This window comes from Centropristis striata, chromosome 8, assembly GCF_030273125.1.
Source record: "Centropristis striata isolate RG_2023a ecotype Rhode Island chromosome 8, C.striata_1.0, whole genome shotgun sequence".
Taxonomy (NCBI): Eukaryota; Metazoa; Chordata; class Actinopteri; order Perciformes; family Serranidae; genus Centropristis; species Centropristis striata.
In genome coordinates, this window is record NC_081524.1 from 4,327,741 (window position 1) to 4,471,919 (window position 144,179).

Sequence of the window (144,179 nt, forward strand, 5' to 3'; positions counted from 1 at the left end):
ACTAGAGCTGCAACAATTATTCGACTAATCGAACAATAATCGATAATTAAATAAATCGTTAATCTAGATATCAGCACTTAAACCTTCACCAGGAGATGTGAAAAAAAAGACACCAAATGATCAAGAAAAGATGTAAAATGACCGAAAAAGGACAAAAATAAGAAGACAAAATGACACAAAAACAACCAAAAAAAGAAGTGAAATGACCAAAAAAGATTAAAAAAAAGCAAGAAAATGAACTAGAGCTGCAACAATTATTCGATTAATTGAACAATAATCGAATGACTGTAGTTCTCCATTTGGTGTATTTTAAATTACATTTTTTTAGTCATTTTTAGTCATTTTGTGTCTTTTTTGTGTCTTTTTTGGTCATTTTGCGCCTTTTTGTGTCTTTTTTGTCATTTTGTGTCATTTTGTGTCTTTTTTGTCATTTTGTGTCTTTTTTTGTCATTTTGTGTCTTTTTTTTAGTTATTTTGTGTCTTTTTAGTCATTTTGTGTCTTTTTTAAGTATCTTAGTGTTTTTTCAGTCATTTTGTGTCTTTTCATATATCAATAAAGTGCAGTCGAAGTCTAAAAATGCTGTAAAATGAGAAAAAGAAAGAAATATTCTACTAACCACAGCTGCCAGTTTTTTTCTGTAAAAACAACAGGACATTTTTTACAGTGTACACTTCAAAGGTGGACTTATTGTCTGTGTTGCTGTTAGTTTAACAGGAAATGACTGTAGTTCTCCATTTGGTGTTAACAGGAAACGCACAGACGGATGTCAATCAAGCTGCTATTTTAGAAAAGATACCGCCAATTAAAGAGAACAAAGACAAAAGGAAATGATGTTTGCTCAGATGTTTTACTTTAATTTTTCGATTCCAGAGATGTTCCTGGAGCTGCCTCGCCACTTTCAACAATTTGTTGTATTCCTCCAGCTGTGAGCAGCTCCTCTGTTCCCTTTGAATACTGTGTTGTGGAACAATAGCGTCAATCAATAGCACACTTGAAAATGAAGCTCATTTAGAGCGGACATCTGTGAGAGCACTTTATTTTCTCACATAGTAAACGTTTAAGAGAGAGTATCTTGTATAGATCTGCAGCCTTGGACTGAAGATTGTCCCATATTTTTTCTTTTACAGTCGTTTTAACCCTTTGATGCCCAAAATAAAAACACCTTCTAATGCACAACATGGGTCAAAAATGACCCACATTCACTCCCCATGTTATTTCATGCTGCTGTGTTTTTGAATATCTTTTTTTTTATTACAACAGATCATTATATCCATTTTTCCTTTCATACTTTATGAAGAAAAATAGTTTTTTTGTATTATTACATCAAGTTTACACACATGGGTCAAAAATGACCTTGTGCATTAGAAGCGTAGTGATACAAAAAGTGATTCACTGAATTAACAATTTGAGTATATGTGTAACTATGTTTGTCTTATTTTGAAGGTTTAACTTTAAAAGAGTTGTTAGAACCACCAGATTACATTGGAAAATCACATATTTTAACATTTGAGACTCATTAGAGCCACCAAATAATAATTTCCATTGGAAAAAACACCAATTTAACAAAATAGGATAGTTAATATTTGTGTCTTCTTTGTCAGGTTTTAAATTGGTGACAACATATAAACACCTTCTAATGCACAACATGGGTCAAAAATGACCTTGTGCATTAGAAGATTAGGGATAATAAAAGGGTTTTATTCAAAAAGTAAGAAATGAAAACAAAAAATTAGGATGTATGATGATCAAAAACAAGTTATTTTGAGGAAAACCTGCAATACTGAATGATGAAATTAATTTATTACAAAGATATAGAATATAAAAACTTAGTCTGGTCACTTTATTTTGTGGCCTCCACCTTGATATGAAAGTTTAATGTGAGTTTCATATGAATGGCACTTTACTGTGTTGTGTGTGGAAGGTCCCTTTAATTACTTTTTTTGGTAATTTTGTGTCTTTTTGGGTAATTTTGTCTCTTTTTTGTAATTTTGTGTCTTTTTTTTAATAATTGTGTGTCTTTTTTTAATAATTTTGTGACTTTTTAAATAATTTTGTGTCTTTTTTGGGTCATTTTGTGTCTTTTTTGATAATTTTGTGACTTTTTAAATAATTTTGTGTCTTTTTTGGGTCATTTTGTGTTTTTTTTTTTAATATTTTTTTGGCAATTTTGTTTCTTTTTTAAGTAATTTAGTTTTTTTTCTGTAATTTTGTGTCTTTTTTTGGTCATTTTGATACTGCCTCCAGCGGCCCCCAGGTAATTTGAGTTTGAGCCCCCTGATTTAGACCCATGTTGTGCATCAAAGGGTTAAATGTGTATAGTAGCCTGTTTGGAGGAAGATAAATACAAGATGACAGTTGCATCTATGCATCAGTTGTTTCATGCTGATGTTTTACCCTTTTACAGAAAGACAAGCTGATATTTTCTCCCTCACTGAATTTCTCCCTGCAGGAAAAACTGCAACTGCGAAAGAAAAAGAAAAACAAACTTTGCATCCTTAAATATTCTTTTTTTTTTTTTACTCCATTTTGACACCATTTTTCCCCTTGAAAACTTTCAAGGTATTTTTTTTTTTTCCAACTGCAAACGTCTATCTAAACTTTGTAACTGTGCTGCTGCAGCCAGCTACAGCTAGTGGAGGGAGGAGACCTTCACATTGCAACCAAGTCACACAATGCATGTGGGGCTTCGCCATATGAATTCAATTTTCATTACCCCCCTGTAATAAATGCGGTGTGAATCCTGGGAGGCCATGGCAGCAAAAAATAAATCTGATACATGAATAAACGATGTCCCCGGGGAAGGCAGGCTCCTCCTTTGTGAGGAAGATTGACTCCTCCAAGATGGGACACATCAGCCACGAGCAACGGAAACAGAAATAGAAAGACTCTGTGTTCAGCCCCACAACCAATCTCAAGGCTGTATATAATAATAATACATATTCTATGCAGTGTGACTGCAAGCCATCAAATTCTCCCAGAGGTCAGCACTTTTGTAATTTCCACACTATGAGAATGTAATTAAACTTTGACGCAGAAACTTAGGCGCTGCACTGCACTCGTCACTTCGTTCTCCGTGGCTTCAGTCCAGCTGGAGCATTTTTTGTGATGCATGTGCAGGATGTGTTAGTCCTAGAAGATTGATGCTGGTTGGAAGGTAAAATAAAAAAAAAAGACACAAAATGGCACAAATGACCAACAAAAAGACACAAAATTGCAAAAAAAAGACACAAAATGACAAAAGGAGACACAAAAAGACAAAAAAAAGACACAAAATGACCAAAAAAGACACAAAATGACCAAAAAAGACAAAAAAAGACAAAAAAAGACAAAAAAAGACACAAAAAGACAAAAAAAGACACAAAATGACAAAAAAAGACACAAAATGACCAAAAAAAGACACAAGGAAACCCTCAAGGAAAATGGACTAAAGGACTAAAAAAGACAAAATGACCAAAAAAAAGACACAAAATGACTAAAAAAAGACACAAAATGACCAAAAAGACACAAAATGACAAAAAGACACAAAAAAGACACAAAATGACCAAAAAAGACAAAAAAAAAATACACAAAATGACCAAAAAAGACACAAGGAAACCCTCAAGGAAAATGGACTAAAGGACTAAAAAAGACGCAAAATGACCAAAAAATTACACAAAATGACTAAATAAAGACACAAAATGACCAAAAAAAGACACAAAATGACTTAAAAAAAGACACAAAATGACCAAAAGAGACAAAAAAAAGACACAAAATGACTTACAGAGACACAAAATTCCCTTCATTCATTCTCCGTGTCAGTCTAGCCGGATCATGTTTTGTGATGCATGTGCAGGATGATGTTGGTGTTTACAGATTCCTGATTCCTCTCTCAGCTTCCTAGAGAGTGGATGATGTGCTGCTGAATTATATTTTCTTCCCACTTCTGTTGCAACACTTTGCAACTACAATACCTCTTGTGCTTTTGAGGTGTTTTTGTGCACTTCAGCAGCCCCAGAAAACAAAAACAACATCTTTATTTGTTCCGAAGCCATTTCTTATTGACGGATAGCGATATCTCTGTGTTTATCCTGAGAACTCCGGCTGTTATTCTCCTCCATCACAGCTGGTGGTGCCATGCAGGCTGCCAGGTGAACATATTTATGTGATCAAAGTTGGCAAGACATGATTCCATTGTTAGACCATGTGGACAGTAGAGCTGGTAACCAGGTATCTGTAAACTGAGATGCTGCCTAGCAACAACATAGGTCATCATCTCATCACATGTGGCCAGAGAGCTATATTACTAGCTGACAGCAGTGATGGATGAGTGAATGGGCCAGGTGGTCAACGTCTCAGCTCCCTCTGCAGCCTTGACCTAGAAAATGTCACTCAGAGAGACTTCTACCAACAGGGAAGAGACAAACAACTACAGAGAGACACAACATGATAAAAGACAACAAAACCACTGCACAGGGACGTAGAACAGCTGCAAAGAGACACAGAACAACTAAGAAAATGGACAAAAAGCCACAAAGAGACACAAAACGACTATAAAAAGACACATAGCCAATACAAAAAGGATCAAAAATGGCCACAAAGATGCAAAACAGCTGCAAATATACACACAACAACTACGAAAATGGACAAAAAAGCCACAATGAGACACAAAACGACTTTAAAAAGACACAGCAAATACAAAAAAGATCAAAAATGGCTACAAAGAGAGACAAACGACTATAAAAAGACACAAAGGAAATACAAAGAGGATATAAATGACTACAAAGAGACAAAAACTGACTACAAAGACAACAAACCAACTACACAAAGATGCAAAACAGGTGCAAATATACACAGAACAACTAAGAAAATGGACAAAAAAGCCACAAAGACACACAAATAACAATACAAAGGCACAAAGCAAGTACAAAAAGGATAAAAACGACTACAAAGAGACACAAAATGACTACTAAAACAACAAAACCACTACACATGGATGCAGAATAGCTGCAAAGACACACAAAGAGAATCACAACAAGTATGAAAAAGGGACAAAACAACCACAAAGGAAATACAAAAAGGATAGAAATGACTACAAAGAGACACAAAATGACTACAAAGACATCAAACCAATTACACAGAGATGCAAAACAGCTGCAAATATTCACACAACAAATAAGAAAATGGACAAAAAAAGCCACAAAGAGACACAAATTACAATAAAAAGGCACAAAGCATGTACAAAAAGGATAACAACGACTACAAAGTGACACAAAATGACCACAAAGACAACAAAACCACTGCACAGGGATGCAGAACAGCTGCAAATACACACAGAACAACTAAGAAAATGAACAAAAAAGCCACAAAGACACACAAATAACAATACAAAGGCACAAAGGAAATACAAAAAGGATAAAAAATTGGCACAAAGATGCAAAACAGCTGCAAATATACACACAATAACTGAGAAAATGGACAAAAAGCCACAGTGAGACACAAATAACAATACAAAGGCACAAAGCAAGTGCAAAAAGGATAAAAACGACTACAAAGAGACACAAAATGACTATAAAAACAACAAAACCACTACACATGGATGCAGAATAGCTGCAAAGACACACAAAGAGAATCACAACAAGTATGAAAAAGGGACAAAACAACCACAAAGAGACACAAAACGACTATAAAAAGACACATAGCCAATACAAAAAGGATAAAAAATGGGCACAAAGACAACAAACCAACTACACAGAGATGCAAAACAGCTGCAAATATACACACAACAACTAATAAAATGGACAAAAAAGCCACAAAGACACACTAATTACAATAAAAAGGCGCAAATCGTGTACAAAAAGGATAAAAATGACTCCACGATATGATGACGATCAGGTAAATTTAATATCGTGATCATGATTAAAATTCGATTAATTGTGCAGCCCTAATTTATATTTACACCTTTTGCTTCTGTTTTTGCTGCTGTGACAAGTGAATTTCCCGTTGTGGGATCAATAAAGTTTAATCTAATCTAATATGATCTAATCTAATTCAAACAAAAAGAGGCAAATCAACCAATAAGTCTATGTGTCTAGAGGTGGTGAAGCCTGTTGTGTGTCTGTGTTTAGGGCCCCAGTGTCTCACAATAATCAACTTGTTTTGCTTAATAACTTATAAAAAATAAGAACTATTGAAGAGCAGATGAAGTTATTAGTGAGTGACCGCCATCATCCAGTCTCTCCGTGCTGGAGCCTCAATTACAGTCACGGAGCGTTTCAGCAGTGTTTCATTAATCCACAAATCTCGGAGGGAAGCAACACTTCATTTACAAACCGCTCCATGCTACTGTGGTGAGTCTCACTGAGGCTATTAGCTCAACCGCTGAGTTCAACCTTCTGCAACCCCCCAATCTGCCGTCACAGCAGATGGGCGGAGGTCTGCGATCTGTTGAGGCAATTTTGTGCATGGCTGCCATGGCCCGTCCTGGTGTGACATCTCCTGCTGCTAGCCTGCTCGGCCTGTAGCCTGACCTTCACACTGGGCTGCTGTACAGCTGTCTGACTGGGACAAACACACACACACACACACACACACACACACACAGAAATATAACACACTGCTAAAATCCCTGGGGACGAGCAGAAAAAGTGTAGTTTTTAGAGAGATGTTGGGTGTTATAGCTGTGGCTAGCTGCAGAAGAAGGCTAGCTGGAGGCTAAAGGGCAGCCTGCTCTGTGGACAAAATGTCAAATGTGGCTCCAAACTTAGATGATGGAGATTGTTTTTACTGTGGAAAAAGGAAGAGTAATGATAAGGATGCACAAAAACACACTCTAACACAGAGGGGTCATTTTGTGTCTTTTTTGGTCATTTTGCGTCTTTTTTTTAAATAACTTTGTGTCTTTTTTAATAATTTTGTGTCTTTTTAATATAATTTTGTGTATTTTTTGGTATTTTTTTGTCTTTTTAAATCATTTTGTGTCTTTTTTAAATCATTTTGTGTCTTTTTTTGTCATTTTGTGTCTTTTTTTGTCATTTTGTGTCTTTTTTAAGTAATTTAGTGTTTTTTCAGTCATTTTGTGTCTTTTTTGGTCATTTTGTGTTTAGTTTGGAGAGAGATTTTGGGTGTTATAGCTGTGGCTAGCTGCAGTAGAAGGCTAGCTGGAGGCTAAAGGCTGAAGGCTAGCTGGAGGCTAAAGGGCAGCCTGCTCTGTGAACAAAATGTCAAATGTGGCTCCAAACTTAGATGATGGAGATTGTTTTTACTGTGGAAAATGCAGAGTAAAGATAAGGATGCACAAAAAACACACTCTAACACAGGGGTAATTTTGGGTCTTTTTTGGGTAATTTTGTGTCTTTTTTTAAATAACTTTGTGTCTTTTTTAATAATTTTGTGTCTTTTTAATATAATTTTGTGTATTTTTTGTGTATTTTTTGTCTTTTTAAATCATTTTGTGTCTTTTTTGGTAATTCCGTGTTTTTTGTTGTTGTAATTTTGTGTATTTTTTGGTATTTTTTTGTCTTTTTAAATCATTTTGTGTCTTTTTTTGTCATTTTGTGTCTTTTTTAAGTAATTTAGTGTTTTTTCAGTCATTTTGTGTCTTTTTTGGTCATTTTGTGTTTAGTTTGGAGAGAGATTTTGGGTGTTATAGCTGTGGCTAGCTGCAGTAGAAGGCTAGCTGGAGGCTAAAGGCTGAAGGCTAGCTGGAGGCTAAAGGGCAGCCTGCTCTGTGAACAAAATGTCAAATGTGGCTCCAAACATTGGCGCTGAGCTGCTCACAGAGATGACGCAGATTGTGCAAAGATTGTACTTGTGTGAAGTGATTTTTACTGTGGAAAATGTCAATATAAGGATAAGGATGCACAAAAACACACTCTAACACAGTTGTCTCAAACTCACGACCTGTGCGCCAATTGTGGCCCTCGTGACGATATTTTGTGGCCCCCACCTTGATATGAAAGTTTAATGTGAGTTTTATATGAATGGCACTTTACCGTGTTGTGTGTGGAAGGTCGCTTTAATTACTTTTTTTCTGTCATTTTGTGTCTTTTTTAGTAATTTTGTGTCCTTTTTTAAATCATTTTGTGTCTTTTTTTAAAAATCATTTTGTGTCTTCTTTTAAAAATAATTTTGTGTCTTTTAAAAAATATATTTTTTTGTGTAATTTTTGGTAATTCTGTGTTGTTTTTGGTCATTTTGTATATTTTTATAGTAATTTAGTTTTTTTCTGTCATTTTGTGTATTTTTTTTTAAATTTTGTGTCTTTTTTTGATCATTTTGTGTCTTTTTTTTGTCATTTTATGTCTTCTTATAGTAATTTTGTGTCTTTTTATAGTAATTTTGTGACTTTTTTTGTCATTTTGTGTCTTTTTTTAGTCATTTTGATTCTGCCTCCTGCGGCCCCCAGCTAATTTGAGTTTCAGACCCCTGCTGTAACACATTCATTGCACACATGTAGTCAAAAACACACGACCCCCAACCAAGCCTCTGCACTTCCTATTTGTGGGGTTAGAGCACGAGGACACATAACGTAAACCCAAAGAGACACTTCCTCCGTGGGGAGAGATCTCCTCTCATTACCAGCAGGATTGACACTGGGCCTGGCCTGTCCAGAGGGAGGGCTAAACCAATAAGAGAGTAATTGAAAGAGGCGCTTGACTTCCCGTCTGTAACAGCTTACAGACCAGGCCTGATGTGCCTCCAGGAGCATGGCGTTTAGAAAACAGATGGGCAAAGACAAACAACATGAAAGTTGGCTCAGAATTGCAGGGGAAGAGAAAACAATTCAGAGAGAGAAAAGGCTTTTTCACCTCCTCAAAGATTATCACGTTTGTCTCCACGTATCAGTCTGTTCTGCCTCGTTTCAGTCTCACTTCCCAAGTTGATAAAGTGTTAACCCTTTATGGAAGAAGAACTGTATTTGGAACCTGGTCTCACAGGAATCTGTGGAATAGCCACAGATTCGATTAACTCAATATTTCCTATTGGTTTGTGTCCAGGTCACGTGACTTTCAAGGTTCCGACGGTCAGAACAAAAAACATGGTGGACAGTTTAACACAGGGGTCTCAAACTCAAATTACCTGGGGGCCGCTGGAGGCAGTATCAAAATGACCAAAAAAAGACACAAAATGACAAACAAAAAAAAGACACAAAATGACAAAAAAAGACACAAAATTAAAAAAAAGACACAAAATTTAAAAAAAAGACACAAAATGACAAAAAAGACACAAAATTATATAAAAAAGACACAAAATTACTAAAAAAAGACACAAAATTATTTTAAAAAGACACAAAATGACAGAAAAAAACTAAATTACTTAAACAAGAAAGAAAATGACCAAAAAAGACACAAAATGACCAAAAAAAGACACAAAATGACTAAAAAAGATACAAAATTATTTTAAAAAGACACAAAATGACAGAAAAACAATTAATTACTTAAACAAGAAAGAAAATGACCAAAAAAGACACAAAATGACAAAAAAAAGACACAAAACTACTTAAAAAAGACACAAAATGACCAAAAAAAGACACAAAATTACTAAAAAAAAGACACAAAATGACTAAAAAAAGACTTTTTTTTGCAGATTCACCACTTTAAATCTCATAAATCTGCACATTTTTTCTCATAGATTTGCCGCTTTAATCTCATAAACTATTTTCTCAAAATATTACCCCCCTCCCCCGGGTCCGTATGTTTTTTTTTTTACATATTCTGGCTGTATGTAATATCCTCCAATATTCTCTAGGGTTAAAATTTGGACTGTGCAAGTATTTCAATGAGTGTCCTATTAAGGGTTAACATGTTTTCCTGGTGTAATGTGCTTCTAGTGAAACGACTGAGCTGCATCAAGTTAAAGACACAGAGAGCAGAAAGAGGCCAGCAGAGTGTTTCATAGCTTTCCAACCTCCCAGAGCGGCCGTGGTCCTCAGTGTCAGCTGCTGCAGCCAGGATGGGAGAGCTGAGACGCTGCCACAGCATCTTGTCTCGCTGAGGTGTGTGTGTGTGCGTGTGTGTGTGTGTGTGTGTGTGTTGAATCCCGGCGGCTAGACTTGTTACGGAGATGACAGCATGTTTTGTTTCACTACACAGCCCTCGCACTGACAGTCTGAAAGCCTGGAGCCAAACAAACAGAGGCAGCAGTGATGCCAGGTATCTCAAGATCTCACACACACACACACACACACACACACACACACACACACACACACACACACACAGAGCAGTGTGAAGAAAACGCAGACACATACACAAGTAAACACATTTTGATGTTGTACAAAACATCTGCATCACTGCAGTACTTTGGCTGGTGAAGGCTGCAAAAATGATGCAACTCTACTCCTTGTTTACACCGCAAGTGGATGATTATTTTACCACTGAATGTTATGATTATTTGGGTCATTTTGTGCCTTTATTTTTTAAAATAATGTTGTGTAAGTAAAATATTTTTTGTCATTTTGTGTCTTTTGGGGTCATTTTGTGTCTTTTGGGGTCATTTTGTGTCTTTTTTTGGGTCATTTTGTGTCTTTTTTAAAATAATTTTGTGTCTTTTTTGGTAATTCTGTGTCTTTTTTGGTAATTTTGTGTCTTTTTTTGGATAATTCTGTGTATTTTTTGGTTATTTTGTTTCTTTTTTAAGTAATTAATTTTTTTTCCTGTCATTTTGTGTATTTTTTTTGGCCATTTCGTGTCTTTTTTAAATAATTTTGCGTCTTTTCTGGTAATTCTGTGGGTTATTTTGGTAATTTTGTGTCTTTTTTTGTTATTTTGTGTCTTTTTTTTAATTTTGTGTTTTTTTTTTTGGTCATTTTGTGAAGAAAACGCAGACACATACACAAGTAAACACATTTTGATGTTGTACAAAACATCTGCAACACTGCAGTACTTTGGCTGGTGAAGGCTGCAAAAATGATGTAATTCTACTCCTTGTTTACACCGCATGAGGATGATTATTTTACCACTGAATGTGATGACTAAATGAACCATAGTGGTGATTCACATCATCATCATCATACTTCCAGCAGTGAAGATTGCCTTCATTAATAAATACAGTCCGTATTTCTTTCGTCTTTAAAAAATAATAATTTTGTGTCATTTTTGGTAATTCTGTGTATTTTTTTTGGTCATTTTGTTTCTTTTTTAAATAATTTAGTTTTTTTTCTGTCATTTTGTGTCTTTTTCTGTCATTTTGTGTCTTTTTTGTGTCATTTTGTGTCGTTTTTTAAATAATTTTGTGTCTTTTTGGGTAATTCTGTGTATTTTTTTGGTCATTTTGTGTCTTTTTTGGTAATTTTGTGTCTTTTTTAAGTAATTTAGTGTTTTTTTTATACTTTGTTAATTAAAACAAAATGGAAAAATCTGACTGATAGCCAAGTTTGTGTGTAGAAAAAGGAGCCATGCATGTGATGTAAAGACAGACTGAAAGATGCTAAACAGAGACAGAAATTAATGCAGAGGAAGTTGACAAATTTCAACCAAAATCTCCTGGACTTCAGAGGTTTAAATTAACCATCGTAGTGATTCACATCATCATCATCATCCAATGCACCTTCACAGAAAGCTAAAACCTTGCAGCAGTGATATTGCCTTTATAAATACAGTCCGTATTTCTTCCATTGTGTCTTTTTTGGGTCATTTTGTGTCTTTTCAAAAGAATAATTTTGTGTCATTTTGGTAATTCTGTCTCTTTTTTTGGTCATTTTGTTTTCTTTTTTAGGTAATTTTGTGTCTTTTTTGGTAATTCTGTGTAGACACAAAATGACTACAAAGAGACAAAAAAGCCCTAAATTACCAAAAAAGACACAAAATGACCAAAAAAGACATAAAATTACTAAAAAAGACACAAAAATGGACAAATAGACACAAATAACAACGAAAGGGCACAAAGAGCAAGTACAAAAAGGAAAAAAAACGACCACAAAGAGACACAAAATGACTACAAAGACAACAAAATGACTATAAAAAGACACATAGCAAATACAAAGATCCAATGCACCTTCACAGAAAGCTAAAACCTTGCAGCAGTGATATTGCCTTTATAAATACAGTGTGTATCTCAGTGTGGTGAGTAGATGCGGACCATGCATCATTTACCGTACTGTACGCACCTGAGGGCCATCAATAATTCACACCTGCACTTGAAGCCCAGGTGTAGGAACAAGGCAGGCCTTGAAACATTCCTGGAGAAACTGCAGCAGCTCTCAGATTGACGCAACACTCGACATGATGAAGAAAGTGAGCTGGCAGAGTGAAAACACGCTTTACTAAAGAACACAATGTTTCTCTAAGACTTGGAGAGTTATAGAGCCAGGAGCTGCTCAGTGCAGTGCTCCACTATAGAGCAATAATCCACTTCTATAGAGCCGCAGCTCTCACAGCAAGCTAAAGGTTAGACAAGGCTTCACTTCTAATCCCTGGGAAGGTGCTGGAAACAAAGTTTGAAACCCTTTGCAAACAATGCAAAGGTGTTCTTTTTTTTACTGAAAAAACACTAAATTACTTTTAAAAAAAGCCACAAAATGACCAAAAAAAGACACAAAATTACAAAAAAAGTCACAATATTACAAAAAAGCCCCCAAATGACCAAAAAAAGCCACAAAATGACCAAAAAATACACAAAATTACAAAAAAGACACAAAATGACTGAAAAAACTCTAAATTATTTTTAAAAAAGCCACAAAATGACCAAACGACACAAAATTACAAAAAAGACACAAAATGACTGAAAAAACACTAAATTACTTTAAAAAGGACACAAAATGACCAAAAAAATACACAAAATTACAAAAAAGTCACAATATTACAAAAAAGCCACAAAATGACCAAAAAAAGACACAAAATTACAAAAAAGACACAAAATGACTGAAAAAACACAATTTTCAAGTTACAGAACAGTAACATTAAACAACAAATCAATCCCACCCACCCCTCACAAGGCCGAAACAAATAATTAATAAAATAAGTAAAATAATATGAATATGAAATAATAAAATGTAATTAATAAGTACAAAATAAATAAATAAATACATTTAAAAAACAAAAGAAAGGGGCAAAAACAGAAAGGGAAAAAAAAACCTATTCATCAAAGGTGTTCTTTTTTTAAACATTTTTTTAAGTACTTTATTTATAGAATTGCAAGTTGCATGTTTAACAGTATAAATAGGAATACAATAGGTTTGAAGCAAATCAAAAATAACCACTTACTGTGATTTATTTTTTTATCAGTGCAAGAACAGCAGACCAACATTAATTGCAAGAAGTAATTTTGTGCATTTTTACACTGAACTTTTAAGATTTCATGTTTTTGGTCATTTTGTGTCTTTTTTTGATGATGTCATCACTCTAGCCTCTCCATAGGGTAACATATGGGCGATTTTTTGGCATGTTTTTGTTAATTTTGTGTCTTTTTTTGTTAATTTTGTGTCTTTTTTTGTTAATTTTGTGTCCATTTTTTTATTTCGTGTCTATGTGTTTACAGTGCAGTAATTTAACATATTTCATGCTCAAATGCATGTTTAACAGTATAAATAGGAAAACAAAAGGTTTGAAGCAAATAAAAAATAACCACTTACTGTGATTTATTTTGTTTTCAGTGCAAGAACAGCAGACCAACATTAATTGCAAGAAGTAATTTTGTGCATTTTTACACTGAACTTTTAAGATTTCATGCTCAAATGCATGTAGTTGTACTGAGGACCACTTCAAGTGAGGGTGCGGGCCGTATGTGGCCCCCGGGCCTCCATTTGCCCATCCCTGGTCTATATTGATTGATTGGTTGACTTCAGCACCATGGACAGCTCCACCAGGCTGCATACACTGAGCTGACTCCTGCTCAGAGCATGGTGCTGTGTATTATTTACCCTGACTGAAATATTTACAGCATTTTTGGTCATTTTGTGTCTTCTGTGGGTTTTTTTTTTGGTTATTCTGTCATCTCATTTTGTGTCTTTTTTTTTTTGATGATGTCATCACTCTAGCCTCTCCATAGGATAAAATTGGGGCGAATTTATGGCATGTTTTTGTCTTTTTTTGGTTCATTTTGTGTCTTTTTTTTGCTCATTTTGTGTCTTTTCTGTTCATTTTGTGTCTATTTGTTTATTTTGTGTCTATGTGTTTACAGTGCAGTAATTTAACATATTTCATGCTCAAATGCATGCATAACAGTATAAACAGGAATACAAAAGGTTTGAAGCAAATAAAAAATAACCACTTACTGTGATTTTTTTAATTTTTTATCATTGCAAGAACAGCAGACCAACATTAATTGCAAGAAGTAATTTTGTGCATTTTTACACTGAACTTTTAAGATTTCATGTTTTTGTTCATTTTGTGTCTTTTTTTGTTCATTTTGTGTCTTTTTTGTTCATTTTGTGTCTTTTTTTGTTCATTTTGTGTCTGTTTTTTTTGCTGATTTTGTGTCTTTTCTGGTCATTTTGTGTCTATTTGTTCAATTTGTGTCTTTTTTTGTTCATTTTGTGTCTTTTTTTTGGCTGATTTTGTGTCTTTCCTGGTCATTTTGTGTCTATTTGCTTATTTAGTGTCCATTTGTTTACAGTGCAGTAATTTAACATATTTCATGCTCAAATGCATGTAGTCGTACTGAGGGCCACTTCAAGTGAAGGTGCGAGCCGTATGCGGGCCCCCGGGCCTCCAGTTGCCCACCCCTGGTCTATATTGATTGATTGGTTGACTTCAGCACCATGGACAGCTCCACCAGGCTGCATACACTGAGCTGACTCCTGCTCAGAGCATGGTGCTGTGTATTATTTACCCTGACTGAAATATTTACAGCTCCGGCCAACAGGAAGAGGAGCTCAGGTCGGAGAGTTGCCTCGCCTACTCATATCTCCTCGTGTTAAGCAGTATAATTGGAGCAGTTGGGGCTATTCTTTGATCAAGGCCACTAGTTTATCAAGGGCACTTCGGAGGCAGCCGTCCAGGGAGCTGAGAGAGATTCTTATTATTATCATTACACTGCCCAACCTAAATCATTTCCAGCTCAAATTCAAACTCCTGACCTTGTGGAAAGCTCACTTCTACATCCATTAGAATGCTGCGGAGCAAAAAAAAAAAATGATGATGACAACTATACAGACACTCTGCTTCAGGTTGTAGCCGCGGTATGTGAAGAAGGAATTTTCATTTTTTTTCATCTACCATAAATACATCCTCATGTCTCCGCTGTGTATAGAAATGACTACAAAGAGGCACAAAATGACTACAAGACACAAACTGTCAAGAAAATGTCATTTTGTTACTTTTTTTTTGTAATTTTGTCTTTTTTTGTCATTTTGTGTCTTTTTTTAGTCATTTTGTTTCTTTTTTTAGTCATTTTGTGTCTTTTGTGTCATTTTATTAGTCATTTTGTTTCTTTTTTTAAGTCATTTTGTGTCTCTTTTAGTCATTTTGTGTCTTTTTTTGCCTTTTTGTTTCTTTTTTTAGTCCTTTTGTGGTCATTTTGTGTCTTTTTTTAGTAACTTTGTCTTTTTTAGTCATTTTGTGTCTTTTTTTTTTGGTAATTTTGTGTCTTTTTTGGTCATTTGGGTCAAACCAACTACAGAGATGCAAAACAGCTGCAAATATACACACAGCAACAAAGAAAATGTCATTTTGTTTATTTTTTTAGTAATTTTGTGTCTTTTTTGGTCATTTTGTGTCTTTTTTTAGTCATTTTGTGCCTTATTTGGTCATTTTGTGTCTTTTTTTGGTCATTTTGTGTCTTTTTTTGTCATTTTCTGTCTTTTTTGGTCATTTTGCTCAAACCAACCACTCAGAGATGCAAAACAGCTGCAAATATACACACAACAACTAACAAAAATGGCCAAAAAGACACAAATAGACACAAACAACAACAAAAAGGCAAAAAAGCATGCACAAAAAAGATAAAAACCACTACAAAGAGACACAAAATGACTACAAAGACATCAAAACCACTACACATGGATGCAGAACAGCTGCAAAGACACACAAAGAGAATCACAAAACTGCGACATGTGAAAAAGGAATTGTCATTTTTCATCCACCATTCATAAAAACATCCTCATGTCTCCGTTGCGTATTCCACCAGAGGACAATGAAGTCATATCGAGGCATGTCACACAAATCTCTATTGGCAACGTCTGACATCTAATCTAATCTTGTCCCTCCTCCATTTCATTTCACTGCTGGTTTAACAGACTTTTATGCTTTCAGCATTGTGTCTTGCGGTGGCCAGGCCTCCTGGATCTCACTGAGTGACTCCTCATCAGGCTGGAGGCTTGGTTTGTCATGGCTGGATGTCAGGATGCCCCATAAACCTTCAATGAGACATTTATTATTTGGTCTGTCCAGCCGATCAAAGCTCTTCAAGGACTCCAATGGACTGTTACAAGGTGCAACAGTTTGCTCCTACAATAAAAAAATAAAAAGGGAGATCAGAGAGACTTAAATGACCAAAAAAAGACACAAAATGGCCAAAAAAGACACAAAATTACAAAAAAAAACCCACACAAAATTACAAAAAAGACACAAAATGACTGAAAAAACACTGAACTACTTAAAAAAAGACACAAAATGACCAAAACAAGACACAAAATGCCCAAAAAAGACATAAAATGACTGAAAAATTACACAAAATTACTAAAAAAGACACAAAATGACCAAAATAAGACAAAGAATTACCAAAAAAGACACAAAATTACTATAAAAAGACACACAATTACAAGAAAGCCACAAAATGACCAAAAATTACACAAAATTTCAAAAAAAGACACAAAATGACCAAAAATTACACAAAACTACCAAAAAAGACACAAAATGACCAAAAATTACACAAAATTACAAAAAAAGACACAAAATTACAAAAAAAAGACATAAAGCTACCAAAAAAAAGGACAAAGAATTACCAAAAAGACACAAAATTATTACAGACACAAAATGACCAGTAAAAGACACAAAATTACCAAAAAATGACACAAAATTACTTAAAAATACACAAAAATATTTAAAAAAAGACACAAAATTATGTTTCAAAATATATAAAATATTATTTTAACACAAAACAATGAATTGTGCCTCATTATGGCTATATTGTTCATTCATATAAAAGAGAAATATATTTAGTTTAATAAAGAATGTCCTAATAATCCTCACAGTCAGAACTCAGACTGGCTTCATGAGAATCACCCACATGTGAGGAAGGTTTCTCTGCATGTGAATGTTTCATTATTCCTTTTATTCTGGCGGTGTGTGTTTCAGTATTGAACCAAAAACCAGTTGTGAGTCGTCTCTTTATTCCGATATTCTCATCTCTTGCTCCAGGCGAAGACAGCAATACACCAAATGTACACCCACATGCCTGGTTTCAGCAGCAGCAGCCCCGTGGTGACAGGTCCATTCCCACCAGCTTTACCAACGTAACATCACACTCACAACAGCAACGCTAAAGGAAAGAGTCACAGAGAAAAGGAACGGCTCACATTTTAATTACCCGTCATCACATCTAGTTAATCACATTTACAAAAACCATCTCTTCTTCTTCTTCTTCCTCTTGTTCCCACACAGCCTGCATCAGAGGCTTTAATACGAAGACATTTCCCCCCAAAATGTGATGATTAACTCTATGGAGTCTTATAGGGCTATTTTTTTTTCATTTTTTAATCATTTTCATGTCTTTTCGTGTCTTTGTAAGTCATTTTGTGTCTTTATTGTGTCTTTTTTGATCATTTTGTGTCTTTTTAAAGTCATTCTGTGTCTATTTTTTGTCATTTTGTGTCTTTTTTTGGTCATTTTGTGTCTTTTTTTGTGTCTTTTTTTGTCATTTTGTGTCTTTTGTTGGTCATTTCTGTCTTTTTGGGTCTGTTTACTCATTTTGTGTATTTCTTTAGTAATTTTGTGTTTATTTTAGTCCTTTAGTCCAACATAAATTGTGATTTTGAATCTTTTTTTAACTTTCAAAAAGTGAAGGTTTTGTCTTTTTTGAGTCTTTTTGTGTCTTTTTTTAGTCGTTTTGTGTCTTTTTTTTTCATTTTGTGTCTTCTGTGTTTTTTGGTCATTTTGTCTTCTCATTTTAGTCTCATTTAGTTCTCATTTAGTCGTTTCGTGTCTTTTTTGTCATTTTATGTCTTTTTTTTGTCATTTTGTGTCTTTTTTTGTCATTTTTGTGTCTTTTTTTAGTCATTCGTATCTTTTTTTGTTATTTCATGTCTTTCTTTAGTCATTTTGTGTATTTTTTTTAGTCATTTTGTGTCTTTGTAAGTCATTTTGTGTCTTCTGTGTTTTTTTGGTCATTCTGTCTTCTCTTTTTGTGTCTTTTTTAAATCATTTTGTGTGTGTTTTTTTAAGTAATTTTATGTATTTTTTTGTCATTTTGTGTCTTTTTTTGTCATTTTGTGTCTTTTCTTAGTCATTTTGTGTCTTTTTGTAATTTTGTGTCTTTTCTAGTCCTTTAGTCCAACATAAAATGCGATTTTGAATCTTTATTTTACTTTCAAAACACTACCATGCTCAATAAACAATATTTTAAATCTTGCAAATGTGAACAAAGGTGTCAAATCTAACTTATAAGAGGGTTCCATCCAGTTCTATCATTTGATACTAAATCTATTTGAGCTTGTCTCCAGTTTTACTTGGTATATCATCATCAAACTGAAACTGGCCTCATGGAGTTTACAGCCAGAACTTTAGAGGTAAATTTACAGTAGGGCTCCACGCTGCTTTGTTTTCTAGTCTGATGGAGTCAACAAGTCTGGATTATTTGGAGCTTTTGGAGACTCCACAGGGTTAATATGAAGCCATTTCCCCCCAAAATGTAATGATTAATATTATGCTGCAATGTAGGCTGTAATTTTAGAATTATTTATCGATCCCAGTCAGCAGCCTTTGGCTCTGGGTGACATATGAGTCTCAGCAACCTGTGCTGCAATGCAATACCTGTGGTACACAGATGATGAAGTCATGCATTCAGAATCACATTAGCATGACTTTGACCAGTTTTACATAACGCATCCCTGGATGCTGTGGCTCCCACAGGGACGTGAATAAAGCATAAGGCCTTGTGCAGTATCTTCCTGTGTTCTAAATATCCCCTCTCAACTTTTTTATAAATGTGCAGTATTTATCATTTGGAATTCTACCACAAAAAGCCTCTGTGTATCACTGGGGGAAGGAGAGGGAAATGGCAAAGGGAGTACTGGAATAAATTATTCGCAGACAAATCTTTTATTCCAACACAGAGCAGAGAAAACAAGTGTGCCAGCTCCCCCAGTAATTCAAGAGGTACTTTTCTTTTGTTCTTCCCTTTGTTTTCCCGCACGAATGTGGAAATAGAAGTTGCTAAATAAGGCCCCTCCCATTTCCCAACTCCCCTACGAGCTTCGTCTGTCTTTCTTTTTCACTTTAGCACCCTGTGTTAAGCCAGTAGTTCTCAACCTCTTTGAGTCGCGACCCCCAATTTAATATGCATGTTGTCCACAACCCCCGCTCACTGGACAGAATCTCACACGCACAGTTCAGATCACCCAAAAAAATAACAAAATGACCAAAAAAAGACACAAAATGACCAAAAAGAAGGAAACAAAATAACCAAACAAGACAGAAATTGACCACAAAATGATGAAAAAGACACAAAATGACCAAAAAAAGACACAAAATGACCAAAAAAAGACACAAAATTACCCAAAAGACACAAAATTACCAAAAGACACAAAATGACCAAAAAAGTAAACAAAATGACCAAAAAAAGACACAAATTGACCACAAAATGATCAAGAAAAGACACAAAATGACCAAAAGAGACACAAATTGACCAGAAAAGACACAAAATGACCAAAAAAAGACACAAAATTACCCAAAAGACACAAAATTACCAAAAAAGACACAAATTGACCAGAAAAGTCACAAAATGACCAAAAAAGGAAACAAAATGACCAAAAAACACACGAATTTACCACAAAATGATAAAAAAGACACAAAATGACCAAAAAATGGAAATAAAATGACAATAAAGACACAAAATGACCAGAAAAGACATAAAATGACCAAAAAAGACACAAAATGACCAAAAAAAGACACAAAATGGCCAAAAAAAGACACAAAATGACCAAAAAAAGGAAACAAAATGACCAGAAAAGACACAAAATGACCAGAAAAGACACAAAATGACCAAAAAAAGACAGAAAATGACCAAAAAAAGACAGAAAATGACCAAAAAAGACACAAAATGACCAAAAGAAGACACATATTGACCAAAAAAGACACAAATTGACCAAAAAACACAAACACTCTAACACAGTGGAGACAGAGCTGACTTCCAAAATTATTTGGCGACCCCCAGAAATCACCTCGGGACCCCAATTGGGCCGGGACCCCAAAGTTGGGAATAGCTGCATTAAGCTTCTATAACTTAAATAGCTTGTGAAACAGTCCCCAGTGAGCTGGCAGCAGCCTCCCTCCACTGTTTATTAAGTGTGCCAGTTGAATAAATTACCTGTGGTGGACTCATAATTGAGTTGACCTTATAAAATAAGAAGAGGGATGACTATGATGTGGCATCACACCTTCCTCCCTCTCTCTCATTGTTTGGAAGGAATCCCTCTTATTAAGACTTCATTACTGCCACACCATCAATATTTTATCCCCTTTCTCTGCAGCTGCTTTGGGTAGAGGGAAGATGATAGTCAGAGGAGAGGAAAGACGGTCAAAGGAGCGAGATGTGGAAGTGGGAAGGGAAAGGAAGCTCTTTCATCATGCATCACTGAGTGGGGATGTTGATGCAAACGTGGCTCACGGATAGAGTTTCATGTAAAGATTCACACAAAGCATATTAATGTGTATTCTCATCAGATGAAGTTTAAAAGTTTGCATGATGAGAGGAGCTTCCAAATGAGACATTCTGCTTTTAAGTCCTTTGTTTTGTTGGAAGTCAAGAGTCAAATTTACAGCCTTGGACAGTTCTCAAAAGAAACTCTTCAAAACCGACACTGTAAATAATCGCTGTGAAATCCACAGTTATTAGTGCCACGGCTTAGCAGCGAGGCTATTAGATTATTTAGAATATTAGAATATTAGATTATTCTCCCGTAAAAACTTTGGCGCGTAACTAGTCTCGCAGCTTTGAGAAATCGCGAAAAGTAAAAACGTCAAAAGTTGCGCCCTGTAGAACCTGATAATGTAATAAATTCCCCATAATGTAATAAATTCTCGATAATGTAATAAAAATCTGCAGTTGAGTCCATTGAAAATGTAATAAAACCTGATAATGTAATAAATTCCCGATAACGTAATAAAAATCTGCAGGTGAGTCCATTGAAAATGTAATAAAACCTGATAATGTAATAACTTCCTGATAATGTAATAAAGTGCATTTCCCAATAATGTAATACAGTTTTTACCAATAATGTAATAAAGTATAACACCAAGCACCTTTAGATTCCAAGAAGCTGTTGAATGCATTTGTGTGTTGTCATGGATACCTCGTTGGCTGAAAAACGGATGAAGTTGAACAAACATTCAACTTTGACCTGTTGGTGGCGCTAGAGCTCTTGAGCTAGAGTTGATACACAGTATCACCACTTGAACCCAAGTAATGTTAAATTATTACAATATTGGGGAATTATTACATTATCAGGACTTGGGAAATGAAGGCTAACCTGATCATGTAATAACCTCCCATTAATGTTATACTTTATTATATTATTGGTAAAAAAAAAAGAAAAAGAAAAGTGTATTAGTAAATTTGCAGCAAAATAAAATTCCTTTCAATAGAATCAGTGCATTCAGAGTGGATTCTCCACAAGGTGAAATTATCAGTGTGAATGTTGCATTCATAAACTTTGAGATAAAAAATTTGCACAATTACCACAAAAATGCTGACCTTGCTTGAAGATGAAGAACCTGAGACTCAAAAATAAAGGTAGCTACAGTTGAACTATTCACTTTTATTGTTGGACTAAAAACTGTTCCTTGAAAAGAGCAATTTTTTTAAAGGCAGTTATGTAACAAACCCATCAACTAAATAAACTGAAAAAGGCAGAATCTGTGTCTCCCGTTTGTCCATTTTAAAATCCTTTTCATGTCTTTTCGTGTCTTCGTTCTGTCATTTTGTGTCTTTTTTAGTTATTTTGTGTCTTTTTTTTAGTTATTTTGTGTCTTTTTTGTCATTTTGAGTCTTCTGTGGGGTTTTTTGTGGTCATTTTGTCCTTTTTTGAATCCTTTTCATGTCTTTTCGTGTATTAATTCTGTCATTTTGTGTCGTTTTTGGTTATTTGTGTCTTTTTTGTGTCTTTTTTTAGTTATTTTGTGTCTTTTTTTGTCATTTTGTGTATTTTTTGGTCATTTGTGTCTTTTTGGAAATTTTGTGTCTGTTGTTGTGTCTTCTTTTAGTTATTTTGTGTCTTTTTTTGGTCTTTTTGTGTCTTTTTTTGTCATTTTGTGTCATCTGTGGGCTTTTTATTTTGGTTATTTTGTCCATTTTTTAATCCTTTTCATGTCTTTTCATGTATTCATTCTGTCATTTTGTGTCGTATTTGGTCATTTGTGTCTTTTTTGTGTCTTTTTTGGTAATTCTGTGTCTGTCTTTGTGTCTTTTTTAGTTATTTTGTGTCTTTTTTGGTCATTTGTGTCTTTTTATATATAAAGAAAGAAAAATGCATACATCTAGGGCTGGGCGATATATCAATATAAAAGATATATCGATATATCGCCCAGCCCTAGGTTCATGCATTAGTCCACATAGAACAGAAAGCTCACATGGGGAATTCTGTAACATGTGAACTATGCAGTGATTTGCCTTTTAAATAAAAAGGACACGTCCATCTGAGTGAGACATACAGACTAGTGTCCTGGGATTGATAGAAACTTTGTTCATCTAACCTTGATGTTACCTGCCACACCTTTAGACTCTTCATCTGGTGGCACCACTTTAAATATTCATGCAGTAGTCCTTTGTGACAGGAATGAGGAAATCCCTGGTGACTCCTCTCTCTTTGTTCTGTGAACAGACTCGTCACGTCCCTTGGTATTTATGAATGACTCTGGAGTTTTTATCTCTGAACTTTATGCTCCCAGTACCATTATTTTCTTGTCTTTAACACAGAGACCAAAAGATACATCATAATGAAGACTGAGCCATCTGTTAGAGCACTTACTTGTAAATGAGTATTTATAATGCATTATTATTATTGCTATGCAGCTGTAATGCTGCTTTAGGATCACTGCTGAAATGCACCAACACATAATTTTAACAGCAGGGGGTCACACTTGCAGAAGAAGTACAGAAGGCGAGTTGTTGGCCTGGAAAGGAACATTGGTTTATTTTTTTAATAATGATAGCTGATATTACTTCATTATACTTATCTAGGAACACATTGAGAAATTATTCATGTGGTATAATTGTTTAAAGATTGAATTTTTAATTAGTGAATGTTTTAGAGAATACACAAGATTAGCAATGTAGTTTAGCATAGAAGCTAGTCAAGTCTTCATAATGATTAAACAAAGAAATAGAATAGAACAGAACAGCCTTTATTGTCATTGTACATAGCACGAGGAAATTAGAACAACACACAAACACTTAAGGACAATAAGATATGGAGGTATAAAAGGTATAAAACATCACAACAAGAATAAACTAGAAAATTTCCTCTGGGGAAATCCTGAAAGGGCCACGGGGGCTACTGCCGGTGTGTGTACACTATGATGAGATTCTTCAGAGATTTCAAACAATTAATATTAGTAATGTTATAATACTATATAATATACAACGAGCACACCTACAACAAGCATTCCTTTTCAAGTATTTATTTATACAGCAACCTATGACCTTTAACCTCAAAGTGTGTGTGTGTGTTTGTGTGTTGCATGTGTATCTGGAGGAGTGTGCGCTCTTACGCATGCATGTGTGTGTGTAACTAAAATCACATAAAGTTACGTGTGTGTGCGTGCATGCATGTATCTGTAACTGTAATCACATCAAAGATCAAAGGCAATTAGAGCAGAGCAATCAACATAATTAACTGCAGCTGTTGAATGTTCTGGCACAGTGACAGCAGAGGTGGACAGACTGGAATTTCTGGCCTCGAACAGAAAGCATTTTTGGCAAAACCATAATACCTATCATTGATCCGACTTCACTTTGAGCGTCCTGAGTTCTTCCTGAACGTCTACATATGTTTTTTGTGAAGAAAAATGAAGAAATAGCTTTGTAAGAGCGATCTGAAAAACTGTTAAATATGATTTTCTACAGAAATCTTCCTGCATTTTTAATATGGGAGCGAATGAGGCTGTTGGTGCGTGTTGGTGGATCATCTGTGCGTCCTACGCCCAAACTATAACTCTGAAAGCTTTACCAGAGGATTGTGAGGGAGAAGACTAATTTTCCTACGTTTCTATGTATAAATTATTTCTTTGGAGTGGAATTTGCGGCCTGGAGCGCATTTTTCAAATTTATTTTTTGACAATTTTTTCTCTCCCTCTACACTCCCGGGATGATGTCACACACCTCGACACAAACATTCCGTGCAATACACACCCATTATAATCTCAGAATTTCTCCAAAAATGATCATGGTCATTGAACAGGGATTGATAAAAAACTATATGACCTATCGAAACGTGGATTAATACACCGATACACAAGACTAGTGTCTACTGTTTAAAGTAGTTAAAGCTATTGCTGTAGGGGCCAGTGCTCAGTGCGATTGCCCCGTGGCCCTAATAATTGAATAGCATAAAAATATTGAATATAGAATAAATAGCTCTGTATGTAAATGAGGTGAATAAGGAGGAGTGGTAGCATGTAGAGGTAAGTTATTAGATAAAATGAAATATAAATATACTGCACTATAATATTATCACACTTACAGTAAAGAACAGTACACAGCAGTTTTTTTTGAGTATTTATGGTGGTTATAGCTGGAGGAAAGGAGCTCTCCCTCAGTCTGTTTGTCCGTGTTTTATTTGAGCACTATGTGGGTAATCTGGTATTTTCTTTGAATATTGGTGCAGCTAGTCTGCTACTGGCTGCAAGCATGACATTGAGTTGATGGCCATCCGTGCCATTCATTCACTGATTTAAGTCCACTTCAAACCCTGACAAAAATGTATTCCCTTCAGTATTGGCACCCTTGGATACCTGACATTTCTTCCCATCATCAAGCCCAACCACATCCCTCCACTGCTGTGATGCCTGCCCAAGCTAAATATTTGGAAATTAATAATCAGATTGTATCAGTAGACTGTGTGCCTGGCCCAAACAATAGAGGATGCTTCCCTTGGCAGTATATTCTTTTTAATGCTTAAGGGAGCCATACAGGGCCTGGACGACAAATAGAACGCTTCACATAATAGAAACGCCGGTGTCTGACTTTATGTTTAATGCAGTTTTTAAGAGGGAGGATTTATTATGTTGTTATTAGTTTAGTATGATGAGATGTGTACATGCAACACATTTAGAACGGAGATGACAACACTGGCAAGCTGTTCTCATTCACTGTTGCAATACCTATACCCCCAATAGCTATACATACAGAAAATAATGCTTTGTGATTCGTAAATATCCCACTTAATTGTGAACTAGGACATGCAGCTTATAATGACGCATATTTATGTTTCTTGTTAGGTGGCGACCTCTAGTGGCTGTAGTAATTATGACAGCAAGAAAGGTCTTGGCCTGGAGAGTAACATATATCAATTTGAAGGTTCTATAATATTCTTGCTTTGAGATATTGACCTTTGAACCTTAACCTTGGGGCATATTTGAAGGCCTATAACTAAGGGACAAAAAGGGTTACAGACATGAGACCTACTGTTATAGAAAGGTGTTGACATGGACTATAATGTGAGCATAGTCACTAAGGGGTGGGGGCGGGGGGCTTTAGGATATGCTGAAAAAATAAAAAATCCCCCATTGAACAAGACAATATTTAAAGTCTGATGCCAAAAATGTGATTGAAATCCCCTCAAACCCCTGGAAAGCCACTAATTAAGTATTTCCAACTTCCAATTTTAGGGGAAACCCTGTTTTATTAAAAAAACTACAACTCCCTAGACCTCTCTTCAGTACTTATGTCGACATCAGCACCATAGTTGTAGTTCTTCTGTTTTAGGGTTAGGGTTAGGGTTGTGTAAACATATTTCTACCCAATATATTGAATATCAAACACTGTCTAATAAATAATTATACTGCATGTATATTATCTATGCTAAAAAAAGACAACAATGTTTGTTTAATGAAGATTCAATGAGATCGCACCACATCCGGTAGATTACAAAATAAAATAGCGGACAAATCTGATCGTAAGTCATCACTTTTTCAACATTAGTGTCTCCCGCTGCAACAGAATAATATGTTGATCAGAAAATCAACCTCAGACACAAGGCATGTAATGGGCGAAGGTTTGATCCGTTAAATACACAGAGGATCAGGAAGATTTCAAAATAAAACACAGCGGATCGTCATTTTCTGGTGAGATCTTTGCCACAAAGTGATTATGTACATTCACTGAGTGAATATTTAGAAAATAAAACATATATTTCTCGCTAGAAATGTAATCAAAATCCATTTTTATGCAGAAACTAAGTCAAAATATTGATTTTTTCACTAAAAATGAGAGAACTGTCCGCCATGTTTTTTGTTCTGACCGCCGGAACCGTGACTTGGAACAAACCGATAGCCACGGGATATGACTGTCATTAACTTGCATTGTAGCGAAATCCATGTCAGTTTCACGGAAATTTGAGCAATTCCGTGGCTATTCCACGGATTTTGAGTTAAACAAATCCGTGGCTATTTCACGGATTCCTGTGAGACCAGGTTGCAAAAAGGATTAGCACATGATCCTATTCTGCTTAATTTACATTTGAAACAATATTCCCAAACTTTATTTTTGTAATTGGGGTTGTAACTCTTTAATGATTATTACTTCTACATGTTCGAAGTAATTATTGTAATGAACTGTTATCAGATTCATAACAGCCTCGTGGTGAATTGAAGCAGACTCTCCATGAGCCAAACCTTCCCTGTCTGTTTAAAAAAATAAATTGTAATAATGTAATAATTTGGAGGGAAACCACAGTGCTAATTGTAGGTAACATCAGTGATTTTACAGTTGAGTGCTGGTGTATGTCACAATTCAATCAACCTCTCTATTCTTCCCTCAATTATTTTGTTTAAGGGGTTTAAACCAGATAATTTCAGCCTTGTCTGTAATAATGTGCTTTTTTAGGCTATTGTCATCTCATCATTTAAGTGCTGCAACCAATTTATATGAAGGTTAACGTGTCACTCGGGCGCTGTGCAAACAATATTCAGCCTTTAATGGGGAGAGGGAACGTGACATTCTCTTCTCCTTTTATGATGTGTGATAATTTGGCGGATGAGTAATTATTACTCCAGATTGTTGTTGTGGGAAACTGTTCACTCTGTAGCTGCGTACAGTCCATGAATCACTACTGTGTGTGTATATATATATATATATATATAGATTAACCCTTTGATGCACAGCATGGGTCTAAAGTCATTCAGTATTGCAGGTTTTCCTCAATTAACTTGTTTTTGATCATCATACATCTAATTTTTTGTTTTCATTTCTTACTTTTTGAATAAAAAACATATTTTTTATTATTACGCTTCTAATGCACGAGGTCATTTTTGACCCATGTTGTGCATTAGAAGATGTTTATATGTTGTCACCAATTTAAAACCTGAAAAAGAAGACACACATATAAACTATCCTATTTTGTTTTTTCCAATGGAAATTATTATTTCATGGCTCTAATAAGTCTCAAATGTAAAAATATGTGATTTTCCAATGTAAAGTTACTCTTCTTTAAGAGTTAATTTCTTATTTTAGGCATTTAACATGCTTATTTATAGATTTAACAATCTTAATTTAAGAAATCTTGTCAAGTGAAATTATCTGTCCATGCAGCAAGATCATTTCCCTCAGATTTAGTGTTTTTATCTGGTTTTAGACACCTTTTTTGCAGTGTAAACATTTATAAGCCGTGACCCTTTTCAATATCTGTGTAACAATGAGATTGATACAAACGTGGAGCAGTAAGCTCTGGTTTCTTTGCCACATTTGTTCAGCGTGATGCAACACAGAACCAGCGCTGTTTCTCTCTTTCTCTGCTTCCTGGATCCTGACTGCTTTGCTGCTCTGTGCTTCCATTTCACAGGTGGGCTTGCTCCCCTGCAGCAGCCTACTGTGTTTGTTTTATATGAACCCACCGCTGACCCCGCTGACCACAAATCACGCTGAAAGAGGAGCGAGAGAGTAGAATAAACCTCCATCATGAGAGAGGAAAGCACCTTTTAAGATGCGTCAAAGCCTGGGCTAATAGGGGTGATCCATCCAGGGCTTTCAAAATGTCACATCCCAGCCTCGTGCATTTGCATAACCTCTAAAGCGTCCCGGGGAGCGTGCGGTGCATTGATTCAGCCGGTGGTTGGGGAGATGCTTCCCTTGTTGACACAGTGGCCTAAGCGAGTGTGACTGTGGCACTCCTTAATCCACTAAACTGTGTGGCGAGTAAGTACTCCGCTGCAGTTTTACAAGCCCATCATGAGTCATTCCCACACACTCAGGCGTCCTAATCTGCTGACTACTCTTGGGTAAATATCATTATTTGATCTTTGATAAATCATGAATATGTCCCGCAGTAGCTCACTGAAATGTTCAGCGAGCTTATGGTCTGAACTATAGAGACTCTGAGAGCCGCACTCAGCAACTTTCAAATCCATTAATGCAGGGGGTCTCAAACTCAAATTACCTGGGGGCCGCTGGGGGCAGTATCAATATGACCAAAAAAAGACACACAATTACAAAAAGAGACTCATAATGACAGAAAATAAACTGAATTACTTAAAAAAGACACAAAATGACCAAAAAAAGACACAAAATAACCAAAAAAGACACAAAATGACTGAAAAAAACACTAAAATACTGTCTAATGTATTCCACTATTTTCTCTGTTTCTACTACTTCTGGGGGATTAAGTCTACTCCCACTAATGAACCGCATAAACAGAGTCCAAACTGACTCCAAGATATTTTATTAATCATAAGAAAACCACATTATTTATAGCATAACTACATGTTTGTTCATGACAACTAAGTGGCAAAATAGATAGATAGATAGATGGATAGATGGATGGATGGATGGATGGATGGATGGATGGATGATGGATGGATAGGTGGATGGATAGGTGGGTGGATGGATGGATGGATGGATGGATGTTGGATGGATAGGTGGATGGATGGATGTATAGGTGGATGTATAGGTGGATGGATGGATGGATGGATGGATGGATGGATGGATGGATGGATGGATGGATGGATGGATGGATGGATGGATGATGGATGGATAGGTGGATGGATAGGTGGGTGGATGGATGGATGGATGGATGGATGGATGGATGGATGGATGTTGGATGGATAGGTGGATGGATGGATGTATAGGTGGATGTATAGGTGGATGGATGGATGGATGGATGGATGGATGGATGGATAGGTGGATGGATAGGTGGATGGATGGATGGATGGATAGGTGGATGGATAGGTGGATGGATGGATGGATGGATGGATGGATGGATGGATGGATGATGGATGGATAGGTGGATGGATGGATGGATGGATGGATGTTGGATGGATAGGTGGATGGATGGATGGATGGATAGATGGATGGATGGATGGATAGGTGGATGGATAGGTGGGTGGATGGATGGATGGATGGATGGATGATGGATAGGTGGATAGATGTTGGATGGATGGATGGATGTTGGATGGATGGATGGATAGGTGGGTGGATGGATGGATGGATGGATGGATGGATGATGGATGGATAGGTGGATGGATGGATGGATGGATGGATGGATGGATGGATGGATGGATGGATGGATGGATGGATGATGGATGGATGGATGATGGATGGATGGATGGATGATGATGGATAGGTGGATGGATGGATGGATGGATGGATGGATGGATGGATGGATGGATGGATGGATGGATAGGTGGATGGATGGATGATGGATAGATAGATTACTTATATATACATATATATATATATATATATAGATGGTATAAGATATGATATAATATGATATATTGTACCGGCATTATATATATATGCATATAGATACTTGACTATACAAGATATACATACAATAGATAATATACTAAGAGTCTAAGAATATATAAATAAGTAGAATGTGCAAAAGGAATAAGAATATTGTATAAATATGACATATAATATCAATATGAATAATACACATCTCCCATATGACGTTAAGTATATGTTCCAGTATTTGAGTGGAGTGTTGTTCAGGTGCACAGTGCAGAAAGTGACAGTAGATTTAATGCAGGTGTGTGAAAAAAAACTATTCCACCAGAGGATCCATTTAAAAGCTTTCAGTCAACTGCTCAAGTGGTGTTCAAGAAGCACATTTGTATGTCAGCTTTCCATTTTTTGTCACTTTAATTCAGTCTCTTGAGCTGTATTCATGTATTTCATTAGAAAGTCGATTCAATTATTAGCCTGGTTTGCAAGCTCATACAGCCTATAAAAAGCTAGATGACAGACACAGAATATGATCCTCACGGAAAAGAAACCGCATCAGTAGAAATCTGTTTCAAATCTTATGTCTCAAAAAGCAACTCCACCTGACTTCTCAGATTGCATTTCAAGCACTTTATTTTCAGTCCTCAATGTGTACCACACACACAATAACAAAGAGCAGAGAACACGAGGGAGCTAGACAATAGTGTTGCCTTGACAAATATGTTTGCTCTCAGGAATGCTTTCTGCCTCACAACTCTGAAATGCATCATAAAATCAGCCCGAATAACAAAATCCATGTGAGTGGCTTGTTGCAGCACCCAGAGGTCTCAGACTATAATGTGATCTGTGTTGCTGCTTAGACAAGACATGACAAAATAAAAACCTTGTGTGGCTGTTTGGTGCTAAGGTTAGATTATAGCTAGGAGTTGTAGAGATGAATGCCTGGTAAAAAAAAAAAAGACACAAAATGATCAAAAAAAGACGCAAAATGACAAAAAAAGACGCAAAATGACAAAAAAAAGACACAAAATTACCAAAAAAAGACACAAATTGACCAAAAAAAGACACAAAATGACCAATAAATTTCTTCTAATAGAAGAAACCAGCTGGTTGTGGCTCTGGATAAGGTCAGGGGAAAGACTTAAGCCCAAATATTAGCTTGTCTGGTTTGCTATTAAATTTTATTTATGCCTTTATGCCATGGGTCTCAAACTTGCGGCCCATGGGCCAATTGTGGCCCTCGTGACTATATTTTGTGGCCCCCACCTTGATATGAAAGTTTAATGTGAGTTTTATATGAATGGCACTTTACCGTGTTGTGTGTGGAAGGTCTCTTTAATTACTGTTTTGGGTAATTTTGTGTCTTTTTTTAATGGTAATTTTGTGTCATTTTTAATAATTTTGTGGGGGTTTTTTGGGTCATTTTGTTTCTTTTTTTGGTAATTCTGTGTGTTTTTTGGTAATTCTGTGTCTTTTTAAAATAATTTTGTGTCTTTTTTAATAATTGTTTAATATAATAATAAATAATAATATATAAATAATAAATAAATAAATAATAATAAATTGTTTCTTTTTTGGGTCATTTTGTGCCTTTTAAAAAAATAATTCTGTGTTTTTTGGTCATTTTGTTTCTTTTTTAAAGTAATTTAGTTTTTTTTTAATAAGTGTTTTTTTTGGTCATTTTGTGTCTTTTTTGTCATTGTGTGTCTTTTTTTAGTAGTTTTGTGTCCTTTTTAAAGTAATTTAGTGTTTTTCAGTCTTTTTGTGTCTTTTTTGGTAATTCTGTGTATTTTTGGTCATTTTGTGTCTTTTTTAAGTACTTTAATTTTTTTTTTCTGTTTTTCTGTGTATTTTACAGTGGAGTAATGTATTTTAAAAAAATGTTTAAAAAAATACTGTTTTGGCTGATATATACATTGACAGTGTTTCATTGTTACTGAAACTGAATTAACCCATTTATCATTTTACGGTCTTTTACTTTCATGGTTTAGCAGTTTTTCACTGTAAAATCAACAGACATTTGTTTTTTTTACAGTGAACAGAATCTAAGGGGAGGTGGGGCTTAGCAAAACTTAGTCAACTGTGTAACCCCTCCCAAAAAAACTCAAAAGTTCTGATAAGTATAAAATGCACTAGAAGACAGATAAAAAAGTATTTCCCCTTTCCACCTTGAGCCACAACGTGAGGGTTCATCTCCCCCCGAGGGGAAGGCTGCGACCATTGAAATGGATATGTGCAACTGGAGAAACACAACAAACAGGTAGCCTTCCTGGCCACAGGAGCCACATCAGAGAGAATCCCATTAAAGAAACTTTTCTCATTGTTCCAGTCGTCTTTCAACACCATCAACATATTGTTCCTGGCAGACACACGGATCACCGTATGGACTGTCGACAAGCTCCGCTACAACACTGAAAGGCTTTTTAACGCTTTGAATTTGTTCCAAATCATCACTTCATATTATCACATTAAAACCCTTCACTCTCGGGTGCTTCAGAGCATCAATAGAGATCGTTTTGTTACATTCTCAGCTGTCAGAAAAACCCATCAGAGAAGAAACTTTAACTCTACGGAGTCTTTTTGGGCTATTTTGTCCATTTTTTAACCATTTTTATCCTGCCTGTATACACCACTTAAAACATGTTTAAATGCCATGTTGGTATATTTTTTTCAGCTATATGACCTGATAATAATAATAATAGATTTTTTATTCTGATTTACTGGATTAAAACATTTTGAACCAAAAAGAAACAAAGACAAACCAACATAAATGTGATCTTGTGATTGTGTGTGATCCTGTCATCAACTCTGGTTTTTATTCTGGTGGGACTTTTATTTGGGTCTTGAGTGTTTAGCGTAACAATTTTGGTCATTTTGTGTCTTTTTTTTGTCATTTTGTGTCTTTTTTGTGTCTTTTTTTGGTCATTTTGTGTCTTTTTTTGGTCATTTCGTGTATTTTTTAGAAATGTTGTGTCTTTGTAAGTCATTTTGTGTCTTTTTTGGTTATTTTGTGTCTTTTTGTATCTTTTTTTGGTCTTTTTGTGTATTTTTTAGTCATTTTGTGTCTTTTTTTAGTCATTTTGTGCTTTTTAGTCCTTTAATCCAACATAAAATGTGATTTTTAGGGCCGAGGATTTAACGCGTTAATTAAGATGAATTAATTGCCCAAAAATGAACGCGTTAAAACATTTTACGCATTTTAATCGCACTTATTTTTGCACCGCGGAACGTTTCTCACTGGATGAGTTTCAGGAGGACCGATTATACTGGAGCACCAACTAGCGTTGATGAGTTGAGACAACAACAAACCACAGTGAACATGAAGGAAGAAGCTGATGAGACCTTTGGTTGGCCCCGTGGATGATGGGACATTTAGTTACTAAAAACCAACGGATGGAAGCGTCCATAAGAGCATGGTTGTGTTGCTAGGCAACAAGGAATTCACATATCACCGCAGCACATCCAGCCTCAAGTATCACCTCAATGCTAAACATATAGCAGCTAGCGGCTAGTGTGCTAGCTAGCGTGTTTTACTAAATGTACTATATTTCTAAATATGCTATTGCTACACTTAATGGCAAAAATTGCACTGGTCTGTTGGACTTGAACAAAAATTAACAATATTTTTGTTGCTTAAGCTTATGTATTCAGTCATTATTCAATGGTATACTAAAAATCCATGTGAAAAAAATACTTCTCACTGTTCTCAGGTCAAATATTTATATGCGATTAAAATGCAATTAATTTCGATTCATTAATTACAAAGCCTCGAATTAATTAGATTCATTTTTTTTTTATCGAGTCCCGGCCCTAATATTTTGAATCTTTTTTTAACTTTCAAAACACTATCATGCTCAATAAAGAATTTTAAATGTTGCAAATGTGAACAAAGGTGTCAAATCTACCATATAAGAGGGTTCCATCCAGTTCTATCATTTGATACTAAATCTATTTGATCTTGTCTCCAGTTTTACTTGGTATATCATCATCAAACTGAAACTGGCCTCATGGAGTTTACAGCCAGAACTTTAGAGGTAAATTTACAGTAGGGCTCCACGCTGCTTTGTTTTCTAGTCTGGATGGAGTCAACAGGTCTGGATTATTTGGAGCTTTTGGAGACTCCAGAGGATACGTGCTGTTTTAAAATGTGTATTTTTCAGGTTGGACATCAAACACAGAGGAGGGTACGGTGAGATAATGGAGCGGCTAAGTGCAGCTGGGTAGAGGAGGAATGATGGCGACTGAACTGGAGTTAATTTGTACAGTCTGAGACGGGGGACCATCAAGGCATCATTTATCACCACCTCCATCTCCCAAGTTATTAATCCCTTAAGGCATTGTTTCCACAGATAGAGATCACAATGACACAAGAGTCTGGTAGAAGGAAATTAGAAAAGACACAGTGGAGGAAAGTTCAGTAAGTAGATCAGAGCCACTGGAGCCAGATCACAGCTGGATGGAGAACTGATAAGTCCAGTTCTGCTGCTGCACATATCAACCCAAAGCAGACATCTCTGTGTTGGTGGCATGGATAAAAGAAGTGCTGGCACCTGTAATAAAAAAAACTATTGATAGAAATAATGCTTTCTTTTTTTCTCTGATGGACCTTTGAGCATCTTCAAGGAAGCTGGTGGTCCAAATCGTGTTTGGGCTGGGTTTGAGCTGTTGCCTTCAGGAAAAAGGTATATGGTACTAAACTGCAAGTTAACCCTGTGGAGTCTCCAAAATAAAAGCTCCAAATAATCCAGACTTGTTGCCTCCATCCAGACTAGAAAACAAAGCAGCGTGGAGCCCTACTGTAAATTTACCTCTAAAGTTCTGGCTGTAAACTCCATGAGGCCAGTTTCAGTTTGATGATGATATACCAAGTAAAACTGGAGACAAGCTCAAATAGATTTAGTATAAAATGATAGAACTGGATGGAACCCTCTTATATGGTAGATTTGACACCTTTGTTCACAAGTAAAAAAAAAAAAAGATTCAAAATCACATTTTATGTTGGATTAAAGGACTAAAAATGCAACAGAACACAAAATGACTAAAAAAGACGCAAAATGACTGAAAAGACACCAAATGACCAAAAAAGGCACAAAATGACCAAAAAAGACACAAAATGACTAAAAAAGGCACAAAATGACCAAAAAAGACACAAAATGACTAAAAAAAGGCACAAAATGACCAAAAAAAGGCACAAAATGACAAAAAAGGCACAAAATGACCAAAAAAGACACAAAATAACTAAAAAAGACACAAAATGACTAAAAAAGGCACAAAATGACCAAAAAAGACACCAAATGACTAAAAAAAGACACAAAATGACCAAAAAAGACACAAAATAACTAAAAAAAGACACAAAATGACCAAAAAAGACACAAAATAACTAAAAAAAGACACAAAATGACCAAAAAAGACACAAAAGGGATTCAAAAATGGACAACATAGCCCAAGACTACATAGAGTTAAATAGATACAAACTGTCCTTTACACCTATCTCCATTAAACTATTAAATAGTGCAAGATAGTGAGTGAGTGCGTGTGTGTATGTGAGTGACAGATTCACAAAGGGGTTGTGCAATAAAACGATGGTATAGGGAAGTGCAACAGAATAATCAGTGTAATAGAATTAATGATGTTGATGGGTACAGTGGGGCAAAAAAGTAACAATAAACTGAACATCTTCCAGTTTTGGACGGTTGATTAAATGAAGCAAACATTATGAAGACGTCCACGTTTTGGAAAATTGCAACAGCCATTCTCTGACATGACACTAAATGTTTAATTTGACGAAATAGAAAACAACAGATGAGTTTATAATGAAAGTAATAGTTGCTCAAGAAGGCTTCAAATCACAACTACAAATTGTCAGTTAACCTTATGAGACAGATGTTTTTTTATGAACAAAATATGTCATTTACATTGAAATTGAAGTCAACAGAATCATTTTAGTAAATGTTTCAGTTCAGATTTAGCATTAGATTTAAAAAAAAAAATAAGTTTCTCAAGTTATGCAAAAGCTGCATGTTTCCTCAGATATGTGAACTTTTCCTCTCCGTTCTCATCATATCTAAGTCTGAGTTTACTTTTGCCGACTAGGACTTAGTTGTCACACACTGTGAGTTATCTCAGCACAGCAAACTGCAATTAATACTTTTGACAATAACCCAGTCGCACAATGCATTCAGTACAAGCTCAGTCTGCAAAACAATAAACCATTAGCATGCATGATTGTGATGTATTATACTGAAAATAAAATAGTGCCGTACTTCATGTGCTCGGGGCGCTGAATCGATTGGGAGTTGCAACATCAGCTGGAGTGTGTGTGTGTGTGTGTGTGTGTGTGTGTGTGTGTGTGTGTGTGTGTGAGAGAGGAGAATGATTCATTGGGGAAAGGGCTGGGGGGGGCGGGGGGGGGGGGTTAGGAATGATGATGAAAATCGATAAAGAATAATAAATGAGAAACAACTGGGCAGATTATGGAGGTTATTAGGATGTGGAAGACTGGAGATGTCCTTTCAATTCACACCAGAGCTCAGAGGAGACAGAAGCATGGAAACAACCTCATGTTGAGACTTCAGACTTATCTTTTTCATTTGGCTTTTACCTGAAAAATTTTTTTTGAGATTTTTCTGCTCATCATTCATGCATCTTAGTGTTATAACATCTTCTCTTTTATTTATTTATTTATTTATTTGCTACTATTTATTAGTCCATTTCTGGTAACACTTTATATTAGGGAACACATATTCAACATTAATTAGTTGCTTATTAACGTGCAAATAAGTAACATATTGGCTCTTAATTAATCATTATTAAGTAGTTATTAATGCCTTATTCTGCAAGAGTAGTAAGCATATATGTATATATATATATATTACCATGCTCTATTTCTTAATTATTTTTATTTATTACTTTTTTTATCTAGCTTTTTTATTTTTATTTTTTTAAACTTTCTATTGTTATTTTTGACTTTGACTTTTTATTTTATTATATATATATCTTATTTTATTTTAATTTTTATCTTATCTTACTTTGTTTTTAATTTTAATTGGTTTCTTTTTAAATCATTTTGTGTCTTTTTTGGTAATTTTGTGTCTTTTTTGCGTAATTTGTGTCTTTTTTGGTAATTCTGTGTCTTTTTAAAATAATTTTGTGTCTTTTTTGGTAATTCTGTGTCTTTTTTAAATAATTTTGTGTCTTTTTTAAATAAGTTTGTGTCTTTTTTTGTTTGTGTCGTTTTTTGGTAATTATATGTCTTTTTTTGGTCATTTTGTGTCTTTTTTTGGGTCATTTTGTGTCTTTTTTGAGTAATTTTGTCTCTTTTTTGGTAATTATGTGTCTTTTTTTGGTCATTTTGTTTCTTTTTTGGGTCATTTTTTGTCTTTTTTTTTAATTCTGTGTCTTTTTATAGTCATTTTGTGTCTTTTTTGTCATTTTGTATCTTTTTTAAGTAATTTTGTGTTTCTTTCAGTCATTTTGTGTCTTTTTTGCGTAATTTGTGTCTTTTTTGGTAATTCTGTGTCTTTTTAAAATAATTTTGTGTCTTTTTTGGTAATTCTGTGTCTTTTTTAAATAATTTTGTGTCTTTTTTAAATAAGTTTGTGTCTTTTTTTGTTTGTGTCGTTTTTTGGTAATTATATGTCTTTTTTTGGTCATTTTGTGTCTTTTTTTGGGTCATTTTGTGTCTTTTTTGAGTAATTTTGTCTCTTTTTTGGTAATTATGTGTCTTTTTTTGGTCATTTTGTTTCTTTTTTGGGTCATTTTTTGTCTTTTTTTTTAATTCTGTGTCTTTTTATAGTCATTTTGTGTCTTTTTTGTCATTTTGTATCTTTTTTAAGTAATTTTGTGTTTCTTTCAGTCATTTTGTGTCTTTTTTTGTAATTCTGTGTTATAAAATAAGAAAAAAATTAACAGAAGAACCAGTGAATTTTTCATTATTTGATTTATGATTGCCAATTGAAAATGGAAAGAACGAATGATACAGGGATTGATAATGTCATAGTGCTGGTTTGCTGTACAGGAGGTTGTTCACTGCTTCTTTGTGTTCAATAGAGGGTGGCTGTAGCCTCAAGGTTAGCCAAGCAAGATTGTGAGCAGAAGGTCAACGGATTGAACTTCTGTAGGTGCAAGAAAGGAGCGAATAATCTCCTGCCCCCAACTACTAATTAGGTGCCCTTGAGCAAGGTCTCCAACCCCCAACTGCTCCAGTGCATCTACTCAGGGGGGCACCGTGTGGAGCGTCTCCCAGGTGGAAGTGTGTGATGTGTGAAAAGCACCGCTCAGTTGTTTTTTCTGGATAAATACATTTTAAGAAAACAACAGCAGCAGCACCGCAATACTGGCTGGAACACAATGAGTTATTGTGTGACCTGGGAAAGACACTAAATTATTGAAAAAGACACAAAATTACCAAAAAAAGGCACAAAATTATTAAGAAAAGACACAAAATGACCAAAAAGACACAAAATGACTGAAAAAACACTAAATTACTCAAAAAACACACACAATATGACAAGAAATACACAGAATTACCAAAAAAGACGCAAATGACACAAAAAGGCGCAAAATTACAAAAAAAAGACACAATATGACAAAAAAAGACCAAAAAATACACCTTTTTCTTTTAAAAAAGACACAAAATTATTTTAAAAAGACACAACATTACCAAAAAAAGAAACAAAATGACTGAAAAAACACTAAATTACTTGAAAAAAGACACAGAATTACCAAAAAAGATGCAAAATGATGCAAAAAAAGACACAAAATTACCAAAAATACACATTTTTTTTAAAAAAAAAGACAAAATTATTTAAAAAAGACACAAAATTACCAAAAATACACGTTTTTTTTTTTTTTTTAAAAGACAAAATTATTTTAAAAAGACACAAAATTACCAAAAGGACACAAAATAAGAGGAAATAATGACCAAAAGAAAACACAGAAGACACAAAATGACTAAAAAAGAGACAAAAAGACACACCGTGTGGAGTATCTCACAGGTGGAAGTGTGTGATGTGTGAAAAGCACTGCTCAGTTTTTTCCGGATAAATACATTTTAAGAAAAGAACAGCAGCAGCACCACAATGCTGGCTGGAACCAAACACAATGAGTTATTGTGCGACCTGGCAGAATTGAAAGTTTTTTTGTTGAATGCAGCGCTGGTTAGCAGAAATGCAATCATAGGCACAAACAATGCGAGAAAATTAAAAAGCAAACACTGCTTTTGGCTTTCTTTATCTTTAAGAAAACATACAGAAGCTGTCTGCAGATTAATTAAAAGCTCACAGTGTATTGATTAGAATATGCCCGTGGAAGAATAGTGACAAATAAATAGACAGCTTGTGCCTTTCAAGGAAACGCTCACGCTTTGACAAAAACAAACTCAGAGTTATTTAACAGACAGGTGAAAACAGAGATAACTAAAAAATGGAAATTAATCTTCATGCACCAGCCTTAAGAGGAGGTGTGGATGAGGATGCTGCATCAGTGTTTAGTGGATGTGCCTGGAATCAAAATCAGTGTGAATGCAGGACCGAAATGTCATGTTGCATTTATGATTTTGTTTCCAAAACTTCTTTTGATCGATTTAAGATAAATGATAGCACTATTGTTATACTGTGGATTTTTTCTTCTTTCTCTTCCAGACACAATTTTGCATAGAAGTGAATGGGACGGCCGGAAAAAAATGAGCGAAAAAGAACAATAATTGGAGATTTTTAAACGTATACTTCTCTGGCATAATTCCACCTAGAGACTCCATTTAAACTTTAAACAGTAGACACAAGTCTTGTGTATCGATGTATTAATCCACGTTTCGATAGGTCATACAGTTTTTTATCAATCCCTGTTCAATGACCATGATCATTTTTGGAGAAATTCTGAGATTATAATGGGTGTGTATTGCACGGAATGTTCGTGTCACAGTGTGTGACATCATCGCCAGAGTGTAGAGGGAGAGAAAAAAACAGAAATAATTTATACATAGAAACGTAGGAAAATTTGTCTTCTCCCTAACAATCCTCTGGTAAAGCTGTCAGAGTTATAGTTTGGGCGAAGGACGCACAGATGATCCACCAACACGCACCAACAGCCTCATTGGCTCCCATATTAAAAACGTCGGAAGATTTCTGTAGAAAAGCATATTTAACAGTTTTTCAGATCGCTCTTACAAAGCTATTTCTTCATTTTTCTTCACAAAAAACATATGTAGACATTCAGGAAGAACTCAGGACACTCAAAGTGAAGTCGGATCAATGATAGGTATTATGGTTTTGCCAAAAATGCTTTCTGTTCGAGGCCAGAAATTCCAGTCTGTCCACCTCTGGCTCCTGTCGCTGTGCCGTAACATTCAACAGCGGCAGTTAATTCTGTTGATTGCTCTGCTGTGATTGGTCGACCCCAAAGCCTTTCATCCTTTGATGTATCTACTAGTATTAATTGTTTTAAATCTCTGAAGAATCTCATCATAGTGTACACATACCGGCAGTAGCCCCCGTGGCCCTTTCAGTATTTCCTTTCAGTATTTCCCCTGAGGAAATTTTCCAGTATATTATAATTGTTCAACATATAAGCACTCAATTGTCACCAAATCTGGAAGCTAGACAAGATGGAAGTCCAGTTTAAGGTACCCTGTGGAGTTTCTGACCATTAGTACTGATACGGAGCAGCGTTTTTATGAGATGGTCACCGTTTTGGTTTTATAAACCAAATTGACACAATATTCATTCTCTCAGCTGGTTTCACACTATCCCACAGATCTACAGATGGGAGCAGTGATGTGCAAAGATACTAAGCCATCAGCTTTGCAAGAAAAATGCATTCAATACATTCAGAGTTTAAACCCTTTCTGTATCTGCTGAAACAGAACTACAGTGCAAAAAAAGTATCCTGCCCAAAACCCTTTAAATAATCTTTGACTGAGACCTGTAGTAAATTACAATTTACAAAAGCTTCTGATTATACTTATATTTTACTTTTGTGAATTATGATATTTTACTTTACACATTCTCTCCAGTGTGATAAACTATAAGTATAAACTTATATTTTCCATCAAGCTTTTCTCATGCAAATCTTCAAAATGTGCCTGTTTTAGCAGCCTAACTTTCCCATATTTGTCATAACAACAATCCTTCCTCAACTTTACCATCGTAGTAATGTGCAGGTACAAAGACTTTCTACATACATTTTAAAACATTCCCATGAGCCCAAGAAAAATGGTTATTGAATGTGATCCGTGGTTTCACATTTTGTCCTATATCTATATCTTTGGCTTGTTGGAACTACTCCAGTTGGATATTACAAAAGACCAAATTTAAAAAGTATGTTTAATATGGAAATGTTGGCCTCTGAAAAGTATGTCCATCGATATGACTCAATACTACTTGGGGCTATTTGACTTGAACTACTTTAAATGGACTTTTCCATCATATTCTAATTTATTGAGATCAGGCGGCAACCTCCTGGTCTGAGCAGGGAAACCAGGAAGTGCCTTAAGCTGCATTTTACCGAAAATTCCAGCAGGGGGTGCTAAGTTTGGCTGCAAAAAAAATCTGTCCATTAATTTCAATGCAAAATGAGAAAACTTCTCACTTGATTTATTACCTCAGAATTTTTTTTAGGACAACACTATGGTCTCAATCACTAGTAAAAAATCTTCTTCAAGACAATCTGATGTTAATAGTGTAAATAGTGGCCCCATTTAGAAGAAAATAGAAGATAAAGAATCGTTTCATTTGGGGCGTGGCTACCTTTGATTGACAGGTCACTAACAAGGCGAGCCGCCATCAGGAGAGAAGCAGAGCAATGCGTATCCATGGCAACGTGTCAATAAAGTTATTTCTAACATTATATAGATATAAAAAAGGACGTTTAGCGGTTCGGTCTCATAACTTTGACCCTTTCACTGTATTTTCACTTAATGACAGTTTATTTGAACGTTTTGTTCAGTAAAAATATCTTGTTCAGTGTTTGGTTGGACTAACAGACACTCCAAGGAGTCGCTGCTCAGTTTTCTGAGGTCAGTAACAAACATTTTGTTTTTGTTTTTTGCCAAAACTAACATCCCAGTTAATGCTCCAGCTAATGCTAACATGAATTAGCAGCAGCTTCTCTCAGTCAGGTTGAGGTGTAGAGAGGCTGTAGTCAGTGATCAGATCCCTCTCCTCCTCCACAGTCCAAATATGGTCTGCTTCCTGTATCGGAAACAAGATGGCAACGCGTGTAACGCTGAACTTGATGCTTCCAACGGGCCACAAACCAACTGGTGACATCATGGTGACTACATCCATTATTTATATACAGTCTATGGTTGAGATGCACCTGTATGTGTTTTGTAAAATGACACACTAATGTCTGTTTGTTCTCACGGTTATGACTCCAATACAATACTTTTCCTCAAAATATGATAATTCCAAGCCTCTAGTATGGTAGTTTAACATTCCCCGATGCTCTCCATGCTGTTGATCTGTCTCTACAGAGAGTTATCCATCCCTGCTGCCATGACAGCAGCCCTGTTAAGAATGGTGCCCCCCCCCCCCCCCCCCCCCCCCCCCACCACCACCACCCACCCACCCACAGCAGCCCAATAATGGTTTGTTATGGCCGTGCCCTGAAAAGTGATGATACACCGCTTTGGCCGGCCATGCTTACTCACCGTTAAATAGGGATATCTCTTTTTTTTTTTTACCTGAACACCTTGCTTCACTGCTCTGTCCATCATAATAAGAGCTCTTGTATCTAAGCCCTGCCTGTGAGAGAGTAATGGCTGTGAAGCAGGGAATAACATATCACTTGGTATGCCTCTTGGTATGCCTGGAAGCCCCTGTAAAGCCACAGTCCTAATGAAATATTAATCTGCGGCTCCCCGCTAATGATAATGCACTATCAAGCATGAGTTGGTCCAACTGAGGCAGGCAGTTCCCTGTCACACTTGTGTTATGACAGGATATCCCTGCTATTACAGCCCACAAATGAGATTTGAATCTGCGAATTACAAAACAGTTAAAGGGGTGGACCGCTGCCTTTATTAATTCTTTACAGCCCCTGGTTCCCTCAGACAGTAGCGCTGTAGACCTTTCACCCATTAGCTATAGAGCATGTGCCCATTAAACTGATGGCCTGCTGGATTTCTTCCTCCATCTCTCTCTTTCTCAAGTACTAAAGGTACTTTTAGCCATATTTGGCTGCATTATATGCACATTTATAGCATGTTTTTCTAAGAAGTATTCTGCACTATGTGCCCTGTCTAATGCTATGAATCCTCTGGAGTCCATCTATTTATTGAAAATACACTGAGCATGTTTTATTACAGTGATAAAAAAAGACACAAACTTCCCAAAAAAAAAAACCCAAATTACTTAAAAAGACACAAAATTACCAAAAAAGACACAAAATGACTGAAAAACACAAAATTACTAAAAAAGACACATAGTATTAAAAAAGACACAAACTTACCAAAAAAGACACAAAATTATGAAAAAAGACACAAAATTATTAAAAAAAGACACACATTTACCAAAAAGACATAAAATTATTAGAAAAAGACACAAAATTACCAAAAAGACACAAAATTATGAAAAAAAGACTTTGTAGAAATTGTACAAAATGTGCCCATTAAACTGATGGCCTGCTGGATTTCTTCCTCCATCTCTCTCTTTCTTATTGAAAATACACTGAGCATGTTTTATTTACAGTGATAAAAAAAGACACAAAATTACTGAAAAAACACAAAATTACCAAAAAAGACACAAAATTATGAAAAAAGACACAAAATTATGAAAAAAAGACACATTTACCAAAAAGACATAAAATTACCAAAAAGACATAAAATTATTAGAAAAAGACTTTGTAGAAATTGTACAAAACACGTAGACCTTTCACCCATTAGCTATAGAGCATGTGCCCATTAAACTGATGGCCTGCTGGATTTCTTCCTCCATCTCTCTCTTTCTCAAGTACTAAAGGTACTTTTAGCCATATTTGGCTGCATTATATGCACATTTATAGCATGTTTTTTAAGAAGTATTCCGCACCATGTGCCCTGTCTAATGCTATTAATCCTCTGGAGTCCATCTATTTATTGAAAATAAACATTTTTCTAAAAAAGTGTTCTGCACTATACTGTAAAAAAAAAAAAAAGAAAAGTTGGGTGAACTCAAAATTTCAAGGCAACAAACTTCACTAAAATTTTAAGTTGGATAATTAAACTAAATATTTTAAGTTTTGTTTTTGAGTTTGCTCAACTCTGAATTCTGTTCTGTTATACTGTTAAACTTATAATTTACATTGTAATAACTTTTAATCCTTACTTCTGCTAACTTCTGCAATGTGCTGAATTGGCACGATTGTAACGCCGCTATGAAATGTCAGCTAATGTTGTGACCACAATTTTGAGTTAGCATTGATACGCTAACGGCTACTCTTGTAGCTGTAACAAGCAGCGCCGCTAGCATCAGTTAGCTGCTAGCATCAGTTAGCCGCTAGCTTTCGCTAATGACCGACAACCGGTTTGTGTTTAAATGTTGAAAATGTGTAGGTTGCCTTCTCCTGCAAACGACGTACGACTCTGCACAACACAACTCACAATAAAATTCCCTTATCATTTTAATTAATTTAATTAAGGGTTGATTGCCTGTGTGGACTCCAGCTCAGGCAGCACAGCACAGCCACAATGAGACTTCAAGTGCAACTCGGAAAGTTGGCTTTCCCGCATTTCACAACAAAGAAATAAGAGTTAGCAGAACTATTGTCCCTTGTTTTGAACCCCAACTTAAAGATATAAGTAACAACAACTCACCCTAAATGTCAATAATTTATAATTCACCAAATTTTACCAACTTAAATCACTGTTCTAGGCCAAAAAATACAAGTCGGCTTTTTTGCAGTGTACTTGTGCCCTGTCTAATGCTATTAACCCTCTGGAGTCCATCTATTAATTGAAAATACACTGAGCATGTTTTATTTAACTTTATTTATATATCATATGTAGACAAGCTGAGAAAGCCAGTTGAAAATTCAATCATAGGAGCTTTTTTCACAGTGAGTCATTTATGTTTATAGACATTTTTAAAATGTGAATTTTCTTTGTACTAAACTATTGCTGTTTTTAATTTACACGCAAATAGACATGTTGTTGATGTTTTTATAGTTATTATTTATTTCATTGTTTTCTGCTGTTTTGGTGTGTATAAATAGTGAAAAAAATAGTTTTTTTCACTGTTGTTTTTAGGCTTTGCCGTAGCCCAGGGGTCTCAAACTCAACTTACCTGGGGGCCGCTGGAGACAGTATCAAAATGACCAAAAAAGACACAAAATGACAAAAAAAAGACACAAAATGACCAAAACCCCCCCACAAAATTACAAAAAAAGACACATAATATTAAAAAAAGACACAAACTTACCAAAAAAAGATGCAAAATGACTTTAAATACACACATTACCAAAAAAAAAGACACAAAATTACCAAATGAAAAAATAATAGTCAGATCATGTTGAAGTTGTGCTGAGGAAAACAAATACCAAACATGAGTATAGCAAATATTATGTGGTATATAAAGAGTAAATAGGCTCAGACCCCATAAGGGTTCACCAAATGCATTTCTATTCCGTAAACATCCATCTATCTTTCACTTAGTGGTTTCAGTTGCCTGAACTTAAAGAGAAAACGATGGAGCCCTGAAGGCAGCACGAGGACAAGATTCTATTTCACGTGAGATGGTTTCTTGAGTGCGTCGCATAGTTTCCTCTCCTAACAACTTAGAGAAAAAAAGCTTTTATTCATGTCCCCCTGGGGGCATTGGGCATGTTGTTAGTGAGAGTTAATTAAAATGATGATGTTAAAACTACATCAACAGTTACTGAGCACCCAGAGTGACACTGGTGACGTCGTCTCACCTCCAGAATCCAGCTGAGGGAACTGTTGGTCCACCAGAGAGCTTAGACCAGGGACGGGCAACTTAAACGCTGCAGGGGGCAACAATGTTTCATGTTCACGACCACAGGGCCACATAAAGGAGCGTACGCTTCACCAGATATGATGAAACTGCAATTTTAAATATGTTTACAGTGCAGTAACTTAACATATTTCATGCTCAAATGCATGTTTAACAGTATAAATAGGAATACAAAAGGTTTGAAGCAAATAAAAAATAACCACTGACTGTGATTTCTTTTGTTATCAGTGTAAGAACAGCAGACCAACATTAATTGCAAGAAGTAATTTTGTGCATTTTTACACTGAACTTTTAAGATTTCATGCTCAAATGCATGTAGTTGTACTGAGGGCCACTTCAAGTGAGGGTGCGGGCCGTTTGTGGCCCCCGGGCCTCCAGTTGCCCATCCCTGGTCTATATTGATTGATTGGTTGACTTCAGCACCATGGACAGCTCCACCAGGCTGCATATATCTGCTGGACTGAATCCACTGAGCTGACTCCTGCTCAGAGCATGGTGCTGTGTATTATTTACCCTGAGTGAAATATTTACAGCATTTTTGGTCATTTTGTGTCTTCTGTGGGTTTTTTTTTTGGTTATTCTGTCATCTCATTTTGTGTCTTTTTTTTTGATGATGTCATCACTCTAGCCTCTCCATAGGATAACATTGGGGCGATTTTTTGGCATGTTTTTGTCTTTTTTTTTCATTTTGTGTCTTTTTTTGGTTCATTTTGTGTCTTTTCTGGTAATTTTGTGTCTATTTGTTTATTTTGTGTCTATGTGTTTACAGTGCAGTAATTTAACATATTTCATGCTCAAATGCATGTATAACAGTATAAATAGGAAAACAAAAGGTTTGAAGCAAATAAAAAATAACCACTAACTGTGATTTCTTTTGTTTTCAGTGCAAGAACAGCAGACCAACATTAATTACAAGAAGTAATTTTGTGCATTTCTACACTGCACTTTTAAGATTTCATGTTTTTGCTCATTTTGTGTCTTTTTTTGTTCACTTTGTGTCTTTTCTGGTCATTTTGTGTCTATTTGTTCATTTTGAGTCTTTTTTTGGTCATTTTGTGTCTATTTGTTCATTTTGAGTCTTTTTTTGGTCATTTTGTGTCTTTTTTTGTTCATTTGTGTCTTTTTTTTGGTAATTTTATGTATTTTTTGATTATTTTGTGTCTTTTTCTGTAATTTTGTGTATTTTTTTTGGCCATTTTGTGTCTTTTTAAAAGTAATTTTGTGTCTTTTTTAGTAATAACCACTTACTGTGACCAACATTTATAGCAAGAAGTAATTTTGGGCATTTTTACACTGCACTTTTAAGATTTCATGTTTTTGGTCATTTTGTGTCTTTTTTTTGTCATTTTGTGTCTTCTTTTGCCATTTTGTGTCTTTTTTGGTCATTTTGTGTCTTTTTTTGTTCACTTTGTGTCTTTTCTGGTCATTTTGTGTCTTTTTTGTTCACTTTGTGTCTTTTCTGGTCATTTTGTGTCTATTTGTTCATTTTGAGTCTTTTTTTGGTAATTTTGTGTATTTTTTTCGTAATTTTGCGTCTTTTTTTGGGGTAATTTTGTGTCTTTTTAAAAAAAAGTAATTTAGTGTTCTTTCAGTCATTTCGTGTCTTTTTTTTTTTAGTAATTTTGTATCTTTTTTTGGTCATTTTGATACTGCCTCCAGCGGCTCCCAGGTAATTTGAGTTTGAGACCCCTGATATACACAAAGCAGAAGAGTATGTGAAGCCCCATTGTTCTCATAGCTCTTAAATTAATTGTTCCGTGGTGAAGAGACTCTGTGCAGCAGCCAATACAGTAAGTGTATCTTCACACATGCAGCTATAAACACAAAGGTGTCCGCCCACACAGCCTGCACTTTTGAAATATAGCAGATCAGATCCACAGAGAAGTTATACTGATTGACAAGCAAGTTCAAAAAGAACATTTAATCACTTAGCTTCAAAAGGGAATATGTAGAGCCACATATTAACTTTTGAAGCTTAGTGATTTAATGTTCCGACATCGAGGCAACACAAGTTTGACTTTTTTTGTGTCATTTTTAAAATTATTTTGTGTCTTTTTTTTAGTAATTCTGTGTATTTTTTGGTGATTTTGTGTCTTTTAAAAAAAAGTGATTTAGTGTTTTTTCAGTACTTTTGTGTCTTTTTTTTTTTTTTAGTAATTTTGTGTCTTTTTTTGGTCACTTTTTGTCTTTTTTTAAATCATTTTGTTTCTTTTTTTAGTAATTTTGTGTATTTTTTGGTTATTTTGTGTCTTTTTTTAGTAATTTTGTGTATTTTTTGGTTATTTTGTGTCTTTTTTTAGATATTTTTTAGTATTTTTTTTAGATAATTTTGTGTGCCTTTTTTAGTCATTTTGTGTAATTTTTTTGGTCATTTTGTGTCTTTTTTCTAAAAGTAATTTATTGTTTTTTCAGTCACTTTTGAAATATAGCAGATCAGATCTGCAGAGAAGTTATACTGATTGACAAGCGACTTCAAAAAGAACATTTAATCACTTAGCTTCAAAAGGGAACATGTGGCTCTGTCCACAAGTCTCTTTTAACTGGAAATTAATTTCAGTATGGCGAGGAGGGAAACATGTTCGTGTAAAATAATAAGCCACCTTCTATCTATCAATTCTGCGGGAGATGCTATCGGGGGCCGTCGTAATGAAACTGGAGATCTAATCCAGGAAGAAACTCTGTTGTCAACAGTGATTGGTCATTTTGTGTCTTTTTTAAAATAATTTTGTGTCTTTTCTTTAGTAATTTTGTGTCTTTTTTGGTCATTTTGTGTCCTTTAAAATAATTTTTCGTCTTTTTTTAGTAATTTTGTGTCTTTTTTTGGTCATTTTGTGTCCTTTAAAATAATTTTTTGTCTTTTTTTTAGTAATTTTTTGTATATTTTAAAATCATTTTGTGTGCCTTTTTTTTTTAGCAATTTCGTTTCATTTTTTTAAAGTAATTTTGTGTCTTTTTTTTGGTCATTTTGTGTCATTTTTTGGTCATTTTGTGTCTTTTTTTGGTCATTTTGTGTCTTTTTTTAGTGATTTTGTGACTTTTTTTTGGTCATTTTGTCTTTTTTTGGTCATTTTGTGTCTTTTTGGTCATTTCGTGTCTTTTTTTAAAAGTAATTCAATGTTTTTTCAGTCCCTTTTGAAATATAGGAGAACGTTTAATCACTTAGCTTCAAAAAGGGAACATGTGCCTCCGTCCTACATCCAGGCAACACAAGTCTCTTTTAACTGGAAATTAATTTCAGTCTGGCGAGGAGGGAAACATCTTCGTGTAAAATAATAAGCCACCTTCTATCTATCAATTCTGCGGGAGATGCTATCGGGGGCCGTGGTAATGAAACTGGAGATCTAATCCAGGAAGAAACTCTGTTGTCAACAGTGATTTAAACTCACAGTGGAGGCACCTCGCTGAGACAAATCCTCTCAGCCACTGAAGACGAGACTGAAGCGCTGGGATGACAAACAGAGTTCCCCGTGTCATCTTTGAACAGTCTCAACTGTGGGTTTGTGGGTTAATTATCACCGAGCGGCGTGTAAAAGCAGATGGTGATTCCCTGGTCTGTTGGAAAGGCTGAAGCTTTTCTCCAGAGTCGTTCCTCTGGCCCCGAGATCACAAAGTCAAGGACAGGAGGAGGAAAATGACTTATTACTCCCTCTGACATCCTTACTGCGGTTTTCAATTACAGCTGTGGAGAGTCAGTGTGTGTGTGTGTGTGTGTGTGTGTGTGTGTGTACTGTACATCTGTTTGTTTGTGTCACTGTGTACAGCATGGGTCTCAAACTCGCGGCCAATTGTGGCCCTCGTGACGATATTTTGTGGCCCCCACCTTGATATGAAAGTTTAATGTGAGTTTTATATGAATGGCACTTTACTGTGTTGTGTGTGGAAGGTCCCTTTAATTACTTTTTTTGGTCATTTTGTGTCTTTTTTGGTAATTCTGTGTCTGTTTTTGGTATTTTGTGTCTTTTTTTGTAATTTAGTGTCTTTTTTAAGTAATTTAGTGTTTTTTCAGTCATTTTGTCTTTTTTGTAATCTTGCGTTTTTTTATTGGTAATTTTGTGTTTTTTTTAAATAATTTTGTGTCTTTTTAAAATAATTGTGTCTTTTTTGGTAATTTTGTGTCTTTTTTTAGTCATTTTGTGTCTTTTTTTGGGCATTTTGTGTCTTTTTTTGTAATTTTGTGTCTTTTTAAAATAATTGTGCCTTTTTTGGTAATTTTGTGTCTTTTTAAAATAATTGTGTTTTTTGGTAATTTTGTGTCTTTTTTTGTCATTTTGTGTCTTTTTTTAAAATGTCTGTCTTTTTTTTTAATTTTCTGTCTTTCTTTGGTCATTTTGTGTCTTTTTTGGTATTTCTGTGTATTTTTTTAGTCAGTTCTTCAGTAAATTTGTGTGTTTTTAAAATCATTTTTTGTCCTTTTTAAATAATTTTGTGTATTTTTTGGTCATTTTATGTCTATTTTGATAATTCTGTGCATTTTTTTTGTCATTTTGTGTATTTTTTGTCATTTTGTGTCTTTTTTTGTCTTTTTTTTCATTTTGTGTCTTTTTTTTAGTAATTTTGTCTTTTTTTTTGGTCATTTCGTGTCTTTTTTTGTCACATTGTGTCTTTTTAAAGTAATTTAGTGTTTTTTCAGTAATTTTGTGTCTTTTTTTGTCATTTTGATGCTGCCTCCAGCGTTTGAGTTAGACACCCCTGGTGTACAGCGTACATGTGTGTACATACGTGTGTGTGTGTTTGTATGCATGCGTGCGTGTGTGTGTGTGTGTGTGTGTGTGTGTGTGTGTGTTGCCAGTAGGAGGGGCTGCCAGCAGGATCCTGGCACAGGAAATCTGCCCATCAGGACTTGACGAAGCGAACAGATGGAGCTCTGTGAGGTGTGTGAGTCTCCTTGCTTTAGCCCCGCCCCCTCACCCCCCACATCCCCCTCACCCCCCCCCACCCCCTCACCCCTCCTCCACCACAACCAGCTGTGCACGGCCTCTGCAATTCCATCAAAGCACCTGGTCATCCGTTATGGTAAAACCAGCTTCTGATCCCTTGAGAATCTGCTTCCTTGAAATGCACGGCCTCGTGTCCCGCTAATACAATACGCAGCAGTAAAACAGAGCTGATCCTCTGAGTTATATCCAGTGCTGGTGTGTGTCCAGCCACACGGTGCAGCCTATCGCTACAGCTGCTGTAATTGTGCTTTATTAAATGAGTGCTGTTAAACGATATGAGTTGTGCTTGGCCCTGCTCTGGGTGAGAGCCACTTCTACTCCCCACTATTGATTCAGCCTGGTTTTATTTCCCACACAGGATTATGTAGTCTATCATACATTAGATTTATGAAAGCTTTGATTAAAGATTGACAACAAAACACTTTAAAGCTGCACTCATCAGTATTATGATATTTACAATGGACCAGATGAATACATGTAAAGGGTTGAGAGTTGTAACAAACCAAACTCTGCAGCCCCCCTGACTACACAACCACTGGAAAGTCTTTTTTAAGTCATTTAGTGTCTTTTTTTGGTAATTCTGTGTCTTTTTTCAATCATTTTGTGTGTTTTTAAAATAATTTTGTGTCTTTTTTGGTAATTCTATGTCCTTTTTGGTATTTTGTGTCTTTTTTTAAGTAATTTAGTGTTTTTTTGAGTAATTTTGTGTCTTTTTTTCAATAATTTTGTGTCTTTCTAAAATAATTTTGCGTCTTTATGGTAATTTTGTGTCTTTTTGGTAATTTTGTGTCTTTTTTAAAATAATTTTGTGGGTTTTTTTGTATTTTGTGTCTTTTTTAAGTAATTTTGTATTTTTTGAGTCATTTTGTGCCTTTTTTGGTAATTTTGGGTATTTTTTGGTAATTCTGTGTCTTTTTTTAGTAATTTTGCATCTTTTTTTGGTAATTTTGTGTCTTTTTAAAGTAAGTTTGTGTCTTTTCTGGTAATTCTGTGTTTTTTGATATTGAGTGTCTTTTTTTCGTAATTTTGTGTCTTTTTTGGGTAATTTTTGTGACTTTTTTACTCATTTTGTGTCTTTTTTGGTCATTCTGTGTCTATTTTTAGTAATTTTGTGTCTTTTTTTGTCATTTTGTGTCTTTTTGTGTCTTTTTTTGGTCATTTTGTGTCTTTTTTTGGTGATGATTTCAAAGTTCTGGAAAAGTCCCATGTTGCATTGCGACACTCCCACATGTATTCTGATGCATTTCAATGACCAAGAGACCGAAAATAGGTGGAAAAAACTACAAATACTACAAATACTACAAAACTACGTATCCACTTTCCCGCCTTTAATGATGTTCTGTATGTGCTTGATGTCAATTGCTTGCCATATCAGCCGAGTGAAAGCATGTTAAGCTCATGTTTACAGCTTATTGGGTAAAAAAAAAAAACATTTCTAAAGCTACAGTTGGTAACTTTTATATCAATATATTTTGTCATATTTGTGTAAAGTTGTTGACTATATCCTGACAAAAATACATAAAACAGATAATCATGTTTCTCTGCCTCCTGTTATTATCTAATGGCATTTGCAAGAATTCAATGCGCTTGAATGGGGAAAAAAAAAAAAAACTGTAGTGGTGTAGTCTGAGCCACAGCTGTCAATCTTTCACTGACTGCCTGTAAACTGCAGTTAAACTGTCAAAGCAAGCAGCAATGATCAAATACGAACCAAGATTCTGTTGCTGCATTGCCTTTTGCCTCAAATGTTTGCAGAAACATGTTTGAGTGTGCTGTTCAGCTATAAAAAGAGAAAGTTTGTGACCCGGTCGCCCTTTAGAAAACAGCCGAGCAAGCAGAGACGAGAGGAGAGCTGCAAGAGGAGGTCTATTCAAAATGTTAACGCTTTTTTATTTTGCATGCTTCAGCTTTAACGACTGAAGTACACATGTTATTTTATCAGAAATGTTGTTTTAAATACACTTAGTGTACAAATGGATGAGTCAGTTTTTCTTTTTACCTTTTTGTTTTTACAGTCATGGAAAAAATGATTAGACCACCCTTGTTTTCTTCAATTTATTGTTCATTTTAATGCCTGGTACAACTAAAGGTACATTTGTTTGGACAAATATAATGATGAATACAAAAATAAGAGATTAATTTAAATATGCTTAAAAAACATGTAGCTGTTCAGGAAGAACTCAGGACGCTCAAAGTGAAGTCGGATCAATGATAGGTATTATGGTTTTGCCAAAAATGCTTTCTGTTCGAGGCCAGAAATTCCAGTCTGTCCACCTCTGGCTGCTGTCACTGTTCCGGAACATTCTACAGCTGCAGTTAATTCTGTTGATTGCTCTGATTGCCTTTGATCTTTGCTCTGATTGCCTTTGATCCTTTGATGTGATTATAGTTACAGATACACGCGCACACTCCTCCAGATACACGTTTCACACACACACACACACACACACACACACACACACACACACACACACACACATTTTGAGGTTAAAGGTCATAGGTTGCTGTATAAATAAATACTTGAAAAGGAATGCTTGTTGTAGGTGTGCTCCTTGTATATAATATAGTATCATAACATTACTAGTATTAATAGTTTGAGATCTCTGAAGAATCTCATCATAGTGTACACACACCGGCAGTAGCCCCCGTGGCCCTTTCAGAATTTCCCCAGAGGAAATTTTCTAGTTTTTTTTTTACAGTGCACCCACCAATAACTTAACGTCCCTGGCTCAAATATGACGATCTCTTTTCATCTCACTCTTCCTCTTTTCCTATGTAGCTTCAAAGCGTTCCATATTCAGTAAATATATTAATAAATTAATAGATAAATATGAATTAAGTATGACTACATTACTACCACAGAAAATTGTGGAAAACATATAGGAAACTTGGTGCGAAAATGAATAATGAAATAGCTTGACTCTAAATTATTGTTCATTTATTTGTCTGACACAATTTATTCAAATGATTATTTATTGAAATCTCCACAGTTGACTGTAATTGCTCCATTATGCCGATCTAATAACGGCAGAAAATGCAGAAAAACGACATTGTGGCTGTGCTTATGGATGCACAATTCACTGTGGACATGTTATCCTTCGTACTTCTTTAGTGCTTTTAACCTGAGAGCAGAACAAAGCACTTGACAACACTTCTCCCCATTGCACACACACACACACACACACACACACACTCTTACCCAGTGCATGCTGAGATAGGCTCAAGAACCCCTGCAACCCCACCAAAGCAGGCACAGAAAATGAATCCTCGCAAAGTAACCCAATTTATTAAATAAGTAAGTATTAATTCCAACAATATTTCAATGAAAACAGCAATTGAAATATGTAAATTTCCTGCTACTTTCACTCAAATTACATCATTTGCAGCTCACTCATGCAGGCAGCACATCCCTCTTTCTAAAAGTGTGGATCATTCCATGTTTGTTGCTGTATTGAAGTCCCTCTTCTACCATCGACATTGTCAGTGAGCCCAGCAGTGTGCATTAGACATTAAAAGCTCCCTATATCTAAAATAGGCCTCTGAGCATTAGAAGGAGCTGTGGTGCTTTTAACTTGCTCTGGAAAATGGGAGCTGCTGCTCCCTCACTCCTTTGTTTCCTGATGGTTCCAACTCCACGCTGCATCAGCTCTGAGGAGCTGGGGACTTCACAGGACCCTCTTGAAGCAATAACATCAACCATGCAGAGAGTAACACAGAAAGTGTTACAAAAGTGTCCTGGGAATTCGACTGTTTTCAGGATAATAAGTAGAGAGAGCTTGTGTTAACTTAGGAAAAAGTCGCTTGAGAAACCTACCACATGTCACCTCTCCTATCCTATCCTGCCTGTTATATATGAACACTGTATGAAAAAGGCAATTAACTAGGTACAACCTAGAAATAATGTTCAATACCCATTGATTTTACTGTCTTGGGAACAAATTATGTAAGTATAAGATTAGGTTTAGGTTTATAGGACCACTTTTTTCCACATGCTCTCTATCACTACACTGCAAGAAAGCCAACTTGTATTTTTTGGCCTAAAACAGTGATTTAATTTGGTAAAACTTGGAAATATAAATTACTGACATTTAGGGCAATAATGTAAGTTAGCACAACAAAGGAAGCCAGTTGTCTGCTCAAAAACAAGTTGGTGAGTTATTGTTACTTATATCTTTAAGTTGGGGTTCACAACAAGGGACAATAGTTCTGATAACTCTTATTTCTTTGTTGTGAAATTCAGGAAAGCGGTGAAATTCGGTCATTCGCGAAAGCTAGCGGCTAACTGATGCTAGCGGCTAACTGATGCTAACGGCTAACTGATGCTAGCGGCTAACTGATGCTAGCGGCTAACTGATGCTAGCGGCACTGCTTGTTACTGCTACAAGAGTAGCCATCAATGCTAACTCAAAATTGTGGTGGCAATATTAGCTGACAAGTTATTACAATGTAAATTATAAGTTAGTGCAATTTACAGTTGAGTTGACAAAAAAAATCAGAATTCAGAGTTGAGCAAACTCAAAAACAGAACTTAAAATATTTAGTTTAATTGTCCAACTTAAAATGTTATCGAAGTTTGTTGCCTTGAAATTTTGAGTTCACCCAACTTCTTTTTCTTTTCTTTTCTTTTTCTGCAGTGCATAGGTTTCAGTTTTTGGCAGGAGCCACTTCATCAAAGATTGCGGATCGGAGATGGCAGCCATATAAAGTCTATGAGAACTAATTTATCTAAGTAGAGAGAGCTTGTGTTAACTTAGGAAAAAAGTTAACACAAGAAAATTAGAAATAATGTTCAATACCTTTTGATTTTTCTGTCTTGGAAACAAACTGGAAATTATGTAAGTATATGGTTAGGTTTAGGTTTAGGTTTATTTTATTTGCACAGTTAGAATTACATAAAATGACAAAGATAACATATAGACTGTAAAAAAAAAACTGTTGTTTTTACGGTAAAAAAACGACAGCTGTGGTTGCCAGAACTTTACCGTAATAAATACGGTGCAACTTTTTGTAATATATCATATTTATTATGGCAAAGTTCTGGCAACCACAGCTGCCGTTTTTTTTTTTTTTACAGTGTTTAACATCAACAAGTTATAATGACAATAACAAAAACAATAAAAAACAAAAATGAACATGTTATAAAAGTGTATTTGTGTGTGAATTAGAATTTTAAAACAGCAGTTAAATGAGCTTTTAGACATCTTTTGAAACATTTTATAGAGATGGAGTTCTTTGCCAGATGGGAAAAAAGGTATTTATCCATAATTTAGTCCCTAAATTTAACAATAAATTGACCTCTGCATGAAATAAATCTTGTCGGATGAAGATCTAAACATTGACGCATTGGATAAGAGTGAGAATTACATTTAAAATAAGTCTTAAAGTGCTTTGGAAAGTTTTCCTGATCTGAATATACCTTAAGTTTCTGAAAAAGAGGCAATGTGACTCCGACAGGTTGAAGGTGCATTGTACAGTCCAATTCTGTGGGTTTTTTTTTCCCCTGCAGGGATGATTGACACATTTAATTGTGAAAAATTGTCGTCCTACAGGGAGACAATCATGTCAAGAGTTAACCAAACACGTCTGAATGGGTTAATAGAATCTGTGCAGCCCTTTTCTTTAATATTGTGTTGTTGTTCCTATCAAAAACAAAAGGACAGAAATGCATAAATAAATAAAATGAACTTCAGAAGGCCTCGCAGAAACTCACTGGATGAGCCCACCTGGAAGATGAAATATTGATGTTATTGGAGGAGGACGGTTCCAGTTCTTCTTCTGGAGCTCTGCAGAGCCCACGAGTCAGGTCGGAGTGAGTCACCAGCAGTCTGGGAGAAGGATGTGAAGGGGTCAGAGGTCAGGAGCATGGGGGAAACCATGCTGAATGTCAAACTGAGGGGAAGACACAATAGACGAGCCAAAGCAACACCACCGCTCTGCTCTCAGCCAGCAGCCCTGGCCTGTTGACTTAAATATTTTGCTCTTTCTCTAACGCCTACCACACTGCACACAAAGTCCAAAACAGGTCAGACTGGTGTTGACCATGCACTGCATGCTGGAGCAAATGCCATAACATCTCACAGGGCAGTGTGTGAAGGCAATATTAACAGTTATTGTCTGCCTGGACAGATTCTGACGACCAGTAATAGGTACAGTGGCTTGCTAAAGTATTCACACCCCTTGGATGTTTCTCCCTTTTGTTGCTTTTACACATTAAAATCATGGTCGATATCATTTGGCCTTTTTAAAAAGAATTTGCACAAATATTATGTTTAATATCAAAGTGAAAAGAGATTTTTTAAAAATAGTATCAATTAATTAATTAAATTAATTAGAAATATATAATGTAAAATAGATGACTGCATAAGTATTCATACCCTTTAAAGCAAGGGTTATTATCTACATCAGGGGTCTCAAACTCAAATTACCTGGGGGCTCCTGGAGGCAGTATCAAAATGACCAAAAAAACCACAAAATTACAACAAAAATAAATACACAAAATTACTAAAAAACAGACACAAAATGACCCAAAAAAGACACAAAATGACCAAAAATGATACAAAACAACTGATCATTATTTCCATTTTGCCTCTCATACTTTATGAAGAAAAAAAGGTTTTTGTATTACTACATAGCTAACTAGTTAGTTAGTCTTAGTTAGCTAAGAAGTTAGCTAAGTAGTTAGCTTAGCAAGCTACTTAGCCAAGTAGTTAGCTTAGCGAGCTACTTAGCCAAGTAGTTAGCTAAGAAGTTAGCTAAGTAGTTAGCTTAGCAAGCTACTTAGCTTAATATTTAGCCAAGAAGTTTACTACGTAGTTAGCGTAGCAAGCTACTTAGCTAAAAAAATGGATATGGGTCATTTTTGACCCATGTTGTGCATTAGAAGAGTAGTGACACAAAAAGGGATTTTATTAAAAAATGAATAAAGGGAAACATAAAATTAGGATGTATGATGATCAGAAACAAACTCACTGATGAAAACCTGGAATACTGAATGATGAAAATAATTTATTGCAAAGATATAGAACATACAAACTCATGTATATCGGGTCACTTTAAACCCATGTTGTGCATCAAAGGGTTAAAGAGGGGTTTTTTTGCAAATTCTTTTAAAAAGGCCAAATGATATTGACTATGATTTCATGTGTAAAAGCAACAAAAGGGTGAAACATCCCAGGGTTATTAATACTTTAGCAAGCCGCTGTAGCAGCACTTGAGATGTTTGCAGCAGGAGAGATTTGTTAATGACAGGGTTAATGATGCATACAGGAGAAGTCTCCTGGAGGTAAATTTACAGTCTCAATCAGTGTGTGTGTGTGTGTGTGTGTGCAGACAGCTGTCAGTGTACCAGTCCTCAAATCACTAGCTGTCCTTCTGTGAACAATAATGGACAGAAAGGCCAGTGGTACCAAATGGAGAGCAATAACGTAAGTGCATTTGGTTGTTCCCAGGTGCACTGTGAACAACAGCACATGTGAACTACTACTTCCCACTCAAATATCTAATCTGATGGTCAGGGACATTGCTGACTCTGTATCCCCGAGGACTGTTCACACTGACACCTCATGAAAAGCCAAGATAAGAAAAGAAAGGGGGAAAATAGCACTGTAGCTTTATTTAATACAAGTCAAACAATGCAACCATTGCACTACAAAAAGATGATTCTTCTAGAAAGGTGTAAGCAATCTTGTTTTTAATTCAGAATATTTTTGGTTAAACGAATAGTTTAGCATCTGCTTTCATGCTGAAAATGAGATGAAAAGATTGATACCACTCCCGTGTGTACAGAAAATATGTAGTAGGAGTCTGTTAGCTTAGCTGTGCACACAGACTGGAAACAGGGGGCACAGCTAGCTTAGCTCTGCCCCTCGAAAGCTCACTAATTAGCACATTCAATCTTGTTTGTTTAATCCTTATAAACAACTGCAGTTTAAGTGTGAATATTTACCTAATTACCATGGTTTGTGCCAGCATTTAGCATCTTTATTAGTGGGCTTTAGAGAAGCTACAAGGCCGATTTTATCCCCTTTGCACAGAACCATGCTAGAACATGCTTTGTTTCAAGTATATAATGCTATGCTATGCTAACCAGCTGCTGGCTTCAGCTGCCAAGTACAGACTTGGGAATGGTTAAATTTATCTAATTATCTAACTCTCTGCAATTAAGCAAATTAAATAAACTAAAAAATATTAACTAAAATATTGAACTATTTAAAAATAGCTCTTATATGGCGTCCCACAGGGTTCAATTTTAGGACCTTTGCTTTTCTCCTTTTACTTGCTTCCCCTAGGTTCTATCCTTCGAAACCTTTCCATTGTTACGCTGACGACAGCGTAAAAAAATAATTTTAAAACCCACTTTTATTTACTGGTTTTTACCCAGCTTGAGACTCGCTCTGTTTTAGTTGTTTTTATTTGTTCTCTGTTTTTATTGTTGGTCTGTCCTGCCATGTACAGCACTTTGTATCAGCTGTGGCTGTTTTAAATGGCTCTATAAATAAAGTTGATTTGATTTGATTTAGTTTGCTACCTTAAAGTATATTTTACATGTGGGAAGCTGCACTCTTTTGTGCCGTATTGCATCTCATATCATTAGGACTTTTATATACATTATGAATGAAGCTTAACATTTTACATTTGTGTATTTTGACCAGGGAACATGTCACCTCGGGGCAGGTAGACATTCACTCTTTTTCCTATTTTGTCTTTCTTTGAGCCTTCTTTTTCATATCATTTCCATCTTAAAGAAAAAAACTTTGCATTTAGCTGCCAGTAAACCTGCCAGTAAAAGATGTCAAACCTCCAGAACAGACTTGTCACACTGCAAAAAAGGGCTTTCTAAAAACCAGATAAAAACACTAAATCTGAGGGAAATGATCTTGCTGCATGGACAGATAATTTCACTTGACAAGTTTAATTAATAATTAAGATTATTAAATCTAGAAATAAGCATGTTGAACGCTTAAAATAAGAAATTAACTCTTAAAACAAGATAAATTAAAGCTGCAAGCAGCGATGAACTGTTTCTTACCAGGATTAGAATTTTTTTTTGTCTTTTTGTTTCTTTTTTGTTTGGTAATTTTTTGTCTTTTTGTATCTTTTTTGTGATTTTACGTCTTTTGTGTCTTTTTGTGTGTTTTTTTTTGTCATTTTGTGTCTTTTTACATCTTCTTTTGGTCACAAAATGACCAAAAAAAAGACAAAAAAATGTACAAAAGAGATAAATTAAAGCTGCAAGCGGCGATGATCTGGCCCGAGCAGAGTGACCTGACAATTATTTGTTTCTTACCAGGATAAAAAAAAACCTTTGGATTTAGAAGTGTTGGATAACAATGTTTAATAATCTTAATTTAAGAAATCGTATTCAAGGTAAATTATCTGTCCATGCAGCAAGACCATTTCCCTCAGATTTAGTGTTTTATTTTGTTTTTAGACTAAACACCTTTTTTGCAGTGTAGTTTGTGCTCCTGTTGTTTCTCAATCAATGAACACACATGTCCCTAAGTGAAAACTTTAGGTCCTCGAAGGTGAAATTTTCCTCCTTTCTGAATGGGAAACCGGGTGTTGATATAAATTACCGCAGCAACTGCTCATTAACACCATTGATGAGCTGATTAGCTGGTCATGAAGTCATTGTGCACACTGTGTGCATAGCAATCAGCACCATATTTTAATCTGCAGCTATCCTCGTCCCAAACGGATGCCAGGAAAAAGGGGGGGAGGGAGGTTTGATCAGCTTAATTAAAGCCTATTAGACATTCTGTGAGGTGGATTGGTTCAGCATTGGGTAGAATAGAAATGAATGTTTCAGACGCTGATAAATGAGAGCGAGTCAGTGTACAAACAGTCCCAAAGTGTTCTGAGAGCCGGATAACCATCAAATAGAGTAACAATCATGTTGTCTCAGCCCCAAATTATAAAATGGAGGCATTATGCTGGGATGGATTGCCTTGTGTGCACATACACCCTGTTGGGTCAATGCAGCCATTAGTGGAGCTCACATTTCTACATAAAAATCCTGCTGTTCAGCCCATCGGCTTGTATATAACTATCATTATACTGTCAGTAGCAGCCTTAGAGCATGCAGCAATACTCGGAGCAATAAAGAGATTCCTCATTGACTTTCTATGCACCAACACAAGCCCAATAAATTCGGTTAAGACAGTATTTCCTTTAGTTGTGAATGGTGAATGTTTTACTAATCGTGTCAGAAAGAGACTTGTTGTGCAACTGATCCTTCCGATATTTGACTATTGTGATGTCGTGTACATTTCTTCTTCTAAATGTGTTGTAGCTCCTCTTAACAAAGTGTACAATAGAATCTAAAGATTTATACTTGATATTCCTTATCATACTCACCATTGTTCATTGTATCGGTATCTTCAATTCTCTTCTCTTCATACTCGACGACAGATACACTGGTTCCAATTTATATTTAAATGTATTTACTTTGATTTCCCGACTTATCTAAAACAGTATTTTGTGCAACTTACATCCACCATATTTCATCTAATATTTGTTCAAACTCTGGTTGCAATTTCGTCTAAGTGATTGTTGTATATGCCTGTCTTGTCTGTTTTTTATTTTTTGTATTGTATTGTTTCCTTTCATTGTATTGTGCTGAGTTGTGTTATATTTTGATGTTTTGTGTGTAGGACCCCCTCGTAAACGAGTTGTGACAACTCAAGGGGATTATCCTACGAAAATAAACTTCAATATATTGTATATAACTATCATTAGTCTGCAGTGGCGGTTCTAGACCAATTTAACTGTGGGGGCCAAAGAGGGGTCAGTGTTTAATCAGAGGGGCACATTAGCACAGGAAAAAATGGCAAAGATGATATTTAAGCATTCAAAATCTTTGAATGTCTTGAAAAAGACACACAATGACCAAAAAAAATCTACAGAAGACATAAAAATGACAAAAAAAAGACACAAAATGACCAAAAAAAGACACAAAATAACTAAAACAGACACAAAAAAGACACATAAATGACACCAATGACAAACAAGTCACAAAATAACTAAAAAAGACACAACAACAGACACAAAATTACCAAAAAAAGACACATAAATGACAAAAAATGACTTACAAAGACATTCAAAGGATTCAAAAATGGACAAAATTACCCTATAAGACTCCGTAGAGTTAAACTATTATACAATGTTCACATTCTGGGTTCCTTTTGTGTACAATAAGATATTGATTGAACAAAAGGTTAGAATTGTTCCATTGTTCATTGTTATAAATTGATAATTTTATTATTAATTTGATACCCTGTAGGCCCCTGTGTAGAACCGCCACTGTTAGTCTGTCAGTAGCAGCCTTAGAGCATGCAGCAATACTCGGAGCAATAAAGAGATTCCTCATTGACTTTCTATGCACCAACATGTGCCTTATAAATTAGGTTAAGCCAGTATTTCCTTTAGATGTGAATGGAATCCTTAGTGCTTTTAGAGCCCTAATAGACACATCTGATAGGGGCCTTGGAAATCCAGGAAAATGACAATTGCAATTACTCCGAGAGTCGTAAATTTACATCATTCAGAAGATGAAAAATGTGCAGGTTTGGGGAATGAAATAATGATTCATGTTCCTATCCTCAAAGTGAGTTTTCAAACAGGGATGACATAAGAGCAGTGCCTGTGCATTGATAGGGTTGCTGAGACACCTTCAGACCTGTCATTACTGTTCCTCATGAAATGAGCATCAAAAGGGAGGAAGATCCCCCACGGTGACATTTAGAAAGTTGCCATACTACGGCTTTGATATTTCAAACAGTTCGAGGTTTAAACACGCCGTCTTTGAAGACTCCCGGTTTCTAGAGAATGTCAAAAATAATACTGGCACTTTGCAGAGGGGGGAGGAGGGTTTGCTTAAGTTTTATCAAACAGTTTTCTTGATGGAATCTGATGCCGACTAACATACAGTACAAGCAACCGCAAGCTCCAGGAAAGTTATTCTGTTTGCTTCCTGCTGCAGCCCGTGTATGCGTCTGTCAGACTATCACTGAAATACCAGCAGAGATTATTGCAAGGTGGGTTTCCAGTTTTACATGTGGGTAAAATGTCAAACCACATGCCAGGGAGCTGAAAAAGCTAATTCTGAGCAAGCACAGTTGAATAAAGATCTGTGAATATATTCACAGAAATAAAATCACTGACATGTAGCTTGATATGATAGGTTAGTTTTCTATATTTCAAACAATATCTCATTGTACACAAAAAGGAACCCAGAATGTTACATTGTATAATAGTTTAACTCTCTGGAGTTTTATAGGGCTATTTTGTCCATTTTTGATCCCTTTTCATGTCTTTACATGTCTTTTTTTTTTTTGTCATTTTGTGTCTTTTCTTGTCATTTTGTGTCTTTTTTGGTCATTTGTGTCTTTTTTGTCATTCGTGTCATTTATGTATCTTTTTTGTGTCTGTTTTAGTTATTTTCTGTCTTTTTTTGGGTCATTTTGTGTCTTTTTTTTGTCATTTTTATGTCTTCTGTGGGTTTTATTTTTTTGTTATTCTGTCTTCTCATTTTGTGTCTTTTTCAAGACATTCAAATATTTTGAATGCTTGAATATCATCTTTGCCATTTTTTCATGGCAAAACTGGTCTAGAACCACCATATGAGTGGCGGTTCTAGACCAGTTTTACTGTGGGGGCCGAGGAGGGGCCAGTGTTTAATCAGAGGGCCACATTAGCACATTACAAAATGGCAAAGATGATATTCAAGCATTCAAAATCTTTATTTTATTATTTAAACATCTCATTTAAGTATATTTGGAAGATACAAATGCATTGATTTAAATAATGAGACTCACCAACAATAACAGTTTTTTTTGTATGACAATGACATTTCTCATTTTTGTGCACAATCACTTTTTTTTATTTTGAAAGTGCAGTACAGTCAGAATGATCTGTACATGTACAAATACACAAGCAATATTTTATTGCACATTTAACCCTCTGGAGTCTCCAAAAGCGCCAAAGCATGACTTCTTCATCACATTCAGACGTAAAAACAAAGCAGACCAAAAAAACATACAAATGCTCCAAGATACAAAAAAATTAGCAAAAAAGACACAAAATGAGAAAACAGAATTACCAAAAAAAAAAAACCCCAAAGAATACATAAAAAATGACAAAAAAAGACACAAAAATGACTAAAAAAAGACACAAAATAACTGAAAAAGACACAACAAGAGACACACAATTACCAAAAAAAGACACAAAAAAGACACAAAATGACTTACAAAGACACGTAAAGACATGAAAAGGAATAAAAAAAGACACAAAATAACTAAAAAAAGATACAAAATGACCAGATACACATGCTTCACAAACACACACACACACACACACACACACACACACACACACACACACACACACACACACTTTGAGGTTAAAGGGCATAGGTTGCTGTATAAATAAATACTTGTAAAGGAATGCTTGTTGTAGGTGTGCTCCTTGTATATAATATAGTATCATAACATTACTAGTATTAATTGTTATAAATCTCTTAAGAGTCTCATCATAGTGTACACACACCGGCAGTAGCCCCCGCGGCCCTTTCACAATTTCCCCAGAGGAAATTTTCTAGTTTAACAGTGTTTTACTGTAATTTCTACAAACATTTTTTACAGTGTGTATGAACATTATGAACATTCGTGTTACAATTGGAAAGTTAATTAAAAAAGCTGTAAGTACGTTTCAGTTCATCATGGCTCTAAAATGCTGATTTGTCAGGTTTTTTTCCATATGTGACTGTTTGTAATAGCAGCTCCTCTTCTGTACATTTGAATGGCAGCGTGTCATCAAACATGACAGATGGTTCAATAAAAAAGGTTTCTCACAAATCCAAAACCAAACGGGGGCGTCAGGGGACTAAAAGATGTTGTTCCCACTAGATACAGAAGAATATTGCTTTTTGATGAGCGGAGACATAAAGATGTGTCCTCTCCGGAGCAACTTCTCCCTGAGTTGCTCCCTGCCGGGCCGGAGTAAACCTCCTCAGGCTGCTGAGACTCACTTTCTCCAGGAAACAGCATCAAACCAACGGCCTGGCCAGGTGCTTCTCATTCCTCCACCAAAAGGTCGTTTTGTTTTTTAACCCTTTGGAGTTTGGGGCTATTTTGTCGGTTTTTGACTCCTTTTCATTCTGTATAAACCACTTAAAAATCTTTACCATCAGCACAACCTCACCTATATGACCTGGTTATTATTTTTTCATTTTGACTTACTGGATCAACATTTTGAACACAAAAAAACACATATAAAAAACACAAAAACACACACAAAATTAGAAAAAACACACACAAAAACATTAAATATTTTTTTGACAAAAAAAAACATAAAAACACATAAAAAAATACAAAAACACATAAAAACACACACACAAAAACATTAAACTTTTTTTTTTTTACAAAAACACACACAAGAACATACACAAAACACAAAAACACAGCTAAAACAAAAACACATACACAAAAAACATAAAAACATTAAACATTTTTTAAATTACAAAAAAACACACAAAAACACATAACACCCAAAAACAAATTAAAAATACAAAAAACACATAAAAACACAAAAACACACACAATTTTACCAAAACAACTTTTTTTTTTTACAAAACACACACAAAACATAAAACACACACACAAAAACACATAAAAACATGAAACTTTCTTTTTTATTACAAAAAACACAAAAAAACACATTAAAACACACAAAAAACAAATTAAAAATACAAAAAATACATAAAAACACAAAAATACACACAATTTTACCCCAATTTTTTTTTTTTACAAAAACACACACAAAACATAAAACACACACACAAAAACACATAAAAACATTAAACTTTCTTTTTTATTACAAAAAAACACATTAAAACACACAAAAAACACATTAAAAAATACAAAAACACACATAAAACACATAAAAACACAAAATTACAAAAAACACACGAAAACACATAAAACCCCCACAAAAAAACACAAAAAAATTACAAAGAACACAGATAAAACACAGAAATTACAACAAACAGTAAACACGAAAGGTTGCATTAAAAATGCTGAATGCACACTGCAAAATTAGAAAAATCTCTGCAAAAAAAAAAAGAGTTGATGCATTAAATTGGACGTGGGAACTAAAAGCCAAAACTTTAGAGTTGAGCTGCCAGCAGGAAACATGCTGCTGAAGGTTTTCACGTGGTGACGTCATGAAGAAATGGTGCTCCGGCGTTTCCATGGACTCCATTGTTGTAACCTTAATATCCTCACCAGCTGTCTTTAACTAACAGACTTGAACAATGGATCGTCAGGTGTGAGCTCATTATTCACCAGGTGACCATACATCCTGTTCCAGCCTGAGACAAGGAGAAGGTGATTATGTGCTTATTTACTATCTCAGTACATCAGCTGCTCTCTCTCTCTTCTCCCCGACTCAATTCTTTACCAGCTTGATTACAAGACAGATTACAAGGTTCAGGCTTCTTTTCTACCCTGGAAATAAAACAAAACCTTATACTGTTATCACCACCACTGTTTTCAAGTTTCACATTTTTAGTTTATCCCTCTGGAGTCTTAAAGGGCTATTTTTGTCCAATTTTGAATCCTTTTGGTGTCTTTGTAAGTCATTTTGTTTTTCTAGTCATTTTCTAGTCATTTTGTGTCTATTTGTGTATTTTCTTAGTCATATTGTGTCTTTTTGTGTCGTTTTTGGTCAGTTTGTGTCTTTTTGAGTATTTTTTGTGTATTTTTATGGTCATTTTGTGTATTTTTTTAGTCATTTGTGTCTTTTTGAGTATTTTTTGTCTTTTTTTAGTCATTTTGTGTATTTGTTTTTTGTCATTTTGTGTCTTTTTTAGCCATTTTGTGTCATTTTGAGTTTTTTTGTGTACCGGAACAGTGACAGCAGCCAGAGGTGGACAGAGCCAAAGCATTTTAGGCAAAACCATAATACCTATCATTGATCCGACTTCACTTTGAGCGTCCTGAGTTCTTCCTGAACGTCTACATATGTTTTTCGTGAAGAAAAATGAAAAAATAGCTTTGTTAGAGCGATCTAAAAAAACTGTTACATCTCCCTTTTTCAGAAATCTTCCTGCATTTTTAATATGGGACTCAATGAGGCTGTTGGTGGTGTTGGTGGCGCATCTGTGCGTCCTACGCCCAAACTATAACTCTGACAGCTTTACCAGAGGATTGTGAGTGAGAAGACTAATTTTCCTACGTTTCTATGTATAAATTATCTCTGTAGAGTGAAATTTGCGGCCTGGAGCGCAGTTTTCAAATTTATTTTTTTACAGTTTTTTCTCTCCCTCTACACTCTGGCGATGATGTCACACACTGTGACACGAACATTCCGTGCAATACACACCCATTATAATCTCAGAATTTCTCCAAAAATGATCATGGTCATTGAACAGGGATTGATAAAAAACTATGTGACCTATCGAAACGTGGATTAATACACCGATACACAAGACTTGTGTCTACTGTTAAAAGTTTAAATGGAGTCTCTAGGTGAAATTATGTCAGAGAAGTAGACGTTTAAAAATCTCCAATTATTGTTCTTTTTTGCGAATTTTTTTCCGGCCGTCCCATTCACTTCAATGCAAAATTTTGGGCAGTTTTCGTATTCCACAGAGAAAAGTAATAGCACACCGATTCTCAGTGGCGGATTTAGCAATTTGGGGGCCCAAGGCGAATTTAGCTAGGGGGCCCTTCAAATCCTTACTTTTAACAAAAAGAGTTTTATGTTATTTAATTCTGTTGACTGTTTTTGCTGTATATATATATTTACAGCATATATACACACACACACTGTGAAAAATGTAGAAATTACAGTAAAACACTGTAAAATTGCATCTGAAATAGGTCGTAAACATTGTACATCACCCTAGTAGATACATTTAGTTACTGTAAATCAAAGAATAGTATAAAACTTTAAATTCTACAGCCATAAACTGTAGAAAAGAAAGTAAAGTTGTAAAGTTAATGGAGAAATACCATGATGAACGTGGTTAAAATCCTGCTGCTAGGTGAGCACCATGGTGACACTCACCTGACGCTGTTTACGCACTGTTGGAATGTAACTAACAGTGGTGGAATAAGTATTCAGATCTCTTACTTCAGTAAAAGTACTGATACAACACTGTGAAATTACTCCACTACAAGTAAAAGTCCAGCATTCAAAACTTACTGAGGTAAAAGTAAAAAAGTATCAACATCAAAATGTACTTAAAGTATCAAAAGTAAAAGTACTCATCATGCAGAATGACTCCACTCAGATTGTTTTTTACATTTTACATATATTATTTGATTATTATTATTATTGATAGATTTATGTAAGCAGCGTTTCACTGTTGTCAAGATAGGGATCATTTCAACTATACATATGTATACATATAGGCTATATACACTGTAAAAACAAAAATCTGTTTAAATTACGGTAAAATACCAGCTGTGGTTGCCAGAACTTCACTGTAAAAATACAGTGAGCGTATGTAAATGTAAATATCAGCAAAAACTGTAATTTTATACTGAATAATCCCATTACTTTTAGGATAATTGTGTCATCATGGTATTTCTCCATTAACTTTACAACTTTACTTTCTTTTCTACAGTTTATGGCTGTAGAATTTAAAGTTTTATACTATTCTTTGATTTACAGTAACTAAATGTATCTACTAGGGTGATGTACAATGTTTACGACCTATTTCAGATGCAATTTTACAGTGTTTTACTGTAATTTCTACAAACATTTTTTACAGTTAGTTACTAGTTTGCAGTTTACGTTGACAGTCACTGAAAACGTTGGGCCACAACGCCGGATCATCTCCGATGATGACAACAACAGAATCAGGACTGCTCCTCACCACCTCCTCATTGTTGACATCTCTTCTGTCAGAGCTCGAGCATGACGCGGTTACTATGGTTACCTCCTCCCCTTCTGAATTAGCCGCTGCCTCCTGCTGCTCCTCGACAACCGGCGGTGTTGTCGAAACATTAAAAAATGTTGTCAACTTCGGGAGTGTGTCATTTTTTGATTTCGCCTCCTCCCGCTTCCTTCTTTTGGTGGCACCACTTGGGTAGTTTCATTTTCCAACTGTTGATATCAATTTCACCGCTCACGTAACGTCTTCCAAACTTCCCTCCACTTCCGTCACATAACTTTGGAACTCTCGCGATCATGGCCTGGATGGAATAGTCCATTATAACCATAGACTGTGATTATAACACGAAATGGGAGGGGGTGTAGACGGATACTTTATTTCTTTGTATTTTAGTTTGTTGTCTTTGTTTCCGATTTAAACATACAAATTTACATTTACATTTAAAAACGCAATGGCTGGGGATCACTGAGGGCCCCGATTCCCAGCTGAATGGAGAGTGGGCAGCTGGTCTGGGGGCCCCTGCAGTTCGGGGAAGTTGGTGGGGCCCCAGGCAGTTGCCTACCTTGCCTCTATTGTAAAACCGCGTCTGCCGATTCTGATCAAACCGCATGCTTTGATATTTAATTTGGACTAGTAGCCGGACGAAATTGCGTCCGGAAGAGGAAGAAGAAAAAATCCACAGTATAACAGTAGTGCTCGGTGCGATTGCCCCGTGGCCCTAATACTGTAAGAGGGTTCCATCCAGTTCTATCATTTGATACTAAATCTATTTGAGCTTGTCTCCAGTTTTACTTGGTATATCATCAACAAACTGAAACTGGCCTCATGGAGTTTACAGCCAGAACTTTAGAGGTAAATTTACAGTAGGGCTCCACGCTGCTTTGTTTTCTAGTCTGGATGGAGGCAACAAGTCTGGATTATTGGGAGCTTTTATTTTGGAGACTCCAGAGGGTTATTTTAACAGTGAGAGAATTTCTGTCCAATCATGTTGGAGTTTGACAGTTCTTTGAGTTTTTCCTTCACTTTAAAAGTCATGATGAGAAATCATATCAGGCTTGATAATACACTTTTTGCCCAACTTGATTGCTGTTGCTTCCACACTGCAACTCCAGAGCCGTGTGATAACAATCATCGGCACTGATCTGTAATGGAAGGCCAGTGGTCAGGTGGAGCAGATCTGATGAAGGAGTGGAGGAGAAGAGGAGGTGGCCCTGAAGGGCAAATTACAACAGTAAATAAAAAAAAACACAACAACAAATAAAAAAAACATAGTGTTTCCTGTTTTGTTGTTGTGTTTTTTTTATTTGTTGTGTTTTCTTTTTTTAAATTTTTTTTTATTTGTTGTTGTGTTTTTTGATTTGTTGGTGTGTTTTTTTATTTGTTGTTGTGTTTTTTGATTTGTTGTTGTGTTTCCTGTTTTGTTGTTGTGTTTCTTGATTTATTGTCTTTCCTGTTTTGTTGTTGTGTTTTTATATTTTTTGTGTTTTTTGATTTGTTGTTGTGTTTCCGGTTTTGCTGTTGTGTTTTCTGATTTGTTGCTGTGTTTTTTATTTGTTGTTGTGTTTTTTTATTTGTTGTTGTGTTTTTTTATTTGTTGTGTTTCCTGTTTTGTTGTTGTGTTTCCTGTTTTGTCGTTGTGTTTCTTGATTTGTTGTCTTTCCTGTTTTGTTGTTGTGTTTTTTATTTTTTGTGTTTTTTGATTTGTTGTCTTTCCTGTTTTGTTGTTTTTTTTTAATTATTTTTTGTGTTTTTTGATTTGTTGTTGTGTTTCCTGTTTTGTTGTTGTGTTTTCTGTTTTTGATGTTGTGTTTCCTGTTTTGTTGTTGTGTTTTCTGTTTTGTTGTTGTTTTTCCTGTTTTGTTGTTGTGTTTCCTGTTTTGTTGTTTTGTTTCCTGTTTTGTTGTTGTGTTTTCTGTTTTGTTGTTGTGTTTCCTGTTTTGTTGTTGTGTTTCCTGTTTTGTTGTTGTGTTTCCTGTTTTGTTGTTTTGTTTCCTGTTTTGTTGTTTTGTTTTCTGTTTTGTTGTTGTGTTTCGTGTTTTGTTGTTGTGTTTCGTGTTTTGTTGTTGTGTTTCGTGTTTTGTTGTTGTGTTTCCTGTTTTGTTGTTGTGTTTCCTGTTTTGTTGTTGTGTTTTCTGTTTTGTTGTTGTGTTTCCTGTTTTGTTGTTGTGTTTCCTGTTTTGTCTTTGTGCTTTTTGATTGGTTGTTGTATTTTTTGATTTCTCGTTGTGTTTTTTGATTTTTTGTGTTTTTTGATTTGTTGCTGTGTTTCTTGATTTATTGTTGCTTTTTCTGATTTGTTGTGTTTTCTGACCTGCCGTTGTGTTTTCCCTGCGGGCCGCCGTAGAAGAGGAGGTGAAGTGGTAAACAGGGCGTCCGTGCGGCCAGGAGAGGGCTCTGCATGTCAGGAAACCACCGCGGAGGGATTCTGCATCGTGGTCGTCGCCTTCAGAAAGCTGATTAGTTCAGCCTTCATCATCTCCATCATCCCATCTCCTCTTTTCTTCTCTCTCCTCCATCCTCCTCCTCTTCCTCCTCTTCTTCCCTTATCCTGCTCTCCATCCACCGAGCATTAACACCCTGGTCTAGTCTCTGACTGCTGTTGAATATTTCAATATAGCTCTGCTTATCTGGCAGCCCCTATGACCTGCCTGGATGAGCGAGGGAGAGGCAGAGATTCGCATGGCGAGCTGTGGAATGGATACTATACACAGTCATATATAAGTGAAGAACTGGCCTCGAGGTGAGCAGCCACATGAATACCAGATCTGCCTGCTGCTCTCTCATTTGTGTGGACGGGCAACGAATTCTATAACAGATACTGGATCCCTGCCTTCATTTGGGATTTTTCTTTTTCCCCTTTTTCTGGATTCTGTTCAAACAGTCCTGGAAGAAACAAATGGAAACAAAAGTCATAGACATAAAACACACGTAAAAAACACAAAAAACATAAAAACACACACAAAATTACAAAAAAAACACACACAAAGACACAAAACATACACAAAATTACAAAAAACACACAAAAACATTAAACTTTTTTTTTTTTTTACAAAGAACACACAAAAACACACGCACAAAAACACACGCACAAAAACACACGCACAAAAACACACACAAAGACACATAAAAACACACAAAAAATACATAAAAAATACAAAAAACACACACAAAACACATAAAACCACACACAAAACACAAAAAAACCCACACAAAAACACACACAAAACATATAAAAAACCCACAAAGAAATTACAAAGAACACAGATAAAAACACAGAAATTACAAAAAAACACAAAAGATTAACTCTATGGAGTCTTGGACTATTTTGTCCATTTTTGAATCATTTTCATGTCTTTTTTGTGTCTTTTATTGTGTCTTTTTTGGTAATTTTGTGTTGTGTCTTTTTTTAATTAGTTTGTGTCTTTTTTTGTCATTTTGTGTCTTTTATGGTAATTTTGTGTCTTTTTTGGTGATTTTTGTTGCAAGTCAAATAGCCATGAGAGTAAAAGTTTACTTCTTTATTTTTGTGAATTTCATTGCGGTTGTCACAAGAGATTGTAATATGGAAGTGAAACGCTGCACACAGTGCAGGTCTGTCTCTGTTCAGCTCAAATCATTTCACCCCTGGTTAATAAAGTGGGCCTCTTGAGATGGAGGCTTGGGGTCATTTCATTGAGGGAATGAATAAAACTGCAAGCAAAATACCGAGGAGTAATAATCTTCTGTAAATATACACAAAGCAGGCGAGCGGAAGGGCTGCAGCTAACGAACATGTCCATGGTCCTTTCATCTCAACATTATTCTCTCCAAAGGATGACAGGAAATAGAAAAAACTGGCCAAACCTTCACTGGTGTCCAGCAGACGTTTCATTAAATTTACCCCCCAATCTCTGAGTTTTGTGCAGCACATTTGCACAAATAAAGTCTGTATTTTACTTGACATATCAAGGCCACGTTTAAACATTGCAGGGTATACGGCCACCACTCACCCGTTTTCAAAAATAATATTGTGCACACAACATCGTTTTCAAAACATCAACCCGCATAAATACGCTGTCGAGCGCCAGTATAAGTACAGTACAGGCCAAAAGTTTGGACACACCTTCTCATTCAATGCGTTTTCTTTATTTTCATGAATATTTACATTGTAGATTCTCACTGAAGGCATCAAAACTATGAATGAACACATATGGAATTATGTACTTAACAAAAAAGTGTGAAATAACTGAAAACATGTCTTGTATCTGAGGCCCCGTTTACACGAGGACGCTCGCGGGTAAAAACGACAAAATATTTTATCGGAAGTGCCTTTCGTTTAGACGGTGACGGCGTTTTGGGGGCTTAAAGACGCAAAAATCTGAAACCAGCCTCCAAAGTGGAAAAGTGTAATCCTCTCCTCCGTAGCGTCTCGTCTACACTGACAAGACACAAAACTCTGATCTGATCTGCTCACGTCACGTATGTGTTTACGTCACATACATGCTCCAGGACAGGAAAATAAACAAACGTGGGATTATTTCCATGGTGGGACCTTCAAGCTGCTCTGGCAGCTCTAATAAACTTACAGGAGTCTTTCCACCAAATGTCCAGGATATGTACAGATAGTATTAGTGAACAGAGAAGGATCTGGAATTACCTCCATCACATTCTGGATGCAGCGATTGGTCGGAGGCAAGCCAGACGGCTGTGAACGAGACCTGGGAGATCTAGTGATGGTGGAGAACTTTGTGGAAGGAGTAGTGATGAAAATGTGTGGCGTGAAAACTTCTGCATGCCCAAAGATGCTCTTATGGCTTTAAGTGATGCCGCCTGGCTGCATACAATCCAATTTCACACACTTTTGCGTCACCGTATGCAGCAGATTTCCTCCTGAAAACGCTCGTCTAAACGAGGAATAAAAAGTGAAGACGCGACGCCACTTTTGCGTCTTCTGTTCAGACCGTCCTCGTGTGAACGTAGCCTTGGTTGCCGACCCCTGGACTAATATAATCACATGACCTCTGTGTTTGGTGGTAGGGACTTTGTGGTGGAAAATGTCCTTGACAAATTACAAACCATGGCAGTTTATCACAGGATTATGACCACAAATGACCTCCTTAATTTTTTTTTTTTTTTTGACAAATTAGGTAATAAGATCACCTAACTCGATTACAAAATGTCTTGAAGTTAATTGTTTTCTTTAGTTTGTCACTTTGTTGCTTCAGCAGCCGCCGCTCAAACGTCCGAGTGTCTTTGAACGCAGCTCCAGTGTTTAATTATTAATTTAGGGTTCGACTGTAAATATGTTTGGTTTTTCACCTCAGGTAATAGAGCTTAAGAAAACCTTCAAAGCATTTTATTTTTTCTTAAAAAATGATTTTAAGAATATTTGCATTTAATTTTCTAAAGCAACTACGTACAGTGTAAAAATACTGTATCATTTAATTGACAGAGACTGATCACTTGATATTTATACATCATTTGTAAATTGCAGCTTGTTTTGTGAGGTGCAGCAGAGACGTAACTGACTTCAGACGGCACTGAACCGCAAATATAATCAAACAAGATTGCCTACTTGTCAATATCTATTAGCATTAGGGTAGTGATTTCATATATGTAGTCCCTGCATCTTAAACACACTGGCTGGTCTGTCCTTGGTGGTGACTGACGTGTTTACAGAATGCACAATGAGTTCAGGGACCACCCAATCCGGTGGAAAACCCCCAACTCCTCATTGTTAGTGCATTTGACTGGATGGTTAGTGAAGTAGAGACTTCTGGGTTTGTTTCAGTGTCGCAATGACTAAAAAAAGACACAAAAAGACTAAAAAAAAGACACAAAAAGACACAAAATTACTAAAAAAAGAAAAAATGACAAAAAAAGACTAAAAAAAGACACAAAATGACTAAAAAGAAACACAAAAAGACACAAAATGACTAAAAAAGACACAAAATGACTTAAAAAATGACACAAAATGACTAAAAAAAGACACAAAATGATCAAAAAAGACACAAAATGACTAAAAAAATAAACAAAATGACAAAAAAATGATACAAAATGACTAAAAAAAGACACAAAAAGACACAAAATGACTAAAAAGAAAGACAAAAAGACCCAAAATGACCAAAAAAAGACACAAAATGACCAAAAAAAGACTCAAAATTACTAAAAAAAGACACAAGGACATACCATGACTAAAAAAAGACACAAAAAGACACAAAATGACAAAAAAAGACACAAAAAGACACAAAATTACAAAAAAAAGGACACAAAATTACCAAAGAAGGACACAAAATGACTACAATAGACACAAAAAGACACAAACTGACACAAAATCAGAATAAATGTGGGAGTGACGCTATGCAATATGGGACTTTCCCAGAACTTTGAAATCATCACCAAAAAAAGACACAAAATGACCAAAATAGACACAAAATGACCCAAAAACCCTCATTGTTAGTACATTTGACTGGGTGTTTAGTGATCTAGAGACTTGTGGGTTTGTGTGTTGCTCCCAACAACACACACTGTGGTCTCACCACCACAGACTAACAAACTGTCCATCGGGGGGCTTGGTAGTGAGTGTTGGGGGTCTGGGCGGTGGACCTCAGAGAAGAGGAGTAAAGGCCTGGAGCTCAGATGAGGAGTGGCAGGCCAACATTAGGGGGGCGCTGCTTGGGGAAAGGTTTGACTCCAGCCAGTGGAGAGGAGTTAGAGATGATGGGAGCAGCGTGGAGGGAGCAGGAGGCTGGAGGACACCATGCCGCCTCTAATTGGTTTCTCTTTCTGCAGCATCCATTGCTGCCTTTCTCTTGGAGAGCTGCTGTGCTCAGAGAGCCACAACTGAGAGCCCAGCAAAGCCTGTTGGATTTAACGGGAATGTGTATCTTAAAGGGGCGCTGGGCTGCAGTGAGGGGGGCCATCACAATCAATAATTCATAAGGCCTTTCCTTATTAGGGCTTCTTGTGACTGGGCTGCTGGTTCTTATGCCCGGCTCTGTGTCGGATGAGGAGCTTCTTGGAAGGCAAAGCTGCACAGGAACTGCCAGCTTTACGTTGTTGCTAGCTGCTGTTGTAGATCCCTTTGTGACACAAAGACACAGAATGATCAAAAAAGACGCAAAATGAATAAAAAGAAACACAAAAAGACACTAAATGACTAAAAAAAGACACAAAATGACTAAAAAAGACACAAAAAGACACAAAATGACTTAAAAAACGACACAAAATGATTAAAAGAAAGACACAAAATGACTAAAAAAAGACACAAAAAGACACAAAATGATCAAAAAAGACACAAAATGACTAAAAAAAGACACAAAATGACTTAAAAAATGACACAAAATGACTAAAAAAAGACACAAAATGATCAAAAAAGACACAAAATGACTAAAAAAAGACACAAAATGACTAAAAAAGACACAAAATGATCAAAAAAAGACACAAAATGACTAAAAAAAGACACAAAATGATCAAAAAAGACACAAAATGACTAAAAAAAGACACAAAAAGACACAAAATGACTTAAAAAATGACACAAAATGACTAAAAAAAGACACAAAATGATCAAAAAAGACACAAAATGACTAAAAAAAGACACAAAATGACTAAAAAAGACACAAAATGATCAAAAAAAGACACAAAATGACTAAAAAAGACAGAAAAAGACAAAGAAAGACAGAAAAAGACACAAAATGACTAAAAAAAGACAAAATTACAAAAAAATGATTAAAAAAACACAAAATGACTAAAAAGAAACACAAAAAGACACAAAATGATCAAAAAAAGACACAAAATGACTTAAAAAGACAGAAAAAGACTAAGAAAGACAGAAAAAGACACAAAATGACAAAAAAAGACAAAAAGAAACATAAAAAGACACAAAATGACTTAAAAAACGACACAAAATGACAAAAAACAGACACAAAAAGATGTTTCTTGGAAGGCGAAGCTGCAGAGGAGCTGCCAGCGCTACGTCGTTGCTAGCTGCTGCTGCTGCTGTAGATCTTTTTGTTACTCTTCATTTCTCAAACCTCTCAGATATGAATCCAGCCGCCAGCCCTCTGAGCATAGCAACGAGGCTCCATAGAGCACTTGATATGTAAAGAGGTGTTTGCGTAGACAGAGCAGGCAGTTGTTAAACCTTATTGCTTGTTTAAAGAACAAAAGATGTGTGTTTTTTAAATCTACAGACTAATGTGAAGGGCAAACACTTGATATAACGGTGCAGTTTTAAAGGTTTTGTGTCACACAAGCACTTGAGAAGAGTAATAATGGACGCCGAGCGCATAAGAGTCGGTGTCTGAGTTTAAGTACTGCATGTTTTTATGGGTGAATTTAATTTAATTTAATTGTTGTACTGACTTCAGATGGAAATCACGATGTTGAATTGTTCTGACATGAGAAGTCCTCCGTACAATACGGTTCATATTCAAGTGGTAAGTCGTGAGAAGATCGTTGCTGATGATAAAAACGGTTCCCTTTACAAAAATACTGACACATCATAATAATAATAACAACACATACATACAAACCGAATGGTTAGTGCTATTTAAAATCATGTTGGGATCAAGAAGAAGTAGAAAATCATAAAGTAATGTCCGTTGTTTGCTCCACCTGTTTGTTTCAGTGTCACTATTGACACAAATGGTTTAACATTTGAGTTGGTTGAAAGTCCAGTCCAGGGGTCGGCAACCTTTACTGACAAAAGAGCGGAGCCGCAAACCTTATTTTGAGCCTCACAATGAAGATAAAACAGCCTACTGAGTCTAAATTAGCCTATCAACATTACTAATAGGCCATAATAAGCATTTATAAATATGATCTCATAAGAAATATCTCAGGAATCTTAAGCTCGCCTAGCTAGGAAAACTCAAAACTAGACTTGAAGTCCGGCTTTTAAATGCCCGGTCCAGCTGCGGGCGCAGCCGACCATTTTCGTGTTGTGACCTATCAACACATGTTGATGATCATTTGAATATTCAAATGAGCCATGTGTTGCTCTAAGCTACTGAAAGTCTGAAAATGCCAAAGTGAAAGACCTCCTTTACTCGAAATGGGCAAGAGAACACAGGTTTGTTAAGAGATAGATAGATAGATGGAAGGAAGGAAGGAAGGAAGGAAGGAAGGAAGGAAGGAAGGAAGGAAGGAAGGAAGGAAGGAAGGAAGGAAGGAAGGAAGGATGGATGGATGGATGGATGGATGGATGGATGGATGGATGGAAGGAAGGAAGGAAGGAAGGAAGGAAGGAAGGAAGGAAGGATGGATGGATGGATGGACGGACGGACGGACGGGCGGGCGGGCGGGCGGGCGGGCGGGCGGGCGGAAGGATGGATGGATGGATGGATGGATGGATGGAAGGATGGAAGGATGGATGGATGGATGGATGGATGGATGGATGGAAGGAAGGAAGGAAGGACGGACGGACGGACGGACGGAAGGAAGGAAGGAAGGACAGACGGACGGACGGACGGAAGGAAGGAAGGAAGGAAGGATGGATGGATAGATAGGGGAATTCGGTTGTCACAGCAGTCCAGTATTCAAGTACGATAAAATACAATAGAATAAATAAAAACAATGTCGAAACCATGTGGATGTGAGCAGCAAAGGCAAAGCAGCTATCAGAGACATGCTAGCACTGACTAGCATCGAGCTAATCGGAGTACAACTCTTTTTAAACCGGATCATACCAAACAAATATCTGCTTGTGTGTCCCCGTGGATGCAAAGTGTCCTCCTTTTTGATGTGAGGGAAAAGGCCACCCAACTAGAAGACCAAATTTAGATGTTAAGGTGCCGGGCTGTAGACTTTCGATAGTTTTGAAAGCTCTGATGCACATATTAGTTTAGTTTAGTTTCATATCCATTTATTTCGGTCAATACATGTCATTAAAACAGAAGTAACAAACCAGAAAAAAACATTGATCAAAGTAAACAATAAGTAAACAAAGAAAGAAAATTGATAATAGACATTTGGAGGGAAAAGGCTGAAGCATAGCTTATTACGCCTACCCTGTTACAACTCAAGTTAATTTAAAAATTAGAAATGTCCAATCTGTTATTTGTTGAGTTTTTGATGGAATTTGAATACAAATTCTTATAGGCTGACGCCAATGATGAATAAAAATAAAAATGTAAAGAAAAAAATGTAATTCATTTCGTATAATTATTTTGTCACAGCCACATGGAGCCTCTGCAGACGGTCCAGTCCTTAGAAAAGCTTAAGGGTGCCAAAATATGTTTCATATCAACGCACTTGTGGTTTGCAGAAACTTACAATAACAACATTTTTCCTCTGCATCCTGCTGTGAATAAACTACTGAATCATTTTACAATAACCCAGCAACAAAAATGACCTTTGTTAAACTAATATGAATCTTTTATTGTGAGCGATACAGTCATAGTGTGTGGTATTATTGAGTAAATATCAAGATCTTTCAGTCGTCGTTGGAGATTTTGCCAGTTGACTCAAACTGAAGAGCCATTTGGGCCTGATGTGTCATCCACTACATTCTCACATCCAAGATACAAGAACTGTAATTCTGGGCTTAAACCAAACGATGTTCACAGTCCCAGACTAAAAACTGAAAGTCTTTAGTAAATCTAGGAGTTTTACTGGAGTCACGGCGCTCCGTCATCTCAAGTTTAAGGTAGTAATCTGCTCTGTTTCATATCGGTCTTTTCCTAGTCTTGGCTTGGATCATATCAAACATGTTTGATATTATTATTGTTATTGACCAAAAAGACACAAAATTACCAAAAAAAGGCACAAAATCACTAAAAAAAAAGACACAAAATTACCAAAAAAAGACAAATTTACAAAAAAGCCACAAAATGACTGAAAAAACACTAAATTACTTAAATAGGACACAAAATGTCCCAAAAAATACACAAAATTACCAAGAGAGACACAAAATTACCAAATAATTACACAAAATTACTAAAAAAAAGACACAGAATTCCCAAAGAAGACACAAAGTTATTAGAAAAAGACCCAAAATGACCAAAGACAAATTTACAAAAAAAGCCACAAAATCACTGAAAAAAACACTAAATTACTTTAAAAAAGACACAAAATGGCCAAAAAAAGACACAAAATGAACAAATAATTACACAAAATTACTAAAATAGACACAAAAATATTAAAAAATACACAAAATTATTAAAATCGACACAAAACTATTAAAAAAAGACACAAACTTACTAAAAAAAATACCTAAAATTACCAAAAAAGACACAGAATTCCCCAAAAAGACACAAAATTACCAAACAAAGACAAAATTACCAAAAAAGACACAAAATTAACAAAAAGACACAAATGACTGAAAAAACCCTAAATTACTTAGAAAAGACACAAAATGACCAAAAAAAGACACAAAATCACCAAAGAATTACACAAAATTACTAAAAAAAGACACAAAATTACTTTAAAAAAAATACACAAAATTACTTAAAAAAAATACACAAAATTCCCAAAAAAGACACAGAATTCCCAAAAAAAGACACAAAATTACTAAAAAAAGACAAAATTACCAAAAAAGACACAGAATTAAACTTTCATATCAAGGTGGGGGCCACAAAATATCGTCACGAGGGCCACAATTGGCCCGCAATTGGCCAGCAAGTTTGAGACCCCTGGTCTAAAATCTCAGTCTGAGACTAAAAACTCTGAACACTTTTTAGTCTTCAGATGTGAGCTGATAGTTTTCCAGGAGTCTTTTTCCAAACCTCCTGATGTTTAGGAAGCATAAGAGAAGTCTTGCATGAACTGGCCCTCCACACCTCGGAGGTGACCGATAGCTGCAGAGTCATGTGAAGCCTGTGTCCTGCAGGCTTCCTCTCCGGGCCTCCCTCATTAGACTGCAGCTGCAGCACATTAAGAGCAGATGAATTACTCATGTGCCATGTGGTGAGATCTAATCAGGACCACGCAGCTCCTCTGGATGCCTTTCTATCATTAGCTCCCCCAAGGTTTCTTCTTCTTTCCTCCTCACACCTTGTTTGGCTCATCATCCCAGCCCATAAACTTCACTTAATTTATTATCCTTCGCAGCACTTAGAGGAGTTACCTTGCAGTTACTGAACCTCTAACCCGATTGGGTTTAAATCCTTTTTTTTTTTACATCTCACCATTTCAATATTTGAAATATTGCGATCACCTTGCAGTGATGAATGCCTTCTCCGTATATGTTTGGGTTAAGGCGGTGCTCCAGGTGATATTTCCAGGCACGTTGAATTCCTCATGTTCACTTAATGCCACTAAAAGTGACTGCTGTGCAGGTAGGAGCCATGATGCGAAACAGATAAACAGTGATTACTCTCACCGTGATAAATGAAAGGGCAGCGCGCCAATGTGAGGAGTTTTACTCACCATAGATCACAATTTGTAAGTGCTGCTTGCTCCGAGTGGAGTGGAAGCCAGCTCTTTTTTTATTCAATCAATAAGATTTTATGCAGTTGTATGCTACATTAAAAAGGTGGCTGCAAAGCAAAACACCCGGCCTCCGAGTGTGTATACAGTATTAAAAAATGTCACTCCGTACTAATGTGAGCATCTGTCATAGGAGGAGATAGGGCACGAGTCCATATAGAGCAGGGGGCTCAAACTGGAGGCCCGCGGGCCAATACCGGCCCTCGTGACAATGTTTTGTGGCCCCCACCTTGATATGAAAGTTTAATGTGAGTTTTATATGAATGGCACTTTACCGTATTGTGTGTGGAAGGTCCCTTTAATTACTTTTTTGGTAGTTTTTGTGTCTTTTTGTAATAATTTTGTGTCTTTTTCTAGTCTTGGGTTTGGATCATATGAAACTTGTTTGATATTATTATTATTATTGACCAAAAAGACACAAAATGACCAAAAAAAGACACAAAATTACAAAAAAAAGGACACAAAATTACAAAAAAAAGGACACAAAATTATTTTAAAAAAGACGCAAAATGTCCAAAAAAAGACACACAATTACCAAGAGAGACACAAAATGACCAAATAATTACACAAAATTACGAAAAAAAGACAAAATTATTAGAAAAATACACAGAATGACCAAAGACAAATTTACAAAAAAAGCCACAAAAAGACTGAAAAAAACACTAAATTACTTAAAAAAGACACAAAATGGCCAAAAAGACACAAAATGACCAAATAATTACACAAAAATATAAAAAAAGACACAAAATTATTAGAAAAAGACACAAAATGACCAAAGACAAATGTGAGGAGTTTTACTCACCATAGATTACAATTTGTAAGTGCTGCTTTCTCCGAGTGGAGTGGAAGCCAGCTCTTTTTTTATTTAATCAATAAGATTTTATGCAGTTGTATGCTACATTAAAAAGGTGGCTGCAAAGCAAAACACCCGGCCTCCGAGTGTGTATACAGTATTAAAAAATGTCACTCCGTACTAATGTGAGCATCTGTCATAGGAGCAGATAGGGCACGAGTCCATATAGAGCAGGGGGCTCAAACTGGAGGCCCGCGGGCCAATACCGGCCCTCGTGACAATATTTTGTGGCCCCCACCTTGATATGAAAGTTTAATGTGAGTTTTATATGAATGGCACTTTACCGTGTTGTGTGTGGAAGGTCCCTTTAATTACTTTTTTTGGTGATTTGTGTAATCATTTTGTGTCTTTTTTTGCTTCATTTTGTGTCTTTTTTGGTAATTCTGTGTATTTTTTTGCCAAGTCAAATTACCTGGGGGCCGCTGGAGGCAGTATGGAAATGACAAAAAAAAAAACTACTAAAAAAAAGACACATAATGACCAAAAAAGACACAATATGACCAAAAAAAGACACAAAATGACTAAAGAAAAGACATGTCATTTTTTTGTAATTTTGTGTCTTTTTGGTAATTCTGTGTATTTTTTGGTCATTTTGTGTCTTTTTTTTGTCATATTATGTCTTTTTAAAGTAATTTAGTGTTTTTTTCAGTTATTTTGGGTCTTTTTTTGTAATTTTGTGTCCTTTTTTTGGTCATATTGTGTCTTTTTTTTAAAAAGTAATTTTCTGACTCTTTTGGGTCATTTTGTGTCTGTTTTGGTCATTTCGATTCTGCCTCCAGCGGCCCCCAGGTAATTTGACTTTGAGACCCCTGATATAGAGTTTTTCTCATGCAGGTGCTTGCAAGGCGCTGAAGAGCGTTTAATCCCAGCGCTTCATCAAAAAAGTGCTCCCAGCGTGGTTTTTGTTTCTATGACAACAACATCTTGACAACATATCACCAGTGTATGATAGACGAGCATCACCTCTTAGCTCTTTATTCCCTATTTGGGCTACTTTTCAAAAATAGCTACCATCTGTTTGAAATGGTTGTTTTCACCATGAGTATGATGCCCTCATACTTATTGTGGGTGAGCTTGTCAACACTTCCACTCCAGTAAAGGATCTCAGTACTTCTTTCCCCACTCTTTTGTGCGTACAGCTTTGCATCTTATACAGTGGTGGGAAAAGTATTTAGATCTCTTACTTAAGTAAAAGTACTAATACCACACTGTGAAATTACTCAACTACAGTAAAAGTCCTGCATTCAAATCTTACTGAAGTAAAAGTACAAAAGGATTAGCATCAAAATGTACTTAAAGTATCAAAAGTAAAAGTACTCGTTATGCAGAATGGATCCACTGAGATTGTAATATTTATTCCAAATATATTATTACATTAGGCTATTTGTATTGATGCATTTATGTAAGTGCTTTAATTTTTCTAATGGCATGGCTCATTTTAACTACTTAATATACTGTTATAAGATTTAATTAAAAAAAAACACTTTTAATTAATCATGTTTGTTTATGTTAAATCTCGACCTGAAAAGTAACTAAATCTGTCAGCTAAATTAAGTGGAGTAAAAAGTACAATATTTGCCTCTAAATGTAGTGAAGTAGGAGTATAAAGTTACATAAAATGGAAATACTCAAGTAAAGTACAAGTACCTCAGAATTATACTTAAGTACAGTACTTGAGTAAATGTACTTAGTTACCACTGATCATATATGTCATGTCATGTCATATTCACTTAATGCAGAGACATTGAAACACAGTGCCAGGTCCTGCATATATGCCACACAGTTCTCAGTTAAGATGTCTTGCTAAGTAAGTAAGCTGCTCCTGACTTGAATAATGAATTTTTATTTTGAGCAGAGGAAGCAGTGAACTGGATGCAGTGACAAGGACTTGTCTTCCTGCATTTTTCAGTGACGCCAGCTGATCTTGATTGACAAGATAGATTCTAACAAATTATGAAAGTTTGGTTCTACAAGATGAAATCATGGCTTTGATGTGAAGGAATGCTAATTTAAAGGACTAATTTGACATTTTGGGAAGGGTGGTTATTTTCTTTTACAAAATGACAAAATGACCAAAAAAAGACACAAAAAGACACAAAATTATTGGAAAAAGATACAAAATGACTAAAAAAAACTAAATTACTTAAAAAAGACACAAAATGACCAAACAAAGACACAAATTGACCAAAGAAATACACAAAATTATTGGAAAAAGACACAAAATTACCCAGAAAAGACACAAAATTACTTTAAAAAAAAGACACAAAATGACCAAAACAAGACACAAAATTACTAAAAAAAGACACAAAATGACCAAAACAAGACACAAAATGACCAAAAAAGACACAAAATGACCAAAAAAGACACAAAATTATTGGAAAAAGACACAAAATGACCAAAAAAAGACACACAATTACCAAAAAAAGACACACAATTACCAAAAAAAGACACAAACTTACCAAAAAAAGACACAAAATGACTGAAAAATCTCCAAATTACTTAAAAAAGACCCAAAATGACCCAAAAAATTATAGTTATTTTCTTTCCAGCGAAGAGTTCAGTAAGAAGATGTATACTCTACTCTCGTGTCTGTATGATAAATATGTAGCTATGGCCAGTAGGGGAGCCTGTCTATGTTCCCCACTCTTATACCCTTTTTCCCCGCTTTTCCCAAAAATTCCATGGCAAATAGGCCAATGTAGGCCTACGAGCTGTTTGACGCTCATATGCAAATAGGCCTAGACGAGGAAAGATTAGGTCAAGGGTGGCAAACCTGCAGGTCTCGAGCTAACCCTAACCCCGCAACAGTGGGGAACATAGGACCCTTTTTCAGAAAAAGGGTCCTAAAAAAAAGGTCCTATGTTCCCCGAGCAGGGTTTCAAAGTGTCAATAAGACAGCTTATCCATTGTTCCGGCCAAGATATAATGCATAAATAACCCTCCATAAGGTTGAAGGTTGTGTACAATTGCTAATTAATGAGGTTTTGGGGTATTGGTGATTGTTTTTACTTTTTTTTTTTTTTTACCCTTGTTTTTACCTGGTTTTACCTACCAAGTTAGCTCCTGTTTCCATCCTTTGTGCTATAAAAAAGCCCCAAGGACTCCGGATAAAAAAACCCTTCTTCATCCATATCTACAAGACCCTTAAAAAACATAATTTTTTAGGTTTTCAAAATTGTAAAACTTTTAGATTTGCCCATTTTGTATATATATATTTTTTTTATTTTAAAAGGAAAACTGACACAATGGCTCAAATCACATAACAATGATGATGAAAAAACTTGAACATTACTTTTTCTTGCATTGTTCTATCCTGTCGGGGTCTGGGATGTGTTGTGTTGTGTGTGTGTTGTCTCCTCTTTTTTTATTTTACCTATTTACTTGCAGTCTTTTATATTTGTATTTCTTTTTATTTCTACTACGGATGCAAACTAGCAGCTTTGCTACAATCCGTCATGTTTACAGAGATGTTTTGGATGTTCATTAACGTGTACTGTCCCTATCCAAAAATAAAGCATTAAACATTAAAACATAAGCTGCTGTCTGTAGCTTCATATTTAACAGAAAGACATGAGTGGAAGCCTTTTGATCTGAAATCTAAAAAAAAAAGTGAGTATGTCTATTTGTCTAATGTCTATTTCTTTAACAAACCAACGCTAAAAATGACAACTTTAGAAGTAAATAGCAGGTGAAATGAACTCCCGACCCTCCTTTGATCCGTTTAATAATCACATTTATTTCATTACAGTAAAGCTGAGTAATGAAAACCTTTGAAAAGATTCAAACCACTTGAAGTCAATGCCACATAAATACCCCATTTGTATCAATTTAGTGGGAGGGCTCAGACGTCACTGAGTCGGTACCTGTCTTATCTGCTAGTCATCAGTGGAATGCAAAGTCGACGCCTTTGTGATTCCACCTGGAATTACAATTTAATTTATTCTCTTTTTCATGCACCTTAAAGATGTGCATGAAAGGAAAGCGTATAAGTGTTGAGGTCGGTGATGATCAGAGAGAAATCTCCCACCAGTACAGTAGTGTTTACTCTGCCTGGCCACAACCACAACCAGAGTCTTCTCCTCCAGGAGAGGAAAGAGGAGTCCTCTTTCATGTAGCTGACGACTCAGAGTTAGTAATGAGGCTGATTTTGTCCTTATGGGAGGGGTCTCAAACACAAATACATGGGGCCGCTGGAGGCAGTATCAAAGTGACCAAAAAAAACACAAAATTTATTAAAAAAAGACAAAATGACTGATAAAAACGAAATTATTTAAAAAAGACACAAAATTACAAAAAAAGACACAAAATGACTGAAAAAACTCTAAATTACTTAAAAAAGACACAAAATGACCAAAAAAGACACAAAATTATTGGAAAAAGACACAAAATGACTAAAAAAGACACAAATTATTGGAAAAAGACACCAAATTACCAAAAAAAAGACACAAAATGACCAAACAAAGACACAAAATGACCAAATAAATACACAAAATTATTGGAAAAAGACACAAAATTACTTTAAAAAAAAAGACACAAAATGACCAAAGCAAGACACAAAATTACTAAAAAAAGACACAAAATGACCAAAAAAGACACAAAATGATTGGAAAAAGACACAAAATGACCAAAAAAAGACACACAATTACCAAAAAAAGACACAAACTTACCAAAAAAAGACACAAAATGACTGGAAAATCTCCAAATTACTTAAAAAGGACCCAAAATGACCCAAAAAATTAACAAAATGACCAAAAAAAGACAGAATTATTGGAAAAAGACACAAAATGACCAAAAAAAGACACAAAATTACCAAAAAAAGACACACAATTACATTCCATAACATTTCCATTTGTTGCGGTAACAACAACACAGCAGATAATAAACGCAATAAAGGGACCTTCCACACACAACACGGTAAAGAGACATTCATATAAAACTCACATTAAACTTTCATATCAAGGTGGGGGCCACAAAATATCATCACGAGGGCCACAATTGGCCCGCGGGCCGCGAGTTTGAATTCAGCATCCATGGGTCAGCTGTATCTCTAAATGCCCCCGAATTCATAATATTTACTTGAGTGATTATTAATACCTCATAAAGCCGAGGGGGGGAAGTGACAAACACATCTCCTTTCTTTATTGAGGTGACAACTTGAAGTTTTAAGTGCTGACGGTTTAATAAAACGTTAGAACAGGAACAAACTCACACTTCAATTACACACTTTGTACTTTATCTTTTTGCTTCCAGGATTCTTTGTTTGTTTCTGACAACTATAATATCATTTGTTCTTTTATTTCAGTAACTGCTGGATAGGGTGGGGTTGGGAGTGGGGAGTGGGGGGGTGGTGGGTGCTGCATGAAAGGCGCCTTTGTATGTTGTGAAGATTTTCCAAAATAATCTCAAACAAGACAGGAACCATTAGACATTGTTTGCCATGGATATTAATCAGTCTTTGTTTATCGAAAGAACATCTTAATGTCTTATTCTCTTTGAAATAATGAACTGCGACAAGATGAAAACAAGTTAATTTCTTAATCCATTCCCCGTTTCGCATTGCCCTATTACCCTTGAGTATTAGCAAGTTTTTTTTTCTTCTTGTATTTCCAGAAAACAACAAAACTGCTTTTTCTGCTTTCAATTATCTCTCTGTGCTTATTTGTTTTGTTAGTTTATGTACCTTTGCCTGTTTAAAAGCACACTTGTGATATACTGTGTGCTAACTGCTTGAGTCAGATACTGAAGTATGACTGATATTTTGGTCGACTTGTTGTTTTCTGACACTGGTTTAATAGTAAGGTGACCAGCTAATGTTGTGGATAATCTTAATAGAAAAAAAGACCTGTGCAAGATTTAATGACAAGTTTCAAAGATACAATACTTAAGAAACACAATCTATTTCTGGTACTATATACCAAATGTTCGTGCGTAAAGTCTCATGATTTCCTGTTTTGTTCCAAATGGTGCAGTGGGATTTCTTATCTTAATAAAGCAGCTTTCCTGTACAGAGACTGTGACTGTTGGTCAAATTCTGTCAAATTCTGTGTGTTTGTCAAATCACATGTGATGCATTTTTAAACTGCTATATGTCTGATATTTTAATACATCTTTTATTTTCAAATAATTCAAGACACTAAATTTGTCTTTTTTGTTAAACCCTGTGGGGGTTTTTTTGCAGCGCCTTTCCATTCTGCCTTTTTCCTGCGCCGCTCCAGGTGGCAGCCTGTAGCCGCAGCTCCCGTCGTGTATTGTAACTTTTGTTTAATTATTGGTTTTTATTATCATATTTTTATATTTTATTGCTTGAAGTATGCCTAGGTTGTTCTTTTTACTTAATTGTGTTGTTATTGTCTCTGTGTGTAATGCTGCTGCTACACTGTAATTTCCCAGCTTGGGATAAATAAAGTCTATCTATCTATCTATCTATCTATCTATCTATCTATCTATCTATCTATCTATCTATCTATCTATCTATCTATCTATCTATCTATCTATCTATCTATCTATCTATCTATCTATCTATCTATCTATCTATCTATCAAAGCTGAGTAATTTAATAGTAAGGTGACCAGCTAATGTTGTGGAAAATCTTAATAGACGACAAGAGTTTCTTAGAAAGACAGTCCTGTGTGGGATTTAATGACAAGAATCAAAAACCAGATACAATACTCAAGATACACAACCTATTTCTGGTACTATATACCTAATGTTCATGCGTTAAGTCTCATGATTTCCTGTTTTGTTCCAAATGGTGCAGTGGGATTTCTTATCCTAATCAAGCAGCTTTCCTGTACAGAGACTGTGACTGTTGGTCAAATTGTGTGCGTTTGTCAAATCACATGTGATGCCTTTTTAAACTGCTATATGTCTGATATTTTAATACATCTTTTATTTTTTTAAATAAATCCACAACACTAAATTTGTCTTTTTTATTAAACCCTGTGGGGTTTTTTTGCAGCGCCATTCCATTCTGCATTTTTCCTTACTATACTGCGTATCAAACCTGAGTAATTTAATAGTAAGGTGACCAGCTAATGTTGTGGATGAGAGTAGAGGCATCGTTTGAACCAGGCTGTAAACACATTTATTTCCACTGTGAAATCGGACATTTTAACATGAGGGTCAATCTAACTTGCTCCCTTCTGCAGCCAGCCTCAAGCGGCGAGTCGAGGAATTGCAGTTTTTGGTACTCCCGCATAGGCTTTGTAGTGTAAATCCGTTGAAAATACATATATAAGAAATTAATGCATGATTGCATGATCTGGCACAAGTTAGGATTTCAGTTTTTATAGGAAAGAAAAAACTCATTAGACAAGTCAGCCTAGCATATCGTAAACGGATGCTCTGGTTGATACGATAACATCAGAATAGGAATCTGACCTCCCAAGTGTGCTCTGATATCAAAAGTGGAACATAACAGGAAATGACAGGACATTAAACTTTAGTTACACAGAAATAATGACACATGAACCTACAAAATGAAAAAGAGAAACACAGGGTGTTGTCTCGCTCAGAGTTGTTCTACCATTTGGATTTGTCTGTCACCTTTGACATCTGTATCTGTTTTTGATACTTGCAAAATAAATCCCGCACAAAGGCTGTTATTCGAATCTACCTGGTCGTCAAGTGTTTTTCTTTAAAGATTTTCTACGACAGCTTCCAAGCTTAGGACTGGAGGTTGCCGCTTGTATATATGTCATTTTTTAGACCATTCATTTCACACTCTTCATCATGCAGCTGCAGAGATCGGCTGCAATCCGACACCATCTCAGGTGACCTATCATTGTTTAAAAAAAAAGGTGTGCTGAGGGAGTTGTGTCAGCACTTTGGGGGGGCTGGGCCTTTGCCAAACTGTTGAGCTGCAATGACATGATAGATGTAAAAAAAATTGCCATTGACTGCTCTCCTCCAAAATGGGACAATGTCAATTCACAAAAGACTACTTGGCATTATCAGTTAAATTGTATTTGTAGGTATGCCTGTCCATTCACCTTTCATTAACCTTCTATCATTGTTTTATGACAGCGGCTTTTAGTGGGCAGACTTGACATAAAAAAAAAAAGCCGAAGTGACATCTCGGCAGTATGAAGGTGTTCTGCTTAAATGAAAGCTGACTGCTCATATTCACTTACTGTGTTGTCAGAAAGAGGTTTGTTTTGTTTCCTTTTTCATGTCAGTGCCTTTGGTTTCCTGCGTGCTTCATCTCTGCACTGTCACCTGGTTGTTGGGGGGTTTTAGCTGATATAAATAGCTCCACTTTCTGCAGCTGTGTGTATTGTTAGTCAGTGTTGCTGTCAGAGCCTGTTTACGCCACAAACAGCCTCTTCCTAAGGTCTGCGGTCCTCATACTGTCACATGTGATTGGCCGTCTGCTGCTCGATGGCCCATTCTGCCATCACGCTGCAGAGGAAGGGGAGGGAGGAGTTGCGAGGGCCCCAGAGCCACCAGCAGTCACTGTCATCTCTGGGCCCGACTCTGGGCTTAGTGAATACGCGAAGGTAAAGATTGATAGATGACATGAACAGAATGTTGTAGGGGAGATGGGGCTTGCTGACAGAATATGCTTCGGATTGGAGAGGTCCTGAGAGGGCTAGCTTGACTTCAACCACACATGACTAACTGCCCCGAAGGCAGGTAGAGAAAAGGCCCTGTCATAGTCTATTACTGTATCTCAGCTCTCCAGGCAACATTACAGCTACACAGCAAATGCATCTGCGCCTTCTGCATTGGGCTGAGGAGAGAGCGTTTGAAGTATCTGTGCTCGTTGAACTAAAATATGAGTTGTACTGCTTGTTAAATCACACGCAACATGCATTCACTTGTATCCCATGAGTAATGTGTGTGTGTGTGTGTCTGCTCTGCCTACATTCATCATGACAATATGGCGTACTCCTATAACAGCTTGGAGTGAAAGGTGTCACATTATCACTCTGGGAAAAAAATCAATAAGACAATTGTGGCCAGGCTGAATGTGCTAATGGTGGGGAGACAAGGACATTTTTAGTATGACTATTTTGTGATGCACAACTGAAATGGAAAAGCATTTTTCAGAGGATTTTGTTTGTACGAGCCCAATCTGCTCCATAATATGCACCCTACAATGCTGTGAGCTGCATCAACAGCACTCAGCCGAGCTCCACCGCAACACAACCCCGCTGACAGCAGTTAAGCGCTCATCTTGCTGCAAGGTGCACATGTAATCCTTGTTCGGCAACAGCATTAGCCTCATTTTAATCTTTGCTGTGTGAATGAGGAAGGAAGTGTTAGTGCGTGTGTTTTCCTAACCTCCCTCTCTGAGTCCTACTCAAAGAAAATGTTACTTTTGCACAAAAAAAAGGGGGAAAAAAGGATTTTGGCGGAGTAAGGTTGTTCAATATTCAGAGGTCCAAAATGATATTTAGCCCAGAATAAGTGATCGTATTTGGGACAACAATGTATAACCAGGTACATAAAGACAAAAATGGATCATCCATGGTCACTATATTGTGGCTTACTGCAGCTACAATGTGAATACATTTGTCTATCAAAGACAATTGGATTATAAAACCACATAGGGGCACTACTGCCAGGCCACTCAGCAGTCTGCCTGAGGGTGTGCCTCTGGTGTAGCTCTCTATGAAACAGAGAGTTCAGATAGTGGTGTCCTGACTGACTGGTCACCAAACTGGTTGACTTTATCTAATTGATGGGACCTAGGGCCTCCCCGAACTGTGATCTTTGGAAAAAAAGGGCATGAGCATGAAACACTTCAGCTCAACATGCTGCTGCTTAAAACCTTAAGATGTATTCACATATGCATTCAATTAAATGTCAATCTGTGAATACTGAAATATTACCGAATTTCCCTTCGGGGATGAATAAAGTAATCTATCTATCTATCTATCTATCTATCTATCTATCTATCTATCTATCTATCTATCTATCTATCTATCTATCTATCTATCTATCTATCTATCTATCTATCTATCTATCTATCTATCTATCTATCTACCTACCTACCTACCTACCTACCTACCTACCTACCTACCTACCTATCCATCCATCCATCTATCTATCTATTATTCTAATCCAATAAACATTGATGGATGCGTCCGGACGTTGTGAATAAACTATAAACTATAATATGGTAGCCTGATGTTATGATCTATGAAATGCACTGTTAGTCATTTAATGTAACTAAAATGGAGTTTCTGTTCGTCCGTCCTTCGATTTTCTTGACAACATCCAATTGACTTCACACTTGGCAGGTGTATTGCTAAGGACCCAAGGAAGTGAAGTGTCAAGTGTGAGCTTTTGAGATTGACAGCATATATTTATTAAAAGTGTTATGCACACACTGTGTGTAGTATAAGAACTGGTTTACCGCTGTTATAACCAGGGGTCATATGGTTTTTCTGTGTGTTTTTTGTGTGCATAATGTAGACGATCCTCATTGCAACTGTGAGGTGCTGCTTGTTTTTTTTGTGCCTCTCTTTTGTTTCCCAGGTGGTTGTTGGAGTCCTGATTGGACAGCTTTAAAAAGACTGGCTGCTGAAGATGTCCCCACTCTCTTGGCCCTTTGTAAGGACTCCCAGCCAGACCAAATGCATTGAATTGTTTGGTTAAACTGTTGTTGTGATCTTTGTTCATTTGTTTAATGTTATACTTTATTACATTATTAGTAAAAAAGTGTATTACATTATTGGGAAATGCACTTTATTACATTATCGGGAAGTTATTACATTGTCAGGTTTTATTACATTTTCAATGGACTCAAGTGCAGATTTTTATTACATTATCGGGGTACCATGGGGATACAAATGGTAGGTGTATTTCTAGGATTATTTACAAGGAAGTACAGTGGCAAGTGTGAAGACGTTTGCTTCCACCACAGTCCATAGAGACTTTTAAAAAAGGACTAAAAACATTCCTTTTTAGCAAAACCTTTGGTTCCTCCCATCTAGATGGTTTTTAGATTATGTATGTATGTTTTCTGTTTTTAGCTGTTTTTTTTCCTTTTTTATCCTTTTTATAATTAGAATGTTATGCTTTTAACCTGTAGCACTTTGAGATTTCCTGTAATGTAAAGTGCATTACAAATAAAATGTATTATTATTAGTATTATTATTCTCAAGGAAGTCTATTTGTGAAAGACTCTATTTTTTAACCCAGACCACAACGTTGTCCTAAACCTAAAAGAAAGACAGACTACTCAAATAAATAGTAATCTAAGTGTGAGGCAAACGCAACAAAAGCTCCACTCTCCAGGGTGGTTGTTTGACCAAGACCTCCTCCCCGCATGTACACACCACTACTGGTACAACTGATGACTAACTGACTCAAGCTTCCTCCCAGAAAGCTTTTAGTCAGATCTCCCTTGTGCTGAAGGATGGCTGGGGATTCTCAGAGTGAGGGCGGTATATTTTAATGAGCCTGCATGTGACATAGGAAGAAAAGCCAAGACGTAACAGTGACTTTTTCATGACATGTTCCCTTTATCTTCTTGAAGACTGCATCTCCACTGAAGGTGGTGTGCAAGTTTTTCCTGAAAAGTCCATGTTTTTGACCACTGATTATGACCATTATCCTACAATACTGCAACACCATATATCATTTCTATGCCGATGATACGGTTTTATATTGCTGTGGTTCAACTCTAAATCAGGCCTTTGACTATTTGCAGACAGCTTTTAATCTTTTGGAATCCCAACTGATCAACCTGAAACTTGTTTTAAATGTCTCTAAAACTAAACTAATGATGTTCACCAACGGCAGGAAGGTCAGTGATCCTCCACCCTGCATATTTTCCTTGCAGGGAAACCAGGTCGAGTTGGTTACACATTACACGTACTTGGGAATTTTAATTGATGACCGCCTAACTTTTAAAACCCACATTGAGAGCCTCATCAAAAAGCTGAAAATTAAGCTGGGCTTTTTCTTCAGGAACAAGTCATGTTTCTCCTTTGCTGCAAGGAAAAAAACGAGTTTCTGCTACCTTTCTCCCTGTGCTCGACTATGGTGATCTGTTGTATATGCATGCCCCTGTACATTGTCTTCAATCCCTTGATACTGTGTACCATGGTGCCTTGAGGTTTGTTACAGGCTGCAAAGCTCTCACACATCACTGCTCCTTATATGCCCGGGTTGAGTGGCCGTCCTTAGCCGCTCGCAGGTTAACTCACTGGCATTGTTTCATTTATAAGGCCATTCTAGGTTTACTCCCCACATACCTGTGTGACTACATTAACAGGACCCATAGCACCTACAGTCTTCGTTCCAACGATACATACCGGTTGACTGTTCCCAAAGTCTGCACCGTACTCGGTAAACAGGCTTTTATTTATCGGGCTCCCTCATCCTGGAATCTGCTCCAGAGCAGTCTCAATCTGCAGGACCTTATTACGCTCACATCCTTTAAAAAACTCTTGAGAGATCTGGAAGCAGACTCGTATCGCCTTTGCACTTGTTTTTTATGATGTCATGATTTTGTACTGTCCATGCCTATCTTACTTGTTGTCTGGCTTGCTTGTGTTTTACTGTACGTCCATGTTTTATTGTCTGTTCTTGTCATGATGCACTGTCTGTCTTATTGTTGTAACGTTTAACCCTGCTGCTGTCTTGGCCAGGCTTCCCCTGAAAAAGAGGTCTTTGTGTCTCAGTGGGACCGACCTGGTTAAATAAAGGTTAAATTAAAAAAAAACCCGTATTTCCTCAAATAGTAGCCGGGGCTTCTATTAATAAAAAATCTGTTTGGGACGCGGCTAATAATAGGGGCAGGCTATTATTTGAAGGAGGCTTTTATTAAAAAAAGAAAATCAGAGCAGCTCTGACCGGCACTTTTTAGAGTGTTTTACACAGCGCATTGTAGCCAGTTACCCGGATGTCGGCCATATTGGAAGTACTTGGATGTAAACAAACAATGAACAGCACGCTGAATGTTCATTGAAGCAGGATTTAACTAAACTACTAAAAAGACCAGAAGAACGTGCGTAAACGTCTCGACTTTACAGAGAATGACTAGGACAGCGGGAGACCGGTAAGACCCCCGGCTTATAAAAGAGGCCGGCTTTTATTTACTAAAAAATGTTTTTACACCCGGTTACTAAATGAGGCCGGTCATTAATAGGGGCCCAGCTTTAAATTGAGGAAATACGGTATTCAATTTTATATATCAGTGGTTTGAACCACAAGTCTCATGGATAGGACACGGATAAGGACGCTGATATCAACCAGTCGAGCTGGACTACATGCTGCATTTCCTGTGAATCCCTCCCCACATGTAAGCAATTTGAATTAAGCACGGTAATGGCTCTGCCACCAACAATTAAAACTTCATAACCACAACATAAAGGTGTGACTGCATAATAGAATGGAAAAAATGCAGGCCATGAAGTGTATAAAAAAGGAGTGTAGAGGCATGGGTGCAGACAAGACGGCAACCTCCTGGTCTGAGCAGGGAGGCAAACCAGGAAGTGCCTTAAGGCTGCATTCTACCGGAAATGCCAGCAGGGGGTGCTGCCAGCGGCTGCAGAAAGATTTCAGTCCATTCATTTCAACACAACATGAGAAAACATTTCATTGATTTATTACCTCAGAAAGTTTTTTTAGGACAACACTATGGTCTCAATCACTAGTAAAACAATCTTCTTCAAGACAATTTAATGTTGATAGTGTAAATAATGGCCCCATTTAGAAGAAAATAGAAGATAAAGAATCGTATGATTTGGGGCGTGGCTACCTTTGATTGACAGGTCACTGACAAGGCGAGCCGTCATCAGGAGAGAAGCAGAACAATGCGTATCCACGGCAACGTGTCAATAAAGTTATATAAAACGTTATATAGATATAAAAAAGGATGTTTGGTGGTTTGGTCTCATAACTTTGACCCTTTCACTGTATTTTCACTTAATGACAGTTTATTTGAACGTTTTGTTCATTAAAAATGTCCATTCCAAGGAGTCGCTGTTCAGTTTTCTGAGGTCAGTATTGTACATTTAGTTTTTGTTTTTTGCCAAAACTAACATCCCAGTTAATGCTCCAGCTAATGCTAACATGAATTAGCAGCAGCTTCTCTCAGTCAGGTTGAGGTGTAGAGAGGCTGTAGTCAGTGATCAGATCCCTCTCCTCCTCCACAGTCCAAATATGGTCTGCTTCCTGTATCGGAAACAAGATGGCGAAACAAGATGGCGACGAGTGTAACGCTGAACTCAATGCTTCCAACAGGCCACAAACCAACGGGTGACATCACCCTGACTATGTCCATAATTTATATACAGTCTATGGTTCAGACATAAAGGGACACCTGAATCATGAAAAGGGATCAAAAAGAATAAATATCTAAATAAATGTATTAGTTTGACCTTGAGTCTCGCATGTGGGAAAAACAGACGCTTCTCAAAATTGTAACAGTTGTGTAGTAATGAGACAGAACTGAAAGTTTTTAGACTTTAAAGTGATCAATGTTTTGGTGATCATTATTATTATACCTTCCTGTCTTTCTTTATCCAGATGAGTGCGTTTCACTGATCCATGAAGTGGTCATTCAAGTGTCACTCCATGAATAGGAGGCTGATCAAGCGGAGGCTGTTGTCATAGCAACTGCCGGGGGTACACAGGTAAGGGCACGGATGATTGCCCGAACTGAAGAGTGCTTGATGAGAGGTAGAAGCCACTGTACAATCATGGCTCAGTGAGTCAGGTTCCATGTGACAAAAAAAAAAAAAAAGGAAAGAAAGAAAGAAAAAAGGCATTTGGGATGGTGCAGCGGCAATTCCCAAATGTCTAAAAATCACTGGTGATTTGTCTGATTGACCAACCAGATCCGTCCGCCTTCACACCTTTCGACACTTCTATCTGAAGTCTCACAGGATTTGGACGCTGGCGGTTTGATGTGCAGGTCTTGCCGGATGGTCAGTGGAAACACTGTATGAATACTGCATAGATCTATAACAGTGCTCCTCTATTTTTAGGTCATGATATTTTCTCTTCTCTTCCAATACCTTTTTTTACGGCCCTGGATTTTTTTCTCTCTTGACATTAACCTTGTACAAGGTGTTCTTGTAGACTTTGTGTGAATCATGAGGATGCTGCCTCATGTAAGATTATGGCTCTAATAGTCCTCTACAGATGCCCCATTATTGATTCTCACATAGCGCAAATAGTCGGCTTAATGTACCAAGCCAGTGGAGCAAAACTGACATCATCCAGCCGTGGCCCCCTTTCCCAGCGTGGCACATAGAGATAAATGTTCCTCTAAACAAAGCAGCTTATTTTTTGAGCCTTACCCCTGGCTGATGGATTAATTGTAGTAAATAAAAATTTTCCTTCTCCTCCTAATCGATTTCACAGTGTATATACACTGTAAAAAAAAGATAAACAACAGCTACGCAATGAAATTGAGGCAACAGATTGCACGCAATATTATTAATGAAATCTAACTATGTTAAAAGTTGAGTTAATAACAACTTAACAGGAAGTGTTAAGTGTCATTTAAAAACGGACTAATTCTATTATGTTGGATTCATTCATTCATTGATTTAGAATTACATACACATAAATCAACCTGGTCTCACAGGAATCCGTGAAATAGCCACGGATTCGTTTAACTCAAAATCCGTGAAATAGCCACGGATTCGCTTAACTCAAAATCCGTGGAATAGCCACGGAATCACTCAAATTTCCGTGAAACTGACACGGATTTCGCTACAATGCAAGTTAATGACAGTCATATCCCGTGGCTATTCCAACATACAAAGTGATTATGTACATTCACTGAGTGAATATTTAGAAAATAAAACGGTAACGCTTTATAATAAGGTCCTTAATAACCATTAATTAACAAGTAATAAGGCACTGTTCTCGCTTTAGATCCGGTAGTTGCAATACTACTAATACTAGTAATGTTATGATACTATATTATATACAAGGAGCACACCTACAACAAGCATTCCTCTTCAAGTTTTTATTTATACAGCAACCTATGACCTTTAACCTCAAAATGTGTGTGTGTGTGAAACATTTGTATCTGGAGGAGTGTGCGCGCTTACGCGCGCATATGTGTGTGTGTGTGTGTGTGTGCGCGTGCGTGTGTGTGTGCGTGTGTGTATCTTTAACTGTTATTACATTAAATGACCAGTGTGTGTGTGCGTGCGTGTATCATTAACTGTTATTACATTAAATGACCAGTGTGTGTGTGTGTGCGTGCGTGTATCTGTAACTGTAATCACATCAAAGCATCAAAGCGTTGGGGTCGACCAATCAGAGCAGAGCAATCAACAGGATTAACAGCTGTGGAATCTTCTGGCAGAGTGAAAGCAGCCAGAGGTGGACAGACTTGAATTTCTGGCCTCGAACAGAAAGCATTTTTGGCAAAACCATAATACCTATCATTGATCCGACTTCACTTTGAGCGTCCTGAGTTCTTCCTGAACGTCTACATATGTTTTTCTTTAAGAAAAATGAAAAAATAGCTTTGTTAGAGCGATTAAAAAAACTGTTCCATCTTCCCTTTTACAGTGTACACAGAAGTTGTACGTAATGTATGTGACCGTGAGGATCCACACACCAAAATGCCACAATATGGAGCTCTTTCTGTTTTTGTGCAGGGCCCTGCGTGACGTCTTGTGACCACGCTGTGGTGTCAGGTGCTGGCTGGAGGGAAAAGTGTACAATAGGCACTCAAAGTCAAAGGCAGACTCGTAAGAAAGAAAAGATGTCAGTGGAGGGAAAGAAAGAGAAAGACAGCTGCGTTTGTCACAAGAGGTGTGAAAGATTTGGAGTGTCCGTGAAAATTGGGTTCTTACACTTAAATGTCATCAGCTCATTTAGAGCACAAAGGAGGTTTTCCATGTCAGTCCTCCAACCCGTCAACGCTCCGTCACTCTGTCGTCTTCTGTAACACTGAGTTTATTTGCACTCAACAAGGCAACCAGGCCACAAATAGAAATCAGGTTCTGCATGTGATCTGAGAAATTACATGCATAAATGTGTGTGCATGCAGAAGGTCAGTAGTTAGATTTCTACCCTACTCCGGCCTTATTTTAGAAGCATTACTTTCATGCAGCCTATTACTTTCTTTTTTCTTCTTTTTTTAAACTTTATTGCCTTTATGCACATTAACAGTCAATTAACATCACAAAGGGAAACAAAACATCTTGAGATTGGGTCTCATCTGCCACACAAATAGCACTCTAAAGCAGGGGGAGCAACCTTTACTAACTAAAGAGCCACTGTTGGCCAAAAAAAAGGAGAAAATCGCGGAATGGAGCCGCAAACCTTATATTGAGCCTAAAATGAAAATTAAACAGCCTAATAAGTCTAAATTAGCCTACCAACATTATTAATAGTCATATTGAGCATTTATTAATATGATTTTGAAAACTAGTCTATCTCGGGGAACTCAAAACTAAACTCAAAATTGGCAAAACTTAAAAGTTTAGGCGCCGGGCCGGAGACTTTCTTAAGCTATGTAGCACATTTTAGTTGACTTAAATGTCTTTTTTAATATGCTGTAAAAAGGCTATACAATTTTACAATTGAGGAATACAAATAGCTTTTGGTCTACACCATTGATAAATGAACATTTCAATGTAAAAATATGTATATAATTTTCTTTGTCTCAACCACGGGGAGCCCCTGCAGGCCGCCTAAAGAGCCACATGAGGCTCTGGAGCCACAGGTTGGCCACCCCTGCTCTAAAGGGTATTGCACATATTTGATCTGGTTCTGTATTTAAAAAAAAGGGATATTTTAGATAATAATAGTGTATAAGAGTCTTAAGCAATATAGTCGGTAACTGGGGTCCGACTTCTCATAGAAACAGGTACTTTTAGCTGTAATCGGGCAGTCATATATTCCATCATGTGGAGTTTATGTTGATTTTATGATTTTTTGTTTTTATTTGTATACATACATGTTTTATTTTGTGCGGGAAAGTACATTTTATTTTTATATTATATTATTTTCATTTCATTTTTATTTTAATCCTATTTTTATCTTATTGCATGTTACTGTTCTATTGTTTACTGCATCTCTTTGTATTGTGTTATCTATTTATTGTTTGTGCAGCACTTTGGAAACCTTGTGTTTGCTAAAATGGTGCTATATAAATAAATAAAGTGGATGTTTTACTTTCTGTAACCACTGAGAATAATCATTTTTCTTGCAATCATCAACAAAATGTGTAATATATAACATTGTTCTGTGGTAAACAGGTGGTCAGGAAACACATCTAATAAAAATAACAAAGAGTCCATTGGAAGTTCCACTGCCAACTTTTTTTCCAGTTATTCTTTGACATTTTTCCAAAATCCCCCAAAAATCTAAATGTAAAAAGCCAAATAGAAACCTGGTTATATGAATACATGGCCAAGAAATGTGCTTTATCCAGGAGAAGTTGGGTTTTTTCTGACAGAAAACCAGGTTTCTTCTACGAACCCATCCTTCTAAAAGAGCGTGGGCAGTGTATAATACATTATTCAGTAATTCATAGTATAAATTATGTTTCAGCAGTGTACAGTATTAGTGTATTTATTATTTTGTCCGTCCTGGGAAATGTTCTTTTGGCCTCTCCTGTACATGTACATGAGCTTTTCCACTTACTGCTGCTAACCCAGTAAAGCAGAGAATCTAATTATGCTCCCCATACTGGGAGGTCTTTCCATTAAACTATTGGCAATACTATCATCCAATTAGTATTTGCATTTAATTATTGATTTCACATTGCCAGTGCCCCAGCCCTCTATTTGCATGTAAACAAATGGGACACAATGAATGTGTTTCATCACAGCAGAAGGGCTGCAAATCATTTAAGCAACATAAATATTAACATTACCGTTTTCTATTTTAAGCTTCTACAAGCACATGCCAAGTACACACAGTGATAAATACGCACATGCAGAAGTGTTCATGTATATTCATGTCCTCCCGCTGGGCATTCATTACTACTCCTGCTAGAATATGTTGTGAATTTATAAGCAGGAGATGCACAGAAAGATGTACATCTGTGTATAGTTGTGAGTGCGTTTTTATGCACACTTGATATAATCGCAATTCAGTCAAATTTGGGTTTAAAAATGCATTAAAACAATGCAAAGCTTGTATTTGTTATTTTCTAATTGTAGGGTGCCCAATAATTACAATTTTATCATATTTTGGAAATAATGAATTGCTTTGAGGCAAAGCTGATAACAAATTAAACATGTTTCTCTCTCTAACAGGTTCTACAGCCTTGACTGCTCTAAATTCCCATGTATACTTCCTCAGCCACTAGGAGCCAAGCTTCCAGCTTCAAAGAGGCTTTAATCAATATTCGTATAATATTGATGTATCAAATGGCTGATTGGAAGCTGTAACCGCGATATTGACGTCCTGGCCGCACGGCTGTCCAACCCATCACGAGTTAATCACAGATGTCAATCATGACATCACAACCCCTTCAAACCAAATAACTCATTAAAAACAAACCTATCAGGAAAATGAATACTTGAACATAACTTGATAAGAAATAAGAATCTTATGGGTGGGATTTATGTCCAATAGTGCAGCTAAAACAACTATGAGGTGATCAAGATGGTTTTGCTTCACGTTTGGGAGCTTTCATGCCATCCATTCTCATATATAGTCTAAAAGATGGGTCTCAAACTTGCGGCCCGCGGGCCTATTGTGGCCCTCGTGACGACATTTTGTGGCCCTCACCTTGATATGAAAGTTTAATGTGAGTTTTATATGAATGGCACTTTACCGTGTTGTGTGTGGAAGGTCCCTTAAATTACTTTTTTGGGTAATTTTGTGTCTTTTTTTTTATAATTGTGTGTCTTTTTTCATACTTTTGTCTCTTTTTTGGTAATCCTGTGTCTTTTTTTCCTGTCATTTTGTGTCATTTTTGGCCATTTTATGTCTTTTTGGGGTCATTTTTTTTGTAATTTCGTTTCTTTTTTAACTTTAACTAACAGTCATTTCGTGTCTTTTTTTGTCATTTTGTGTCTTTTTAAAGTAATTTAGGGGTTTTTTTCAGTCATTTTGTGTCTTTTTTTAGTAATTTTGTGTCTTTTTTTGGTCATTTTGATACTGCCTCCAGCAGCCCCCAGGTAATTTGAGTTTGAGACCCCTGGTCTAAAAGATGCCTTAAAACAAACTGTACATGACCGGTAGATCAACAAATGGTAGACAGACACAGTTAGAGACTAACTAGTGAACATAGGAGAGTATTGAGCAGTAAAAGATCCAGACGGCTACTTCAGGAGCTGGTAGAGACCAAAAACGGAGCTACAAGAGAGCGAAAGTTGGACCTACATAATCACAATTCACAATAAATGATGATGTTGCTTAACTTCTGGATTTATAAATGAGAAACGGTAATATTTGACCATGTAGGCAACATCTCTTTTCCTGGTTCACAACAGGTGCAAACATGGGAATCGAGATGGCTGATGTATGTTCTTTGTGTCTCATCCAATTGCTACATTTAGTCCTGTTTGTTACTGCGTCTTCAGTTGAGACATATATTGAGACTTCTTTGACTCATTTCTCACATCACACTACAGAGAACAGTCAACAAGGAACAATACTAGTAAATAATTGTTTTTGGCAGATTGCATGTTTCAGCAACAAACCGTGGTGCTGATGTCAGCGGTTGAACCTAACTGGACATTTTCAGCATGGGCAACTGCAGTCAACTCTGATAGGCTGGCTTCTGTTGATTTTTACCAAACCGTTTCAGCACCAGGGACTAAATTTGTCTTTTTTTTTCTTGCCTCTTCATTCACTTCAACAGTAGCTCTGGGATAGTTTGAATCCTACTGTGTGCTCGGTCCTGACATGACCATTTGTTTCACTTTGTGCGCATTGGAGCAGTTTAACCGTCTGGAGTCACCACAAGCTCCAAAGCAAAGTAAAAAAAAGATTCAAAATCACATTTTATGTTGGGCTAAAGGACTAAAAAAGGACACAAAATGACTAAAAAATGACAAAAAAATTACAAAAAAACACAAAATGACTAAAAGAACACACAAAAAGACACAAAATGACTAAAAAAAGACACAAAATGACTAAAAAATTGGAACAAAATGACCAAAAAAAGACACAAAAAGACACAAAATTACTATAAAAGACACAAAATGACTAAAAAAAGACACAAAATGACAAAAAAGACAAAAAATGACCAAAAGAAGACACAAAACGACCAAAAAAAGACACAAAAAGACTAGAAAAAGACACAAAATGACTAAAAAAAGATACAAAATGCCAACAAAAGATACAAAATGCCAAAAAAAGATACAAAATGCCAAAAAAGACACAAAATGACCAAAAAGAGAGACAAACTGTCTAAAAAAATAAGATACAAAATGACCAAAAAAAACCCACAAAAAGACAAAATGACAAAAAATGACCAAAAAGACATAAAATAAGAAAGACACGTCATGTTTTCTAGTCTGGATGTGAAGTCATGCTTTGGTGCTTTTGGAGACTCCAGAGGGTAAAAAGGATTCAGTGTCGGGGGTTGTGTTGCTCTTTATTGTCCAGCGGACAGAAAATAAGCGATCTGTCTGTCCACCTTTTGGTGAGATGGTAGGTTGTGTCTCTTCTCTGTGGGCACTTTGAAGAGGCCTAGTTAGTTGAGAGAGATTGCTGAACCTTACAAGGCTGTGTTGTGAGATCAGCAGGGTAGCATCTTTCCACTGGCCACTTGGTTGTCAGCATGATTGCGTGTCATTTTGGGTGAGAGGCCCGTTAACATGCGTCCTGGGTGACCACAGGTGGACAGGCCTGAGTACAGGTGTCAATGGACTCAGACATCGTAATCCCACCCTTCTATGAGCACAGACGGCTCCCTTCAACCATTTCATCACACATCAATCCCATTTAAAGCAGCACAATACAACTCTATTAGAGATTTTCTTCTATTAAAGATTGTCATTGACATTTATTAGGGCCACGGGACAATCGCACCGAGCACTATTGTTATACTGTGGATTGTTTCTTTTTCCTCTTCCGGACGCAATTTCGTCCTGCTACTACAAATTATATATCAAAACGTGCGGTTTGATCGGGATCGGTGTGCTATTACTTTTCTCTACGGAATACAAATTTTTCGCGGCGTAAGTTGCGAAAAACTGCCCAAAATTTTGCATTGAAGTGAATGGGACGGCCAAAAAAAAATAAGCAAAAAAGAACAATAATTGGAGATTTTTAAACGTCTACTTCTCCGGCATAATTTCACCTAGAGACTCCATTTAAACTTTAAACAGTAGACACAAGTCTTGTGTGTCGGTGTATTAATCCACGTTTCGATAGGTCATATAGTTTTTTATCAATCCCTGTTCAATGACCATGATCATTTTTGGAGAAATTCTGAGATTATAATGGGTGTGTATTGCACGGAATGTTCGTGTCACAGTGTGTGACATCATCACCAGAGTGTAGAGGGAGGGAAAAAATTTTCAAAAAATAAATTTGAAAACTGCGCTCCAGGCTGCAAATTCCACTCTACAGAAATAATTTATACATAGAAACGTAGGAAAATTAGTCTTCTCCCTCACAATCCTCTGGTAAAGCTGTCAGAGTTATAGTTTGGGCGTAGGACGCACAGATGTGCCACCAACACCACCAACAGCCTCATTGGCTCCCATATTACAGTTTTTTTCAATCGCTAACAAGCGCTTACCCATACTTCAGATACTTTTTCTAAACTCTTAACACAGACTCACACCTACATAACACAATTGACCAAATGGATAATTTTGTTATCAAAAACACATTTTGTTAAATATATACTAACTCTTCATTTCAAAATAGAACACATCTTTCTCTGCACACACTAACCTTACCAAAACACTGGAAATCTGACTCAAAATGAAATTATTCTGTCAATGAATAACACTTGTTTTCACTTCACAAGGTACATGCAGTCAATCAAAGTACACCAGGTTTCAAAATACTGGCTATTGTTGACATTATAAAAAGTGCATAGACTTTTATGTTTCAGTTTTACAGGTATTTACATGCAAAACATGCAATCCACCGTTTTTACACTAAATTTCTTGGTTGGGAACTGTATGTCCACATGTAATGTTCACATTCAAAAGCATTCCAGTAGAAAACAAATCAGGTTGTTTTTTCCTTTACTGTTTACAGTTTTTCTCAATTGCTAAAACAATAATTCCTGTTGTGTGAATCGATTGCTCGGTTGTCTAAACTCATTCTCATGAAAAAACCATAAACTATCTTCATCTAGTAAAACACTATTTGCAGATCGCAGTCATTCCTTTTGCAAAACTCTAAACACAATTCTCCTGCAATAAGAATTCTGAGAAAAGGACAGGAGGATTCGAAAAATGTGTTTTAGCAATTGAGAAAAACTGTATTACAGGAGGTACATTAGAAATACTGTTTACAATATGATAGAACAGAAAAAGTTTTATAGTTTTGCTTACAGTGAACAAAATATCCATGAAACACACATTCTGAACAAAAAAACAACAGCAAAAAGCCCAGATAAAAAGGGGGGGGACTAAAAAAAAAAGCACAAAATGACTGTATCTAATCTCTGCGATCTTCAGGGTTAGGCCACATGTTTTCATCAACATCACATCTGATATTGTTTTTGAACTGATATTGCAGAAGCAGAGGTTTTTATACTGTATCTGTGGTTTGGAATATTGTTTTTGCTATTGTGGGATGTTGTGTGTTAACATTCTTAAATAATACAAAAACAATCCATCATTTTGTTGCGAGGTATAGCTTGTCTGTTAAGGAAATGTGTTTGACTGCATATTGTGTGGAAACGACATGAAATGTGTGAATGGTATGGCTACAAAATACCATGCTGTGCTAATTGTGTGAAGAGTTTAGAAAAAGTATCTGAAGTATGGGTAAGTGCTTCTTAGCGACTGAAAAAAACTGTAAAAACGCAGGAAGATTTCTGTAGAACAGCATATTTAACAGTTTTTAAGATCGCTCTTATAAAGCCATTTCTTCATTTTTTTTTTACAAAAAACATATGTAGATGTTCAGGAAGAACTCAGGACGCTCAAAGTGAAGTCGGATCAATGAAAGGTATTATGGTTTTGCCAAAAATGCTTTCTGTTCAAGGCCAGAAATTCCAGTCGGTCCACCTCTGGCTGCTGTCACTGTTTTCTAGTTTACGTCTACAATTGTACAATGTCATTTAGCAGACGCTTTTATCCAACGCGACATACATTTGAGAGTTAATCCAACACAAGCAGAGATGAAGTCAATGACAACACAAGAGTAAGTGCCTGGGTTAAGTTTTCAGTTCCATTAGGAACTTTTAATTGTGTCTTTATCTTATCATCTGCCTGCATTCCTTCAGTAAGTGTGTTGATCAGTTATGATCAGTGAGTCACACTGAAAGCCATGTGAGTTTAATGACCTACGCCTGATTTAGACTTCATTTAATAAATGACTCATGTATCAAACAGTGTTGTTTATTGGAAAAAATAACAGTAACAGTGTCAGTAACAGTGTAGTATCTAGTGATTAAAATATTCTGTTAACCCTTTTATGAGACAGGGCCTTGTTTGAAAGGACTTAGACACAAACATAGTTCATTGTTTTGGCCCTTTGTCTTTAGACAGGTGAGCCCATACGGGGTTAAAAAGAGTTAATTTCTTATTTTAAGCGTTCAACATGCTTATTTCTAGATTTAATAATCTTAATTAAAGAAATCTTGTCAAGTTAAATTATCTGTCCATGCAGCAAGATCATTTCCCTCAGATTTACTGTTTTTATCTTATTTTTAAACACCTTTTTTTCAGTGTGTTGCTAACTGAAGCTCCGTCCATGCTAAATGAAATGCTAAAATTAGCCCAAAATGTCATATTTGACATATTTTGCTGTTTTCATGTACATTGTCTGCTTTGAGTTAATTTTTAAAATAAAAAAAGTGTGGGAGCTTGACCAACATGTATTTCTAACAGGAAAAACATGGGCTTAATACAATAAATATGAAGTTCAATAGAAAATCTCAGCTTTTTTTGGGAAATGGGGAAGTCTTAAAGGCTCTTTGTGGTGATATCGACTCAATTAGTCTATAAAAAGGTATCAAATACACAGCATATAATATATTAACAACACAGAACAGAAACTGACAGAAATGTTGTGTCATTTCTCCAAACAGGAGCCTGAGCTACACTGCAAATTATTTGTTTCTTACCAGGATAAAAAAAAACTTTAGATTTAGAAGTGTTAGATTATTTATCTTGTTTTAAGAGTTAATTTCTTATTTTAAGTGTTCAACATGCTTATTTCTAGATTTAACAATCTTAATTTAAGAAATCTTGTCAAGGTAAATTATCTGTCCATGCAGCAAGATCATTTCCCTCAGATTTACTGTTTTCACCTGGTTTTTAGACATACCTTTTTTGCAGTGCATGTAATTTCCTCTTCCTTTAAATACAGGTTTAGTACAGGTGCTGGAAATCCTTAAAAAACACTTGATGCCATATTGTGCCAAGAATTGAAAAGTGCTTGGAATTGTAATGACATTACTTCATTAATAAATCACTATCTGACTGAATACTTCATATAAATAATCTTTGTGTCAGAACAGTTTTACAGGAATGCATATAAATATATAATTTACCACAGCTTTGGTTTAAAAAAAGGTGCCAAAAAAGCTTAAATGCACCTGAAAAATCTTAATTTAAGAAATCTTGTCAAGGTAAATTATCTGTCCATGCAGCAAGATCATTTCCCTCAGATTTAGTGTTTTTATCTGGTTTTTAGACTAAACACCTTTTTCACAGTGTGGTACCCATAGTACTATTGGTCATGTTAATGAACAGTTAAAAGAGTACACCCCCCATTATAATGTCTATTCTATTCTCTGAATTTAATTCATTTGTTCCTGATTTTATTTTTGTAATATTTAATTTAATTAACTCATGCACTATGGCCTTTCACATTAGAAGCTAGTTTTGATCAGGTAAAGTTAGGGTGTCTATAAATTAAGTTTATACAGGCACTGTGGGCAGCACAGGGGTCCATGAGAAGAGTCAAGAAGACCGTGCATGTGAGATGAAAATGTAAACAGTGAGCAGCATCATGCTAATGTGCTTGTGTATACGTGCAGAGGAAAACGAACCCAAGTAAACTTTATTTTTTGAACTTATGCACGCCTGGAAATCCCTTTTTTGTGTCCAAGTGTGCAACAACAGTGTAGTGCACCTGTTCTGTGAATGCAGACCAGTGTTTTAATAGCTGAGAAGAGGAAGAAGAGGAAAAAGAAAGAGTGGATATGAGAGCAGCATCTCCTGACTATTCATTTCCTATCATGTGTAAGTCCACTTTAATGAAAGTGGTAGTAATCCTGTGGTTCTACTCGGAGCTAATGCTTCCCGATCGGCCTTCCTCTCTCCAGGCAGACCCGGAGGTGTCAGGCTTCATCCGCCGCGTGCTGCCAGAGGGGATTTCATCCGGTTTGATAAACGATGGATTCCTGAAGGATGGCCTGCAGTCAGTCAGCAGACAGAAAATAGCTCACAGCTCACATGACGAATGTTACCCTTCCCACACACTCCATTTGACCCGAGGAGAGATGGACAGCCTGCCTTGTTGTTATTTCTCCTCTATCTCTTTTAAACAACACGCTCGACTGTCAGTAATGCTAACAATTACCACGTCCGCCCCAGTAAATGGGTACATTTTCAGGGGGACAGATTTAATTCCTTTAACATACGCGTGAATTGATTGTTAGCTTCGGAATCATTAATTAAAGCATGGGACATTTCCTGGCAAGCTGCACATTGATGGAGAGAAGATCATTAGTGGCCCTTTGGGTCCTTTTAATATACTCTTCCGACAGTAGGCAATTCAGCAGTGACTTGAGTAGGAGGACCCAACCCGCAAATCAACCTTGTTGACCTGTAATTTGCTGTGGGCTGGATATCAGCGGCACTAAATATAAGGAGACTCCCCTCGGTGTTTCCCAGCGCTTGGTTTTAGAGGATCTGCTTGGAATAGCTGTGGAATTGAAGCATTAGCATGTATGTGTGCAGCAAAATTACAATGCACAATCATGCATGGTATTTAAAGCAGGGCGAAAAGCAAATTACCTGGGGGCCACTGGAGGCAGTATCAAAATGACGAAAAAAAGACACAAAATGACGGCAAAAAAACTAGATTTCTTAAAATAGACACAAAATGACCAAAAAAGGACACAAAATTACAAAAAGGCACAAAATTACCAAAAAAGGCACAAAATGACTAAAAAAGACATAAAATGACACAAAAAAGACACAAAATGACACAAAAAAGACACAAAATTATCAAAAAAGACACAAAATTACTAAAAAAAAGACACAAAATTATTTAAAAAAGACACAAAATTACTGAAAAAACACTAAATTACTTAAAAAAGACACAAAATGACCCAAAAGACACAGAATTACCAAAAAAGACACAAAAGTATTTAAAAAAGACACAAAATTATTAAAAAAGACACAATTATTAAAAGAAGACACAAAATTATTCAAAAAATGACACAAATTACCAAAAAAAGTAATTACAGCGACCTTCCACACACAACACGGTAAAGTGCCATTCATATAAAACTCACATTGAACTTTCATATCTGTCATTTTGTGTCTTTTATTGGTCATTTTGTGTCTTTTTTTGGTCATTTTGTGTCTTTTATTGGTCATTTTATGTCGTTTTTTGTTAATTTTGTGTCTTTTTTGACATTTGGTGTCCTTTTTTGCTCATTTGATATGCCTCCAGCGTCCCCCAGGTAATTTGAGTTTGAGACCCCTGCTATATCCAGAATAACCTGCAACAAACATAATACAATTGTATAAAAAAAATTTCTTAAATGCCATTTATTTATGTCTATATCTCATTATCTGCCTGCATTCCTTCCAGTAAGTCGTGTTGATCTGTTATTACGCTGAGTTACACTCAGGGCCATGTTAGCTCAATAGCAATGATCACCAATCCTCAAATCAATTGTGTCCTTATTTCCCCACTTGTAAGTATTGGCAGCCTGATAGATCTCATAACTTCAGGGTAGTGCATGTAATTAAAAAGGAGAGAGAAAGGACCCTTACTGTGGCGGGGCTTTGCATTTCAAATGACCTCATTTTCATAGCTCACACTCGGCTGCAGACGGAGAAAGGAAAGCGTGCGGCGGCAGCATCGACCTCACCTTGAGCACATAAAATGACAGGCTAGTAAGATGTCACATTAAAGTGAGTGTCCCCACACATAACACACTGTAAAAGGCTGCTGACCTTTACGAGGAGGAAGTGCTCACACTCCATTGACTAGGAGCTGAGAGTGATGGAGAAAATGACGTGCTTTCTGAGAGAGAGAGCTCTATCTTAGGACACGCAGAGAGAAAAAGGAAAGAGGAGCGATGATGAATCGATAGGTTGCTAATTCTTAGAGGGACATCTCTACGGGGACACGTTTGGTGGTGGCAGCTCCCTCGAGTCCCAAACATTCAGGTCACAAATCAAATGGAGCTCTCGATTGGATCTTCAGCCAACATTGATTTCCTGGGTCTTCTTCTTTGAATCCTTTTCATGTCTTTATAAGTCATTTTGTGTCTTTTTGGGTAATTTTGTCCATTTTTTAATTCCTTTTCATCTCTTTTTGTGTCTTTATAAGCCTTTTTTAGTCATTTTGTGTCTGTTGTTGTGTCTTTTTTTTGTCATTTTGTGTCTTTTTTTAGTTATTTTGTGTCTTTTGTTGTCATTTTGAGTCTTTTTTGGTCATTTGTGTCATTTTGTGTCTTTTTTTAGTTATTTTGTGTATTTTTTTGGTAATTTGTGTCTTTTTTTGGTCAGTTTGTCCATTTTTGAATCCTTTTCGTGCCTTTTCGTGTCTTTATAAGTCATTTTGTGTCTTTTTTGCTCATTTGTGGTAATTTTTTTGTGTTGTGTCTTTTTTTTGTTATTTTGTGTCTTTTTTTGTCATTTTGTGTCTTTTTTTGGTTATTTTGTCTCTGTTGTGTCTTTTTAGTTATTTTGTGTCTTTTTTTTCATTTTGTGTCTTTTTGTCATTTGTGTCTGTTGTTGTGTCTTTTTTAGTTATTTTGTGTCTTTTTTGTGTCTGTTGTGTCTTTTTAAGATATTTTGTGTCTTTTTTGTCATTTTGTGTCTTTTTTGGTAATTTGTGTCTTTTTTGTGTCATTTTTGTGTCTGTTGTTGTGTCTTTTTTAAGTTATTTTGTGTCTTTTTTGGTCATTTCTGTCTTTTTGTATCTGTTGTTGTGTCTTTTTTAGTTATTTTGTATCTTTTTTTGTCATTTGGTGTCTTTTTTGGTCACCTGTGTCTTTTTTGTGTCTTATCTTTGGACACAGAGAAAAAGGAAAAAGGAGCGATGAATCGATAGGTTGCTAATTCTTAAAGGGACGTCTCTACGGGGACGTTTGGTGGTGGCAGCTCCCTCGTGTCCTGCCGATCCGGAGGACGGACAGATTCCAGGTCACAAATCAAATGAAGCTCTCGATTGGATCTTCAGCCAACATTGATTTCCTGGGTCCGTGGATGACTACAATTCAATGTCTGGCCTCTGATTCAACACCAGAGACATGTTTGATAAAGTGGCGGAGGCTATCTGGTGCCACTGGGAGTCCAAAGCTGATTTTTAAGTGGTTACTTCACTGAGCGGCTTCTTATTAACCAGCTGACCTCTGACATACAGTAAAGGAGAAGGACTGATCCTGGTACTATTACAATCAGAATCACATGATTTCAAGTCCAAAAGAGTAATAATTCATGCTCAGAGAATAATGAATGTGAAACTACTGTTGCAGATTAAAATTTAAACCACTGCCCCTGATCAAGACAATACTCCTGGGTTCCTTGTAGAGACCTTAAATCAGGGGTCTCAAACTCGCGGCCCGTGGGCCAATTGCAGCCCTTGTGACGATATTTTGTGGCCCCCACCTTGACATGAAAGTTTAATGTGAGTTTTATATGAATGGCACTTTACCGTGTTGTGTGTGGAAGGTCCCTTTAATTACTTTTTTTGGTCATTTTGTGTCTTTTTTAAAAATCATTTTGTGTCTTTTTTGGTAATTTTGTGTCTTTTTTTGGTAATTCTGTGTCTTTTTTTGGTAATTTTGTCTTTTTTTAAATAATTGTGTGTCTTTTTGGCTCATTTTGTGTCTTTTTTATAAGTTTGTGTCTTTTTTGGTAATTCTGTCTCTTTTTTGGTCAATTTGTTTCTTTTTTAAGTAATTTAGTTTTTTTTCTGTCATTTTGTGTCTTTTTGGTCATTTTGTATCTTTTTGTTGGTCATTTTGTGTCTGTTTTTAGTCATTTTGTGTCTTTTTTGGGTCATTTTGTGTCTTATTTAAGTAATTTAGTGTTTTTTCAGTAATTTTGTGTCTTTTTTTGGTCATTTGGGTACTGCCTCCAGCGTCCCCCAGGTAATTTAAGTTTTAGACCCCTGCCTTAAATGGTCAAATAGGGTGTACACATCATCATGATAGAAAGCTTGTGGGCCGGTTTTACATCATGAAGGCTGTGATTTGCCCTCAGTGATTTTTCCAGTTCAAATGATTTGTGTGAAACCTGGTTTCTGTCCACGGCTTTGAAACGTTGACAGGTGAAGCCAGAACAGCAGGTCACCCGGGCGCTCGGCCCATTTTTATCTTAAACAAAAGAGCCAATTTGTCCTTTGAAGCAAAATTAATCACTGGTTAAAAGTATTGTGGAGTATTTGAGATCAGCTTCAGTGGATAACATCGTGTGTTCCTTTCACCGTCAACTGCCCATAACAGACAATTCCGATCCTGAAATTTGATTCAAGATGTCGGTATGGACGAGGTTCAACACAACAACAAGCCAGTAATAAAGTACATTTAATCGCCCAGAGGCCAAGATTATTAAACATGGTAGAATTGATAAGCTTCAATGTTAACTCTATGGAGTCTTCTAGGGCTATTTTGTCCATTTTTTTATCCTTTTCATGTCTTTTCGTGTCTTTATAAGTTCATTTGTGTCTTTTTTGGTAATTTGTGTCTTTTTGCGTCTTTTTTGTGTCTTTTTTGGTCATTTTGTGTCTGTTGTTGTGTCTGTTTTTAGTTATTTTGTGTCTTTTTATGTCATTTTGTGTCTTTTTTGGTTATTTGCATCTTTTTTGTGTCTGTTGCTGTGTCTTTTTTAGTTATTTTGTGTCTTTTTTTGGTCATTTGTGTATTTTTTATGTCTTTCATGTGTCTGTTGTTGTGTCTTTTTTAGTTATTTTGTATCTTTCTTTGTCATTAAGTGTCTTTTTTGGTCATTTGTGTCTTTTTTGGTAATTTTGTGTCTTTTTTAGTCATTTTGTGTCTTTTTTTTGGTAATGTTGTGTCTGTTGTTCTTTTTTTAGTTATATTGTATCTTTCTTTACATTTTGTGTCTTTTTTGGTCATTTGTGTCTTTTTCTGTGTCTGTTGTTGTGTCTTTTTTAGTTATTTTGTGTCTTTTTTGAGTCATTTAATGTCTTTTTTTTGTCTGCTTTGTTTTCACGTCTGGATGTGATGAAGAAGCCATGCTTTGGCGCTTTTGGAGACTCCAGAGGGTTAATGGTTCTTTTATCTTCACTTTTTACGCTTTGGTGTAATTTGTTATCGTGCTGCAGCACCCCCTGCTCCAGTGAAGAGCAGAGAGGCCGCTGTGGAGACAGTGAAGTACACCAGGTGGAGTAAAGATAACTTGGAGATTACTTGGGATCACGACAGGTATGTTTCTATCTGTTACTGCAATAAAACTTTTGCAAGTAAACAGTGAGGTAATACTGCAGGTTCTACAAGATTCTCAGTCATTATGCTTTATAAATGTGAAAACAAGATAATCATTTTTACTTGTTTGGATTAAAATTTGACCTGGAGAGTATCTATACTTTGAGAGTAACAGGGTTGTAAAGGAAGCGTGTCTATGTTGCCCTCTTTGTATGAGACTGGGGAACATAGGACCCTTTTCCCCCACTTTTCCCAAAAAGTGTCCTATGTTCCCCGGTCTGTTACTTTTTCCAACATTACTGCCAAATTCCATGGCAAATAGGCCAATGTAGGCCTACGGGCTGTTTGACGCACATATGCAAATAACCTAACCCTAACCCAAATGACCTAACCTTAACCCTAATAACCCAACCCTACCCTAACCCAAATAACCTAATCCTAATAACCTAACCCTAACCCAAATAACCTAACCCTAACCATAATAACCTAACCCTAACCCTAATGGCCTAACCTTAACCCTAATAACCCAACCCTAACCCAAATAACCTAACCCTAATCCTAATAACAGAAGCCTAATCCTAATAACCTAACCCTAACCATAATAACCTAACCCTAACCCAAATAACCCAAGCCTAACCCTAATAACCTAACCCTAACCCTAATAACCTAACCCTGACATAATAACCTAACCCTAACCCTAATAACCTAACCCTGACATAATAACCTAACCCTAACCCTAATAACCTAACCCTAACCCAAATAACCTAACCCTAACCCTAATAACCTAACCCTGACATAATAACCTAACCCTAACCCTAATAACCTAACCCTGACATAATAACCTAACCCTAACCCTAATAACCTAACCCTGACATAATAACCTAACCCTAACCCTAATAACCAAACCATAACCATAATAACCTAACCTTAACCCAAATAACCTAACCCTAAAAGGAAGAAAGCTAAGCCTCCATGCAAGACAGTAAACATATGTTTTGTAATAAACTCTGGATTCTGAATTTGATACATTCTGTTTACTAGTGCAGTTCCTGTAGAAAGTATGTATTCGTATAGTGTTTTTTACCGTTTTCAATGGATCAAACTGATGCAGAAGAAAGGACTTAAATCTTCGCTTAGCATGCTAATCGTGAGATAGCACATTACGCAGTATGCTGCACTAAAAGTACATTAACATGAACCCAATTAGCTGTTAGGCCTATACTATATTAAATGTAAGTATCTTATATCAAATGATTATGGGCATTATGCTAAGCAACATGAATGTCATCCCTGAATTACATAGTAATGCAACTTAAGAAGTGAATAATGCTAAATCTCCGATTAGCATGCTAATCGCGAATGCTAATGCTAATCGTGAAAACCTTGTGGCGCACACCATTATGATTCTCATGCCGATTAAACATGTTTACTGACATTTGTACTCCTAGATGCCGTAGGAATTATTTATATTCTAAACTTTTCAACCTAAACACTTAAGGCGAGTTTCATAGAAAGGAACTTAAACAAATTAAATTTGAATAAATAAATGTTAATACCATTTCTATACTTTTAAACACAGGGTCGTTTTTATTCAGATTACATTTTGACCTCACAGCATTTCTAATTTTCAAGTAACAGATTTTAAAGCTTTCAGGAAATGAACAGTAACAAGACTGGCAAGGTCCTAATGAACAATTACTTTTTTAACTTTCATTGCTTAAACGCTTTGAGGGATTATATAAAACCAACAATTGAAAAATCATCACATTCTCGAGGAAAGGAACAAATATTTACATGGTAGGGCCATTCGAGCCTTATAAGGATGACATATTTTCAAATGACTATAAATACGGACATTACAAACCTTTACTACTGGTTGTCTTTATTGACATCAACCTGAAAAATCAACAGTTTATGTGGTAGATTCTGTCCATATATCAGTTTTTAATGATATGACATAACTTTAATAATTTACTGCAAATTATTTCACGGACCCCCAAGCTATGGCTCGCGGACCCCCGGGGTTCCTGGGACCCCGGTTTAAGAACCACTGCCCTGGACACACATCCACACACACACACACGCAGATGCTTTTTGCTTTATAGATATTTATGTTTTACACGGTGTCCCAACTTCTTGGGGGAGCCAGGGTCATTTTGTGTCTGTTTTTAGTAATGTTGTGTCTTTTTTTGGTCATTTTGTTTCTTTTTTAAGTAGTTTAGTGTTTTTTCAGTCATTTTCTGTCTTTTTTTGGTCATTTTGTGTCTGTTTTTTAGTAATTATGAGTCTTTTTTTGGTCATTTTGTGTCTGTTTTTTTAGTAATTTTGTGTCTTTTTTGGTTATTTTGTTTCTTTTTTAAGTAATGCAGGTTATTTTCTGTCATTTTGTGTCTTTCGTAAGTAATTTTGTGTTTTTTTCAGTCATTTTGTGTCTTTTGTAGTTCTAGCTTTACATGCAGAGTTTGTAAAGAAATGCCATTTTTTCATTAAATTCCATACATACTCTGCGCCTATAGATTCCCTAGAACTTATTATTTCATATGATAAAAGTGGGCCAGCTACGGCCTCCGGAAAAAATATTTATGTTTTACACAGTGTCCCCACTTCTTTGGAATCAGGGTTGTAATTCGTCCATCGCTGATTAATTAATGTTGCCATTTTTACAGCCACTGCCTTTGGAATAAGGATGAAACACACATATATATATCGACCCTACAAAGAACAGACGAGGCAGGCACCCATTTAGCATTTTACAGCCAGGCCAGTGTCCAGTATTATTTGGTAACTTGCTGAACACCTAAATAAAATGTGCAGTAAGGAGTTTTTCCCTTCAAGGAGGATGTAAACGGATGGGGTGCTCTGCTAGAGTGGATTTGGGGGAGCCAGGGTCATTTTGTGTCAGTTTTTTAGTAATTTTGTGTCTTTTTTGGTCATTTTGTTTCTTTTTTAAGTAATGCAGGTTATTTTCTGTCATTTTGTGTCTTTCGTAAGTACTTAAGTTTTTTTCTGTCATTTTGTGTCTTTTTAAAGTAATTTTGTGTTTTTTTCAGTCATTTTGTGTCTTTTGTAGTTCTAGCTTTACATGCAGAGTTTGTAAAGAAATGCCATTTTTTTTTTATCAAATTCCATACATACTTTGCGCCTATAGATTCCTTAGAACTTATCATTTCATATGATAAAAGTGGGCCAGCTACGGCCTCCGGAAAAAATATTTATGTTTTACACGGTGTCCCAACTTCTTTGGAATCAGGCTTGTAATTCGTCCATCGCTGATTAATTAATGTTGCCATTTTTACAGCCACTGCCTTTGGAATAAGGATGAAACACACATATATATATCGACCCTACAAAGAACAGACGAGGCAGGCACCCATTTAGCATTTTACAGCCAGGCCAGTGTCCAGTATTATTTGGTAACTTGCTGAACACCTAAATAAAATGTGCAGTGAGGAGTTTTTCCCTTCAAGGAGGATGTAAACGGATGGGGTGCTCTGCTAGAGTGGATTTGGGGGAGCCAGGGTAATTTTGTGTCTGTTTTTAGTAGTTTTGTGTCTTTTTTTGGTCATTTTGTTTCTTTTTTAAGTAGTTTAGTGTTTTTTCAGTCATTTTCTGTCTTTTTTTTGTCATTTTGTGTCTGTTTTTTAGTAATTTTGTGTCTCTTTTGGTAATTTTGTTTCTTTTTTAAGTAATGCAGGTTATTTTCTGTCATTTTGTGTCTTTTTTTTTTTTTTGCAATTTTGTGTCTCTTTTGGTCATTTTGTTTCTTTTTTAAGTAATTAAGGTTTTTTTCTGTCATTTTGTGTCTTTCGTAAGTACTTTAGTTTTTTTCTGTCATTTTGTGTCTTTTTTTTTTTTTAGCAATTTTGTGTCTCTTTTGGTCATTTTGTTTATTTTTTAAGTAATTAAGGTTTTTTTTCTGTCATTCTGTGTCTTTTTAAAGTAATTTTGTGTTTTTTTCAGTCATTTTGTGTCTTTTGTAGTTCTAGCTTTACATGCAGAGTTTGTAAAGAAATGCCATTTTTTTATTAAATTCCATACATACTTTGCGCCTATAGATTCCTTAGAACTTATCATTTCATATGATAAAAGTGGTTTACACGGTGTCCCAACTTCTTTGGAATCAGGCTTGTAATTCGTCCATCGCTGATTAATTAATGTTGCCATTTTTACAGCCACTGCCTTTGGAATAAGGATGAAACACACATATATATATCGACCCTACAAAGAACAGACGAGGCAGGCACCCATTTAGCATTTTACAGCCAGGCCAGTGTCCAGTATTATTTGGTAACTTGCTGAACACCTAAATAAAATGTGCAGTAAGGAGTTTTTCCCTTCAAGGAGGATGTAAACGGATGGGGTGCTCTGCTAGAGTGGATTTGGGGGAGCCAGGGTCATTTTGTTTCTGTTTTTAGTAATTTTGTGTCTTTTTTTGGTCATTTTGTGTCTTTTTTTTAGTAATTTTGTGTCTTTTTTTGGTCATTTTGTTTCTTTTTTAAGTAGTTTAGTGTTTTTTCAGTCATTTTCTGTCTTTTTTTGGTCATTTTGTGTCTGTTTTTTAGTAATTTTGTGTCTTTTTTTGGTCATTTTGTTTCTTTTTTAAGTAATTCAGGTTATTTTCTGTCATTTTGTGTCTTTCGTAAGTACTTTAGTTTTTTTCTGTCATTTTGTGTCTTTTTTTTTTTTAGCAATTTTGTGTCTCTTTTGGTCATTTTGTTTCTTTTTTAAGTAATTAAGGTTTTTTTCTGTCATTTTGTGTCTTTTTAAAGTCATTTTGTGTTTTTTTCAGTCATTTTGTGTCTTTTGTAGTTCTAGCTTTACATGCAGAGTTTGTAAAGAAATGCCATTTTTTTAATTAAATTCCATACATACTTTGCGCCTATTTTAATATTTATGTTTTACACGGTGTCCCAACTTCTTTGGAATCAGGCTTGTAATTCGTCCATCGCTGATTAATTAATGTTGCCATTTTTACAGCCACTGCCTTTGGAATAAGGATGAAACACACATATATATATCGACCCTACAAAGAACAGACGAGGCAGGCACCCATTTAGCATTTTACAGCCAGGCCAGTGTCCAGTATTATTTGGTAACTTGCTGAACACCTAAATAAAATGTGCAGTAAGGAGTTTTTCCCTTCAAGGAGGATGTAAACGGATGGGGTGCTCTGCTAGAGTGGATTTGGGGGAGCCAGCCGAGGCTGACTAATCAGAGGGTGCTTGGGAGAGCATTAAGACAGACGTGTGGAGGGGAAATGTGACACCTGGAAATTACACAATGTAATGGAATCAGCCAAGTGGTAAATGTAGCTTTTAAATAGGTTTTGTGTTCTCCATTAACTTGCCAGACACTGATTGGTCCTGACAGCAAGGGAAAGTGACGGTCAGCAGGCTGCCCCCTCCCTCCAGTACAGCCTCTGCTGCATGTGCGTGCACACAGACACACAAAGACACACTTCTCACTGTGGGCCACAAAGTTCTCTGCAGTTAGTGGGAGCTTCTGGAGCCAGATTTTCATTTGGCTGGAGATGGGTACAGGTGATCACAGCACAGAGGCTGCAGTCATGCTCAATTTCATCCTTTTGTAGTTCCAGTTTTACATGCAGAGTTTTTTTTTTGCCAAATCTACGGAGGCCCTGAAGTGCAAATCACAACGGCAAATCAGAAAACACAAGAACAAATCACAAAACACAACAGCGACAAATCAAAAAACACAACGACAAATCAAAAAACACGACAACAATTCAAAAATCACTGTTGTTGTGTCTGTTGTGTCTTTTTTTAGTTATTTTGTGTTTTTTTTGTAATTTTGTGTCTTTTTTCATCACTTGTGTCTTGTTTGTGTCTGTTGTTGTATGTTTTTTTAGTTATTTTGTGTCTTTTTTGGTCATTTTGTCTTTTCTTTAGTCATTCAGTCAGTCAAAACACAACAACAGATCAAAAAACAAAACAGCAAATCAGAAAACACAACAACAAATCAAAAATCAAAACAGCAAATCAGAAAACACAACAACAAATCACAAAAAACACAACGACAAATCAAAAAACACGACAACAATTCAAAAATCACTGTTGTTGTGTCTGTTGTCTTTTTTTAGTTATTTTGTGTCTTTTTTTTGCCATTTTGTGTCTTTTTTCATCATTTGTGTCTTGTTTGTGTCTGTTGTGTCTTTTTTTAAGTTATTTTGTGTCTTTTTTGGTCATTTTGTGTCTTTTCTTTAGTCATTCAGTCAGTCAAAACACAACAACAAATCAAAAAACAAAACAGCAAATCAGAAAACACAACAACAAATCAAAAAACAGTTGTTGTTGTGTTTTTATATTTGTTGTGTTTTCTGATTTGCCGTTGTGATTTGCACTTCAGGGCCACCGTACAAATCACTTTCATCTCCACTTTTTTCCACTTGAAGTTGTTTCTGAGTGAAATAAAACCTGTCTAAACTGGATATGTGTTCAGGGTGTTACTGATCACATTAAACTAATAGGTGTAAAATATAAAATATAATGCTTTGGGGGTGTTTTGGAGTTCCCACATGTTTTGTAACCATTTTGTTTACAAATTACATTCCTCAGGCTCAGAAACGACGACGCTGCTGCTGCTGTGAGAATCTGTGTTATCTATCAGTGTTGCAGGGTGGAAATTCTTAGTGACTGTTCTGATTTAATTTCCTGCAGAGAGTGGATTGGATTTTTTATTGTATTAGTGGGATAGGCTAACAGGTTCCTTAGGTTGATCATATTACATAGTTAGGACACAGAGGAATGATATTACTTATATTATACTAGTAAAGGTGGTAGCAAGAATTACAATATCTTCATTGATTTATATTTCCCAGTTTTTAGTAATTTTGTGTCTTTTTTTGGTCATTTTGTTTCTGTTTTAAGTAATGCAGGCTATTTTCTGTCATTGTGTGTCTTTTTTAAGTAATTTAGTGTTTTTTCAGTCATTTTGTGTCTTTTTTGGTCATTTTGTGTCTTTTTTAAGTATTATAGGTTTTTTTCTGTCAACCATAGACTGTATATAAATAATGGACGTAGTCACCGTGACGTCACCCGTTGGTTTGTGGCCCGTTGGAAGCATCGAGTTACACTCGTCGCCATCTTGTTTCCGATACAGGAAGCAGACCATATTTGGACTGTGGAGGAGGAGAGGGATCTGATCACTGACTACAGACTCTCTACACCTCAACCTGACTGAGAGAAGCTGCTGCTAATTCATGTTAGCATTAACTGGAGCATTAACTGGGATGTTAGTTTTGGTTAGCAAAAAAACAAAATGTTTGTTACTGACCTCAGAAAACTGAGCAGCGACTCCTTGGAGTGTCTGTTAGTCCAACCAAACACTGAACAAGACATTTTTACTGAACAAAACGTTCAAATAAACTGTCATTAAGTGAAAATACAGTGAAAGGGTCAAAGTTATGACACCAAACCACTAAACGTCCTTTTTTGTATCTATATAACGTTATATATTACTTTATTGACACGTTGCCGTGGATACACATTGTTCTGCTTCTCTCCTGGTGACGGCTCGCCTTGTTAGTGACCTGTCAATCAAAGGTAGCCCCGCCCCAAATCATACGGTTCTTTATCTTCTATTTTCTTCTAAATGGGGCCATTATTTACACTTTTAACATCAGTTTGTCTTGCAGAATATTTTTTACTAGTGATTGAGACCATAGTGTTGAAATGAATGGACCAAAATGCTTCTGCAGCCAAACTTAGCGCCCCCTGCTGGAATTTTCAGTAGAATGCAGCTTAATGCACTTCCTGGTTTGCCTCCCTGCTCAGACCAGGAGGTTGCCGCCTGGCGTGGGTGAATGAGTGCAGTCTGTAGTGTAAAGCGCTTTGGATAAAAGCGCTATATAGGTGCACTCCATTAACCATTTACGACTAATTGCAATGAGACACTACTTGGCGTTAATGTTATTTGAACACAGCTTGGTCGTCTGAGGCAGTTTTTATACATTACTGTGCTGTGTTGGTCACACATTAGTTAAATGGAGGTCTTACTTGTGTCTCTCTGCACATGGGAGAAGTTAGCCTTAGTAATAATAATAATAATCATAATAATAATACATTTTATTTGGAAGGCGCCTTTCTTGGCACTCAAGGACACCGTACAAGAAAGATAGAAAAGAAAATACAATAAAATACACAGAATTAAGAACAATACAATACAATAGATTGGACAGGGTCATTGTCATCAGAGGGAACAGGCAGTTTTAAACAACCTTAGTAATAAATTAGTAGAAGCAAAGAGTGTCCAAGTACATGCTGGAGGTTTAGTTTTTTCACTCAATAGAATGAGGTTCATGTTGCCAGCTTAGTTGACTTGTTATTTTCTGCCACTGTTGGGTTGGTTTTAGGCAACAAAATTAGCCTACTTTACGAAAAGATCATGGTTTAGGTAAAAATACGTCTTTTACAGCGTTAATAATGTGTTACATAGATTTTCTGGCAGATATCTTTTGTGACAGCTCTGCTATCTTTGATATTTGTTGCTGTATTATTTTGCTGTTTTTGCCAAGATTCCTCTGCTTTGCTAGTGTATGAATGGAAAGCTCTTTTTGACATTAGAGCTTCTCAAAAAAACACCACTAAACTTTAATTTGGGTGACCAACCCTACCTGCTGGCTTCTTTTATTTCCTTTTTTTAACTCTAACTCTGTTTTTAGCTTGAGTTTTCATTACTATTTTATTGTTTTCATTGTTTTTATTTATTACTTTTGTGTATGATTTTTAGGTAACGCTTTATATTAAGGTCCTTGTAATAACCATTAATTAACAAGTAATAAGGCCCTTGTAAGTCCTTACAAGATGCTTATTAACATTATTGTGTGTTTATAAGCTTATATAAGTGTTAATAATGGCATTACAAACACCCATGACCCACCCATTATGCCTTTGCCATGCCTTTATTAATCTTATTTTGTTTGCTTATTGATATTAAAATATACTTTATTGCTCATCTATTATAAGTTAACTATAAGTTAACCATGCTTTTTGCAACTACCGGATCTAAAGCGAGAACAATGGCTTATTACTTGTTAATTAATGGTTATTAAGGACCTTATTATAAAGCGTTACCGATTTTTATTGTATTTTAATAACTGTACAGCACTTTGATCAACTGAGGTTGTTTGTAAATGAGCTCTATAAATAAACTTTGACTTGACTTGACTTGAGATATAGAGTACAAATGGAAACCTGGAGTAAAATAGGGCCTTTTAAATGACAGATGGTACTTAGATAGTAAAGTACACTGTTGTACGTTGACATTGCTGGAAACAAAAAAAATATGCCAATGTAGGTAGTGCTATGACTGCAGAAAATAAATTGAACTCAACTTGAAGCATTTTGGTATATATTTTTACAAAATAGCATACAGCAGACCTTGCACTGAGTTCTTTGCAAAAAAAATGAATTTCAATTTCAGTTTAATGGATGCCGGCTTTACCTTGAAATTTCAAACTTATATATTTCATGTGTGAAATCTCACTATATAAAGTCACATAAAGTTGGAGTCAGCAAATCTGGAGAAAGATTGTCGATATTTGAACTCGACACCAATTTCAGTCCCGAGTCACTTTGCTTGTTTCCCATTTCGGGAGCCAGAGCTGCGTATGAACACCAGATTCTTCTCAGCAGACAGCCGGCAGACTGAGAGGAGATAGTAACTGAATTTGACAAAATGTGCATTGGATTAGAATTGCTTCATCTTTAATCTGTCTATGCAGGCAGGCAGCAAAACACTATAAAACATCATTTAACACAGCTATTCTCAACCTTGGGGTCCCGGCCCCAATTGGGGTCGCAAGATGATTTCTGGGGGTCGGCTCTGTCTCCACTGTGTTAAAGTGTTCATGTGTTTTAGTCTTTTTGGTCATTTAATGTCTTTTTTGGTCATTTTGTGTCTTTTTTTGGGTCATTTTGTGTCTTTTTTTTGGGTCATTTTGTGTCTTTTTTTGGGTCATTTTGTGGTCAATTTTTGTCTTTTTTGTTCATTTTGTTTCCTTTTTTTTGTTAATTTTGTGTCTTTTTTATAGACATTTTGTGTATTTTTTGGTCATTTTGTCTTTTTTGGTCATTTTGTGTCTTTTTTCACCATTTTGTGTCTTCTTTTACCATTTTGTGTTCAATTTGTGTCTTTTTGTTTCCTTTTTTGGTCATTTTGTGTCTTTTTTTAGACATTTTGTGTCTTTTTTTGGTCATTTTGTGTCTTTTTTTTTAGTCATTTTGTGTCTTTTTTTAGTCATTTTGTGTCTTTTTTTTGTAATTTTGCGTCTTTTTGGTCATTGGATTAGAATTGCTTCATCTTTAATCTGTCTATGCAGGCAGGCAGCAAAACACTATAAAACATCATTTAACACACTAACATAGTCTAAACTTGGGGATTTACCCGCGTTTTCCCGTATCTATATTATGCATGGCTGCCAGTGTGTGTGCTGTTTGCCTTGCCTTTGCTCGGAGCTCTTGCATGTTCACCAACATGTGGGAGTATGAACTGGCTCAAGGGGCCCCACACAGTGCCATGAAGCTCGTAAGCCTCAGCCTTCACACAAACCCTGCAGTCCTTTCAATGCAAATGAGAGAGGAAAAGAGAGGAGGGCTTAGTTGGGTATGTTCAGTATCTGCCTCCCTACTTTTGCATTTCAAATGAATAAATGATAAAAGCCCACTTTTTAGTCAGTCAGTGACTGTCCTCTCTCACTCTCTCTCTCTCTCCCTTTTCATTTACTGAGCTCCCTCTGTCTCTTTCTCTTTTTCTGCACCCCTCCCAATCTTCCTCTCATTCTGAGTTTACTGTGACTTTCCCTTGACTGCATGATTATTCTCTCTCTCTTTTGAATCCGAAGTTGCGTATGCATATTATCTGAAGCTCATATTAAACGGCTAATTTGACCAGTTGTTGCAATCGTTATTCTGGCAATTAACTGCATTTATTTGAGGGCCCCTGAGGTTTTACAACTAGCCATCAAAGAGGAAAAAGAAACATTAAAACAGTGAAAGTAGATTCTCGCTGAAGCCAACAACGGTCTGTTCAGTGGAGCCATTCTTGGAAATGTTGTTTTTTTTACTGTGGATCCCTGGCGACCGCCAACAGCCACAATCTCTACCTTTGTTTCCACCTCTGCTCTTTAGCCTGAGCAGCCTGTGGTAAATGCTATAGTTGGTGTGCATCGAAATAATGGGCCATTACTACTTCTCTATCTGGAGAACACTGGTGGTCCGTAATGCTAGATGGTGGGAGGGGATGATTGAAACCGTGCCCTGCCTCATGGGATGTGGGGGTGGAAAAGAGTATGTTGAAGTCAAACACCAATTACTGTAGGCACTGAACTCTAGTGAGAGAAATACTTAAAAACTGTTACAAATCTGTCGCTTTTCATTTAAAAATCAGCACTGATGAATGTAAAAATATTTCTAGTTGTACGAATAAAATCCTTCTGATAAGTGATATTTCTGAACTAGCTTGACTTTAACTAACAATTTAGATTTTAACATTGTAATGTCTCATTGCAGTCATCATTCACAGTGTCAATCTGAGGGTTTAATTCAGCCTGATCACTCAAAATTATGTGAAATGACCACGGCGGACTTTCACCCAGGTAAACAGGGTTTGTGTCCCGTGTCAAAACAAAACTAAATTACTTGTTACGTAACATACGTTTTTTAACGTAACTGTTGAAGCTCACTCAAGACACCATCAGCCTAAAAAGGGAACTAAGAAATATACATGCAAGACACCATATGCCTAAAAAAGGGAACTAAGAAATATACATGCAAGACACCATAGGCCTAAAAAAGGGAACTAAGAAATATACATGCAAGACACCATATGCCTAAAAAAGGGAACTAAGAAATATACATGCAAGACACCATATGCCTAAAAAAGGGAACTAAGAAATATACATCATGACACCATATACCTAAAAAAAGGGAACTAGGAAACATACATACAAGACAATATAGGCCTAAAAAAGGGAACTAAGAAATATACATGCAAGACACCATAGGCCTAAAAAAGGGAACTAAGAAACATACATCAAGACACCATAGACTTAAAAAAAGGGGAACTAAGAAACGTATGCAAGACACCATAGGCCCAAAAAAGGGAACTAAGAAACATACATGCAAGACACCATAGGCCTACAAAAGGGAACTAAGAAATATACATGCAAGACACCATAGGCCTAAAAAAGGGAACCAAGAAACATACATGCAAGACACCATAGGGAAGGTGTTAAGTTTTGAAATGATATATTACAAAGGTGTCCAGTATGGGTTGGCTACTAAATTGATCAATCGCGACATAGTCTAACCGACTGTCGGGTTGGGTCCCACACCCAGAAGAAAACTGTGAATTCTGGAACTTGTTGTCCAGCGCTGCTCATTGCATTTGGCAATTTTTCTTTCAATAAATGGTAAACTGTATTCAGTTGATTGAGTATTGAGACTTTTGTAAAAACCAAGTCTCGAACAAAAGAACTAGGGCAGAGTGCGGGAGGCTTTAAGAGCCCCGGCTGGAAGGAAGGAAGTTTTTTGCCCTAAACCTAGGTCAGTGGTTTTATAACAAATCCAAAGAAACTTTTTTTTTTACAACCACGAACCTTACGTCTATGTACAATGACTTGTGTGCTATTTTTAGAATGCGCCATTGTATTGCGAAATGCGTTAAGGTTGGAGTACTTGTTTCCCTTGTCACATCATTTTAGATTTATGCACTTATTTCATTATTTATTGCTTATTGTCATGGAAATGTTTTTTTAATTGTTTTTATGATTCTATGTACAGCACTTTGGAGACGTTTTTGTTGTTTAAATGTGCTATACAAATAAAGTGGATTGGATTGGATTGGATTGGATTATTGTAATGGTGTAAACCGTCAACCTGTGACATCTTCTGAGATGGTTATTGTTGCGTAAAACTCTCATTCCATTGAAACCCTACCTAACACTGTTTAGACACAACTGTGTAAATTAAAAATGTTCATCTTGCCCAAAAGATTTCCAGTGCTGTCATGAAAGTGCTTCATAAAAATATATAGAAGAGATGAACTAAGAGGAGATGAAATACTGGAGGGAAACCACAAATAGAAGCAGAGTTCCTGGTGAATTCTGAGATCAAGAGCTCTCTCTCTCTCACACACACACACACACACAGACACACACACAAACACACACGGTTTCAGTGCATGCTGCTAGCTAGCTTACAGCTAATGTCCGTACAGTCAGTACGTTGGCTGTTTGGGATGAATAAACAGTCCACACAAACAGTCCTGCTGTCAAATTCATGCAAATAACACAAAAAAACTCACTTAAACTCACCTCACGTTCCTTATGAATGCACCTCGAGGCGACCGTGGGCAGCTTCTTCCATTGCAAAAACTATATAGAATGTAAAAGTGGCAAAAGCAGGTGCAGCTGGAACATACACTTGCAAATATATATAACATTTCTACTTTATTTTCAAGTGAAAACTTGGTCCTTGGTTGCATGAAGGTGACACTGAGGAAAAAGAAGCTGCGTCACTGCGAATACTTTATTTACAGACTATTCATCCCGAGGGACTCAATGAAGAGTTACACCACGACATTCATCTCTATCATTCTCTGTACTCTTCACCCAAGATGTTGCTCAGGATAAAACATTACTTTTCGGATGATTTCCTGCATTTCTAGTGAAATGGAAATGTATGATACTGTGCAGATATCCCACTGCAGACTCTACCAGCATAGAGACATGAAAAATGTGCAGAATTTGAAAAAAAACTTTAAAAAAAAGATAATTAAAAACCAGCTCAGTAATATCATTTCCTAACAGAGAGCAGGAAACTTAGAGACTTCTATATTACTCCCTAAAATGCATAGCAGATCTCGGGAATTTTCATTATTGATGTCAACACAAGAATGAACACAGTAAGAACAGTGAACTACAACACAAGATGATGAAATTAAAACTTTTTTTTCCCCGACACGAGATATTTAATTTCGGCTGCAGACAGGGTTTGCAAGCTGAAAAAAAAAAAAAAAAATCTGGGACAAATTCATTCATTATTTAACCGGCTTTTATTTCCACACTTTCTCATTTGATTATCTGCTTTCTGAAATGGCAGCGCTCATTTGCCTTCATATATTAATAATTCAGAATTTATACTGGTGTTCAGACACAGACACTATCACGCTGGCGGTGTTGTGTAACAGCAAAGCTTTGTTTCCTTGTTGCATTCAGTAAGAGTCCACAAAATTAGTGTCTCTCTAAAGGCCTGTGTGTATTATTAGGCATTTTTTGTAAAGATTTGGACTAAATTATAGTAAATATTCATGTTAGAAGGGACATTGTATCCATGACTGACACGTAGGCTTGTTAAACAACTATGAGCATCTAGGTCATGGGTCTCAAACTCGCGGCCCGCGGGCCAATTGTGGCCCTCGTGATGATATTTTGTGGCCCCCACCTTGATATGAAAGTTTAATGTGAGTTTTATATGAATGGCACTTTACCGTGTTGTGTGTGGAAGGTCCCTTTAATTAAATTTTTTGGTAATTTTGTGTCTTTTTGGTAATTCTGTCTTTTTCTGTCATTTTTTTGTCTTTTTTGGTCATTTTGGGTCTTTTTTGGGTCATTTTGGGTCTTTTTTTTTTACATAATTTTGGGTCTTTTTTGATAATTCTGTGTATTTTTGGTCATTTTGTGACTGCAAATATTTGATGTTTTACGCACCAAACATCATGGTTCATACTGCAAATATCTAATGGTTCATACAGCAAATATGTGATGTTTCAAACTGCAAATATCTGATGTTTCATACTGCAAATATCTGATGTTTCAAACTGCAAATATCTGATGTTTCATACTGCAAATTGTATTGTATGTTTGACAGTATTAAAATCATGCTGTCAGGACGTCTGAATAAGTTGGTATACTGTTATACCGCCCAAGCCTAATTGTATTTTTGCTCTTCAGGGTGAGCTGTCCCTTTAACTGATGATCTTTGCTGCAGTGAAATAAGTAAATGAGAACTGGAGGTTTCCAGGAGTTGTTGAGGGAATGATCAGTTTTTCTAACCTCCACAGCAGTGAGTCATTAGAGCAACAGTGTGATGAGCTGAGGCAGTGATTCATAATGCTAATGAAAAACGAGCATGACTGTTGACATTAGCATTCAGCCCGCTGTTAAGAGACGGGATCAGTTCACATTAGCGCTCGGCGGTCAGTTATGGCTCTTACTGTAACTGTCACTGAGGCAGTTCAAGCAGCTTTGCTGAAGCTTGTGAGATGTCAGTCCAGCTGCAGGGACGTCACATAGATTCAGCTTTGCTGCTCGAGATAAACGGCTTTGACCTGACGTTGACTGTGTGAGTGAATAACAAACAAACAAACAAACAAACAAACTGCCATAGCAGATGAACTTCAATGCACAGCCCTGAGGAATGGTGCGTTTAACTGTGTTCAAATTAAGAAACCTCAAAGGAATGCAAACGTGTGACCCGACATCTGTTACATTTAAATCTGACAACATGTAAAGGAGACATTAACATTTCAAAGCAAACACAAAGAGCAAACTTCACAACGCGAGAGCCCCTCTTACCGTATCACCATTTTTTTTTATAATGCTAGAAAAGATGTTATCACCTTTAACTGCCTCACAGATGTGAGAGCCAAGAAGGCACAACGGTGCGGTGTCAAAAAATGGTAAAAACTCTCACAAATTATCTCACTTTTCCATTTGTTTTAAACATGACATACAATGAAACCACAATAACAATATAGATCATGTTTGTTATGCAGTGAACCAGCAATTTATAATGTTAAGACAAAAAAACCCCACAAAATAACCAATAAAGACGTAAAATGACAAAAAAAGACGTAAAATGACAAAAAAAGACACAAATAGACCAAAAAAAGACACAAATTGAATAAAACAGACATAAAATGACAAGAAAACCCACAAAATAACCAATAAAAGACATAAAATGACCCAAAAAGATGTAACATGACCAAAAAAACACCCCACAATTAACCAATAAAGACATGATGACAAAAAAGACACTTATAGACCCACCAAAAAAAATTGAACAAAAAAGAAATAAAATGACCAAAAAAGACACAAAATGACCAAAAAAGAGATACATTTAAATCTGACAACATATAAAGGAGACATTAACATTTCAAAGCAAACACAAAGAGCAAACTTCACAACGCGAGAGCCCCTCTTACCGTATCACCATTTATTATAATGCTAGAAAAGATGTTATCACCTCTATAGCAGTAAAAAAATGGTTATAACTACAATCATTATCTGACTTTTCCATTCATTTTAAACATAACATACAATGAAACCACAAAAACAATATCGAGCATGTATGTTCTGCAGTAAACCAGCAATTTATTAGGTTAATGCAAAAAGACAAAAAAAGACACAAAATGACCAAAAAAGACGTAAAATGACAAAAAAAGACACAAATAGACAAAAAAAGGATACAAATTGAACAAAAAGACATAAAATGACCAAAAAAGACACAAATTGAACAAAAAGACATAAAATGACCAAAAAAGACACAAATTGAACAAAAAGACATAAAATGACCAAAAAAGACACAAATTGACCGAAAAAGACGTAAAATTATCCAAATAGATGTAAAATTACCAAAAAAAACCCCACAAAATAACCAATAAAGATGTAAAATGACCAAAAAAAGACACAAATTGAACAAAAAAGACATAAAATGACCAAAAAACAACACAAATTGACCAAAAAAGACGTAAAATGACAAAAAAGACACAAAATGAGAATACTTGTGGGAGTGTTGCAATGCAACATGGGACTTTTCTAGAACTTTAAAGTCATCACCAAAAAAAGACACAAAATGACCCAAAAAGACGTAAAATTACAAAAAAGTCACAAATAGACCAAACAAAGGACACAAATTGAACAAAAAAGACGTAAAATTACCAAAAAAGGAATGCAAACGTGTGACCTGACACACGTTTGCATTCCTTTTTTTGTAAATGTGTTACATTTAAATCTGACAACATGTAAAGGAGACATTAACATTTCAAAGCAAACACAAAGAGCAAACTTCACAACGCGAGAGCCCCTCTTACCGTATCACCATTTATTATAATGCTAGAAAAGATGTTATCACCTGTGCCGCCTCACAGATGTGAGAGCCAAGAAGGCACAACCGTGCGGTGTCCCTCGCTGGCACCCCTGTGTCTGGCATCATCGCCGGGCCGTGGAGGCGCCGAGGTTATTAAAAACACAGCCTCTCCATCTGTTTGAGCACGCTGTGTTTCTGGCCTTTTGTCGCTTTGAAGATGTCGGCTGTCAGGCTTTCCACCCTATGAAGTGACTGGAGATAAAACCAAAATCCGTTATCAGCATGTCTGTCAACTATCGACAATCCCATCTGTCTTCCCTGATAAGACTCGTCTCGCATCACGGCTTTGGAATTTTCACAAGGCGTGAACAATTCTGACTGATGCTACCAAAAAGGGAAATGTGATAAAATTTGAACCAGTCTCATTAAAGATTAAATGTGGTGAATGTTTAGCCTAATAGAATTTCTACTCACATAGCATTGTGAGGGGGGAAAGGAAAACATGAGGGGAGACTATTCTGAAACGCCATGGATGTTTTTGTGCATAGAGATGCAGGAAAAAACAGAGAGCTCTTACTGTAAAGCAAAGTGTCTTCAGCTAATTCATCTCTGTTTGTGCTCCTTCAGAATAGTCTCTCCACAGGATGAGTCAGAGCCTTTCAACCTAGATCAGGTGTCTCAAACTCAAATTATCGCTGGAGGCAGGATCAAAATGACCAAAAAAAGACACACAATGACAGTAAAAAAAATAATTTACTTAAAAAAAGACACACAATGACCAAAAAAAGACACAAAATTACTAAGAAAAGACACAAAATTACTAGAAAAAGACACAAAATGACCAAAAAATACACAAAATTACAAAAAAGACACAAAATGACTGAAAAGACACTAAATTACTTTTTTTTTTTTAAAAACCACTAAATTACTTTAAAAAATAAACAAAATGACCAAAAAAGACCATCAGATATTTGCAGTATGAAACATCAGATAAAAAAGACACAAAAAACAAAATTACTTAAAAAAGACACAAAATGACCAAAAAAAAAGAAACAAAATTACCAAAAAAGACACAAAATTACTAAAGAAAAGACACAAAATGACACAAAAAAGGACACAGAAAAACACTAAATTTTAAACCATCAGATATTTGCAGTTTGAAACATCAGATATTTGCAGTATGAAACATCAGATATTTGCAGTATGAAACATCAGATATTTTCAGTTTGAAACATCAGATATTTGCAGTATGAAACATCAGATATTTGCAGTATAAAACATCAGATATTTGCAGTATGAAACATCAGATATTTGCAGTATGAAACATCAGATATTTGCAGTATAAAACATCAGATTTTTGCAGTATGAAACATCAGATATTTGCAGTATGAAACATCAGATATTTGCAGTTTGAAACATCAGATATTTGCAGTTTGAAACATCAGATATTTGCAGTATGAACCATCAGATATTTGCAGTATGAACCATCAGATATTTGCAGTATGAAACATCAGATATTTGCAGTATGAACCATCAGATATTTGCAGTATGAACCATCAGATATTTGCAGTATGAACCATCAGATATTTGCAGTATGAAACATCAGATATTTGCAGTATGAACCATCAGATATTTGCAGTATGAAACATATTTGCAGGGCCAGTGTGTGCTGTCCATACAACCCTGACCATAATAAAAAATAAGAAGCACCTCTGTCCCTGTTTAGGAGTATTTTAGGAGTATTTTGGTTCAGTCCTGATGTTAAGATGAGTCTGTCAACACAGAAAAAGCCGTTTTGGGGCCATTTTTGCCATTTTATTTTTCTCATTTAATAGACTGCATGTGTAAAGCTGGAGAAAGCTGCTGCAGCACTACTCAGCGGACAGCTGGCAGCCGGGCCCGGCAGAGAGAGACAGCGGGTAAACAGTGTGTGACGGCAGCATATTTACACTTCATACTTGGTGAGTTAAGGATTTATTTTGACCAAACCAGATTTTCTGGTTGCTGGAACAAAAGGAAGACTAACTAACAAGTGTTTGGTGAGTGTTATGTTGCTCGTGTTGAGCTTAAATAAAGTGGTTTTAGTCTTAATTTGGTAAATGAGAAGCCTGGATTCAGAAGGTGTATAAACCATGGGTCTCAAACTCGCGGCCCGCGGGCCAGTTGTGGCCCTCGTGATGATATTTTGTGGCCCCCACCTTGATATGAAAGTTTAATGTGAGTTTAATATGAATGGCACTTTACCGTGTTGTGTGCGGAAGGTCCCTTTAATTAATATTTAAAATAATTTTGTGTCTTTTTTGGGTAATTTGTGTCTTTTTTTAGTAATTTTGTGTCTTTTTAAAAAATAATAATTTGTGTCATATTTGGTAATTCTCTTTTTTGGTCATTTTGTTTGTTTTTTTCTGTCATTTGGTGTCTTTTTTATAATTTTGTGTCTTTTTTTAGTACTTGTGTGTCTTTTTTTAAATTAATTTTGTGTCTTTTTTAATAATGTTGTATCTTTTTTGGTAATTCTGTGTCATTTTTAATAATTTTGTGTCTTTTTAATATAATTTTGTGTCTTTTTAGTGTCATTTTGTGTCTTTTTTTAAAAAGAATTTTGTGTCATTTTTAGTAATGTGTCTCTTTTGGTCATTTTGTTTCTTTTTTTAAGTAATTTAGTTTCTTTTCTGTCATTATGTGTCTTTTTAGTAATTTCGTGTCTTTTTTTAGTAATTTTGTGTCTTTTTTGTGTCATTTTGTGTCTTTTTTTAAAATAATTTTGTGTCATTTTTGGTAATTATGTGTCTTTTGGTCATTTTGTGTCTTTCTTTTGGTCATTTTGTGTCTTTTTTTGCTCATTTTAATACTGCCTCCAGCAGCCCCCAGGTAATTTGAGTTTGAGACCCCTGCTATAAACAGACAGTATGAAAAACAGATACCACCCAAGCTTAATAAATATGTTTCCTCTTATCTGTAGTGCTTTTTATCAATCTAGATTGTTTTGGTGTGTTCACAACAAGGTCTGTGGATTATCTTCAGTGGCTGGGTCTTGATTTCTGAAAAGAGAAATTGCTGCCGAGGTTTTTCAAATGTTTTTTTTCTTTTTGTTGCGCTTTGAGCACCACAAGCCAAATGTCATAAAGTTCCATTATATTTGAGAGAAGGCAGACATCTCTGCAGCCAATATCTCCAGCTTTTCGGCATCACACACCAAAACAATGAAGACTGATAAATAGCACTGCAGCTAAGAGGAAAATGTATGTATTTTCAATCCAAGGGTGAACTGTCTCTTTAAAGCCACTAGAGATAATATTTAAAACAATAAATCACACATACCGAGGCTCCATCACCATTCGTATTGGAGTAACGGAGTGAAATGGAAAAGAACTGACTATTGACTGGCCATTGATAAATAATATATTACTCTACAGCACGATTTGATATGAATTGCAGAATGGCTTCTATGAGGTTCTTAATGTTTAATGGGAACACTGTTTAAACGTGTTGATAGAGTATAGCTACACAAAGCTATGGTAATTATTTTCAGCCATTGACACTGAACTCTGCAGTAATTAGAGAGACAAACTGAGTCAGTGAGAGATGGTGAATTTAATTGTGAAGACAAGAATAATAGAAAGTATATGTTTTTTTGATAGGGAAATTATTATCTCGATAGTGATGAAGTAAAAAAGTTTAACAGAGTTTTATATGAATGTCACTTTACCGTGTTGTGTGTGGAAAGTCCCTTTAATTAATATTTAAAATAATTTTGTGTCTTTTTTGGGTAATTTGTGTCTTTTTTTTTAGTAATTTTGTGTCTTTTTAAAAAAATAATAATTTTGTGTCATATTTGGTAATTCTGTTTTTTTCTGTCATTTTGTGTCTTTTTTTTATAATTTTGTGTCTTTTTTGTCATTTTGTGTCTTCTTTAATAATGCTGTGTCTTTTTTGGTAATTCTGTGTCTTTTTTTAATAATTTTCTCTCTTTTTAAAATAATTTTGTGTCTTTTTTTAAAATAATTTTGTGTCATTTTTAGTAATTTTGTGTCTTTTTTGGTCATTTTGCTTCTTTTTTTAAGTAATTTGGTTTTTTTTCTGTCATTATGTGTCTTTTTGGTCATTTTGTGTCTGTTTAAAATAATTTTGTCTTTTTTTAAATAATTTTGTGTCATTTTTGCTAATTATGTGTACACAAAGCTTTGGTAATTATTTTCAGCCATTGACACTGAACTCTGCAGTAATTAGAGAGACAAACTGAGTCAGTGAGAGATGGTGAAGGCATGCAGTCTGATACAGTGTAGTCCTGGATTTCATCTTTGTGTTTAATTGTGAAGACAAGAATAATAGAAAGTATATGTTTTTTTGATAGGGAAATTATTATCTCGATAGTGATGAAGTAAAAAAGTGAGATAAAATTATATTAAGACTAAAATATAACATTACTTTATAATATTAAGTCTAAACAAACACACAAATATTTGAATAAAGTTGTTGAAAAATTTTAAATACACTTCTACACACAACAAATTAAATTTGAAAATGTTTATTTACTGAAAACAAAATATAAAAATACAAAAGCTGAAAGAAGACAACCACATTGTAGTTACTCCACTCTGTTTGTGCATCACTATTAGAACCTTTTACAGCAAAAAAAAGAGTGCAGTAACTACATTTTTTGGGGTCAAAGGTCAAATAAATCGTCATGATTTTTTAGCATAAAAATGACATCATCAATACATGTAGAAATAAGTGTCATATCACTTACCTACCTATAACCCCTTTGGTTTGCCAGATTGAAAAATGTTAAACACTTTAAACTTGGGCTGCACAATTCATCAAATTTGAATCGTGATCACAATTTTGGCCGCCACCATTAAATTAACCTGATCGTCGGCGATATTTCAATTTCAAAATGCGTCTCTCCTGCATATCTAATCAAACACTTTCTACACCAGTAGTCCTCCAACCACCAGGGGGCAGGGCCGTTTTCCTCCCCTGGCCGGCGGCGCTTTTTAACGATAACGAACGTTAAGAAGAGTTAGAACAAGTCGAAGCGGCACAGTCCTCCTGCAGCAGTCTCTCCCGGCTGCAGAGCCGGAGGGGATGTTAACCCCTTTAGCGTCCAGTCGGCAAATTGCTAACAGGCTAACAGTTAGCTCGGTAGCAGTACGGTGTGTATGCGCTAACATGCTAACAGTTAGCTCTGTAGCAGTACAGTGTGTATGTGCTAATATGCTAACAGTTAGCTCTGTAGCAGTACAGTGTGTATGTGCTAACAGGATAACAGTTAGCTCTGTAGCAGTACAGTGTGTATGTGCTAACAGGCTAACAGTTAGCTCTGTAGCAGTACAGTGTGTATGTGCTAACAGGATAACAGTTAGCTCTGTAGCAGTACAGTCTGTATGTGCTAACAGGCTAACAGTTAGCTCTGTAGCAGTACAGTGTGTATGTGCTAACAGGCTAACAGTTAGCTCTGTAGCAGTACAGTGTGTATGTGCTAATAGGCTAACAGTTAGCTCTGTAGCAGTACAGTGTGTATGTGCTAACAGGCTAACAGTTAGCTCTGTAGCAGTACAGTGTGTATGTGCTAATAGGCTAACAGTTAGCTCTGTAGCAGTACAGTGTGTATGTGCTAATAGGCTAACAGTTAGCTCTGTAGCAGTACAGTGTGTATGTGCTAACAGGCTAACAGTTAGCTCTGTAGCAGTACAGTCTGTATGTGCTAACAGGCTTACAGTTAGCTCGGAAGCAGTACAGTCTGTTTGTGCTAACAGGCTAACAGTTAGCTCTGTAGCAGTACAGTCTGTATGTGCTAACAGGCTTACAGTTAGCTCTGTAGCAGTACAGTGTGTATGTGCTAATAGGCTAACAGTTAGCTCTGTAGCAGTACAGTGTGTATGCGCTAACAGGCTAACAGTTAGCTCTGTAGCAGTACAGTGTGTATGTGCTGCTGCTGCAGGAGGTGTTCACTTAGCGATCTCTGTTTGTTTACAACAAGCACCAGACACTAAAAACTGTTCCTATTGTTTGTTTAAAAGTAGTGCAATAAAAATACAGATGTTTTCCCTAACATGATGAATAATCGTGATTACAATATTGATCAAAATAATCGTGATTATCATTTTGGCCATAATCGTGCAGCCCTACTTTAAAGCAGTTTGTCTCAGTTTTGCAGTTAGACTTTGCAGGGCAGATCAGTGTGTGAGTGTTAACAGGTGTAGATGCTGTTTGTATGAATCCATTCTCCACCAAGATACAGCAGTGTTGATATACTCTAGTGCAAGATCTCTCAGATATTATTTCTTCACACTCAAAGCATGGATCATACAAAATATATCATATATACCTGAGTTCTTATCTACCAAGCTGAGCGCTCTCAGGGAGTTAAATACATAATATGATACTGTATGTCTGTTATAAATAATACAGCTTGTACTGTATAATACAACAAAGATATTTCTTTCTTTGTTGGCATTCAATCAGAGTGCTTTAGGTGGAGATCTCGCTAGTGTGTGACTTGCTGGTGTTACATATACATCAACCCGTATCAACACCTTACAGCATCGCTGTCACATAAACCCAGAGCGTCCTGAGAGTGTTGAAAAGTGGACAAATCACCTCGCTGTAGGAACCACAAGACAAGGCCGCGTCTGAAATTCCATATTAACATGCTGTTCAGTATGCAAAAACAGCATGTGAGAATCTTTTAGTACAGGGGTCTCAAACTCAAATTAACTAGCAAAATGACCAAAAAAAGACACAAAATTACTAAAAAAAGACACAAAATTATTACAAAAAGATACAAAATGACCAAAAAAGGCACAAAATGACCAAAAAAAGACACAAAATTATTACAAAAAGACAGAAAATGACAAAAAAAAGACACAAAATGCCCCGAAAAAGACACAAAATTACAATAAAAAAGACACAAAATGACCAAAAAAAAGACAGAATTACCAAAAAAGACACAAAATTATTAAAAAAGACACAAAATTATTACAAAAAGACAAAAAAATCACCAAAAAAAGACACAAAATGCCCCGAAAAAGACACAAAATTACAATGAAAAAGACACAAAATGACCAAAAAAAGACAGAATTACCAAAAAAGACACAAAATTATTACAAAAAGACAAAAAAATTACCAAAAAAAGACACTAAATTACGATTAAAAAAGACACAAAATCTAAAAAAAAAAGACACAAAATTACCAGAAAAGACACAAAATTACCAAAAAAAGTAATTAAAACTCACATTAAACTTTCATATCAAGGTGGGGGCCACAAAATATCGTCACGAGGGCCGCAATTGGCCCGCGGGCCGTGAGTTTGAGACCCATGTTTTGGTATATCTCAGGGGTCGGCAACCTTTGCTAACAAAAGAGCCACTGTTGGCCAAAAAAAGAGGAAAAAAGCGTAATGGAGCCACAAGCCTTATTTTCAGCCTTACAATGAAGATAAAACAGCTTAATAAGTATAATTGTCAGAATGTAGCAACTCAAAAAATGATAAAACAATTATGTAAACAATTTTAGAATGTCATATACAGTCATGGAAAAAAATATTAGACCATTGTTTTCTTCAATTTCTTGTTCATTTTAATGCCTGGTGCAACTAAATGTACATTTGTTTGGACAAATATAATTAAAACAACAGAAATAGTTCATAAGAGTTTAATTAAAGAGCTGATATCTAGACATTTTCCATGGTTTTCTTGATAAAGATTTTGGTTATCATCAAGAAAACCATGTTAAATGTCTAGATATCAGCTCTTACATTAAATTACGAAATATTTTTGTTGTTCATTCATTATATTTGTCCAAACCAATGTACCTTTAGTTGTACCAGGAATTAAAATGAACAAGAACATTAACCCATAAGAACCCAGACCCAGTAATCCTTAAAGCAGGGGTCTCAAACTCAAATTACCTGGGGGCTGCTGGAGGCAGTATCAAAATGGCCAAAAAAAGACAGAATTACTAAAAAAAAGACACAAAATTACAAAAAAAGACACAACATGACTGAAAAAACACGAAATTACTTAGAAAATACACAAAATTATCAAAAAAAAGACAAAATTACCCAAAAAGACACAGAATTACTAAAAAAAGACACAAAATTATTAAAAAAAGACACAAAATTAGAATAAATCAATCAATAATAAATAAAAACAAATAACCATTTGCCTTTTTGTTTGCATATCCATAACATATATCAAAATTGTGACTTTAATTTGTTCAGTTCCCTATTAAGGGATTAGATTTGTTAAATGGGTTTAAACTTAGCCTCGTAATAAAAAAATAAGCTTTTGAAATTAGCTACTTTTTCACATTTCTGTTTCCAGTCACAGCCACATTTTGGAGAAGCCACATGACCACCACACCACACCTTAGGGATTTAATGAGTTAATGTGAAGCGTAAAGCAGAATATGGGAGATTCTAGAAGATTTAAAGTGTTTGTTACACCCGTGTCACTGTGGGTTCTTATGGGTTAAAGAAATCAAAGGTCTAATAATTTTTTCCATGACTGTATAACTGAAACATTTTTACAACTGAAGCACATTTCTGTTGGTGCGTCTGCATTAATATCCCGTAGTGCTGTGAGTCAGCGATGATGACGTTCATAACATACATTGGTTGACAGCTACCGAGGCATCATTTCTTTATTTTACATTAGATTTATTTATTTTTATGTCTCACAGTGGTTTTCATTTAATCTCTCACTGCTCCATCTGATTCTGATGTTTTCTTGCGATTCTGTGTGCATTTGTTGACAGTTTGAAATAAAGTATTTAAAAGAAAAACAAGGCAGCTCTGTAAACTGACTCACAACAGCCGAGTCCTGCAGCCAGCAAAGACTCTAGTGACGTGTTAATTACAGTTCAGTGCGTCAGAAAATAAACATACAACAGTTTATTTACTCAAAAGTATGTTGCGCAATAGTAATCGTGTTGAGAATGTAGTGCAGAGAATATTATTTTCCACACAGTCAGTTCTCTGTCTGTACTTCGACACAGTGGTGCTTTGAGATGAAAGTCAGCACACTCACAATAAAAATGCTAACACGCTCGTATTAACCAGGCGGCAACCTCCTGGTCTGAGCAGGGAGGCAAACCAGGAAGTGCCTTAAACTGAATTCTACCGAAAATTCCAGCCGGGGGCGCTGACAGCGTCTGCAGAAGCATTTCTGTCCATTCATTTCAGTACAAAATGAGAAAACTTCTCACTTGATTTATTACCTCAGTATTTTTTTAGGACAACACTATGGTCTCAATCACTAGTAAAAAAATCTTCTTCAAGACAATCTGATGTTAATAGTGTAAATAATGGCCCCATTTAGAAGAAAATAGAAGATAAAGAATCGTATGATTTGGGGCGGGGCTACCTTTGATTGACAGGTCACTAACAAGGCGGGCCGTCATCAGGAGAGAAGCAGAACAATGCGTATCCATGGCAACGTGTCAATAAAGTTATATAAAACGTTAGAAAAGAGGACGTTTAGCGGTTTGGTCTCATAACTTTGACCCTTTCACTGTATTTCCACTTAATGACAGTTTATTTGAACGTTTTGTTCATTAAATGTCTTGTTCAGCGTTTGGTTGGACTAACAGACACTCCAAGGAGTCACTGCTCAGTTTTCTGAGGTCAGTAACAAAAATTTAGTTTTTGTTTTTTGCCAGCCAAAACTACAGCGCCCCTTAAGGGACATTGAAAGAAAAGAAAAAAAATCGAAGTAAAAGAAATTATCTGTTTTGCTGTCATTTCCTTTGTCATGCATAATGTTGCAAAGTAAAATAGTCACTGTTTTTCCAGTTTGTCAATATTTGTCATTTTTATAGTTCTAATTTTTACAAGTCCTTTTTCTGGGAAAAGATGGTCCATCCGCTTTTGTACTGGCCCACCCGAAATATTATTTCTGCCTTACTTCGATTCTTTTTTTCTTTCAATGTCCGTTGAGGTGTAGAGAGGCTGTAGTCAATGATCAGATCCCTCTCGCTCCTCCACAGTCCAAATATGGTCTGCTTCCTGTATCGGAAACAAGATGGCGACGAGTGTAACTCTGAACTCGATGCCTTTATTTATACAGTCTATGGTATTAAGCAGGTGTATTTTTTTTTTACAACCACCTTCACCATTTTAACAAGCTTTATTTGCTAATTACACTTCATTTAAAACACAAACATCAACATTACCAGAGGAAATTAAGTAGGGGGAGTTTCACAGCAATCCACTGAACAAAGTGGTGGACCAAACCGACCGTTTTGGACATTTCCATCCACAGAAGCTGACGTCTTTAAGGCTGGCAGGTCTGGTTCTGCCCTCCAGCTGCTGTCTGAGTCCTTATCTCAGTGAGAGGGGAAGTGACAGATTAGTTAGCTCTGTTGTTTAGACTGAGTCACCTCCACCTAAAAACATTATGTACTACTGTAGTACAACCTACCCCTAAAAATACCAGCCGACTGTTGACGCACAGAGGGGAACCTGGGGCTAAATCTATGCACATCTGTCAGACAGGTTGGAGCTAAAGCTCTCTGTATTATTAATGACGCCCCGCTTAGGGAGAAGCTGGAGGCCAGGCCCAGGGAAGACATCTGTCAGAGAGCAGCATGTCTCTTTCTGGGCTGGAGACTTCAGTCCAGACCGGCCTGACGGAGCAGGAATATGCAGACGAGGCGCTTTCTTTTAGTCTGACCTTCAGTTTCCTTAACCCTTTGAAGCTCAAAATATAAACACCATCTAATGCACAACATGGGTCAAAAATGACAGCATTCATTCCCCATGTTATTTCATGCTGGCTGTCTTTTTTAATAATTGTGTGTCTTTTTTAATAATTTTGTGTCTTTTTTAAATTATTTTGTGTCTTTTTTTTAGTAATTTTGTGTCTTTTTTTAATAACTGTGTGTCTTTTTTGGTCATTTTGTGTCTCTTTTAAATATATATATATATATATATATATATTAGTAATTTTGTGTCTTTTAAATAATTTGTGTCTTTTTTATTATTTTTATTATTTTTAAAGTAATTTAGTGTTTTTTCAGTCATTTTGTGTCTTTTTTTGGTCATTTTGTGTCTATTTTTTTGGATTTTTTTTATATTTTTATGGTCATTTTGTGTCTTTTTAAAGTAATTTAGTTTTTTTCCTGTCATTTAACCCCTTGATGGACAACATATAAACACCTTCTAATGCACAACATGGGTCAAAAATGACCCTCATTCATTCCCCATGTTATTTCATGCTGCTGTGTGTTTGAATATATTATTTTTTTATTACAACAGATCATTATATCCATTTTTCCTTTCATACTTTCTGAAGAAAAATATTTTTTGTATCATTACATCAAGTTTACACACATGGGTTAAAAATGACCTTGTGCATTAGAAGCGTAGTGATACAAAAAGTGATTCACTAAATTAACAATGTGAGTATATGTGTAACTATGTTTGTCTTATTTTGTAGGTTTAACTGTAAAAGAGTTGTTAGAACCACCAGATTACATTGGAAAATCACATATTTTAACATTTGAGACTTATTAGAGCAACCAAATAATAATTTCCATTGGTGACAACATATAAACACCTTCTAATGCACAACATGGGTCAAAAATGACCTTCTGCATTAGAAGCATAGTGATAAAAAAGGGTTTTTATTCAAAAAGTAAGAAATGAAAAAGAAAAATTAGGATGCATGATGATCAAAAACAAGTTATTTGAGGAAAACCTGCAATACTGAATGATGAAATTAATTTATTGCAAAGATATAGAACATAAAAACTTAGACCCATGTAATTCATCAACCGTTCTTCCTGCTAATTCTCTTGCATTACTGTTCTTCCTCGTGGTGCGGTTTTACGCAGCTTTGTCAAACAACACACTCGAGGCTATTTTAGAACTCATTAGTTTAATTGGCAATAAACTGCAATTATTTTTGCAGCTGCAAACTGCATTTTTAAGCGACTACAAACACCACGCCAGCCCCAGCTTCCTTGGAATCTCCCTCTCTTTTTTCCTGCATGGTTGTACGGCGAGATAATAATTACTGCTGAGGGGGAAGGCCAGTTCATCTTTAAAGTTCCCCTGCACCAAGGAGTCAATTTCTGTCCCCCATTGCCTTAATAATAACACAATTGTGGGCTTGTCTGTGGCTTTCCATGACTCAATAAAAAATAAATGAATAAATAATAAGCTCAATTGAAGGCACTTGGTAGACATTCATGCTCCAGCTTCTCCCTTACACAGAAACCTCCCTATTCCCTGCTCACATGCATTATTCATATGTTTAGGAATGCAAGTGTGTGGTTGGAAACCTGACTGATGATGGGGGATTGTACACACAATGAATGAATTACGGAAGGTTTATACTAAAAACACAACATTTGGTTAGAATTTCGCTGTTCATCCACTAATATTGTCATTACAACCACTTGAAAATCCAAAGTCAAAAGATAAAGTTTTAGATAGCGTGTGCTGCATGGTGCATGATGGAAAAAGACACAAAATGACTGAGAAAACACTAAATTATTTTAAAAAGACAGGAAATGACCCCAAAAAGACCCAAAATGACCCAAAAAAAACACAAACCTATTTAAAAAAAAGACCCAAAATGACCAAAAAAAGACACAAAAATACTGAAAAACGACCCAAAATGACCTAAAAAGACCCAAAATGACAAAAAAAGACACAAAATGACTGAAAAAACACTAAATTATTTTTTTAAAAGCCACAAAATGACCCAAAAAAGACATAAATGTATTTTAAAAAGACAAAAAATTACCAAAATAGACACAAAATGACCAAAGAAAGACACAAAATGACCAAAAAAAGACACAAAATTACTAAAAAAAGACACAAAAAGGGCAGAATAAAACTAAATTACTTAAAAAAGACACACAATGACCAAAAAAAAGACACACAAAATGCTTAAAAAAAGACTCAAAATGATAAAAAAAAAAAAAAGATACAAAATGACCAAAAATCTACACAGAATTAGCAAAAAAGGCACAAACTTATTTTAAAAAAGACACAATATTACCAAAAAAAACCCTATTTAAAAATTGTCTGTCTTTTCTTTTTAAAGGTATACTAAAAACAAAACATTTTGTTCGAACACCCACTAATATTATCATTATAACCACTTGAAAATCCAAGTTTTAGATAGTACATGCTGCATGGTGCATGATGGAAGCTGGCAGTGCCTGTACTTGGAATAATAACTAGACGATAAAGTGGTACTCTACTAAGCAGACAGTATTAGAGGATATTCTCTCAATGAAAAATGAAGGTGGAAAGAGACAATCACATTAGTGGTTTAGGTGGACTAACGAAAAGATCAAAACTAATTTGAGGCCACTTAATGGCCAC